At 34.5% G+C, this 138,891-nt stretch overlaps 1 protein-coding gene across 10 annotated transcripts; it reads left to right on the forward strand.

The window, feature by feature from the left end:
• The first annotated feature begins 2,750 nt into the window (after positions 1 to 2,750).
• On the forward strand, positions 2,751 to 115,952 carry LOC121410846 (interaptin-like). 10 transcript variants are annotated; one of them, XM_041603169.1, is made up of 38 exons: positions 2,751 to 2,912; positions 14,481 to 14,669; positions 15,156 to 15,227; positions 15,605 to 15,733; positions 17,895 to 18,091; positions 18,472 to 18,557; positions 24,954 to 25,054; positions 25,479 to 25,646; positions 28,348 to 28,356; positions 34,665 to 34,731; positions 35,380 to 35,486; positions 43,350 to 43,436; positions 46,463 to 46,570; positions 51,995 to 52,048; positions 53,934 to 54,033; positions 54,580 to 54,764; positions 63,178 to 63,294; positions 63,957 to 64,076; positions 64,866 to 64,985; positions 68,034 to 68,333; positions 70,495 to 70,785; positions 74,195 to 74,441; positions 74,972 to 75,280; positions 79,270 to 79,330; positions 79,969 to 80,078; positions 80,660 to 80,767; positions 81,627 to 81,679; positions 82,452 to 82,648; positions 83,008 to 83,055; positions 84,186 to 84,402; positions 85,089 to 85,212; positions 86,468 to 86,544; positions 87,296 to 87,438; positions 88,747 to 88,912; positions 89,808 to 90,082; positions 90,452 to 90,591; positions 97,292 to 97,480; positions 113,246 to 115,952. In XM_041603169.1, the coding sequence occupies exons 2-38, from the start codon at positions 14,481 to 14,483 to the stop codon at positions 113,428 to 113,430; spliced, it is 5,256 nt and encodes a 1,751-aa protein (XP_041459103.1). In that variant the 5' UTR covers positions 2,751 to 2,912; the 3' UTR covers positions 113,431 to 115,952. The 10 variants fall into 10 exon arrangements, with proteins under 10 accessions (XP_041459103.1, XP_041459105.1, XP_041459110.1 ...); XM_041603171.1 differs by having other exon boundaries at positions 97,292 to 97,471; XM_041603176.1 differs by lacking the exon at positions 74,972 to 75,280.
• Positions 115,953 to 138,891: the final 22,939 nt, after the last annotated feature.

A 138,891-nucleotide genomic window follows, 5' to 3' on the forward strand; every position in this document is an offset into this window, starting at 1 on the left:
GTCATGAAAAAGAAGCATAATACTATATCACTACATAAAACAATAATATTTCGGAGAGCGAGGATATATAGGCCTATTTGGTGTATATTGATTTAGAAACGGGATGTTTTGGTACAGCAGGAATTAAACAGACAATGCGAGCACCAGGATTGATGAACACGCAGGCCCTACGCAAATAATATTTCATAAAATTATGATTTTTTTTCTTTATGTAATGATATGATACAATATAATATGATATGTTATTTCGGAGTGCGAGGAAATATAGACCTAAATGGTGTATTAAATATGTCATATTGGTGTACTTAACCCTATTTCAAACGTGCATTGTGGGGGTGTTCGCACGATCGCGCCAAAACTTTGCATGTATATTCTTTGAAACATAAACTACAAGCTCTTTTTATTATCATGCATAAAAATGCAAATCTATTCGTGAATACATTATTTGCATGAAAAATAATCACACTATGAAGTTTGTCTCACATACAAATACAGTGTCCCGAGGAATGTCACCTATAGTCTCGCAATGCAATACCCCGGATGATGTCGCTCATTCGTGTCAAAATATCTTATATTTATTACATAAAATATTTTTCATAATGTTATGAAACATAATTTGCGTGATGACATAGTATTATGCTTCTTTTTCATGACTAAAAAGCTGCGGCGCTGTTTTAACGCATAAAAAAAATGGTGATCCCATGCAAGTCTTGTTATAGGGTTATGTATATAATGAAATTTTCGTTCGAAAGAAAATTCCATTCCTCAATCGGTCGATCACTCTGCGATTAAAAACACAATACTTTTTAGACGGCGATCGACCACGAGTAACATTCACTCTAAAAAGAAATAAGTGTTATGACCAATATTTTGTGGCCGACCAATATCACTGGAAGAAATCAACCAAATTCCTGGTAGATATTAGCCACAAATTTGGTTGGTATTCATCATTTTTATCGTTCGGACACATATTAACCAATTAGAGAAAGAGAAAAATGGTAATGATGTCCATTTTCTATATGTGTAATTGATGAACTATATGCATAAAATACTAATATTTCATGTTTATTTTGATCTTAAGTATTATCACAATTTGTTTCTTGGCGCGCTCTCCACTTCCTCGCGTGATAACGAAAATAATATTAATCTATAATATTAAAAGCAAACGAATTTAGGAAGTTAACCCTTTAAGTTTCTCGTCGCAAATTATTAAGTAGCAATAGCTTTGGGGATTTATTTTCCTCTATTTTCAAAAATTATTTATTACTATTTAGAGTTTGCAAAACAGTCGTAGGCCTTCACAAACACTAAGGTAGTGGTTATGTTCTGTTTTAAGATATTAATATTTGACTTTTGCTAGCGACCGCATGAGCAGATATAGTTCCAGAATGAAATCTGAAAAAAAGAATTCGCCAATAGGTCCTACATAACTTTTGAGCGTTTGCAACACTCCTCACTCATGAAACTGATTCCAAACAACGCTGTGTTACAGTAAGTGGGCAATGGCATACTAAAGAGGAGGGGGGGGGGGGGGGTGAAGGGCAATCTGACTATAAATGAAGAGATTTTGTATTAATGGCTACTGGTATTGAAGAAGCTATTAAAGTCTATGCTATGTATTATCACCTACAGTAACATGATCTGTTATTAATTGGTTCAAGCATGCATGGGGAAGAAAAATAAACATGTTATATCACAACTTTATATTGTTAGGAGTAAGTCGTACCACACATTAAAAACAAATCAGAATGAATGTTTAAGCATTTTTGGCAACCACTGTTTGGGGGTGCATGCCTATTCCGAATTACTTCGCATTTCCCTGCATACATGCATTCAGTCCCAATCTGTATAGTCTTGTTGTTCGACGGATGTTAAGGTCTTAAAAGCGACTAATTAAATTTCATTGATTCTATTTGAATAAAAATCACAATTACTCTGATAACTGTGGATTAAAGCAAACCTCAATTGTCTCCCCTAGCTTTTAAGGCTATATACATTTCATGGGCGGAAATCCGGGGGGGGGGGCGCGGGGGGTGGGCGCGCCCCCTATAAATACCAAAATAGTAGGGGGACACAATATCAAATGTCCCCCTACTATTTTTGGCCTTTTATGATGGAAAGAAATACATCATTGAAAATCGAAATAAAACACGTATTTTGGACGAGATGACCTAACTTTTTGGGTGATATATATATTTCTTTTCCTTTTCAAATTTTCCAGCCCCTGGTCCCCCTACCTTTGGGCAGAGATTTCCGCCGCTGATACATTGTACAGTAATCTCTCTCTTCGGTTGATCAAAATACCGCCAACCCATGTCTATCCCCCCTCCCCCATATTTCCCTCGCATCTTTCCCTTTTACCCTCTTTTCATATCTATCCCTTTCTTTTTGTATCTGTTAAAGTGTATTTCAAAGGCTAAGCAATATCTATTTGATTATAATTGAGAGGAAGAAAAATATAGTTTTAGGCTGGTATTTAACTGATGGGCCGATATGAGTTGCACTAGATAATGAACAAGATGGAAGCGTTAAGCGACTCTTCGAATTTGGTCAATGTGACCAGAAGAACATGGCATTGACCAAAATTCCTCAATCGATGACACGAAACTATTATGTTATGCAATATACCCGCAGTTAAAATCAATAACCAATTATCATGTTGCTCAATATATTTTATTCGATCAATCGTCTCGACACGGAAAACCATGTACCACCATCGGACGTTACCGAGCAACCAAGGTCATGTGATCAATCAATTACCACGAAAAGGTAAGATGGCGGCCGACATGGTCCCCGAGAACAAAGTATATTTTTCAATGGAAATTGACATATTCATAGACAGAAGATAGATGAGTCTATTGTTTCAGCGAGGGTAGTAAATTCAGGTTGTACCTACAATATAAAGTACAAAGGTAAGTAAGACATGATAAAGAAATGATGTCATTTAAGCTGCAAATTCATTGTTTACATCCAGCCTTCACTGTTTTTCAGCCAGGTTGTCCCGTTTTTGTGTCGCTGGCCGGCCGGCCGGACGGACCGGGACCACATACCGGTATCTAACCCAGGGAACTCCCGCCCGCTACGCGGGCGGGAGCCCAGGATCTTACGTGCAATTTGGCATACTCACCTGACAAGCGTGAAGTATGGTCAAAATAAGTCTCCGAATAGATAGTTAAAACAGAAATCAAGCACTTACCATACCTCACGCTTACCATACGTCACACTTGTCAGGTGAGTATGCCTTTACACGTAAGATCCTGGGCTCCCGCCCGCTATGCGGGCGACGCGTTTCCGTTTTACACCCTGGCGAAGGCATTTTCCGGAAAAGTAGACAAAAAGCGACGAGTGAAGAGTCTACGTCTACGTTTGTTTACATTATCAGCTGGGCGCGCGATCCAAAGTCCGCACCGAAGTTATCCGCAGAAAATACATACCGTACTTGCAGCTGAGCTTATACATGTACTTTCCAGGTTCAATACGAAAGTTTGCCTTGATCATTTGCCTTTCCGATTCGCTGATGTCTGTCTTTCTCTCTATCTGTCTATATATCTATCTCTCAAACTCTATATCTATCTATCTATGTAACTGCAGTATCTATCTAATAATCTTCTCTGTCTCTCTCATTCTTTATCTAACATCTATCTCAAATTCTCTATCTCTATCCATCCATCTGTCTGTCTTTCTCTATTTCTCTCTCTCTACCTACCTATGTAACTACAGTATCTATCTGTTAATTTGTCGCTCTTCTCTCTCATTCTCGATCTATCTGACATCTATCTATCTCTCAAATTCTCTATCTATCTCTCTATCCATCTATCTATCCATCTGTCTGTCTTTCTCTCTATCTATTTATCTATTTTTGAACTAGAGTATCTATCTATCTGTTAATTTGTTGATAATCTTCTCTGTCTCTCTCATTCTTTAATTATCTATTTAATATCTCTCTCTATCTATCTATCCATCTGTCTGTCTTTCTCTTATTCTCTCTATCTATTTATCTATCTATTTTTTAAACTTATCTATCTGTTAATTTGTTAATATTCTTTGTCTCTCTCCCTCTTTATCTATCTAACATCTATCTATCTCTCATCTATCTATCCTCTCTTTCTCTCTCTCCCCCTCTCCCTCTATATATCGACCTCTCTGTCTCTCCCCCTCTCTCTATTTATCTATCTATCCATCCATCTCTCCCTCTTTCTCTCTATTTCTATCTGTCTATCCACCTCTCTCTCTCTCTATTTCTATCTATCTATCTGTCTGTCTTGTCTCTATCTATTCATCAGTGTTCTATATCTTTCTTTCGGCAGCTTCTAAGTGTATCAATCCATCAAACTTCAATTTGTCTTTCCTGTGTCGCACGCTGAATGCAACCAGCGACGTGTGTAGACTCTTCACTAGTCGCTTTTTGGCTACTTTTCCGGAAAATGCCTTCGCCAGGGTGTAAAACGGAAACTCGCACGCGGGCGGGAGTTCCCTGGGTTAACCGGTATCGTGATTTTCGGGGGTCGGGATAACACAGCTCAATCCTCCATTCCTCGACTGGTCTCCAAAACATGATTCCGAGATATTCACATTCAAAAAAAGTTTAGATGTTTTTCAGACACTCATAACTTCGCGCTTTGAATAAACCAGATCAAATATTTATACCAGTTTATTAGAATCTAACTAGCTTACCAACCATTACCTCGAGCGAAGTTCGTGCAGACTCTACTGCTAGCCTACATTAAGTTGACTAACGTTAGTCACTACACTCCACCTACCCGAACTTCGGGACGGTGAACTCGATTGGATATTCCCAGTGACAAAGGTGGGATGGAATTGATATTTATTGTAAAATTTATAGAAAAAAAATTTAGCGAGAAAGAAAAATGGCTTAATTTCTTACTCTTCACCCGTATTTCACTCCGTGTCCATCCTCTGGTTATCCTCAAGAGATTTTGGGGCCAGTATCTATTTCCTTACACGCATTATTCACGGCCGATTTCAAAACATCGCATGCGATCGGTCGCAGGTCAAACAGCATAAATAGGCCCCCTATGTATATTATAATTGAATGGCTCAGAAAAATATTCCACGAATTTTGAAAAAAATATTCCACGAATCAGTGGAATATTTTCCCAAACTCTTAGAATATTTGTGTTGTGTACATGCTTTTTGCTTTTTGACAGGGTAAAAGGGTAAAAATAAAGATTTATATTAAATGCATTTAGCTTACACGTACCTCCTATCCGAAAAATATGCCGGAAGATAGCGAATTTTGATGACAAACGGATCAGGATCATTTGATCACTCAGCGCAGCTCCGGTTGAGCCTACAAACTTGCCAGTCAATCCGCTGGTGAGTCCATACACTTATCTGTAGCTGACGGCGATCAAAGAAGAACCTGGCTGAGCCCTTAAATTTTTCTTGTTATTCCAAAAGCCAGTAGTGCACCCTCTAAAATCTTTAAAGAGTCAGTTAACATAATGGCACCTACATGTACATGAAGGATATCTAGCTTGTGTAGCCAATTAAAGGCCGGCATAATACCTGCCAGTTCTGTTCTGTAAGTAAATTTCTCTTGATAGATATTTGTAAAATCTGCTGTTCAATACCTGAAAGGTTTATTGCAATTCTTGCCTTCCATTGCCAGCAATATTGTGAGCTTGGGAAAACAGGGTGGTTGTATGTAGGTTAAAGTTCTATACTATGTTTAAATTTATGGGCTTACTGTTGTCTCCTTAACCAAATGGCCCTTGAACCACCCGAGAACGCCCTTCCTGTCACACACTGAACCGCCCGTACATTTTATTTGCGCTATAGTATCTCTTGTATACGATTTACTGGGCTAATATGGTGTCCACGTCTCAGAAAACCACTTACTCTGCCGAAGAAGCTCGGGCGTTGCTATTCGATGAAGAGTTCATCAAAACGTTGGATATCACACAGAGTGACATCGTAGTTGATATGGACGATTCATTAATTTTTGACATTTTTTATCCCAGATTTGGCAAAAACTTTATTTTTATTTTCATTCTGTCAGTATTTCTTTTCTATTCAACAGGTCCTATGCTACAAAATAAATACATTATGTACTGTAATGAACAAAAGTAAATTTATAAAAAACTGTTTCAATTTGTTTGGAAAAATGCCTACTAATTACCAGTTTTATTGTTTCCTCTAGTGAGAGATTGCCATTATGCATATAATCTGTAGGTGCTATAGGGTTGATAGAGCTAGTGGAATTTCTCCCATTTCTTCTTGAAGAGAGGTTAGTGGAACTGCACCTGCACAATCCTTGAAAGATTGGTATTGTATTGAGTTTACAGTTTTCTTAGCGCTTTCTGAAGCACTGACATATGCTTACTTCACACCCGTAATCCAGGAAGGATGGAATTTAGGTTAGAGACTTGGATGAGCTTCCCTATGAAATACCAGGTAAACATCTGAGGATATTCATTTTCTTCTGACATCTGGTTGCAATGTTCTCTATATCTATGTTTAGTCAAGATAGGTTTTTTATCAACAGTTATTGAAAAAAAAATTATGCAAATCTTCAAATTTTAGTAGTATTCTATTTTAAAAGATTTATCTCAGAAAATTTCCTGCTCTGAGTAAAAAGTAAGTGGACTGTCTTCTTTTGGTTGCCAAATAATAAGAAGGCCCCCACCCCATACCCCCTCCTCTCACCTCCATCCATCTTGAATTCCCTTGACAGTTAATTGTGTGGTCTTTCAAAAAGTTGTTGAAAAAACCCAAATCAGGTAACCTTAATATACCTATTTTATTCAAACATGCTTTATTTCAACAAGGGATCTTTTTGTGCTGGCATTTTTCCTTTTTGGGGAAATTTGTTTAACACCCCAGTCAGTGGCGGATCCAAGGGGGGGGGGGGCATATCCTTTTGAGAGCCATAATAATAATATAGGGTATTTATATTTCGCACATATCCAACTTGTTAGGTGCTCAAGGCGCTCCTATATTACCCGGCTAAGCTAGGCGTTCATAGCACACACAGCTTTTTAAGGAATTACTTCCTACCGGTACCCATTTTCCTCACCTGGGTTGAGTGCACCACATTGTGGATCAGTTTCTTGCTGAAGGAAATTGCGCCATGGCTGGGATTCGAACCCATGACCCTCTGTTTCAAAGTCCGAAGACTAATACTGGGCCACAACGCTCTACTTAAAATTTTATAATGTAATCAAAATTTGTAATGTAAATATGCCGTTCTTACACAAGTGTGCCCCCCCCCCACTTTTGAAAATCACAGCATATATTTTTAATGGGAATATGTTGTTCATACATGTACACCAGCGAGGACTTTTTTTTTTTTGCTTGTCAGATTCCTGGATCTGCCCCTGACCCCAGTGATTTTATGGAAAGTTTACGTATAATTCAGTTTAATTTTTCCCTAGTGTTTTAGGGTTTTGTTTTTAAAAATACATTTTCACAGTCAATGGATAAAGTGGCATAGTACTAAAAAGTCATCTGGTATCCTCATTTTTGTCTCACCTGCATAGCAGAGTGAGACTATAGGCACCGCTTTTCCGATGGCGGCGGCGGCGTCAACATCAAATCTTAACCTAAGGTTAAGTTTTTGAAATGACATCATAACTTAGAAAGTATATGGACCTAGTTCATGAAACTTGGCCATAAGGTTAATCAAGTATTACTGAACATCCTATTAGAGTTTCATGTCACATGACCAAGGTCAAAGGTCATTTAGGGTCAATGAACTTGGATCATGTTGGGGGAATCAACATCAAAATCTTAACCTGAGGTTAAGTTTTTGAAATGTCATCATAACTTCGAAAATATATGAACCTAGTTCATTAAACTTGGACATAAGGTTAATCAATATCACCAAACATCCTGCCTGTGTTTCATGTCACATGAACAAGGTCAAAGGTCATTTAGGGTCAATGAACTTTGGCCGATTTGGGGGTATCTTTTGAATTACAATCAAAACTTTAAAAGTTTTTGGATCTGATTCATGAAACTTGGACATAAGAGTAATCAAGTATCACTGAACATCCTGTGCGCATTTAAGGTCACATGACAAAGGTCAATGAACTTTGGCCATAATGGGGGCATCTGTTGAATTACCATCATAACTTTGCGAGTTTGCGAGTTTATTGATCTGACTTTTGAAACTTGGACATAAAAGTAATCAAGTATCACTGAATATCCTGTGCAAGTCACATGATCAAGGTCATGTGAGGTCAATGAATTTTGGCCACATCTTGTGCGAGTTATAGTAGTTTTCAAAGTCAGCACTGCTATGTTGAATCGCGTGATGCAGGTGAGACGGCCAGAGGCATTCCACTTGTTTATTATTATTTTACAATTTGTTAAATGTTATATCAATAAAAATTGGATAGTGAATGCTACCGAACTGGATTGGCAATGTGGACCATTCGCATGTGCCATATAAAGCAGATGAAGTTATTGAAAGGTCCAAAAGCCGATGTTTTGGTGTTCCTCAGGTCCTTTCTTGTGGCAGATCCATTATTCAAGAGGACCATAGTCACACATATTTGTGTCATTAATAAAATTTTTCGAAATTTACCCATTGTGGTCTGTTCTTTCACTTCCCCAAAGGGTGTTGTGAGAATTTAAATCTACTACATAATTGCAATGGTCTTGTATCATCTAACATGGATTATGAAATAAACAATTCTATAAGTGAGATCTTCAATTCTAAAATTTGTAGTTCTAGGTCTGTTTCTATTTAGAGGCGGAGGCATATTGAATTGAATCATGTATTACATGTACATACACGTATCTGGCTAGATGTTGGGACTTTCTATTTTGGGGAATAAATTTTGGCAAGTATTAAGATTATAGACGAACTAAGTTTCCTGGATACAAATATGATGGACTATTTTTTTTTAATTTTTGCTATTTACAAATTCCAAGAGCTCAGCTCCATGAGCCGATAGTCCTTGTGTGCATTCCTCTGAATTATGGGAAGTATGTACAGCTAATGTTGTTACATAGTACATACAGTATGTAACTAGCTCTGGTCATCAGACTGAACTGGATCTGAGCCCTTGAGAAGAAGTCTTTCTCATGATTGGGTGAAATATATTCTTTTCACTTGTTTCTTTGTAGAAAATTTCTAAGTGATTCCACTATTGAAATTATCAATATCTTACAGGGTCCTGTTAAATGTACATCTCTGTTTGGAGATTGTTTGCACCCTCTTCAATATCTAGTCTGTGGAGGGTCAGGTGGGTACTAGAATGGAACTTTCCTCACTGCATTGTAATAGGGGGGGCATACTTGAAGTTTTGGTTGGGGGTTCGAAAAATGACTGGGCTGATGAGGCCAACGCTAATCCTGTTGTGGAGGATTTTTTTAAACATGTTTTCGGATTGCAATTGAGTTAGGAACATGTTGGTGTTGCCTTGTGCCTCATCCTTTTGTAGCTTTGGCATATGCTAACTTGTTTCTTTAATTCTCTCAACCTGTTTCACCTTGTTCACTTCTTTACACCTGTCGTAGGCAGCGGAGTGTGTTTCTCCTCAGTTAGGGCAGCCTTGATTTTCTTTCCCTGTACAGTAGTTGAAAGAGTTTGGTTTTCCACATTGTACACATCTCAATTTAGATCTAACTTTTGACATCTATAACACCTGGGGTGGTATTCTAGAACACTGTCATAACTTTTGTTATAAATTTTATCATTTCTCTCCGAGATATGACACTGCTATGATGGTCATAAATCGGTATTCTGAACATTGTCTTTTCCCTGTCAAATCTCTTTATGTTCCCGCCATCTTTTCAGAAGCAAACCAATCAAAATCATTGTAAGTTACCAGTGGAAGCACTTCTAACCAATTGGAAGCCCCTGTGACAGGTAGGGCGTATTCCCAATACAGTTGCTTGCATCACGCAACTAAGCATATTGATGTGCTTAATTACAAAGAGAGAGAGAGAGACAAAGAACTGTGAAGGATTTTGGAAGAAGAATAAAAAAAGAAGAAAAAAAAAGAAAAAAAAGAAATTAATATGTAGGGCCTACTATGAACAAAATATTTTTGAAAATTTTCATGGATGATAAGTGAAACTAATACCACAATCTTATTTAAATATCTTTATATGCTTGACATTTAGTCGGCAGGGTATCGGGATATTTGGTACTAAATGACAAAATTTATGTCTGCTATCCCCCTGTAATAAATTTGTCATATCTTTTTGCTTGTTTAAAAGGATTACGCATATTTAAAGCCATGAATTTTTGGTGCGCTAAAGAGAAGAGACAAAATTTATGACAATATTTGTGCCAAAAGTTATGACATCCACCAGAATACCGATTTTGTCATATCTCTGAGAAAAGATGAAATATGGGGAAAAGACAATGTTCAGAATACCGCCTGTGAATACTGGTGGGATATACAAGGAAGCTAGAAATGATTGAAATTAAAATCTTTTATAGAAGTTGCTTTGATAATGAATGTTAAAATATAACACTTTTTGATGTTCAAGGGCAGGTCCAAGCTATTTGACTTGTGACGTACGGAACATTTAGAGACTTTAAAGTTGTGTAACATAAAAAATAAATGCACAACAGAGAATCTTTCATGGATTTTGAAAGGCCAGTTGTGCCCTCTTTATTCAGTAAAAAAATTAGTGATCCACAATTCCATAAACGATGTAATATTTTAATTAATATGCTCTGTGACGTACGGGACCAGAAAAAAGCGGATTTTTTTTTTAAGTTTGTCATTAAAACTCTGTGAATTCGAATAAGCTGGAAATCTCTCATTATCATGTTTTAATCTTGTATCTTATCAAGTTTCATTAGCCATGAATAAAATGATAGAACTCATTGTTGTTATTATGTAATAGCTCAAAATATAAACATCCGCGCTGTGACATACACATGTGACATACGGGACATTTGTCCATGTGTAAAACAAATGGGGAAAGTGAAATTTCATCAAAATTTCTAATTAACTTGATGTAAACCAAAGTAGATTTGGTTTTATATGGATTATCATGATTGATATATATTTCTTTAATAGCATACACTGAAACAAAACATAGCAAACACTTTACGACCTTATGAATGTTATGGAAAAAGTCTTGCAAATAATTCCATGTGTTAAACGAATGGGGAAAGTAAAAATTCATCAAAATTAATAATTAACTGGATGTAAACCAAAGTAAGTAAGTTTTACATGGATTATTATGGTTGATATATATTTATTTTATAGTGTATGATTAAACAAAACATGAACAAAATTTATAACCTTGTAATTATGAAAGATTTAATTAATAACATGTGTTAACGAGTATGCTAATATATGCACCCTTGTTATTTAATACAAATCATAACTTTATTATCAGCCTTTTACCAATATTCAACCACTGATATAATATCATTTATCTAAATTTACTTGATCTTTGCTAATAAGTGAAAAATAAACCTATTTTAGAATTACATAGAAATCCTATGTATAATGTATGGTGTGTCCCGTACGTCACACATTTGTCCCGTACGTCACAAAGATTCATTAGCTGATATAATTAAACAGGAAGTTAATTCACTAAATTCACTTTAATTTTTGGATGTATAGTAATATAAATTAGAACTCTCCAAAGTGTGAAGAAAACTGTTCAACCTTTCCTTAGAATTAGAATCTAAAAAAACATATGCCAAATTGTGACGTACGGGACATTGCCTGTTGGACACCAGATAATTTACTTAATTAATTAATTTTCAAAATCATTTTTTTCCTCAAATGTTTGTATTAAATTAGCACTATAAGTGCCCACAGAAATATTTTCAAATATATAATTTGCATTATCTGCAGATCAAAAAATGTGATGTCCCGTACATCACGATAATTAATGATTTCTTGGAATTGTGACCTTGGCATTCATTAACTTCACGTTTTCAGAAGAAAAAAAATATAGGGCAAAAAACTTCAGAGTATAAGCTTTAAAATGACATACAATATGTTAGATTTAAGCAAAGATTTAATTTTGGCTTCAGAGGGGACAATAGCTTGGACCTGCCCTGAGAGCAAAAACTGGTTGGTTTGATCGTTTCCAGTATTCCCAGTTCTTTTTGACATCTTTCTTTATGCTGCTGTAAAATTTTGGTGTTTCAATTCCTCTTCTATTTCTTTATCTGTTATTTCACCACGACTAGTGAAGAGAGCTTCATAACAGAAACTATTTTTTAAAAGTCATCCTCAGACACCATTCAGTGGTGATTTCTTCCTCTTGTACATATTCTTGTTGTCTTTTGCCTGGAAAAAAAAATAAATATCAACAATTATTCCTGAGATTATTTCACTTGTGCCAATGTTCAGCTTTCTTTTGAACTGCATGTATTACTGGAATACAACTAATTGCATTGGATTTGTTGTAGGCTTCAATATTTTTTGTTTTTGCATTGAACAAGAATCCCACTGTACACATGATTTAGGTGTGCAGTAGGAAGTGAACTAACACATTTTTTAATTGACTTCACAATATCTTTTGGGTTTACATTAGGTTGTTTGAAACTGCCTCGATCATAAGAATCCCTGTGAAATTACGAGAACTTTTTTAGGCTAAAAATACCCATTAATTATTCCTGCATTCACATTTCACATCGCCCCGAAACGAATCCTTCGGGATAAATTCCTAAAGTTAGGAGCATGCACAGTATGGTCTGATAAGCAGGCAAGGCGTGAGATTCAAAATCACTAGAGCTCAGCAGCCATCCACGGTGCCCGCGCCCAAATACATGCTGGGCTAAAAGTTCCCGTAAATTGCTTTCACATTGCCAAAATACCTGCGACCTTAGAAGAATCCCCGTGAAAGTTCTTGTAATTTTGCCAAGTACCTACTATTTAGCGGGTATTTTCTTTCGGGGAGATTATGCATAATTTGCTTTCACATTACCAATATTACCTGGTATTTTCTGATGAGGTAAAATTCACATAAAATGCTTTTTCTTCTTTAATTGTTGACCAATTTTGATTTTTTTTTTCTTCCATCTGGTACAATTTCACGAGGTTCACCAAACTTCTATACAGAATTTTGAAATTTTCAGTAGAAAATTATTTATGCTAATTTATGCGAATTTTTTTCAGAAATCACAGAACATGCCTCTTCTTCTTTATTTGTTGACAGAATTTGATTTTTTTTCTTCCATCTGGTAGAGTTGCATGAGGTTCACCAAACTTGTACACAAAATTTTGAAATTTTGTCTGGAAAATTATAATGCTAATTTATGCAAAATTTATTTATAAATTACAAGAAATGTTTTTTCTTCTTCATTTGTTGATCAATTTAAATTTTGTCTGCTTAATATGATAGCTTGAGTCGGTGATACAAAATTTCAACACAAAATTTTGAAATTCATTAAATATGCTAATTTATTCATATGTTTTCAAAACTCTCAAAAAATTACTTAAATTTATTTGTTAATTGCTTTTGATTTTTTGCTTTTGATTTTTTGCTTTTGATTTTTTTTTGTTCCTTCTGAGAGCTACATGAGGTTCACCATGGTTCTACACAGAGTTAACAAATTTTGACTAGAAAGTTATTTATGCTTAATTTATATGAAATTTATTTATAGATCACAACAAATGCTTCTATGTCATTTCTTCATCAACTTCAATTCTATATCCTCAAGTTATGTCACCAATATAATTCACTACAGTGTCAACTGGGCTGAAATTAAAATTGTGTTAAATTTTGTTGCAAGATGCCGGATGAGCTCCACATCATTGATGTGCTAGCTACATTAAATTTTCAAACTCTTCTTGCTCATTTATGCTAAACTCTTCTTATATTTTGTATCAAAATGAAGTAAAATTGAATATTATGGTGATGCAAAAAGATCATAAATCTTTTTGGTACATGTATGTAATGTAGTCAAATAAATGAGTGGTATTCCGGGTTTCCATTTTTGTGGGATGCAGTGCATATAGGAACAGTTGTCAACTGAATTTTGTTTGGTATTAAAAAAGAAATGAATTTTTCATCTACATGTAGAATGAAATGTAAAGGATGCATACATTGTATATGGGTCCATTAAGATGGGGGTCCACTGTCTGGACACTTGTGAAATGTAAAACATTGTCTTTTGCTCTGAGCTGTCCATTGCATCAAGTACATAGCGCTAATAGCTAATATTTTACACATTTTCATAGTTTATCAAATTTTGATATTAATTACTTCTTTACAGAATAGGCTGAAAATGTCATGATATAACCTTGTGTACATGTGTGGCTGCTTTCTGATTTCCAATAACTACTATACATAGCCTACGTGTATATTTTTAGATGATTTTACTGGATGATCTTCAAAGAACAGTAAACACATTGTTTTAGCTTGGTCACTCCATTGTTCTTGCTGTGAGTGTAAAGTTGAGTATAGACAACTGTCAAAGAATGCTGTCTCCCATTGTACACTATGATTTTGTCTTAAAAACATTTTCCATTATTTGTAAATGTTTTGCCTCTCTGATGTTTTCTTCATTATTTTGTATGTAGATGGATGAGGTACCAGAAGAGTTTGGTGTGCGTCAGTGGTCCCCCTCTATGGTGGGTACCATGTCTGTCTTAGACCGAGGTGATGCCCCAGCACAGCTGGTGATTGAAAGGAATCTGAAAGCTCAAGCTCAGCGTCAGGCTGACCAAACAAAAGAGGAACTAGATCGCATCACATCTCGTGTTAACAAGGTAAAATTTTTAAGGTTTCATGTTTTATACTCATTGATGAGAATAAATGTTGAATCCAGAGGTTGTACAGGTTTTCACTTTACCTCCCAATCTCCCATCCATTATGGATTTACTCAAGAGTTGTCTGATATTTGAAATATTCTTCTTTGTTTAGAGGGAGTTTAGTAGATATAGGATGGTGGGTGTTTTTCATAGAGGTTTTCATAATGTTATGAATGACTGGTGTATATTAAGAAGCCACACTCTAGCTAAAGATGTAATTATTAATATGTGCAGATGCAAGTATTGAACATATCAAACAAGAACTTCAATAATACAGACCTTAAAGTTCAGGAATATTGGACCAGGGATTAATTTCAATCTTATTACTAATAGTTAAGATATTAATTATAGAAAACTAAATAAAGCGAATGTAGAAAGCAGAAGAAATTTTTGGGGTGTGTGATCCTATCATAATTGAGAAGTCTTATTTTTTGTCACTTTTAGACTGTTGCTGCCTTTGAACTCAATGAAGAGATGATGGATGAAAACAAAGCTGCTTACTTTGTTCCTGATTTAGTAAGTCATTTAAAATCTTTGTCTGTTGTTAGGATTTGTACTGTATAAACTGGTTGACTGCTGAACTTTCCTTCTGTCATAAATGTTACTTTAAAAGGATTTTGTGTGAGCTTTCCCAATTTTGGTTTTAAGGTGTGAAATAAGAGGTTTGTATACATGTGTGTGATTATACTCTACTTACAATTGTTGAACAATTGTTTAAGCAAACAATGTAAAAAAGAGAAACAGTGTTGACAAAAAAGGAGAAGCATATCAGAAGTAATAATGATTGAGTGCTCTCCTTGAATTCATATTCCACTTTTACAGGATTTTCTTTTATGTGGAGTGTGATAGATGGTTTAGATGCTGTTTATATTCTTTTTGTTCTTCTATTTCAGTTGGAGCTTGAGAAGATCATTAGTGACACCATTCAAAAGAGAAGATATCAGCAGCAGGTCATGATCTTTGTGGTTGGATTTGAAGAAGTCACTGACCAGAGACTTAAGTTATTGAATCAGATCAATGATGTGAGTTGATTGTACATAATATATCTGTGTAGACTAAACATAATCTTTGACACCCATTCCAATGTGGATGAAGGGGTAGGGGTGAATGGTCAATATCAACCCCTTTACAAATTTTGTAACAGCCTTACAAACTCTTTTCTTTTCACAAGATTGCATTTTTTTCTTCAAATTAATAAATATACATGTATGATTTGACTGAAAGTTTGTGAAATCAGATAACTTGATAATTTATGATTTTGCCTTACTTTCCCATTTGTATAAATGGTACATGTACAGTATGGTAGACTTATAAAGATACAATGAACTTTATCATGGATTGGAACAACTTGTCATTTCTCCATGAGTATTTTGTTAATTATTTTAATTGAAATTATCTTTAATCATGACAGCGAATTCATTTTCTTTTTTTTCCCAGGGGGGGGGGAGGATTTTTTGAAATCTCCATTGTTATGTTTTTGTATTTTAAAAACGTATATTTTATATTGTATTCGTAATTGAAATTTGGCTGTATCAAAATGATATTGAAAATTTGTTGTAGTTTTTTGTAGGAATAAAAAAATATGTAACAGTTATTTGCTTTCAGAAAGTCATTATACAGTGCGTCCCAGAAAAAACGAAACCGAGATTTAGCTATCATTTATCATTACTTAATCATAAATAGAATAGACAAATGACCTACCAATTTAAAGCTTAGAATCTCCTCTTTCATCTCATATTACTTAGATTATTTCTCATTCACACATAAGTGAGCAAATACAATTTGAAGAATGGATATCAAAAACTCATTTGGCGGGGGGTATCTGGGTTTCAAAGAGAAAACCACATTTTTTAAAAGTTCAATATCTCTTTAATTTGATTCCTAAATTACAGAAAATTATCAAGAAATAAAAAAGTTCTGGTCATTTGAAATAAGGCTTGAATTTCAATAATTTCATAAAATGAAGAGGTTCTCCAGGCTGGCTTTCAAACTCACTCGATATTCCGTTTTGTTGACAATCAGCCATGCATTAAATCTTTTGTTCACCATGCGAAAGCTTCTGTGGGAAACCGGTGAAAACACATTTATCTCATGAAATTATGGAAATACAAGCCTTATTTCAAATGACCAGAACTTTCTTATTTCTTGTCCATTTTCTGTAATTGAGGTACCAAATTAAAGAGCAGATATTGAACCTTTCAGAAATGTGGTTTTCTTTTTGAAACCCAGATACCCCCCACCAAATGAGTTTTTGGTATCCTTTCTTCAAATTGTTTTTGCTCACTCATGCGTGACTAAGAAATAACCTAAGTAATATCAGATGAAAGAGGAGATTCTAAGCTTTAAATTGGTAGGTCATTTGTCTATTCTATTTATGATTAAGTTATGATAAATGATCGCTAAATCTTGGTTTCGTTTATTCTGGGACGCACTGTATATGAAGGAAAAATTATTAAGAGGTGAAATTGTTTATATCAACAACATGAATAAATAAGGAAACAAGGGTCTAAAATCCTGTGGTTAAAAACATCAATCCTGAGGGGTGAATGACTGTCCACATTTACGCAAAATAAGATTCATGTAATCCTCGCTGGTATAAAGTTCTGTGGAATCACATACTGTACATTAAGTGTTTACTTTCAATTCTGTTACCGTTGGTATAGTGACTGTCACCCATTCCACTTTAATCGCAATCATTACACTGATACATGTATGCACTGCAACCGGTGTGTTGGCTCAGTCGGTAGAGCGTTCGTCTCACAACCGGGAGGTCGGGGGTTCAAACCCCAGCCGCTTCAGACCAAAAGACGTTAAAAGATGGGAGTTACTGCTACCCTGTTTGGCGTTCAATGATTAAAGGGAGAGAGCCTCGTCAATCTGGCGCTGCACAGTGGCTGCCAGGCCCATGATCAATTGGGCAATGCAATTTTTTGGAGTATTTCATTTCGTGTCTATTTCGAACAATAAATTATGGATTTATCATTTTATCATATAGAGAGTATATCATCAGATAAAGTTTCACATGCTTCTTTGACATGAGCAGACTATTTGACATAACATTTAATCAGTTTCAGTATTCCTTTTTGAGCTGTCAACATTGTTTATGATCACAGAGGGTGAATGATGACTGGATTTTATAAATAATTTCTCAAATTAATTATTTGTAACTTTTTTTGTATGCAGTTCTTTGGAACATACATCAATAGTGTGGATGAGGAGGAATTCAAACCCAAGAAACCTGAAGTTGACCTGGAAGAGGTATCCGTTGCTGTGAAGGATGCTTTAGATACAGCGTCTAGTGCCACACAGAAACTATCTGACATCAATACAGAAATCCTATCATATGTGGAGAAAATGACTGGAGGCAAGGCTGCATCAAAGTAAGTCTGTAGATAATATAATTAGGACTTTTGATGTATTGGCACAGTTGTAAAAAAAGAGGATAAGACAAATGAGAATTTAATGTACATATCTCCATTTTTGAAAATCCAACTGTACAGAATATAAGTTTTCATATTATGTTGGAAATCTAGTTAACTACTGGAAGTTTTATAGTTTTTAGAAAATTGTGAAGTCCAATATCAAGTTCAATTAGCATGAAGTCATCAACATGTTAATCCAGTGATCTGCTTGAGACTAAACAATTTTATGTACAAACCTGTGAACCAGTTTTGTATCTATACATGCTATTAAAAGAATTTGTTTGTGTTTTTGCCTAGTTTTTAAACTTTTGTGTAACTTATTTCTTTCATATAAATAGGAGTAAAAAGAAGCTTGAAAAGGCTCTACAACAAGCCAAAGATGATATCATGAGTTTAACTGACAAATTACAGGGGGCTCAAGCAGGTAAGAATGCTACTCTTCTTAATGAAGTAAAGTGATGATTACTTTTTTGTGGTCAAAGTTTTGGCAAATATATTTATGCATAAGGAGCTGATTAAACTTTGTTCTTGTACATGTATTGAAGGGTCATTAATCTTATTAATTTTGGGGGTTACAAGATCAAAGGTTGCAAAGTTAAAATACCACAAAACAGCCTGATCTCATGAGAACTAAAGAACAGTTTGAAGATGAAAGCTTTAAATTTAGCTTGTTTATATGGGAGTGATGATGGCCTGATTAGATATTATGGTCATGAGGTAAAAGGTCGCAAAGCTTATCATGGGCACCATCACTATTGAATTCGTAACTAAGGGTAAGTTATTAAAATATCATTTTAACTTAGAAAGCTTTTTGATCTAGTTCATAAACGTGGACAAAAGGGTAATCAACTATCAGCTATTGTCTTGCTTGAGTTTTAGGTCACATGATTAAGGTCATTTAGGGTCAATGACTTTGACCGTGTTCGGAATCAACATCAAAATCATAACCAATGTTAGGTTTTTTAAATTTCATCATAACTTTGAAAGTTTATGGATCTAGTTCATAATTATGGACAAAAGGGTAATCAAATAACAATGATTGTCATACATGAGTTTTAGGTCACATCATTTAGGGTCCATGAAATTTGACCATACTGTAATTATCTTTTAAATGCCATGATTGCCATCATAACTTTGAAAGTTTGTGGATCTAGTTCATGAAGCTTGCAAGAATTTTAGATCACGTGAACAACATCATATGTCATTTAGATTAGATGAGCATAGTATTGTATTATCTTATGAATAGTGTTTTTTTTTATAATTAGTCATCTTTAATAGTTGTTTTCAAAGTCAGCACTGCTTCTATATTGAAACGTGACATTGCATATTAGGTGAGAATGCCATACATGTAGGCACTCTACATATATATTGTATTTCCCATTATCGTAGAAAATAGAAAAAAAAAATTAACAGATCAACTTCAAACTTGGTTCATGTACATGTGTACATATAGGAGGAAATATTATCTAATGAACGTAGTTTTGGAGTCATGAGGTGAAAGGTCAAATTGGGCACTAGGCACTATGTACCTGAAAGTAACTTGTTTTTAGATAACTAAAGAACCACCTGTGTTATCCACTTAAAATTAGACTCATGTATGCATGTGTAAATGCAGGTCATCTGATAATTATTATTTTTTTTGTCACAAGGTGAAAGGTAACAACGATTATTAAATACCAGAAAATTTTTAGAATTTATGTGTGTAATATAGTCTTTGTCTGGCAATTGAGATATATTTTACTACATACAGTTGAGAATCCTGTTTAGTTTGTTTCTTCACACTTTCACTTTGCACATACTCCAAATATGAATCTTATGGAACTGTGGCTTCACTGAAGAAATCCCATAACTTGAGAAATCAGCAAAAGATACACCTCCATATTTCAAGATTTTCTCTGACTGGACAATTGGATTAGATATATGTGACTCGGCATACCGAAATGAGAGAGAAGTCGCAAATGAAAATTCCTAGAAATTCGACAAACTAATAAAAAAGTCAAAATTTTGAAGATTTTTTTTTTTTCATTTTTAGATTCTTCCATGTTTCATAATTACTGTGTGAAAAAAATGAGTGAATTTGATGACGGGAAAGTGATAAAAAAACAGTTTTTCTGCGAGTGTTTTTTTTTCGGTCAGTTCGAAATTTTTTTATACTTGGCACGCTCGATTTCATCGAATTTCGCTTCATACTAAGCTCCGCCCCTAGCAACGTAACGCCATTGTTGATTGGCTATTCATTTAAACTCAAGTACAGCTGGCGGCGTACGCCGACCGTCCGCTCGATCGATCGGTTCAATGAGCCTCAAAAGAAAGATCAAAAGCATCGCTTTCAATAGGTATTCTGAAATTGAAAAGGGGGCTTCTGAAAGTTAACAAACGGGATTCAACTTCTAAAGGGCTATTTTTGTAATAATGGTAGTTGGTACTAGGCGGGGGCGTTAGCGATAGATTGATAGGCCTACCTGATTTAGAGTGTATAGCTAGCTTGTCTCGCGAAAAAGGTCATGCGTAAACGCAAAGTGTTTATATAACACGGTTTGTTGGCGAGGATTAATTTCATAAAACATAACATGGACGTGATGAAGATTCTCTTATTATTTGCAAGTGATCGGGATGTTTCGATGAGAAAACTCTAATTTCAAAATAAAGGGTTTAAAATACATAAAAGTGTTGTATGTTCGCGAATGTGGGTTAATTGATCTGCAGTATATCATTAACAAAAGAAAAAAAGTTCATCATGAAAGCTTTGTGGGCTTTATTATTTCCAACTATTTTTGCCTTCAATTTTTTTATCATGTTTGAATGAACGATAGAGAAAGAAATAAATGTCAGAACTTCGACAACTGAGGCACGGATCCAGGGGATGGCACGTCCCCCCCCCCCCCCGAGAAGAAAAAAAACAAAATTTGTAATGTAAAAATGCCATTGAAGCCGAGATGTACCCCTTTTTGAAATCGAAGACTTCTATTCTTTTTTTTTTGCTTGTCAGTTTTTTGGCGGGTACGAAGTATTTAAAAAAAATATCCTTTTTTGGTAAATCCTGGATCCGCCCCTGACTTTGACCAATGAAATATGGGACCATGCAGTAGGCCTGCATTTTTAATTTTTGGATAATGGTATACGGGACTTACGATATTCATTGAAAATATTAGTCATTTAAAATACACCTATTGAAATTATCATTTCCTAAAAGTCATTGTCATGTTGTCCCATTCGACTTTGCCCAGATCTATTCTCTCTTTCCCTCTCTGTTATTCTCTTACCTTCTTCTTTCGTCTTTCTTGTGTTTTATTTTTTCCTTTCTACTGCTCCCCCTTTTCGTTCGCAATTTTCTTTCAGATCAGTCGATCTCTTCTTTTTAAATCTCCCCCCCCCTTATTCTTCCTCAACCCCTTTCTCTTCTTTAATCTTATTCGTTAATTCCTCTTCTGTTTTCCGTTCTTTTCCCCTTTCGATCTCTTTTTTTTCTATGTCGATTATTTTCTCCTCTTTTTTCTTCTCTCTGCCCTTTCTTCACCCTCCACCTTTCCCCCCTAATTTCACCTTTTCTTTTTCGTTTCACATAATTCTGTTTTTCGTTCTTCTCTCTTTTTGCCGGTTTTTCTTTCTTCTTTCCTTCCGTCTTTTCTCCCTCCCTCACCCATCGCCTCATTCCTCTTCCTTTTATCTTCGTTCCTCCTTAATAATTTATAATATTATTTTTGTTTTCGTTCTCCCTCTCACCTGCTCATCCCCACGATCTTATTCCTGCCCCTCCATTTCTATTTTCTTCCTCTTTACCTCTTTTCTTCCCCCTTTCCGTCTTTCTCTTTCTTGCTCATCCGAACGTCTTATTCCTCTTCTTTTCCCCTCTTATTTTTTGTTGTTCTATATCCTTCTTCTCCCCGTTCGATCTTCTATTTTTTTATATATATATCACAGCCGTTCTTTATTCTTCCTTGCCACATCCATCGTCTTTTCCTCCACGCCCTTTTTCTTCTTGTTCTTATCTTTGTTTTATCCTCTTCATATTTCGGTTTATCGTTCTTTCCCAGTTTGATCTTCTCTTTTGTGTGTGTAAGCAATTTCGTATGCCAATTTCTACCCCCAAATGCCATCACAAACGTGTTCTGTACGTGCAGCCCATTTCACACCCGAGAATTAAGGGCCCGTTTTTATTCCGTTAAAGGGACCCCTTTGCTTTCTGATATAGGTGACCTTTCTCTTATCAGTGCCCCTTTTACCCAAATAAAGTGCCCCTTACCAACACGCTGTGCCTCTTTCACCTGGGAAGGACAAGTTTTGTCACGGTGTATAACGAGTGCCCCTTTTAAACAAGAAATAAAGCAATATTCTGAGGGAAAAAAATAATCATACGTGCATTAATAAGTTTCATGAGTCAGGTGAGTGGGTAGATGAGTACAGATGGGGGATTATCAGCCCCACAAAAAAAAACAACAACAACAAAAATCACAAGCAAGAAAAAAGAAAGAATAAGAGAAGGAAAGAGAGATATGACATTATTCTGAATAGGCCTATGTAAAAATCTAACACAAATTGGATTTTCGTTAGAAAAAAAGTTGATATTTGCTCGCTCGCAGCGTCGATACTACAGCCAATTAAAAAAAAAAATCGCTCACCACACTACTGTAGATGCCTTTCTTTTAAAAAAAAAAAAGATTTAGTTCCCTTTTAACGAGAAGGTGCCATTTTTCCTAGTGCCCCCCCCCCCTCCCTTCAAATTCGCTCCAACGCCCCTGAAGTAAAGTGCTTCAAAGGGCTTGTCATTATAATTTTTTATCTACATAAAATCAAAAGCAATAGAACGGGCTGTGACAGAGAAATAAAAACAAAGGATCCCCCTTATCCTTTCATTCCCGCCCGTGCTTTAAAGAGATTTTAATGTGTGTGCCTTTTAATTATCTTATTTTATCCAAGAGTTTATATGCTAACTAAGATTTCGCCGGTTTGACGGTTAGTAATGGCGAAATGAAAGCCAAGCACAAGAACTGTGAATTGTTTCTGTAGAAGGATCACAGGAGATCAGCGCTTTGTAACTTTGGAAAAAGCTCTTAACAAGAAGTAATTATCATTATTAACCCAAGCTCACAACCCGTAGTTTGGGCGGCCAGAACCCCGTAACACAAAGGCTAACGATCAATTGTGAATACGAAAGTACAATTGGTTGGTGCCGTAATCACCTTTACAGTATAAACAGACCGCGCCGGCGCTGGGCGGCCGGCCGTCGGATCGACCGTTGTCTGGATTTTGTATGTTACTCGCGGGCTACGTCCGGGCTTTTGTTATTTCAAAACGTGCTAAGTGTCGATCATCAACTCAGAAATGGCGTGTTCAGTGCGATATCAAAAGTCGAGACTGCATTTAAAGACGGATTATTGTAGCTTTTTAATCAGTTCTCGCACAGTTATCATCGTATGCATACAATATTATTCGTCTTCGTTCAAACCGAGTTATTCAACAAGCAATTCCGTGTTTCGCCTTCGCTTCGGTACACTGGGACAAGGAATAAGCGAAAAACGGGGGTGGAGAATGATGGGAAAGATAGAATCACTTTAACCTTTTTTCATTATACCTTTCTGTATTTTGTTCTAATTTTGAATAATTTCAATGCTGTATACCCCCCCCCCCCATAATGGGTACGATATTGAACCCATTTATTGAACAAATTATTCGCGTTTTTACTCACACTGTCTCAATCTAACTTAAATATTAATAAAACATGAGCACATAAGTAAAGGTGAGGTACGAATTATTTTGAAGGCCCATCTTACCATTTTACAAGGGATATTTTTTTAGAACATGCGGTTAAAGTTCAGGTCATAATGACACGCTTGATAGACTACATGTCACGAGTCCGGGTAAGAGTAAACGCCATTGACATTCAAACAAGCCGATGGCACAATCCCTCCTCCATGGTTTTAGGTCCAACTTTTTAACCCCGCCTTTTATTTCATTAATAAGGGAGATCATGGCATTCTTTTTTTCTTTCACGAAGATTATTATAAAACCCCGGTTTAACCAATGATGTGTACGTAGGCGATAATTGATTGACGTGGAACGTTGTTTCGTCTTGCAGTCGCACGTGACTAGCAAGTTGACTATTGTTCTCAATGCAGCCTCCTCATTGGTTAATCGTTTCGCCTTTTTTGGCACGCGGTTACTAGGGCCTTTCGGTTAGCTCGGCGGTGGCAAAATATATTTTTTTCATGGAGCAGGGTCAAAACGGAAGTCAAACTTCGAAGGCGTTTTTCTCTTGATTTTTATTTTCAAGAGCCCAATTCTTCCTCCATTCTAAAGCTAATATCTCCACTAATATTTACTCCTAAGGGTCGAGTGATATATCAAATTAAAGGTAAAGAAACGGGGAATAATAATCACTAAAAAAGTTGGATTTGAAAAATTCCGACTTGTCTCTCATTTCGGTATGCCGAGTCACATATGACAGCAGTCAAGATCGACTTTGGCTCATTATGACACAATGTGAAACAGTACAGGGGCCCGTTGCAGAAAGAGTTGCAATCAATTGCAACTCTAAAAATCATGCGCAACTTGATTTTCAACTAATCAACAGCTCGCATTTGGGACTTGCGATTGATTTTTTGACTTGCGTTTAAAGGCAACTCTTTCTGCAAAGGACCCCAGAATACTTTCATTGCTTTGGGACAAACATGCAATTTATTTACCTCATTCAGTATCTTTAGTAAAATCAATCTGCTTCAAAGCTCTTTCACCAACTTAATTTGTTTTTATGCAAGCTTTCATCTCTTTCTATCGATATATCTTACAATAAATTCATGTCTTTCCTGGCATTTATTTACAGACATTGAAGACAAAGAAGATCAGATGACAAGACTTTATAAACAGATTGATTTGAAGAGCATGGAAGTCATGAAATACAAGAATGCAGCTGAACAAGCAAAGGTGGGTTTCAATTCATCAATCAGTGTAAAATCAAACATTGTGAGTATGTACATGTTGTAAATATAGAATGTAGACTGTTATGAAAAGTACTAAACCAAGGAATAAAAGGGGAACTATATACAAGACTATCAAGGATCTTGCTATGTGGCATTATTTTATGCCACAATTTCAATGCGTTAAGACGAGAAGAAAAGGAAGTGATCACCACCCATAAATGGAATGTAAAGAATAGGAGGTATGAAAGGATTATGAGCAGTATCTCATACTTTCCCCCTAAAGGTCATTTTGGCAAATCGCCGCTCTCCTGCCGACCTGGCTTCATGCTTTTTTCTGCTGCCTTAAAAATCAGATATTTTTTTTCTTACCAAATGTGCTCTTTTGATTTCTGCCAGGAATTTAATACAACTATGTTTTATTCACACAGAAAAAACTTGACCAAATCAGCGAACTGCAGTTGGAGATTTCTGAGCGGGATGAGGAAATTGAGAGGTTAAACAAGGCCCTAGATGACAGTCAGCTGAGTTTAAAACAGCTGGAGAACTCAAAAGAGAACAGCTTTGCCAGACTCAAAGCAGCAAATGATGAAGGAGAGGTATGCCTTTCTATTCCCCTTATTTCCAATATGACTTATACTTTGCTCATATTTTGCATAAAATTTCTCTTTACTTTCTTTTAATATTTAGAAAATATAAACATTTTCTGAGCATTATTTTTATTGTTATTTCATATAAATGGTGTGCACATCTTATTTTATTGCTGCAATGACTGTTAAATGTGAATTGACATAAAATGAAATAAAATGTACAAGAATGGAGGAATGGGGACAATTGTACAAGGCCAAGTCTGTCCCAGAAGCAAGTTGACTCGAATAACTTGAATAATTACAGAAAAATCAGATAAGCAAAACACTGAAATGTTGTCAAGATCAGATGTAAAAAAAAACAAGAGTTTTAAAAGTTTTTCTTGATATCACAGAAATGTATAGGTGATCTGGAAATGAGAAAATACATACCATCACATGTTTATTTACGTTATTATTTTTGCATTGAGGTGTACATGTATAATGCAATGAGCAAACCACTGAAAATTTCATAAAATCTTATTAAAAATAGTGAAAGTTCAGCAATATTTTGTGATTTATTAGTACCGGTATATGCATGTCACTATGACTATGCAATATAATGTTACATTCCCACTTTATTTTTCCTTATTTCACTATATGAAATAGTAATAATGATAATTACTTCTCTCAAAAAATTTTTTGTTAAGTTGCAAAGCAAAAAAACTATTTCATAATTCATACATGTGGGTAAAAACATGTCTCCCTTGTAAACAAAATAAGTTTCAGCAATGATTATCTTACAGAGTAAATCAGCAGTCAATCCTAATTTTACATTTTTGGAGAACAACCTTTGAACATACGTGTACATGATATAATTGAATATAGAACAAATAAATGAATTGGGAAGTGACATCATTAGCTTTTTCATTTCATGTTCATGAGGTCAGGCATAGATGTCTTTCACTGAATTAATGCAAAACTTTGAATCGTCATAACTTTTGTTATTCCTCTTCCAATTTTGATTTAATTTGTAATGTTCGTTTGCCTGATTTTACTCATCTGTTCAAATTACATTTTCAACATGTTGTTCATATACTCTTTAAACTTATTATATATCTGATCTGGCAATGACAGAGTTTAAAATTTTGATGAGATTCAATATAGTGCTTTCCATGTATGTTCATGTATAACACAAACATAAATATTTCTTTAAGTCAGCTGGTTGTTGGGATGGACGTGGTCTTAATAATATATGTGCATGTATAAAAGGAAGAATTAAAATATCTATGCTTGCCCTGATATTCACATCAATTTCACAAAGCAATCTTTTAATGCTGTGTTTTCTTGGAAATTTTTGTCTGTCTGTTCCAAAGTTTTGCAGCACCTGTGAGTTAGAAATGCTTGTGTTGCAAAGCCAGACTCCAAGTCACAATTCATCTGTCTTTATAGTTTACTTAGACTTCACCTAAGTTTATGAATTGAAATTACATTTAGGTTTATCCTACAATTGGCATCCAGTAATGTGTAATTTCGTATGCAAAGTAAATTAAGACAACTCATTCACAAGTGTACCTGTATGTATGCTCTGACCATTGGATGCAAATTAGGAATGATTTTTTTTTTAAATTTAGGTCATCCATCAATCCATTTCCGATACTATTGCCGTAAAATTCCAGGGATAGATTTTGGACACTTCAAGACTACATGTAAAATCTATGGTGGTGACCTATTTAGATTTCAATGTCAAAGGTCACTGAGGTCTTGGTATTCATAAAAAATTTTGAAGAGGCATTTGATGGATCATCTTTAAATTTTACCCTTGTTGAAATTGAATTATTTGTAACCTAATTAAATCAATTAATGAGTTTTGAACCTAATAAAGTGTGTGCCTTTATACATTACCTGGATACGTGAAATAATCTGTTCACAATTTTTGTTTTAAAGAACTAAGCTTGCAAATTAAGATAATTTAGTATACATAGTCTATTAAGCACATACATGTATGATAGCTTGGAGGAAGAACTTTCCAATAAATGTTTTATTATGTAAAATACAATGTAGGCCTAATGTTATTTCAGTAGAAACTTTTTTCATTTACATTGCAAATAAAGTTTTAAATGTGCATTTTGTATCAGTGCAATATGACTTTATAAAAGCAAAATTTAGACCTTGTCAATCATCTTTATTCATCACTTCACTGCCATTTAAGAGCACTGTATTTGGGGACACATAAAGAGGTATGTGTAATAGAAAGCATAATAGAACAGGGAATTTCCAGGTTGTGAAAATGTTGAAAAATACCCTGAGAAATGAATGAATTGAATAAGATAAAATATCTCCAGTTTGATAAAAGCTCTTGGAGGTTACCAATTTTAAGGACTGAAAGACTTTTTGTATGCTTTACATTTATTATGCAGGTATTCACTTCTAAAGAAAGTAACAACCTGTGCCTGTTCATGTTGTACTGTACATGTAGTCACACTATTAATGAAGCTTATTATTTTTCTCTGCAATTTTTACAATATATCATAGGGATGGTGAGAAAAGGGGGGAAAAGTCTCCCATTTCTTTTTGTTTGTTTAGTAATAAACAGACTGTATTCACTGAATTTTGTAATTTATTTGAATTCCTTTGTTTTCTTTTTTGATGCAATTTTCATTTTCTTAAATCATTTTCTCTTGGCAAAATTCTCATGTCTTCTGTGGATCTACGGAACATCTTCACAATGCAGAATAAAAATGTAAATTTGATTACATATCTTTATAGTAGATTAGGCAGGTTTGCTGTGGGAGCTGTGTTCTATATCTCTATAGTACTAGGATTATTTCTTTTCCTTAACATGAAAATAAAAATGTTGCATGTCATTAATCTAATTGCCGTGTTCAATAATTCCTTCGTTAATATGATAATCTGTTTAACATGGTAGTAATAAGTGCAATAATGATGATTATGATGATGATACTGGCCCTTAGATCCTCTTGTTTCTAGAAACATAATTTTGTGTCTGCAATTGATAACTAGAAAGTGAGAAAAATAATCAAATGTCTAATGTACATGTATATAGAGACATACATGTACATGTATGTAGTAGGTCCAGGGTGAACATTATGGTGGTAGAGTATTTATTACCCCATAAGTTACTTAAAAAAATGCTAACACACTTGCACACAGCAAATTAATTAAGAATATATTTTCATTGGATGATGTAATGGGCTACCCGTGTGCAGATGTAAACTAATTGAATATTCATCTAAGTTGGAAGAAAAATAACTAAGTTTATAGAGCATTTTTAGTTCACATTGTATGAAAACACTAAAAATGAGGCTGTGCCCGAATGAGGCTTGATGATGCCCAATCCTTTTTTTTCTGTTCTTATATGTTCTAATATACTTTTTGAGAATCTAATGGGGTTAGAAAAGGAATTGGCTCCTCTTTGGATGTATTTTTTTTATTAATCATCATACCATGGACATGTACATAATATGTGTTTCAGATTTCATGTACATGTACCAGTAAAAAAAATAAAATGAAATAAACAAGAAAGTCTTCTTCTGACTTCATCAGCTTATTTATTTGCATACAATTTACATGCGCTGTTCAAAATGATGAGAACTTGATAAATCTATAAAATATCTATTATAAATGCACAAGAATGTAATGTACATCTTAATAGCTCTGGTGTATTTTTTATGTTTATAATTAACATGTACTTCTTGACATCACTAATATAGGCCTTTAACATTGTATAATGTGACTCTTTTTATGAAAAAAGAAATACATTGCATGCAGAATGGAGCTAAGAATATGATGTAGTGCAGTGGTGATTTTGCGTGAAGTTTATGCATGATGATCATCTAACCATTTGTTTGTTTTAACTCATTCTTTCCTAATAAATTATAATAGTTTTCTTATTTTACTTGCATACATGTATTTCAAAGCCCAATTTGTCATGCATTTTTATATTAAAAGTGCATTGTATGATGATTGATTGATATGAATTTATTTGTTCACAGAAAACTCACATAAGCCAAAGTGACTGCTTTTCAGCAAGTCTGTGATACTATACAGTGACGTTTTATTTGAAATAGAGCACTGAAGTGGAATAATGTTTTATTACCAAAGAATACCACAAGTTAACATTATACTGAAATGTCAATTTGTGATAAATTCTTTGATTTACTTTCCACAAATGCAATGTACATGTCCATTGTGACATTTCTATATTCTGCATAGTTTGAATGGTAAGTGTGCTTTCTTTGTGTATTTATATGATGCATGAAGACAGCTAAGAATATAATGGTTTGACATGGGAGACTTAGGGAAGGAGGAGTAGGATGGTGGGAGTGGGAGAAGAAGTTTGGATTGATAATGTTGATGTTTGTAGAAATTAAAAGATGAAAAGTACTGGGAATTGTGCCAATAAAATATAGCTGAGGTTTTTGTCAGGTATGAGGGTTTGATACCCACGCGGGGGGGGGGGGGGAAGGGTCCTCGACCAAAAAAGTAGTAGGTATGTGCCGCGGGCGAGACAAAAGGGGGCTTTGGAGCTGGCTTATTGTAAAAATGAGGGTCCTCGGAACGGTCTTCGGAACTACAAATGTTTGTGAAACGGGGGTCCTTGGAATGGGTCTCCTACGTGTGAGTGCATATTCATCCTTATGGAATGGGCATATGTGCATGCAGCTAGCCCGGCAGCACTGGCGCCGGGTGTACTAGCGCAGAGGCGATGGTCGGACAGAGCTCTGGGTCGGATTTCTTTCTTCTTTTTTCTCGATAAGAAGAAAATGCTATGCTTTGGATCGTTTTTTTCTTTTTTTCAATAAGATAAAAATGCTATGCCTTGGAACAGAAATTTGAGTATAAAAATGGAGGTCCCCTCCGCTGCACATACCCACGATACATTATATACTGAGTGTTCCCCCCCCCCCCCCGGCATGATATTAGAACAGCATGATGTAAAATGCCTGTTATCAGGTCACTCATTTCGGGAATGAAGGATATTTTTTAGTTGAATATTGTTTTATTGATGAACTTCTTTAAAAAATTCATGCATGATATTTAATGTGGACAATCTCCATGTACATACATGTACCTAAGTTGTAATTGACTGAAGTAATATTAAGCATATTTAGATCAAGATATAATGCAGCAAAAACATGTCATAATGCAAACTTTGAAATATCATACTCAAATGTAGAACATCTAGCCCAAGGAAATTGGGGTTTCCCTCCTTACATACATGATTGGTAATAAACTTGCCCATGTGTAATTTGTCATGATAGTTGGTTCAAATTCTTATCCCTTCTTGAAGTACTACATGTATGTAATTAGCAATTATGAAATCAAAGGCAGGTTCAATAAATGAACATTTTGTGTGAGCACAAAAATAGAACCTCAAATCATGACCACTCCCACTGAAATAAAGGAAGGAAAATCGCCATGTCCAAAATCAACCTGGCAGACAAAAAAAATCCTGAACTGTTTATATTAATGATGGTCTGATTTTTTTCAAGTACTGTTTTTATTTTTGTCAGATTTTGTTCCTCTAAAAAATTGTGTAATATGGGAATCTGTTTTGTTCCAAGATACTTCATGATGAGGTTGAATATTTCAAAACAAAAGTTCAATACCAAACGAGTGAATGCTCATGATAAAGAAACCACTTTTAAACTTTGTCTACATTTTATAGGTGAGCAATCGTTCAGCAGCGTTAGAACCATGGAGATGATATTGATTTTAGTGTCCCTTCAGGCTCTGTATGCTTCTCCCTCCCACTAAGCCCTCATCCTTAGCCATTATTATTGACTGAGGGTTTCCTTTGAAATGTTAGCTCCTAACAATAGCAGAAAGGTAGGAGCTACATGCTATAACCAATGATGTACAGACTAGAAGAATGAAAAGAAAAATTGAAAGACAAGAGGGAGAAATATTGATCTTTTTTTCGCTGCTACTCTTGTCAGAGATGATTGCAAGCGTCAAAGCTCTGTTGTCACACAAATATAAAGCTATTGAATAAAGCGAATTTTAATGGAGAAACAGACAAAAGTCTGCATTTAGTTGTAAGCTCAATTTACATTCAATGTGTTTTGTACATCATACAAGTTGACTATAAGTATAACCTTGGATTTGAGATAACATACTTAAACTTTGGATGATGGTTGTTTTCAACGATTTGTGGCAGTAACTTCTGGTATGTCCAGTTCATAAATTTACTTTTAGTGAGTGAAATTTGCATGAATATCATGATAACTGGGAGCTTTTTCTAAAGCTTGAAAAGGAGATAATCAGTGACATGCTTTTATTGTCCCTGAAAATTACCAGTTGATATATTAACTTGTAAAAACAAGCTCTTTTTTACACAACACAGACATGTGATATAATTGAGAATCTACCATTAACATTGGGATTGGTGATTAAAAAAAAAACGGGACAGATTTGAAGATATAAAATTTTGGTTTCAAATTAATAGGTGCTCTGAAGTCTTATCTTTCAAATGCCCTTAAAAAATTAGTTTCGTTTATGCTTGAGCAAACACAGAATGTTTTTTTCAGGGGTTGAAAAGGAGGCTTGTGCCAAAATGGCATAAAATGGTAAATATGATCTGACTTCTTGCTAATCAGCAGACTTCCTCTTAAACTTTTCACTTTCTTTGCCATAATTTTCAAATTATGTGGTTAAAATTCATTTTTAAATCTGTTTATTTGTTTGAATTGTTCTGCTGCTGTTACTTTTTAATATGATCTCTTTTAGCTCTATTCCTTCTTTAAGCAAAAACTAAAAAAATTCAACCGAAGTATGGGAGAGGGTATATTTTGTTAATCAAATCTTTTCATTGTGTGCTACAAATGTTATAGTGCTTTTTAACAGTGGCATGCAGATGGCTGGGGGCTCAGGGTGCCAAATTTTTTAATTATGTGTTCAAAATTCTCGATATTTTATTATATCTTAATAATGTTTTATTAAAAATATTTTAATAAAAAAGTGGAAATTTTTGCTTGCTCATTTCGCTCACTCACAAGTTTTTTATACCTTTTATTCGATCTGCCATATCTAGCTACTTCTACACCATTGTCATTGAAAGACATGAATCCTTTCCTGTTTGTTTTATCAAGCACATAATGTAATTAAACTTGGTCAAGGAATCAATACCCCCATGAAAATAGGATTCATGTTTTTTTAAAGGTACCATAACATAATTTGTTTCACATAATAAAAGGATTTGAATAATTACAAGTTTTCCCAATTAATAATGTAAATCTTCTTGCTTGGGTTGACAAAAAGTCTTATTTTCTTACTTATGAAGGAAAATTCAAAGGGAAAAGAAGTTTATATGAAAAAAAAATAATTCAAGTAAATAAATAAATTTGTAAATGAAATTTGATAGCATAATTCAAAAATCATGGCAAAGATAATGAAAAGGTTAAGAGGAAGTCTGCTGATTAGCAAGAAGTCTGATCATCAAAGTTCTCATCTCTACCATTTTGGCGCAAACCTGTTTTTTAATCCCTGACGAAAATTTCCCGTGTTCGCTCAAGCATGAACAGATTTTTTTTTTCATTTCGCATCTATTAACATCAAAATATAGATGTCATAGTTTGAAACAAATTTTGTACAGACTTTTCAAAACTGTCCTTTTTTATACACACTGTAGTGTTGAATTCGCATTCTACAATGTATTTGTGAAGATCTGTTACATATGTAGAAACATTTTGAATTTTGAATTTTTTTAACTACTTACCTTGCTAATGAATATTTTGGATCAAAAGATTTATAATATTCTGTAGCATTATAATTTCATGTGAACTACATGTTCATGTTACTACAGTATTTATTTTATTGTTACAAATAATCTTACTGTTATATTTACCACAAAAGGATACAGCATTAGACCAGAGTGTTTCACCGATACTAATAGTTAAGTGTAACTTCATGTTAGAAGGTACATTTTAAAATTGATACCCTTCTCTCATACCCCTTTCATGTTGCGCTTTTCACCGGCGAAGTTCCCCAGCGAGGGGGAAAGTGAACAGTATGAAAGGTACACAGGAGAACTTCACCGGTGAAGTTCGCCGGTGAAACTTTTCACCGGCGAACTTCGCCGGTGAAAAGGCCAGTATGAAAGCAAACCTGTGAACTTCTACTCGTTTAATGACGTTAGAGGTCAATTTTTCTCTCCCAAAGTCCCCTGTACCGAGATTCCGCGCGCGATAAGTTGCAAGCTCAGCTGAATGCTATGGCCAAGTAGATACCCTCGAACATAATTTTTTTACTAACAATATTTATTTAAGAGCACTTTTTACATGTATAAAATGCGTTAAAATATAAAAACAAGGTGATATTGTTTGTTTTTCTCGTAATACTTCCAAAATACGTTGTAATTAATTTTTTTTTATACCTTTTTGTAAAAGGTAAGAAGTAATGTTAACAATTTTCTTTTGTTTTGTTCTGCAAACGCCCGTTGACTTTCGCCGGGGAAGAAATGTCAGTGCGAAAGGTTAAATTTTTTTCTTCGCCGGAGAAGTGAGGAATGCGAGGCGGAGAACTTCGCCGGCGAAGTTCACTGGTGAAAAATGAAGAGGGCAGTATGAAAGGGGTATCAGTCAACAGAGTTGATTGATATACATGTATACTGTATGTTTATTGACTGTCTTTCTGTTTTCACGTTCTAATTTCACTCTACATCAAGAACTACACATACATACTGCATTTGTAAATGCTTCAAGGATGATTCTATTCATTCATGTATGAACTTGATTTCATCTGCATGAATACTTACTTTACTCTTGACCTTGGAATGCATTCTCAGGTATTCTATGCTCAATGTGATAAATCCACAATTCCTTTTATTTTATTTTTGATAATTTGATTGCTTGTTCTTTATTTTCCACTCCAAATGATTATTTTTTTGATTGCATTGTGTCATAAATCTTATCATATGATTCAGTCTTTTTAACACAATATATAATTTACAATACAACCATTTGGTCAGTTGAATTGATTTTGATGAAATCAATTATCCCATATATGTATGTTTGTGATATTTTACAGCAAACTATTGAGAAATTACAAAGGAAGATTCAAGCTTTAAATGTTCAACTTGGAGACTCATGGAATGGTAAGCATCAAGCTTTTATGTCAATAATTTTTGTCCAACTATGCCTTTTTTATGGGGGGGGGGTCATTTTTTTTATTGGATTTAATGGGAACAAGCTTCACATTTAAAGTAGTTTGTGATGTTTTTCCTTCATTAGAAGTATTAATTTGATAGTCAAAAAGGAAACGTGTCACAGAATATTTGAAATTTTGTTTAGAAATATATTTTTGGATTGAACTATTTTTCTTTGTAAAATTTGAGACTTAGTCTATCTTCTCAATATATAATTTGATGTTTAGACAGTGTGTAAGTAACAGTGCCATACCACCTAACAAATTTGCAATGCTTACTTCAAACGTGACCATATGTTCAGATTGCATCCATCTCTCTTGAATATAAAGGTACATCACCCATTATTGAAACGAAAATTGTTGATGTGAAATTATTGACCCTTTTTATTCAAGGTGCCATAACCCCCAAATATACATATCCCAATTTGATGCCTGAGTGTGCATATTATGAGTTTCCTAAAATGAAAAGGATGACCAAACATTTACAGAGATTTGTCATCAATGAAAAAAAAAAAATCTTTTGGGAGACATTGTGTACATTGTACTTATGATTTCCAATAAAATATATATTTTTAAAAAATTGTTTCTGTTCTACCAGATTCCCAGAAGCAATTTGAAAGTACCCTGCAGCAAGTGAATGAAGAGCACAGACAAGAACTAGAGAGCATAAGAGAAACTCTCCAGGCAAGGATAGATGAATTAGAGGTAATTATACACTCTTGCCAATCAGTTTTGTGTTGAGTGTTTCACAATTTTCATTACCATGAGAGGCCTAATTTTCTTTGCGGTTCAAAAACTTTTTTTCCAAGAAAGTATGTGCCATGATTTTGAGAACTGAAAAGTAACAAGAATGTTAATTGGTCATGAGGACGAATTAGGTGATCTGTCTCTGATTCTCATGATCACGAATACAATCGCCATGTTAATTCAGATCAATATGATCATCATGATGAAAACAGAACTTTTATAATGAAAAGATTATGTTGAATACTCTTGAAAAGGGGGAAATGAGAAAGTTGTGTGAAAAGTGTATACACATGGTACATGTTATATGAAAAAAAGGATTTAATCTCTTTCATTTTGCAATGTTTTAGGTTTTACATACCAATGGTCTTGAAGGACCATGTGCGAAATGGTGGAAAGAAAATAACAATTCTCATGTTCTTCCTTGGGCTCGAAATGACATGCCTCTATAAATTGCCATCTCTAGGATGATCCGCTTCTCAAAATGAAAAATAAATGAAATACCTAAAAAGAGTATGTCCAAACTACAACATATAAATAACTGGGCTAACATTGACCACATTACGTCAAACCCTTGTTTGAGAGACCCTGCGGTTGTATACCCCTGTGACAAAAACCTTGTTATACCGTTTTCATACTGAAGGCGAAGTGGAGTTACTCCGGATTGAGTTTATACGCTTGTACTGCAAACCGACTTTAAACCCCCTTTCATATTGGCAAGCACCGCAGCGGTGTATCCGCAGTCGTTGCCATAGTTTCCAAGCGAGTTCGCGCCATACGTGTGGCGAGATCATAGCGATAAGCGCATACCGCATTTCCGGTGCGGAGTAACTCCGTTTGTAACCCTCTTCTCGAAGTGGGTTGAGTACTCCGCTTTGAATCCAGATCGAACTAATCTCAGAATTTTCATATTGCCCTCCAAAGTGGAGTAACTCCTCCTGGACTCCGGACTAACTCCACTTCGGCTCTCACTATGAAAGGGGTATTAGAGGATCCAAGATATTTCATTCCCAAGGGCTATCAACACTGTATAACCTGATAATCCCTCTTATGTAACATTTCTCCTCCGCAGGCAAGCTGGAGGGTTAGACCATTAACAAAAGCTGTGATATAACGAAAGAGCAGCTCTGCCTGTAATAGGCCTTTTGGAATCATTGTATTTTATATTTAATCAACTTTTCAATGGTATATTGTGTTTTGAAATCCAATGTTACTTTGTTTTCAATTTGGTACAAAGAAAATTGGGCCCAAAATAAGGAAATTATTAAAGAGCATAAAAAGGATTGCATGTGCTGGTGGGCAGCAGAGTTTGATTGAATCGTCACACTGCGTATGCAATAGAGAAAGAGATGAAGAAAGAGAAAGAAAGAAGCTGTGGAAGGAAAGAAGAAAGAATAATATTTAAAGAAACAAAAAGAAAAGAAAAGGAAAAGTAAGAGGAAATGAAAGGAGAACAGAAACATAAAATGAGATAGGGAGAGATGATCCATGATATTTCATTCCCAATCACTATCAACCCTGTTGATGCGGAAGCACACGTCGTGACCTTTATATGACCTTTGATGACATGGACAGTTGACCCTTGACCTGAAGTTGATACGATGTATATATGGTTGATTTTTGATAATTGATAATGTGATATTACATAATGGCACCTCGATGATGTCACCATGACTGTTTTACCTTGAACTTGTTTCATACACATGACATGATAAGTCCCATAACTGAAAATATTTCGCAGAAAATTGATGAAGTAGTTTTGGAGATTTTGCGGGAACAAGAAAAGGGTGGAAAAATAATAATAAATAAAAAAGAAATTTCGTACAAAATTAATAGTTGACCTGACAATTGACGGATCAGCTAATAAATATTATTAAAACTGAATTACTGAAGGAAGAACCACAAGCAGTGTTATAGTTACAGTGGATGTCAGTGGTTTGCCCAACTGGCACAGAAGATTTCTGACCACCACTCATAATGAAAAACACCACTGACTTCAAATGAAAAGTGTAAAACCAGCTCCTTGCAATAAGGAATTGCACTTGGGTCCATTTTCATGTTAAATCTTGTTTTATTTGCATAATTTACATTAAACATCTTTGTATTTGATAACTATTAGATTATTTTCAATGATTTGCTAATGTCAGATTTTTATTAACATTGATGTTTCTTCAGTTTTGGCTTTAAGACCACAAATGAGCATGAAAAGAAGTGTGTAATGCTGTGAAATAGCGACCACCACTAAAGTGGGTCTAGCTTGAACACTGACCACAAGCATACAGATGAATAAAGATTAAGCAGTATAACTAGCAGTACAAATAATGCTGTAACCGATTTTTATTCCAATTCCCGATCCGATCCGATTTTCCCCTTTTTTCTACATTTTTCCGAACTCCGATTTTTGACCAGTGGGGAAAAAATCGGATCGGAAAAACCAAAACATAACATGACAAAAAAAACACGTGGCGACATGTTTGCCGTCAAAATGCGCTGGTGGTTTGTTTTGATCTCAGACAAAAGCGGTGGAAGGAAAAGAAGATAAAGGGGAAGAAAATTATGATTTGTTTTTATCTCCGATATTAGCGGAAAGGCAGGTGGAGAAGAAGATTATGATTTGTTTTGATCTCCGACATAATCGGGGAAGAACAAAACGATGATGATGATAATTGGTGATAATTTGTTTTGATCTCCGACAAAAATGGAGGAAGAAAAAATACGAAAAGACGATATGTTTTGATCTTAAGCGGAGGCAAATAAGATTTAGTTGAACACGCTGACATGCGCGGTAATATTTACGACCATCTGACTATACGTCCTCTAAGAGTTTACGATTACCTCCGCCATCACTACGATGTTGTAAAGAAGGTGAATATCATTGTTAACCACTCTGGATAATAATGCGTCCTTTTCGGGAGGTCATCCGACCTTTAAGAGTTTACGATTACCTCCGCCATCACTACGATGTTGTAGAGAAGGTGAAAATCATCTCTAACAACTTTGGATAATAGTGCGTCTTTTTCGGGAGGTCATCCGACCTTTAAGAGTTTACGATTACCTCCGCCATCACTACGATGTTGTAGAGAAGGTGAAAATCATCTCTAATAACTTTGGATAATAGTGCGTCTTTTTCGGGAGGTCATGCGACCTTTAAGAGTTTACGATTACCTCCGCCATCACTACGATGTTGTAGAGAAGGTGAATATCATGGTAAAGAACTCTGGATAATAATGCGTCTTTTTCGGGGGTCTTGCGACCTTTAAGAGTTTACGATTACCTCCCGCCATCACTACGATGTTGTAGAGAAGGTGAATATCATGGTAAACAACTCTGGATAATAATGCGTCCTTTTCGGGAGGTCATCCGACCTTTAAGAGTTTACGATTACCTCCGCCATCACTACGATGTTGTAGAGAAGGTGAAAATCATCTCTAACAACTTTGGATAATAATGCGTCTTTTTCGGGAGGTCAAGCGACCTTTAAGAGTTTACGATTACCTCCCGCCATCAGTACGATGTTGTAGAGAAGGTGAATATCATGGTAAACAACTCCAGATAATAATGCGTCTTTTTCGGGAGGTCTTGCGACCTTTATGAGATTACGATTACCTCCGCCATCACTACGATGTTGTAGAGAAGGTGAATATCACGGTAAACAACTCTTGATAATAATGCGTCTTTTCGGGAGGTCAAGCGACCTTTAAGAGTTTACGATTACCTCCGCCATCACTACGATGTTGTAGAGAAGGTGAATATCATGGTATACAACTCTGTATAATAATGCGTCCTTTTCGGGAGGTCATGCGACCTTTAAGAGTTTACGATTACCTCCGCCATCACTACGATGTTGTAGAGAAGGTGAATATCATGGTAAACAACTTTGGATAATAATGCGTCTTTTTCGGGAGGTCTTGCGACCTTTATGAAATTACGATTACCTCCGCCATCACTATGATGTTGTAGAGAAGGTGAATATCACGGTAAACAACTCTGGATAATAATGTGTCTTTTTCGGGAGGTCATGCGACCTTTAAGAGTTTACGATTACCTCCGCCATCACTACGATGTTGTAGAGAAGGTGAATATCATGGTTAACCACTCTGGATAATAATGCGTCTTTTTCGGGAGGTCATGCGACCTCTAAAAGTTCACGACGGACGCCGCCATCACCTCGATGTTGTAGAGAAGAGGCCAATCGTTGATCGGCGGTAGTGTCCGCGCTGGAACGTCATTATCTTATTTTCCTTCCTCCGATTATGTCGGAGATCAAAACAACTCATCATCTTCTTCCTCCGCTTTTGTCGGAGATAAAAACAAATTCTGCCATCAGTGTAGCGTGCCGCATTTGTCCACGCGCCGGCCACTTACAAATTTTAATGTATTATTTTTTTTTTAATATCTTCCGATCCGATATCCGAACCGATTCCGATTTTAGGAGCAAAACTTCCGAACCGAACTCCGATCCCGTAATTGCTCTAACTTACAACATTAAGTACAAATATTCCACGAAAACTGTAGTGTTTCGATGATGTTTGTGATCACCTAGAATAAGAAGAGATATGATAATTTACACAGTGTTTATGTTAAAGGGGAATAAAACCTTTGAAACAGATAAGCTTGTGTCCAGGGTCACGGTCCGCTACTGCTTGTGTCTAAAAAGAAAAATCAAAGAATAAGAACAAAGAAAATTCGAGAAAAATCGGACAAATAATGAGAAATTTATGAGCATTTGAATATTGCAATCACTAATGCCATGGAGATCCTCCCATTGGCAATGCAACAAGGATGTGTGATGTCACATCTGAACAGCTTTCCCTTTGATGGACTATAAAATGCCCCAAAAATGTCTCTTGTTGCCTTTTCTGATGACAATACAAACTCTTTATCCATGATGTATTCTTTAAAAACCTGTGACATGCCCTCCTTTAGAAAGAACACATGATTTACTGATAGATGTGATAAAAGAGGCAGTTTAAATGAAATACATGTATATACTAAAGTAGTGGGGAGAGTTGTTCACAAGTGACATCACACATCTTTGTCGCATTGCCAATTTGAGAATCTCCATAGCATTAGTGATCGCAATATTCAAATGCTCATAACCTTCTCATTATTTGTTCGATTTTTCTCACACTTTCGTTGTTCTGTTTCCACACAAGCTATCTTGTACCGAAGGTTTTATTCTCCTTTAAGTTTGTTGTCAGTCAATCTGTCTGACTGATATCATGCAATAATGGCTCAACTTACATTATGTGCAAGGATTGTGAAATGTGAAAGTAAATGATAAATGTAAAAAAAAAAATAAAAGCACACCTGCTGTTTCCTTGCCTACAGCATATTATTATCATACATGTAGATAACATATGCATATGCGCCAAACACTAACCTGCGGTACCATGTTGTGTAGTGCCATCTCACGTCCACTTAAGTACAAACCAATTCAGTACATGGTGTGCGTGCACTTCCCATACCTCTTCCTGAAAACAAAAACATATCGACATTTATATTTTACAACTTTCAAACTTGAAAAATGCCAGTGGTGGATACAGAGATTTGCTAAATGGGAAAAAGACATAAAAGACAAAAGATTTCACTGAGAAAGTTGAAAAACATGATTATTTTTTTTCATACCCTGGGGTGCCATTTATGTCATATTATCTTGCATGAAGAAGGTAATTATATTTTAGTAGTGGTGAATTTTAGTGTTAGGTATAGGCTTTGTTTGGTGTTATGTAAATTTTACAAGGACAAGCATGCACTTAAAATGTCAATTGCATTTAGTTATATATGATTATAGTGAATTGTTTACATTTTTATATTGCAAGATGCTATGATTATATGCAATTATATACAGTAATTACATTTTAGCTGTAGGTGAATTACAATTCTTATAACAGTCCATAAAATGTTTGGTTTTATTTCACTTCATCAATAACCAATTTGTATTGAAATTATTTACAGAAATTTCTAATCTTTCTATTAAGTACAAATAAAGGATTTTGATATCTGGTTTCCGTTTATCAACTTTGCTCTTTTTTATCTTCATAATTTGTTTTTGTGCATGCATGAAGTTCTGTCTTGATTCAGAAGAAAACATTGTTAGTTCTGAAATATCAATTTCCTGTAGTAAGATTCTGAAGAGCATGTTTTCTTCTAAACTTTTATTGTGCAATTTGTGAAAGGAGCTTGCAATATTCTACTTCTTTATCAAGGAGAGAGGAAGGAGATGTTGTAACAGGAAACAAATAAATACTAAGATCTTTTCATTTGATAGAAAAATAGAGAATAAAGAATAACAAGAAATTTGATGTGGGAGATAAAAGAGAGAGAAAGAGCAGCAGTATTGAGAGACCCCCAGGGTGGTGGGTTACCAGGCTTGGGTTAGGAGGTCACCTGACTTGACACTTGGTGGTTTGGGACACCATGGCAACTTACAACAAAAGCAACCAATGAGAAATGGCAATACTAAAAAAAGTCAAAACAACCTGTCAGTGCCTGTCAAATGTAAAAAAAAATGATCGTCCTGGCAAACAGATGATGTTGAAATCCGTTCCTCACTTCTTTGGATGTTCTCAAATTGTTATGTCTGTGTTATAGGTGTCTACCAACAATTCAAATCCATAAGGCACAAGCCACTTCATTGTTACTTTGCTCGATGTGTGGTATCACTTGTCATGGGCAGAATTGATTTTTCATGCTTCAGTGCTTGCTGCATTATATTTTTATAGAAATGGTTATGTGGAGCTTTGTTAATTGTGATAGAAAACTGTATTCAGGTTCCTATATCAACTGCAACTTATTTTGTTCTGAGTTATTGTGCCTCGGGTAAATCTGGGAGTGAGAACAAAATCCAAATCAATTTTCGGAAGGATGTCAAATCAATCTGCAAACTGCTTCAATCAAGAGGGAAAGATAATGCTGTCAGCATCTTGTATTAAACCTTATCTTTATTATTTATTCATGTACCCACTTGTCATAAATTGGACCCTGAGCTCATTAAAGCAACATTCAGCGTTACAGGTTTTAATAATGATAAATTCTTTCTAGTTTATCTCCTTTTTTTCTGGATTAACAAGGGTGTACAGCATTCTCTGTGTGCTCGCCCATAATTTATTGACTCCAGACGACTTTGATGACTGAACATCATTGGATTTTTAAAACTGTTTTGATATTTTTTTGCTGTTTGTTTTGTGGATATTTTTTTTTGGTTGGAAAAGAGAAACTTTTCTGGTGTAAACTAATTCAATCCACCGTTGCCTAATTTGGAAGTGATAAGGTTATTACTCAAAATGTCTGTAGCAGTAGAACTTCAAGAACTGTTGTTTTCAATATCAAAAACACAGGTTTGTTTATTTATTTTACCATGAGTAGTACCTGTTTGAATGAACAGTATTTAAAAAATATTTCTGATTTAAATTGTTAAAATTATCTGAATTGTTGGCTCTATTAGCAGATTAACTTCATGTCTTTTTACACCATTTTCTAAATCTCGGAATACTATTGAATACATGTTTTCATTTCACCAATTAAAAATCATGTTATTTTAGATTTGGAGTCTAATTATGAAATTCATGTAATTGCCGCTTCCCAATGTTTTTTTGCTTGGTATTATACATGTATGCCTAAGGTGTTGAAGGGTGTGATATACACATAAAAATGTAAATTCGGTTTTTCATGTAATGAAGTAATCTTTTTTAAACCTTTCTCTATTTATTCTATTTATGGCAATTGTTACTGATAATTATATTTTAAAAAAATGTTCTTTCATGTGCGATCTGAAATTTGAAAACTGTGTTCTCTGTTTTGTTTCCCTTCCCCTGTCATCAGGAAGAGGCATTAAATCAACCAAAGGGCTGGGCATCGGACTCAGAAGACGAAAGGGACCTTACTAAAAGTTTGAGCAGAACCTCTGGGGTGAGATAAAACTGTATGATTTTTTTCTGGGCATCATTTAGCCTGTATACCTCCATCCGTACATGTAATTATTTTGTTGTCTATTCAGGTTTAAGTGTACAAGAAGTCATGTAATGTTAAGGGGAATAGAAAACATGGGGGTGTGCATCAACTGGTATCGTTGTTTTCATTATTTTCTGCAAAGCACCAGGATTAACTTATATGTAAATTAGTTATACATGTAAGTTCTGATATTGAAAGTTTAAGCCCTACAGTTCCAACATGTATGAAAAACTGTAAATGGGTAACTTGCTGCTTACATACTTGTATGCTCCCCTTCCTACCTTGCTACAATTTTCCATGATTAAAGTGTATCAGAGATGCCAAATGTTTCTGTCTCACTGTATTTCATAATGTTTTTTCTAAAAAAATATTTTGCAGGTTTCATGATATTACTTAAATACTTATCTGCAAAATTGTTTGATACATTATTCATTGCAAAGAAGTTCGAAAAATGCTTCAAAATCCATAAAAATAGTGCAATTTTGTTAAGTTTGGCATTCCTGGTTTTTAAAGAAAAATTTTTATTTTCCAAAATGCTAGTTCTGTGTTTTTTTTCAATGACATTTAGTAACGCAAAAATTAGATCCCATAAAAGACAGAATCTTTTTATAGAACCCAATATACTGCTTACAGGTTGGATCCATATTTTCCACTGATGCAAGACTTTGTTTCATTTCTCTCATTTATGGGCGATTCCATGCTAGAAAAATCAGCTATGTTCAATCGCCCTTATATGTAGTAGTGTTCTTTCATGCTTGATTGTATCACTCTTTTGCCATGAAATTACGCTTTTTGTCTCGCCCACCAGAGGTGAAGGCGAGACTTACATGTAGGGATCTAAATGTCATCCATCGTCCGTCCGTCGTTCGTCCGTCACAAACCTGTAATGACATATAACTCAACAATCGCAAGTCAACGTTAAAGTTTACATGCAAGACTCTCTTATGACACCTAACTCCACAACCGTAAGTCGCTTTTCAACCAAACTTGGATGGTAGATGGACTTGGGTGACCTGCATGTTTGCTGCAGTCGGAGGTCACATGGTAAGGTCAAACGTCATTTTCAGGTCAACGTTAAAGTTTATGTGCAAGACTATCTTTTGACACCTAACTCCGCAACCGTAAGTCGCTTTTCAACCAAACTTGGATGGTAGATGAACTTGGGGGACCTGCATGTTTGCTGCAGTCGGAGGTCACATGGTAAGGTCAAACGTCATTTTCAGGTCAATGTTAAAGTTTACGTGCAAGACTCTCTTATGACACCTAACTCCGCAACCATAAGTCGCATTTCAACCAAACTTGGATGGTAGATGAACTTGGGGGACCTGCATGTTATTCTGCAGTCGGAGGTCACATGGTAAGGTCAAAGGTCATTTTCATGTCAACGTTACAGTTTACATGCAAGACTCTTATGACACCTAACTCCGCAACCATAAGTCGCATTTCAACCAAACTTGGATGGTAGATGAACTTGGGGGACCTGCATATTATTCTGCAGTCGGAGGTCACATGGTAAGGACAAAGGTCATTTTCATGTCAACGTTAACGTTTACCTGCAAGACTCTGTTATGACAGCTAACTCCGCAACCATAAGTTGCATTTCAACCAAACTTGGATGGTAGATGAACTTGGGGGACCTGCATGTTATTCTGCAGTCGGAGGTCACATGGTAAGGTCAAAGGTCATTTTCAGGTCAACGTTAAAGTTTACATGCAAGACTCTCTTATGACACCAAACTCTGCAACCGTATGTCGCTTTTCAACCAAACTTGGAAGATATATAGACTTGGGGGATGTGCATGTTATGCTGCAGTCGGAGGTCACATGGTTAGGTCAAAGGTCATTTTGAGGTCAACGTTAAAGTTTACATGCAAGACTCTCTTATGACACCTAACTCCGCAACCGTAAGTTACTTTTCAACAAAACTTGGATGGTAGATGTACTTATGCGACCTGCATGTTATGCTGCAGTTGGAGGTCACATGGTAAGGTCAAAGGTCATTTTAGGATAACATTAAAGTTTACGTGCAAGGCTCTTTTATGACACCTCACTCTGTAACCGTAAGTCACTCTTCAACCAAACTTGGAAGATATTTAGACTTGGGGGATGTGCATGACAAGTGTTATTCCATCCCAGTCATTTCACTATGAAGTTTCGATATAATTCTCTTGCGTGCCCTGGCAAATCACAATATTTCTGGTTATTTTCATATGTGGGCGAGACACAAAATTGCTTTTGCCTTGTTTCATGAAAGTATATTTTAATTGTGTTATTTCCAATTTTAATGACATTTCTAGGGCTTCTAGATTAGTGGTGTAGATGGCTTCATATGTAATCAGGCAATCATATAGAAATTTAAGGGACAAGTCCACCCCAACAAAAAGTTGATTTGAATAAAAGAGAAAAATCAAAGAAACATAACACTGAAAATTTCATATTTAAATTTTAAAGTTTTACTTAATTTCACAAAATAGTTATATGTACATCCTGGTGGGTATGCAAATGAGGAGACTGATGACCTCATCCACTCACTATTTCTTTTGTATTTTATGATATGAAATAAGGATTATTTTATTTTTCTTCTCGTCAAGAGAAACAACGATTAATTCCTCCCTGAACATCGTTTAATATATGATTCAGTCAAGTTGGTCCTCATTGTCAAATTTATAAAAAATAAAATATTGTATAATTCAAACAATAAAAAACAAAAGAAATAGTGAGTGAGGGATATCATCAACTTTCTCATTTGAGTTGTGCATATCACAGTTTTGTGAAAAATAAGCGAAACTTTAAAGTGTCATAACTTCCTTATTTTACATCCGATTTTGATGAAATTTTCAGCGTTTTGCTGGTTGATTTTTCTCTATTTATTCAAGTCAACATTTCTCTGGGGTAGACTTGACCTTTAACTATCTTGCTATATTCTTCATTTTTGTGCATGCCATACATCCTTTCTTCTCTACCCTGTCTCCATTGTGTCTGTAGTATTTAGACCACGGTCCTGAGTTTGAGATGACGGAGGTGGCGAGTAATGTCACCTCTCTGTCCCAGCCCAGAGAACCGGGCTGGGATCTAGATACACTTGGGGATGATGTAAGTTTTACAAAAAAGCAAGTCCAAAGAAAAAATATGAGTGTTTGCCTCACCTTTGTATTTAGCCATGATTTCATTTATTCACAACAAGGTTTGTTGATCACCTGATTTGCTGTGTCCTTAATTACATATACTTATAAACTTAATTGATTAATTCAATTTACAAAGAGGGTGGTAACATTTATATAAGAAGATATTTCTGAATCAAAGGTTCAATAGGCAGAAATGCATTTCAGAGATGTACAAGTAATTACTTAGTAGGCTGAATGAAAATTACTACATGACCTTGCAAAATGACTAATTGAATTGTGATGCTAATTCTTCTTTTAAAAATGTCTCTGTGAAATATTATTAACATACATGTACATGTAGGCTTTTGGGAATGGGCCTTGTTTCTCAACAGATATATTTAGAACCAATGAGAAATTTCAACATGATTTGTATGAAAAATTTACTGGTTATTGGTTATTGGTGAATCATAGTATTCATAGTATACATTGTAGTCGATAGTGTGATCACTTTGAATTATTAGAATTATTACCCTGGACATTCATGGGGGCAGGGGGGGGGGGGGGTAACAACCAGCTTTAATGTTATTGTCATTAAGACCTTTTGGCAGTTGTAAATATTCTTACCATGATAAGGCTCTTGAATCTAAGTAACAGACTTTGCTTAGAGGAAATATACCGTGAACTATAGCATATTTTTTTGAATTTCAAGATGATCACTACTTCTACTAGGCAATGCTCTCAAATTTCATTCCTCTGTAAAGATGTTCATTTTTTACATGTATGTTTAATTGACTTCCCTGCAGCATATTTTAGGGCATAATGTAATCAAGAACCTCCAATACCATGGTCATGGATGGCCAACTGATAGAACTTGATTCTCCCTCATTAGCTTTGGATATTTCTGTGACCCTTTCAATTTTTCCAGTTTGCGCTGGAATATACATGTAGATATGTGCCCTCGATAGGAAATTGGTCTTGCCTTTAGAGTTATGAAATTTACAGTCTGATATTTGACTTTGTCATGCTATTTTTTGTTAGATATTGAAATGAAATCTAATCTCATGTAATATTACTAACACGTGATTGTGTATTTAATCTACTTTTCATTGGTACAACTCCAATATTTGTACAAATACATGTAATAACACATGTTAGAATATCATTTTTTTTTTAAAGACGCATATAAATTGCAAGATAATTTACCCAAACTACTACTATACCATTACTACTAATATACCATTATATATTTTAAGAAACACTGAATTATATGTTAGAAAAAATAGAAATATGACAAAACATGAGATCTAATGTCATAATTTTTAAGCACCATGCAATGTATTGGGATGTAATGCAAATCTCCTGATGTGCAGAATGTGATGCTAGTCCTAAAATATTCTTCTTAATGCCAGGAGAGGGCGGTATTTGTAATCCAGTGGTCACTATATGTCTGATTCCACTATCTCTTTTAGCATTTGCAATATGAATGAAAATCTAGTCAGCACTTGATTGCCAAGAATAAATCGAATACTAACCCAGGTTCAGGCTGAACAAGAGATTGAGTCTGGAGAGAGATACTTACTGTATGCTCATAATTAATATAAAGCTGATTTTCTGATAAATTTATTGTGGATTGATAAGGAATGAATGGCACTTATTTCTATAAAATTGTCAAACTCAGCAAAAAGTATCTTGAAGATACTTCTTGGTTTTACATTTCTGAGTGGTTCTTAGGTTTCAATGTCATCTCTACAGTGGTATAAACTATGAAAAAAATGTAGTTTCTACCATTATAATGCTAGTAGGTCTGTGGACTCACACACATTCACATTTCACTTCACTCTTTTTCTGCAAAATATGGTTGTGAAAATTATGAGTTGAACTGAAAGAGATATTATATAAAGACATGCTTCAAACCTTACCCTGAAGAGTTGGATATATCACTTATTCATATTTGTGTGTATTCACCTTCCATCCAAACAATCATTCATTGTTTTGCTGTTCTCGCACATATCATCACCATCCACCCATCTCATTTTGTTATAGGTCCTGTGTAAAAAAAATCTCATGCAGGTCCAGGTAACAATTTTCCTTGTAGTGCATCACAATTTCCTTGATGAAGACTTCTATACATATTATGCAAATTATGTTGAAGATTTCAATAGTACTATACTGATTTGTTTGTTTATGACCAATGATGCTAATCAAATTTGGTAAGCAAAAGTTAGCAATGCATGAAAAACAATAGTATGCATCATATAATCCTATGCAATACAAGATCGTATTGAACTGAAATCTGACAAATATCCCATAGGCTTCTGTACAAAAGTTGTTGTTCAATATACTTTATTGAACAGTCTAATGGGCATGTGCGAATGCATAAAAATTATAACCAGCACAACAATCAATGCAATATAATGCACAATAGAGAGCATAGTGATACTACATGATAAAGAGCTGAATATATTCATACTTCTAATCAAACTGATCTTATGAGACCTGGGAAGCATTTCATGAAAGGACCTGTTGGACGTTTTATCCGACAAGTCCCATTTTATCTGACAGTTACTATAGTAACAATGCCACTCTGCCAATCAGAATCAAGGAAAGTTGTCAGATCTGACAAACTGTCTGACAAAAAATGATCTATGACGTCAATGATGGAATAATGCACTATTCCATCAATGAGGTCACGGAATAGTAACTTTTCTTCAGTGGGCGTTTCATTGTCAACATCATCACAAAATAGTGAGAATACGTTTGGTCACATGATGCTATTTAACCAATCAGCATACTTGATTTTATTTTTGTAGGATATAATAATGATTATATTGGATTGCTTTATTTCATGGAATACCAGAAATATTCTACTCGTTGGGACCAATATTGCACTATATTGCGCTCATCCTCAATTTGTGCAATATTGGTCCTAACTCTTGGAATATTTCTGAAGAGCATTTCATGAAAGGACTTGTCATACGTTTTATCCGACAAGTCCCATTTTATCCGACAGTTTGCATATTAACAGTGTTTTTCAGCCAATCAGAATTAAAGTAAGCTGTCAAATATGACAGCTTGTCAGATAAAAATGTTGATGAAATGGACCCCTGGTATCCTATTCTGAACCATCAATGTCAAAGAATTACCTAGTCTGAAGAATTTTCTTAAAAACAAACAAAGATGACAATAATTAATTTGATGAATAATGAAATAAATAATGTACATCTAATGTCTACATTTATTGTACATCAGTGGTTTTGGTGATGATAACAATAACATTTATTTAGAAATTTATAACACAATTAACAACATTGACAAAGATGGCTATAATAATATGATAATAAAGAGATTTGATATGATAACAATCCATATATCAATTATGATTTTTTTAATTTTTTTTTTTTGGGGGGGTAAAATTATCACGAAGATGGTGAGATACTCAGAATGAGTGGGCATGTGTCATTACTTTTAATAACTTATGGCTATATTCATACAAGTAGATTAACTACATATAATTTTAGCATTTCATTGTAATTAATACTAGCATTATATTGTGTAATTATAACAGTTTCATTTTAATCTATAATAACCATGGAAACTCTAACTCATCTCTGAATATATACATGTACATGTAAAAGGAATAATAGTTACTTCAAATAACTAGGCTACATTTTTATCCAGTGAAAAATAATTCATGCATACCACTGGTATTCCAATTATTTGTTTCTTATTTTGCAGTAGAATACTTCAATAAAAGTTCTTTTTAAAAGTATACAAATTATAAATGAATTAACATATTTGCCTCATGAAATTCCTTGTTTACAGTGATGAAGCTAAGAGCATTTTTCACTTTTTATTTGAAAAAAATTCTAAAAAAGTTTGAATATGTGGTGAAATATCAATTGATTGGATTTATCAAGAAAGTTTGCATATTATGGATTGTTTGCTGTCTTGCCAAAATTGGTGCATTTTTTTTTTAATTCGATGAGTAGAGCCTACTGATTTTACAATATAAGAAAGTGTCTCCAAGAAAGCATGAAAAAATTAAACTGAATACTTTTGGATTAAAAAAAATTTAAAATCCTCTTCTGCACAAATTTTCTGTAAGTACTGGTAAAGAGAGAGAGAGAGAAAAAAAATGTATATGTATGTATATACAAGAAAGTGTTAGGTTTGATATACTTGGATTTACATGTACTTTTTGCTGTAAATTTGTTTCTGCATATTTGTATCCTTTTTTGTTTGGCTTTAGTGCAATGAAATTCTGAAATTGCTAAAGAGCATACAAAGTTGTAGATTCAATCTGAATAATCTTAACTACTTGTTTGTTGAAAAGTGTTCACCAAGAAATGGTGGTCTTTCAGGAGCCTATGTGCAAATAAGACCCAGTTATGCTTAACATTGTTTTTGTTAATGCTAACCATTTTTTTTGGGGGGGGGATTTACATTCAATCATATCCATATAGTACATTAACAAGTACTTAATCACTGTATATTTATCAGTGATGGAACTATATTTGTCTCACCTGCATAGCAGGAGGGAAACAATAGGCACCACTTTTCTGACGCTGGCGGTTGTTGGCAACATTGAAATCTTAACCAAAATGTCATGACACCTTTGAAAGTTCATGGATCTGTTTCATGAATTTAAGGGGAAAGAAAAGGGTAATCGAGTATCACTGACTGTGTTTTGGTAATATTGAAATTTTATCCAAGATTAAGTTTTTGAAATGTGATAATAACTTTGAAGGTAGGGATCTAATTTGTGAAACTTGAAGATAAGGATGATCAATTATCACTGATCTTCTTGCGTTAGTTTCAGCTCTCAAAGTCAAAGGTCCTTTGAGGTCATCAAACTTAAAATTTCATGATCAAATTAATGGCTGTTTTTGGTGAAAAATGATTCATTTTTGATATTCTTTTCAAAGTCAGCACTGCCGCTACATCGAATCACATATTGGAGGTTAGACTGCCTGAGGCATTCCACTTGTAATTTCCAAATCAACAAATGGATGTCATCTGACAGACAGTTACATGTAGCAACCTGTTTTTAAAATGATTTTTTTTTCTGTGATAGTTAAAATATTTGACTCAATCTAAACAAACCAGTTTGTAAACCATTTCTCTTCTCCTATCAGTTTTTAGCTTATTAAAGGTTTTTAGTATTGTGTCAACAGTTAATGTAAGCTGATTTTTTCTCCAGTCTTAGCACTAAATTGAAAGTTGGTGCTAAGACTGACTATATTACATTTCTTTGAGTAATTTACGCTCTCCACTTTACCTGGAGCGACATTTACATGTATGTTCTGATCACCAGCACCATCACTGCACTTGAAATAAAGGTAAGACATGTATACTGGATATTCAGCGTAAATTACAGTGTTTGACCAACTACCCCAATCTTTTATTTTCACAGAGAGAAATCAAGAGTGGCCTTTCAAGTAGACAACCTTCATCTATAAGAAAACAGGTAAAAAGAGAATCTTTAAAGAGCCTTTCAAAGAAAGCTATGGTTTCTAAAATATTGATTAGATGTTCATTCAAGGTTATCAGTAAGCCACAGTGGATAGCTTGATCTGCTTGCTTTTTCTTGTGGTTAATCCATGCCTGATGTTGGCAACCACAGGATTGAATTATTGAGCTATTAGCTTTGTCAAGGAATTTTAGATAAAATGGATAACAGTAAACACATTTCTTTTGAACCATGTGCATAGCTGACAACAGGACATATGTCAGGCATGCCGTAGAAACAAAATCTTCTTTGCAGATGGCTAGACAACTGCTCATTTGGATAGGGAAATGTTTTATAATCGTTTATGTTTGCAAGCAGGGGTCTTGTGATACGTATAGATGGTTACTGATTTGACATTTTAATAATTTCATGAATATTCAAACCACTGCTGCAAATGCATTTTCAATTTTCCTTTCCGCAAGCCGCTGGAAGAGTGTCACAATCTTGATTTGAACACCATAAAATTATTAACTTTTTGGCAATTACATGTACAACTCTAATAGTGCATTTTTTTTGGCCCAATAACAGTTTTAGTATATCAGGTTTTCCAAATGAAAAAACAATCTGAGCTACAATGGTCATCATTATTTTTCTGTACAAACTCAAGGGATATAAACTGCCAAACAATGATGCAGAGGCATTAGACTTATTAACAAAAAATGACGAGAATGCCACCTCCAAATAATTTTCTTGAAGTTAATGCATAATAATCTGTCAAGAATTGCTCTCACAAACTTGTTACATCATTTAATAGGACTGATGATAATAAAGCACAATCTTGCATGTAGCTATACTTAATACATATAAGGGAAGACGGGGTAAGTTATGACACTCTTTGCATTTTGCATGTTAGAATTGATATGAATAATAATATTGTAGAAATAAGTACCTTGCCTTTAAATTTGATTCTTGGGAAACATTTTTCACCTATATATATAACTTTCTACCCCCATACTGAAATTCATTGTGACCTTTGAAAAAAAGATGTCAAATGGCTCAACTTGCCCCATATATGGGGTAAGTTGTGCCACCTTCTGGGGTAAGTTGAGCCACAAAAACTATGTACAAAATGTATGCGGGAAGAAGCAGCATGTCAACTTTTTATTTCAAGTCTTTTCACTTGCTAATTCTCTATAAATGCTAACATCCTCTAAAAGTAAAAAAAACTGTCATGTGAATTTACACCTTTATGCCTGCATATCAAGGCTTTTCAAGTTTTTTTTTTATTTTCATTCTTATTACCATAAGAATTACCATGGCTCAACTTGCCCCATGTTGGCTGGCTCAAAGTACCCCAGTCCGAACTTAATGCAATATTTTCACATCCACACATTTCTTATGCATCCATCATTTAAAAGACTATGACAAGAATGAAGATCCATACCTGGACTAACAATATTTTTCTTATTTCTTTATTATATTTAAATACGTGTGTGGGTAAAAAGCACTCTATTTTACACTCTTTTTTACGTTTTTGGCTAAAATTTATATTTTTCCGTCTAAAAAAGTGCTTTTTGTTTCAAAGTCAAAAACAATATGGTTGGGTAAAGGTTATGTAATGGGTCATCAATACATGACACCACCACAATGTCTGACTCATTCATTATTGGCTTGGGGGTGGTGGCTCAACTTGCCCCGCCTTCCCCTCCATGTTAGTCTTGACATTTTGAAATCCTGAAGATGTCATCACATTTTCTGTATAACTTTGGACATGTTTTTTAGATCAAAATGTATATGGGAATATGTCTTACCATTTCTGATTGAGGTCTTGGTTATAGAAGTAGTTGTATTTTAAAACAACTCTTTTTTAAATGAATTGGCAATAATTTTTATCGTTTCATAGGAACTACAAAGCAGACAGTCAACAGATGCAGCCATTAAACCAACACCACCTGGAACACCCAAAAACTTAGATCCCCCAAAGCCAAAGAACATAAATAAAGGTGATAAAGGCAAACGATGAATTAATATGCAATGAGATTAACATTTCTGAAGTGATTTTATTTTTTTACAATATCGCTTGTCTAATACAACTAGAATTGCTGTTTTTGTGCATGACCATTACTTTTAATGACTACACAACAAATTTGTGAATATAGTAATTCCTTAACATGATAGTGAGTTTAATAAAAAAAAAATGATATCTGTACCTACTAAATATTTGCTTTATGCAGTACTATCTTGTGGCCATGTTCACATTTTTTAAAAATAGAAATTGCTTTAAAATCAATTTCTCCCAATATCAAAGTTCATATTAATATTATTGAAAAGAAACAGTCAAAGATGACAGTGTGTATATTCCTTTCCAATTATTTCCTAAATTTACTTATTTATCTTTATCAGTTGGAAATCATTTAGCATGATTTCTTATTTTTTATATTTAAAAGAAAACAAATGAAAGTTGAACTTTGATCTCATTCTAAGATCTGTTCTTGAACAGTTTCCCCTAAATTTTTGTTATTCCAATTTTGACATTTACGCGATAACAGTGATAGAAGATGACAGCTCTCGTAACAAGACTGGCACTCCTAAGAAAGCAATGAGGACCAAGTCCAACTTAGAACCGGTCCATGAGGTACCGTTTGAGGAGAAAATTCCCCTGGAAGAAGAGGAGCGATGGAGTAAAGTTCCCCAGGAGCAGCTTCCATCAGCTTTCAAGCAATATCGGAAAGAAGTAAGAAAACAATACCACTCTGTCAAATAACATTTGATACATATTCAAGTTGTCAACCATCTCTACAATTTGACCCTATGGCCCATTTCATCAACTTTTTTTTTATTGTTGGATCTGACAACTTTTCTTGATTTTGATTGGCTGAAAAGCACTGTTCCTATTGTAACTGTTGGATAAAACGAGACCTGTCAGATAAAACGTCTGACAAGTACTTTTCATGAAACACTTCCTTGAAATGAATTGTGGTCTACGTTTGGGGTTTAACTAATGAAAGCCAAATATTTGATACAAGTCTCTTACACAGGAGATGTTCATATTGAGAGTTCATTTGTCATCTGAAATATTTCAAAACCGTCTGGAAATAATAAGAGTAGGATGTGAATTTTTCTTCCCTACAAGTATCTATACTTCAGAAAAGAGTCCAGGAAATATGAAAAAATATGCTTGATAATTTTTATGTTCCCATGATTTTAGAACAGACTTGAACCATGTCTTAACTATTTATACAAGAGTTCAGAATATGAGTCATTGACTTGTACTCTAAACTCTCTTTATCTAAATCATGGTCTATATCAGTGGTTTTAGTATGGTTTGCCTTGGGGGGGGGGGGCACTTACATTGATGGGTGGATAACGAATTGACCCCTACAAGTAGTGCAATTTCTTGTTATGTCACAGATGTTGGCTTTACCTTTTCTTAAATTGGGTTTAGTTTTATTACTGCTCCACCTCCCACACCTCGCTCAAATGGGACTCATGTATTGTAGGGGCAAAAAGTACATCCTTTAAGCATCGTAGTATTTCTTTATACCCTCGCAAATTTGACTGTAAACACATAGATCTCTTAATAGCGAAATATGTACCCTTTTTCTGAATTTTAGTGTTTTTGACACTCTTATTATGTTACATTTGTAACGTGCCCATTCTTGGTCGCACCTGGTCGCAATGCAGTCTCCTGTTTGGTCTGTTATGCTGTTAAGCAAGAAGAATTTTTTACTTGCACACTCACTTATGTATGGTAAAGGAAGCTATGCTTGTCCCAAAGCTACGCACCACTCATTGCACATGCAATGCCAATTGCACTCCATGCATGGAAATGTGACTGTACTGTAGTCCGATGAATGATTCCTATTCAATTTTTTCTACAGAGGCTGCAATAAAATGCAGAGAAAACCAGCAACTCTTTGGAGTTTGGCGATATATTCACTTAATATTCACTTTACTTTCATGTTTTCTTATACTGTAAATTGCTCAAATATTAAATTGGCATATTTTTTATCGTTTGTAAACAAAGTGCATAGCTTTAGGTCCCCCCCCCCTCCCTCCCATCATATATTAAGTGAAATATCAAATTCCTTCACCATGGCACCTTGAACTGATACACAGAATGTTTTTTCATCCTGGGATAGCTTTGAAGCTGCTGAAAGGGATTGCTCTTCAAGGTTCAAGTTATCCACTCATAAATGGAAGTGCCCCCCCCCCTTGGGGCATTACCAAAAGAAACTGCACTTTAACAGATCGTTCTGTCCTTAAACTATTAATCATTTGTCTGCTTTGTTGAACTCACAGAACATGCAGTGGGATGACAACTTTGACTCCTGTCATTTTTTTTTCACAATGCACATAGACACATTTAATTCTATTGTACACACTCATATGACATAATGACATATGCATCGCAATGTATATACTCATCCAGTGTCCATAACTGAACTTTCATTGACACTGTTTGCATTGAGATTTTTTTATAAAAATTGAGCTTTTAGAAATGTTCTGATGGACTTAAGGGCCCTTACTAAGATGGAATCAATCAAAGTATAATTTGTGTCTAAATATCATAGCATTACTAAATAGGTTCATTATTGCGGATTGAAATAATCGCTAGAGGGTATTCATTTGTCTCGCAATCTACTATGGTCAACAAGGAATTTTGTGATCACTCTCGCAAAAAGTGTTCACTGGCTTTCTAGGAAATTCGTGATCACTCTCGCAAAAAGTGTTCACTAGCTTACAAGTTCACGAGCTTTCGAGTGCAGCTGCAACTCTTTATCAAATAAATTGTCTGATATCGTACTCTATTTATACTAATCTCCAAGACCGTACGCATGAACGCGAGAACAATAGGTGGGCACTGATCCGTTGTGCGATTAGTCAGGAGTTATGCAAATAAACCGGGGGTATATGCAAATACGCAGTGGGTCGGCAATATGCAATTGAGACAAAAAAAAAAAATTGGCGGGCTCACTAGTTTCCCGTGGGCGGGGGTTGACTAGCTGAGCGGTCCCTCGATCGGGGCCGGGAACGTTTGGGTTGGCGTGCACTGCCAGGTAAGGGGGTATTGTGCTGTCAGATGGTTCACATCCAGAAATCGGGGATGTCGATCCCGCTGTCTCTGTTAAAGTTGTTGAGACAAAGACGTATACTAATAGCCTCCTTAATCCTGCGTGTATACCAAAGTCTTTCTTTGGCAATGCAATGTACACCCTCCCAATCTGGGTGGTGTTGCTTCTCCCAAGCATGTTCTGCCACCGCGGATGTGTCAGTTCGCTGTAACCGAACATCGCGCTTGTGTTCAGAAATGCGTTCAACTATTGGTCGGGCTGTCTCTCCGATGTAAGACCCGTCACATCCCTGGCAAGGAATGTTGTATACTACGACATCACGTCTGTGATCAGGGATAGGGTCTTTGGGGTGTACAAGCTGTTTGTGTAAGGTGGTGTCCGAGCGGAAAACCGTTCAGATACCGTGACCTTCTAATCGGCGTTTAAGTTGTTGTGAAAGGCCATCTATGTATGGCAAGACTGTACAAGTCTTGAAAACCTGATCCCTTGGTGGTTGTTTTTTCTTGAAATGTTCTTGATAAAACGGCGTGGGTGGCCGTTGCTGTATAAGGTGCCACGTATGTGTGCTCTTTCTTTCGGGAGTTCAGGCGGGTGAGTTATAATACGTGCTGCTCTGTCGAACAGGCATTTAACAAGACCCTTCTTGACCGATTTGTCATGATTAGAATCATATGGTATGTATTGGTCTGTATGAGTGGGCTTGCGGTAGACAGAGGTGGAAAGTCTCCCGCCCTCGTGTCTTTGGACTAGCGTATCAAGGAATGCTAATTTCCCTCCTTGTTCAGTCTCCAGAGTGAACTGGATGGACGGTTGCTGGCTGTTCATGTATGTGAGTAGGTTTTCTGCTTCAGAATTATTTACAATTATGAAAGTGTCATCGACGTATCTCTTCCACACCCGTGAGCGGTATGTGGAAGGACACTCCTGACCAATCGCACAACGGATCAGTGCCCACCTATTGTTCTCGCGTTCGTGCGTACGGTCTTGGAGATTAGTATAAATAGAGTACGATATCAGACAATTTTCGTCACTTGATAAAGAGTTGCAGCGGCACTCGAAAGCTCGTGAACTTGTAAGCTAGTGAACACTTTTTGCGAGAGTGATCACGAATTTCCTAGAAAGCCAGTGAACACTTTTTGCGAGAGTGATCACGAATTTCCTTGTTGACCATAGTAGATTGCGAGACAAATGAATACCCTCTAGCGATAATTTCATCATAGCATTTTACACATTCTTATTTCATAATGTACACAAGCTGTCTAGAATTTGTAGTATGCCTACATTATGTTCCTGACTCACCTACATGTATTAGAGGAAAAACAATAAGTTCTTTTTATTCATTCCTTTCAATGATAATACATTGTATAGCCTCACATGTATTGAAATTATACGAAGTGATAATTCCTTACAACAAAAAGGGCCAATAAGGGCATCAAGGTTTGAATAGACAAGAAGTTTATTCAGAAGTGTACCAAGGGTACTATGAATAGACAGGAAGTCTATTCATGGTAAAATTCAATTAGGGTTTAGTTCAAAGTTGGCTTCAATACAATTTAGAGAAAGCTTCATAATCATTTAAATCCTGAATTGCCAGGTTCACAGCTACCTCCAAGATATGAATGTAATATGTAATACAAGCTAAATGAAAGCTAATGAATTTTGTCTATTGATTGCACTGTCTTAAAGTATTAGAAATGAGGTATAAAATACCCTTCTAACTTGCATTTAGAATGTATAATAGAAAATTTCATACTAATAGTCTTTATTGTACTAAAAAGGAAATTGTACTATTGGCAGGATGATTAATTTCTCTGCAATATTGCCACCCAATTTTTTTTCATAAACCAAGTAAAGAAATAGTGAGTTGAATGTACATGGTCAATTCCAGCGTAACGGACATGACGTTCAGACAAATTTTTGTAATTCAAAGGTTTATACAGTATAATTAGCAGTCTTTTGATAATTGTTACTAAGCTTATCAGACACATTTAAGTATCAGTTACATACACATATAATTTCAAATCGTTTCGTTGAACAGTTGCAGAGAAATTGCACTCTTTGTGAGCGTAACGGACATGACACGAAATGGACGAAGCATTTTTACCTCCTATTGCTTATCAAAATTCCTGTGAATTCTAAGATTGCATGCACCTGACGTTGGTGTTAATTTAACCTTAAGATCATGCTCTATCCATAAAATGGTGTTTAACAACAGTTTTACAGTGCATTCTGTATTCCTAGCTCAAAATGTAGCGTAACGGACATGACACACGAAGCGTAACGGACATGACAGTTTCGTCCACTTTTTGTAAGCGAATATAATTATTTTATTACAAGATATGGTACAAGTCTAATTGTTTACATTTTAAGGCTAGAGGTTAGAGACACATATCATAACTGGTAATCTGTAATATCTTCTATTATTTTGCAATTTGAGAGGGGGTATTTTTGTACAATTTTTATAAAACAAAAAAATATTTAGAAAAATTTATTTTACACCGATTAACAACAGTTAATGAGTATTTTCCAGTAACTACCATCCACCACACCTAATTAAAGGAGAAAAGGTTGATAGAAAAGATTATTTTTTATTCATGCCCTAATATTTGATAATATACTAGCGTAACGGACATGACACCCTTATGAAGTGAACTTCATCAGCACTTCTTAGTTTGAAAATGAAAGAAATATGAATAATAAATGTAATTATGTAACAGCAAAGTACCTTTACTAACACTCTAAAGAAAAATATGTAGATATTATTAGCAGGTATCATTAAATTGATAGCTATAGCCGAAGTGATAATTCTATATTGAATACAATGTTTATCATACCACTACGACACACTGAGAAGACCAAATCTCATTTTTTGTGACAAGAAAACAAGATTTACCAGACCTGTATAAATCCAAGAAGAGCATATTATGGAATGTATTGTATGATAAAGAACATGTACTAGTATTAATGTCAGTTTTAAGATTACAAAAAATGATTTTAAAATTTAATAGCAGTACCTGGATAGCGGTCTTTCATTATCGATTATGTACGAGTTGAAAGGTAATCGGAATGTTTGTAAATAGCTTCTGAGATTTTTTTGTTTCATTCAAAATAACTACAGTATCATCCTGAGTATAATAATCCTTTCATCAAATCTTGGATGTTCTAAATCTTACAATCTTGCTTGCTGACAAATGTGGCTTTATCTAATTTTGTTGTATTGTCCGCGCTGCTTGTGTACAATTGAAGATACATCATTCAAATCGTGATTATGGCTGACCAAAATACTATGATGACATAATTTATTGATCACGCCACATTCTTTCCATGGCCCTTTTGCTTTGTGATACTGCAAAGAAGTGCCACTGTAGATTCATGGATTCATGGATTCATAGAGCTAAATCATGAAACACAGATATCCGAATACAAACTTGCTTTTAAATGTGAGCCCAATTTCCATGCCATCACTGAAGAAGTACATGTACATGTAGAGGTTGGTGAAAGTCAGATACTTTGAAGTAATATCATCAATGATCATGAATTCACAAGTTGGAGTTTTATCATGCTCCAAACTGTCAGTGCAAGAACCTAGGATAATCAAATGTTTGTTCAAACACGAATGATGCAGATTGTGATCGTATGTTGCCAGATCCAGCTGCATCTTATCCTAGTATTATGTGGCATACCGTTAATTCTCAGAAAAATCTACCAGAACAAGAGCTGAACTTTCATCATTCACCAAGTTCTAAAAATAGCTTGAATGACATGCAGATTCTAGGAAATATTACATTCAGCTATCCTCAAACAATTGAGACTAACCTCAGTCTGTGACACTGAGCCTAATATTTTGTTTTTGTAAATGCTACCATTTGCCATATATAAGGCGTCATGTCCGTTCCGCGAATTGTCATGTCCGTTACGCAATTTTTATGAAAATGAGAAGTGGTAAGGGAAAATGATTGCTACACATGGTAGGGGGTTTAATTCTAACATAGAATCTGAATCTGCAGTACCTTTAGACAAATTTTCTGTAAGCTGTGAAAACTTTAAGTGAAAAACGTAACGGACATGACACTGATAATGGTAAAGAAATCACACAAATCTGAAGACAGATTTCTGTAGAATTGATGAATGGCATAAAATTTAACGATTATTTTCTGTTGATTTAAACATTAATCAACTATTCAAAAGTTAAAAGAGACCCCTGGGACCTTGTTTGCTTTTAGTAGAGACAGGAAAGATGAATTGTATAAAAATAACCACATTTTTTACATTTTGCAATATACTATTCTATTTTTTTGATGAAGGAAAAAACTACAAAATTTTATCAATATTGCGATTTTTCTATTGGAAATTAAGACTATATAGATTACATTTTAAGAAAATTTGACTGCTTGAGTGAAATCTGAAACTTCATTTTTTTCTCTAAAGTGAACATTTTCCATGGAATTGCCCACATGTATCTATTGTAGAATAGAAAAGTAGTTGAATGCTTAACTAATACATGTCTTGGCTTTCAGTAAGGGGTTCAGACATTTATCAGGTGCCTTATTACTGTTTGGTCTTTATTATCACTTATTCTAATACACTTTTGGACCAATTACTGTTGTGTTTATTACAAAATGATTTTAATTTTGTTCATGCTTCAGCAAACACGGGACTTTTTGTCAGGGGTTCAAAAAGAGGCTTGCGCCAAAATGCCAGAAATGAGAAATTTGATGATTAGACTTTTGGCTAATCAGCAAATTTCCTCTTGATCTTTTCATTATCTTTGCCATAATTTTCAAAATTTGCTGTCAAATTTCATTTACAAATTTATTTATGCACCTGAATTATATTGTTTTTCTTTTAAACTTCTTTTACCTTAGAATTTTCCTTCATAAATAAGTAAAGAAGAGTTTTTGTCAACCCAAGTAAGAAGATTTGCATTATTAATTGGGAGAATTTGTAATTATTCAAATCCTTTTATTATGTGAAACAATTATGTTATGGTACATGTACCTTTAAAATTATTATGTGAAACAAATTATGTTATGGTACCTACAAAAGACATGAATCCTATTTTCAAGGGGTTATTGAATCCTTCACCAAGTTTAATTATGTGCTTGACAGGACAAACAGGAAAGGATTCATTTCTTTCAATGGCAATGGTGTATTGAGTCAAGTTTGACGGAGCAAGATATGGCAGATCTGGTAAAATGTATTAAAAAGTTGTGAAGCGAGCAAGCAAAATTTCCACTTTTTAATTAGAAATTGAAATTGTGTAATTTTGACAATATTCAGAAAATGATATCATATTTCACTTTCTATGTTTTCTGTTATTTTCCATTCCACTTTTTTCTTGGTCATGATTTTTTTATTTGGGGGGGGGGCACCCCGCGCCCCCACCCATCAGTATGCCACTCTTCAAAGGCACCATAACCTTTGTAGCACACAATGAAAGGATTTGAAAAAAAAAACGTGCTCTCCCATACTTTGGTTAAAAAAAATGTTCTTGCCTAAAGAAGGAATATCAAAAGCTAACAGAGAACATATTTAAAAGGAAAACTAACTGAACTATTCGAGCAAATAAGTACATCTGGAAATGAATTTCGACCGCATAATTTGAAAATTATGGCAAAGATAATGAAAAGATTAAGAGAAAGTCTGCTGATTAGCAAGAAGTCCGACCATCATATTTATCATTTTATGCCATTTGGGCGCAAGCCTCCTTTTTAACCCCAGACAAAAACATTCCGTGTTTAAAATCTTTTAAAATCTGTCCCTTTTTTTTATACGCACTGTATAGCGCATATCACTGTCAAATGCGTCCCTATGCGCTTTATTGGATATTAATACCCTGGCTTTAGCCCCGCAGCCTTTTTACAGCGCGGTGGCGTTTCAAGGAATAAATTCCTGCCAGGTACCCATTTACCTCACCTGGGTTGAGTGCAGCACAATGTGAATAAATTTCTTGCCGAAGGAAATTACGCCATGGCTAGGATTCAAACCCACGACCCTCTGTTTCAAAGTCCGAAGACTAATCCACAACGCTCCATAATAACACTCTTCTCACTTTGTAATGATGTATTCCAGGCCCTATTCATAGTCCAAGGCCTTCAGGAAAAGATCAAAACCAACCAAGAAGACAACCACAAGAAAATCAAACAACTCCGTAATCACATCCAAGTCAAGGAAGAGAAATGGGACAAGGTTTGTATTGGATTGAATTCTAATCTTTCACCCGATTGTTGTCAGATGGTATACCACTCTTCAATGTCTGCAAAATCACGGCAGGAGCAACTGCCAAAAAACAAAACAAAGCAAAACGGCAACTACTAAGTGTCATGTTTCTGTTCTCCCTATTTATGATCCAACCTCTTTAAAGATTCTTAGCAACATCAAATTTCTTTAATCACTTATTTGTTTTAAGAATTCACCAACATTGAAGAATTGCATGTTAGTCTAGCATGTTAACAATGATATAATTACACATATGATGAATATCAAGGCATCATTATAATTCTTTATACATTAAACACAAAATAATAATGTCAAGTCAAAAGAATGAAACTACTCTGAAAAGTGTCAAAAGTGATACATGGGATCAAATAATGGTTCTCAAAATTGAACTACCTTATACAATATAGTAATTTAGTCAAATTTCTTAGAACCACAGAAACTTTTGTGCTTTATTGGTGAAATTTGACTTAGAATAGGCAAATTATACATTGTGTATTGTCTGGACCACAGAATTATATTAACATGGGTGATTATTAGGAGGTTGACTCATGTGGATTTTACTACTGGTGTATACAATATTATAATGTATACATGTACTTCTGAAATTTTTTCTTAATTTTGATTTTTGCCAGGAGCGAAACACCCTCGTTCACCAAGTAGATGCAGCACGGGAAGCAGAGAGGGAGGCTGAGAAGGAAGCAGATAGTGCAGTTGCCCAGCTAGAAAGCTTTGTTAAAGAACATGAAGAAACCGTATGTATTATTGATTAGTTGCTTTTTATGACCACAAATTCATATTTTTGTACATTAAATGCAATTCATTCAAAGAGTCTCTCTTAATCTTGCGATATTGTTTTTATGCTGAATAGCGGGTGCTATGGAAGTAATCATGCATGAAAATGTCTCCTACTTATGGAAGTCCTTGAAGATGAACTTTTTTCTAATTTTCTGTAGTGAGTAACTAGCAACTTTATATCAAGAATGATCTCTAAAAGGAGTTTAATTATTTGTTGAGTCTGTGTTATACAGGGTGACTTTATTGGTGGTTAGATATACAGAAGAATATGCAGATTGAGAAGAATGGGACACCACAAAAAATGTCATTAGGGTTGTTTGGTTGGCCCAAATACGCATTCATAATAATACATAGAACATGATACATTTACCCAAATATGCAAATGGCATTAGATAGGAAATCATCTTTTTTATCAAAATCAACTGTATGTTGGGACAGAATTGCCCCTTAAAGCTGAGCAGCAATAGACCCAGAAGCTTTCCTGTGTCAGATTAATTTACGTAACAGAATTATATTTTTCATAGACAAAGAATATAATAAACAAGGAGAAGAACCTTTATCCTGAACCAACGGATCCTATTCCTCTCACTCTCGTTTACCTTTGTCCCAGTTTCTCAACCTTACTCCTTCAATTCTTTCTCGACAGACATGATGCTGTAAAGAGTGGTAGAAGACATAAACCGCATAACACCTGGCTTTCCCTTTCTCTAATCCTTTCACTTTCTCTAATTATTATTCTCTCACAGACCAAGAATGCCATCAAACAGGAGCAGAAAGCCCTAAAGACTCTCACACCTGAACAGAGAGCTAAGTACCTTGGTGAATTCAACCCGATGGAAATGGTAAAACCCATCAAGGAAGAGAAGGTAGGTTCACTTTACTGCAGATATTTATACTGTATCATTTTAGTAGTTGTGGTATTTTTGTAAATTTCATGAGTTGGCCCTCATGAAAATGTTCACTTTGATAGTATGGCTCATTTAAAGAAGTGAAGGAATCATATAAATCATTAAATTTCAACACAGTTGAACTCCCCACCCTGTACAAAATCAGGATTATCTCTGCAAAATATGAAGCAGAAAGACAATGCCGTATCAAATGAATTCTTTTTGTATAAAATATAATATCTACTTTGCAGTTTGTCTTTTTTAAAACCTTACCCATGTGTTTCATATGAGAATATCTTGTATAGAAATTACAGGTATATATCATGGTTGAGCCCTGTCTTTAGCTCATATCATTTGGCATCAGTTTGAAAGAAACCAAATAATAATGATATTTCTTTGGATAATGCAATTTATTCTGCAATCCATGTTAGTATTGTATCAGTTTTTTCATTTCTCTAGGTCAAAAAGGCACCACAGATATTTTGCCCTGTTGTTTGTTTCTCGAATGTATTTCAAGTAGACACTTAGAGATAGATCATTTCGGAATTTTGAATATTTAGCATTGCAACTATTGCAACAGTAACAAAATCATTCATTCTGGTATGTTTTTGTATGATGTAGATTGCATGTAACTGTATATTGAAAATAAACCAAAATTGTCTTATAGGAAATATGTATCATGTCATTCAATCTATTTTAAATCCATAGCATGTTATTGACATTGGTGAAAATAAGGTACAGTGTATTAGTAGTTCTAGATAGATGGTTGACAAAAAGTATGTTTAACCATAGAAAACTGCAATTAGCATCATTTGCATCATGTTCATGTAACAAAAAATTAGAATGGTACCATATTTTCCATCAATGTCATGAGAGCCATGTCACATTGCTTCTAAAAAAAAATGATTGCATTCACATGCTTCATCAGCCTGAAGAGGTTGAAAAGGAAGAGGAAGAAAAGAAGGAAGAATCGGAACTAGCAGGAGAAAAAGATGAAATTGAAAAAGAAAATGAAAATGATGTTCTTGAAGAGGAGACTGAGGTAAAAGAACAAAAGGAAGAAGAAAAGTTTGAAGAAGATAAGAAAGACCAGGAGGATGAGGCTCCAGAAATGGCAGACCAAAATACTCAGATGGACACATTGATCATGGTAGAACAAGAACAGCAGACATCTAGGATTCAGTCGCGTTTGGTAAGAGCAAACACCAAGTTTGGCTGATATAACATTCATAAAATCTGCAGTTGTTGTGTGTCTTTGGGTGCTCTCATAACATTTGACTTTGTGAGGTTCATTTTGTCAAGTGACTGCTCTTGTCCTTGTAAATTTGTCTTGTTCCAGCAGTGTCATCCAAGGTCATCCATTGAAATAGCTTTTCAGACGGCCAGTAAATATGTACATGCAGTCCATATCTGCAACAGTGTTTTTGTACAATGTATAGGTGTTTTCAATTTTATTCGATGTAAAATGTATTTTTTAAAGTGATTTCTATACCTTGTTTTTATGTTCATGACATAGAGAAGTACAGTACATAAATGAATTAATATTTTGACATACAGCACTGAGAGATGGATAAACTGTTGAACTGTTGAGTGTACTACTAATTTTGCTGTGTTAATGTTTTTACAAATGAGAAGTTATTTTGAGCATGCACTGCACCCATCATTTGCTTTCTAGGGAAAGATCAGCTGGGATACACCAACAAATTTGAAACCTTACCTTAATCTGGTATCCATGTTATCAGAGTCCTAATAATGCATTAATTCTGCCAATTTCTTTTTTTTTCTTTTCTTTTTTTTTTTTGCTCAGCAACATGCAGAGCATTCAGCAACATAGTTTCAAAAAATACGCCTGTACATACATGTATGTCTGCTGCATTTAAACAGCTCTCATTTTAACTGATTTTGCAACCTTAACATTAAATTTGAAAACTACTTGTACATGTGTGGGATGATTGGAGTTGCTTCTATCAAAGAAACCATGCCTCTGGGAGATCTTCAGCAAGATATATCAAGACGCTGCATGAATTGGCATTTCAAATGTTTTATCTGAAAAGTAACAGCCAGATACCTCGGCCAGTCAATATCAAAGAAAGATTTCTGTCCATACAACGTGTCAGATGACAAATATTGGTGAAATGTCTCCTGGTCGAAACCCATTGTAGATTTAAAATGCAAGAAGAGCTGGCCTGCTGTTAATAAATTTATATCCTTACATTGTTTGTAAATTGCAGATTCATTATCTACATCAAGGTTGTGAAAACAAGCTAAATGATGTAGTGAACAGAAAGAACAATGGATACCTAGTTAACGTGATAGCCTTCTCATTTTAGCCTAATCTTTCTGGCCTGTACATAATTTTGAAACACAGAAGTGGACAAAATTTATACCTTTTCTTTCCGTATTTAGTTCAAGTTTGTTTTCCAAAATAAGCTGGAAGAATGCTCATTTTCTGAAGCATGTAGATTTTGAAAGTAGAGAGTAGTTATATGTTTTCTTTTGTTTTTTTGCTGATGTGGCTTAAATTACTAAGATAAAATGGTGTTCAGAATGCTTACGTTTGAAGTGCTGTAAAAATGAAATGCGTGAAAGAATACATTTTTCTTGACAAGGTATCATGACAATTTTTATTGTATTTCTAATTTTCAATTTTTTCAAGTATAATGGATATGTTTTTGTACAGCATATTTTTCTGTACAGCATATCTTTTATCATTATATAGTTTTTTTTTAATATCCATAGATGATAAGCAGATGGATGTGAAATGTAACTTGAAGCTTCATTCATGTAAAGAGGAGTGTATGTATTTTATCTTTGAGTTGCATAATGTACGTACATAGGATTTTTTTTTCAATTTTGTCCTTTTATAAAAGTTTGTTTTCCATATAGGCCTCATTAAACATTATATGGTGGTTTTAAGTATATTATACCATCTCTTCCTCTCTTTCATAATCTCTGACCTTTTGACAACAATCTGACAATTTGACAACTTTCATGTATAAATGCATACTTGTACAATATCCACCATAGAACCCAGAACACATGGAGCTGTTCATGAAGCTCCAATCCACCGGCCGATTGAGAAAGATGCCCACCATTTTGCAGGAGGAGCTGGCGGCTGCCACCGAAGGCAATCACAAACTCCAACAAGCACTTCTCAAGGTTACCTCTGAAGTTGCCGATGATGTAGGGGTGGGTGGTGGTATCTTGGAGTCAGCAGGTTCCGCGGGGAGAATAGATGATGGAGAGGGAAATGTTCCTAGTATTCCACCACTTCCTCTGGATGATTTCCTAATGGTTGAACCATCCATAGAAAGCGGTATCTCAGTGGTGAGCGAGAGTGTCGCCAATGTGAAAGCAAATATGTCCCCAGATGCTACCAATACTAACCAACAGCATCCCTTTGTATTGCAATTGGTCTAAAAAATGTTGGTTTAATTGTGAAAGTGATTGCTTGCTTGCTGAATTTCTAATTTATGTGTCTTTGTCAAACCTCCCCCAGCAACCGCTCGTATACTTGAAGATGGACGTCCTGTATCAAGCTTGGTCTCCCTTGAATCCCCATTGAAACATGTATCATAGGACCCTATAAAAAAATAACCACTAGTTTCAATCAAAATCCCTTTGTTATGGTCTTTGTATACGAGTATCACAGTAACAATATTCTCTTTAAAGTAGACAAGTTGGAGTCAGAGGTGCATCAGTCATGTAGGCTTTTCACATAAACCTTCCTCTTTAACATTCATGGTTTGACATGATTTGGATTTGGTTGTGGACAGCAAAGTGTTGATTGATTTAAGGAATTCAGAAAAGAAATTCTTTAGGGCAACATTTCATGGAGCATCTTGTAGATGTTTTTCTCTGCCTTTTTCTCTTCTGTTGAAGTTGCTGGATTCTTCACACTAAGGGCAAATTTGTTATTGAAAAATTGAATTTGAAATTAATGAGAAGATGCTTCCTGCCCCCCCCCCCTTCCTCTCCCATGCATGAATCTTCATATTGCCAGACAAGCTGTTGATGAAAAGAGGGGAATAATTAATAATTTTCATTACATGTTGTGTCTTTGCTAACATCTGCTTATTAAAATCTTCTGGAAAGAGAGATTTTAAGTACTTGCTTTGCTTGTAACCTGTTAAAAGAATACTTCTTGCTGAAATGGTTGAAACCTGTGTTTTTTAGTGTCACCTGCAAGTACATGTTTGTTTATAATGTGTCTAATGCTTCCTTGCGAAATATTCTTCTTTGATAATAATGTAGGTGCTTTGACCAGATATTCAGGTGTGACCATTTTCAAAATCCGTCGGCTAATTCTAGATATCCTGGTTTTGTTGCTTTTGAACTAAACCAAAATATCTTCGCCTTTTTTTTAATGAATTCTCTATGGACTTTTCTCTATAAATTCTCTCACTATTTTCTTTTGCCGTATTTATTCTTTTATCCTACATGCAGTAACCTTTGCATAAAGGATACCAGAGTATTTGCCTGCTTTTGATAAGTATTTTGCTTTACATGAGGTTCTTGAATTTCTGTTTGCTTTTTAGGATAAGATATTGAAATTCAAGATGATTCAAAGAAACTTGTTTAAAATTCTCTTTTCCTGAAACCGAAAATTATTATAATCTGTAAAGAGATAGATATCTAGTGTTAACATAATTCTGAGTTTGATTTGCCATATGTATTTTCTGAATAATATACTGAAAAAAATCATGTTTCAACTCTTACGTATAGATTGTTGTTTTATTACAAAGGAAATCTTATTTCAAAACCATGCAGTGTAATTTAATATAAGTATTGGTTTTAAACAAAGGTAATATCTTGGCCATATTCTACTGTTAGTTTTGGTTGGTATGATATGTTTGCTGTACACATTTAGTAATATTGTTCTGCTTTTTTTTACTTTTACTTGAATGTAAAAACAAATAAGTATGTGGTTAGTCTTTAATGTGAATATCTAAAGGCGACCGCACACCTTATGATTGGTCTGCAACCCGATTTTAGAATAAAATGTATTAAAATTTGATGCTAATATTGAGACTTGGAATATCTTACTGTGTAATGTTCTAAATCATCGTACGCATACCTATGCTCAAATCTGTGACTATGCTATCATCCTTCTTAGAATAAAAGCGAATTCAAAATCTAGTCGTAATGACGTCATAGCAGTCGTACGGTTGGCTACGATTTGAAACTAATTTCGCCTTTACTCCAAAATAAAGGCTTGCAATCTTTCAAAATGGTTATATTAGTATTCCTTCAATTATTTTTAACCTCAAATAAAATATGTTCCATTCACATTTTCAATGAGCAAAATGCGATTTGTTCCAAAATCGGATCGCGAACAGTCGTAAGGTGTGCGATGGCCTTAAAAGATAAAACATCTCTTTAAAAGCAAATGTTAAGGTGAGAAAATCAACATTGTTAGGTCACTTTTGAAAATAAATAATTCAACAAAGTGGGACCTTTTTTCTTTCATCCCTGATAAAAACCTAAGAAGAAGCCAGTATCTCGAGCAACTCAGAAAACTCCACAGCGAAAGTTACCCCCAAAGCATGCTAAGAAACCAAACAGCCAGCGACAACAGGCTGGTACTCGACCAAAACCCAAGGAAGAGTCTGAAATTAAACACCCAGTATCGCCAACTGAAAATATAGCCATGGATAATAACAATGAAGATGAGGTTATGGAAGAGCTTGATTTTGAGGATGATGATGAATACGATGAAGATAACATGGATGGTATCCAACTGGCCAATCATTTTGAAAAGCTCTTGGCCAGTGGCTTGGTAAGAGTGGTCATCATCTCTACATTTTGGCTAACAATCGCTTGAGTTAGCATGTTCTACTAGTGGTGATGGAACTAAAGTTGTTGCTTTAACATATACTTATATCAACAGATGACAAAAAAGAATAATTTAACATATTAATGGGTATTGCATGATGGAATATCTGTGACAATACGAATCAAAATAGAGTCCCATATTCTAAACTCCTAGTTTGCCATGGTATAAGTCAGCTCATGGGGAACCATTTATGTCTGATATTGGCTTTACTAAATGTTTCCATTTTTGTTGTGCTTTTTTAAAAATCAAATCTTGAGTGTGAAATAAACCTTTAATATTCAGTTTTGATATATTTAGTTCCAATTTTTCTCATAAATAGCTCTTTCAGTTAATTATCAATGTTGCATTTGGCTGATTTTATACCATAGTTTAAGATAGAATGGAGGCTAGAATATGGGCCATATTTTTTTTTTGGTAAACACTATCTAATATGCTTTCCATTATTCCACTTACCTTCTGCTTGATAACCTGACTCATTTCTCCATCTGCTTTAATAATCAAAGACAATGTCACCTTTCTAGTATTCATTGCTTAAACAAGGGAAAAAAAGCTTTGCTGTACAGTTTACATACTAAATTCAGATTTGAGGAGATTAAAAAATATATATATATATATCATCACTGAATTTCAACGACAGATTTGCTTTCAGCCAATAAGATCCAAGTATTTGAGTTCATTTAGCTAATAACTACATTAGATAGTGAAAATCAATAATGAGTTCATTCACATAAATGAAAACGTCCAGTTATAAGCACCAAATAAATATAAACGTTTGTTTTATCAATTTATTCTGTCATGATTAGGTGAATTGTTTATTGTCAAATAAATTGAAATACTTTAAGTTTGAGAGAGCATTCTGAATTTTGAATTTAATATGTAGTTTCAAAGATTCCAAAGCTAAATCCAGAAGAAATCACTGATTCAGCTGGATTTGTGTTTCAATAGCTTCTTTGTCTTTTTCATCCTTTTTTCCATTAAAATAATTTAAAGAAAAAGCCTTAGAAAAAGTAATCATAGAGTCCATGTTGCATAATTATATGTGTTGAATCCAAACAGTTTCAATGAAAGTCCATATAAATAAAAAAGTCATGGCCACATTACACATAATTTACGTCTTCTGCATCCTGTACAAGATTTTTTTTCGCATTGGCAGAAAACCAAAGTTAGTTTTTAAATGTCCAAAAATTAATTTTGCATATTACAAACCACAATGCAAATGAACTTGCATTGAGTTAGCACTTTATGATCACCAATCTATTATTTGAACCTGTCAGAATTAATATGCATCCATGCAAGATTTTTTTATCAAGAGACCTTACTTCTTGTTTTCCCAAAATTTTGTTCAAGATTTCTTCTAGCTGATAATGAAATAAGACTTGCCTTCAAAGGTTTTACATTTCCATAAAGTTTTCATTAGACTCAAATTGACCTCGCCTGTAGCTTAGTTGATAATGAAGATCTAATGTAGGAAATAAATGTTATCTCCATCAAGGCTTGCCCATATTATTTAACTAACTTTATTGGCATTCCTTTTTCTTCCCCTCATTGAAGATGTTATTTAAACTCCGGAACTTTTGTTCAAATCCAGGACTGAGAGGGATCATCGCAGTGACTGAAATGTAAAGAAATGTTATCTGTTTCTTTCAGATATAACTTCACTATGAAATAGAACAAATGTACATGTACTACACCCTATTTAGATAGAACTACATGTTCACTTTCAGATTTTTATTTTTAATTTCACTTGCAGAAGAATTAGGTATATAAAAATGCTTGAAATTTATATTTTTTATATATATATATATATATATATATCTCTGTAACATCTTTGCTTCTTCTGTGAATTGTTTCCAAATTTAACTTTCTGAATTTTCATTGATTTCATTACAATTTCTGATTATTTCCACCTTATGGATGGGGTAGTAATACCTCTCCACTGAACTCCACTTTATTTTACTGGGCCCCCATGAAGATTTTGTATGCTTTGTTTATTTGAAAAGTTCATTCATTTATTTGTCTTCATTGATTGTATTAATGTTTGCCTTCTTAACACATCAAGCTTTTCGGAGAAAATTATGAATGCTTGCTATTTAATGTGTGCACTCACATCACTACTAATCTGTAAATTCTGCAGTATACATTATTATACATTATATCTTCGTGAGTTTTTTATATAAAATTTAAAAAAATTCAAATTAAGACAATTGATTTTCTGTTAAGGTTATTTTAAATGACAATCTCAAGTAAACAGAAAACAGCAAGAGAAAGGAAAGGCTTCCTTTTCATTGATATATGTGGCTCCCACTCTCAAAACTCACAAAAAGTTGCCCAAAATATTTTTTTTAGTATTCCTGCAGTTGATAACACAGATCAAAGGCTTTAAAATAACTTTTCAAATTTTTTATACGAAAACCCCTACAACTACAATGAAATTGATCAGTATAGTAGAATACCCAGAAGAGATTCAAAGTACCAATTATGAGTACAATGTAAAACTCTCAGTGGTCTAAAAGAATAACTGAAAAACTGTTGAATCATTTATGGCTGTATTGGACAACTTTATCTTTCAGTAGGAGGTACATATTGGGCAAAAAATTTACTCTATCAGATAGATCAATATTCTATGCCAAAATTATTGTTGCTGTTTTTTTTTTTTGGGGGGGCCAATTACATAAAATATTGCCTAGTAACCTTTTGTTGGTCTTGAGCTCGACAATCATGCTAACTTTTATGTGCTGTAAATATCCATGCATACAAACAAAAATAGCTTTTGCAGGTGTAGAGTATTTTTTTGTATATGGTACATTTATAAATGTTTGACACGATGTTGCATGTTTACACACACATAGACTGCACACCTCTACATGTTTTGCATTGATAAGTCATAACAATTGAGCTGTTGAATGTATGTCATTTGTTTCTTGTAGGGAAATTGTGATAAGTGTTGCTTAATCCTTGTATATGTATTTGCTCCTTTCATTTCATGCAATTGATGACTGTTTTAAATATAAAATTGGTGTTATTCATTGCATTGATTCTCAGCTTAATTATGTTGAAGATGAAGTAGAGGAAAAATGACATTGACAATTGATTGAAACCCTTTGTCCACTCATGAGGTAAGAAAATGTAAGAAAATATGAACTGAGTTATTTTGTATAAATTTGACTATATTTGGTAGTGAATCATTTGAATTATTTGTATAATCTGCTCATATACAAATATATCATTCAGTTAATCAGGATTCTATTGACAGGTTTGTAATGAATCAAAACCAATAAAATGAGTTGTCTTTCTAGACAATATGAGAGAAAAAAATAAAATGGATATACTTCTATGATATACTCTCTTATAGGATGGGGAGGATGAGTTAGACCGCCCTCTATCTGCAAGCAGTCACCACAGCCAGCAATCTCTTTATGAGAAGTTCCGTGCCCAGCTTGAGCAACGTAAACAGGAGATAGTGGAACGAAGGTCACGGGCCACGTCCATGCATGGCTCACTGCTCAGCGCTAAAAGTGGCAGCTATCGGGATCAAGCCCCCAGTAGGGACTCATCGGCTGTGTTGACACCCCAAGGGGATATACAGTTCCCTGATGAAGGTATGTATGCGGTAGACCTTTCAAAGTATTGAGTCTACATGATCGATCTGCCATTTACTCCTGCAACAATGAACCTTTCCTTAAAACCTTATTCGGGTTAAGGGCTACGACCTTGATAGAGATTTTGATTCCAATTGGAGTGAATGTCACAGGAGCATGTGCCATTGATTTTATATAATGTAGAAGTTAAAATGGATTTGCTTTTGATGGTAAACGATATTTTTGGTGAAGTAAAATCACACAAAAATGTGTCTCTTCCTAGTTCATCATTTACATGGACATGTTTGCACATTAATTTTGGGGTTCAAGATCAGGATTTTATACAATACTTTTTACAGCTTCTGTAATAATTGCCATATACATGTATATCATTTGAGAATTCTGCCCATTAAGAAAGCTTTTGATTGCAGCAGAAAATGAGCTCATATATCATTCTTAAATCTAATGTTCAATCTGCGCTCCTACTTTTCCATGCTTACCAAATCTGGATTTAATACAACTATATGGGATACAAAATATGATAATAATAGAGTACGAAGACCCAGGTGAGGTTCTAAAATCTTCAGCTGAGAGCTCCACCCGTCCCCACCCTCAGCGTGAGCAGCAGAGTGCTGCTATAAGCCATCAGGACCAGATGAGCCAAGCAAGGTTGAGTACAGCAGGGTATCAGGGGCGTGTCAGCTCACACCTCGTCAGCAGGGCGCCCTCTGTGTCGGAAAGTGGTGTCTCCATGTTGGAGACGGATGAAGAAGGGGGTTACTCTGCGGACGAAGAAGAAGCAGTGGCTGAAGCATTGCCTAGATTCATAGCGACGGCCACAAGCGCCAAGCTCTTTGATGGTACGATGAGAGCGCACATTGTGTTACACATCACCAAACTAACTTTTCTTGATGCACCCAACTTTGCTGTGAATAATTAACAAATAGACACACATTTTGTACCTCTTTAGACCATATCCAACAGTGGCAAAACATGCTAGTATTTACAGTTGTCTAAAGTTAAATGATGTATTGCAACTCGATGTGATAGCTCAATGTTTAATACAGACACAAAGAAGTATTGGATTTTGACTCATAAATTTTTTTGGACCAATATGTTTGAGTAATGGATAAAACTTTACATTTAAGTAAATGTATTTAAATCTAGTTCCATAAACACCAATTCTTCTGTCAGGTCTACAGTTCAGAAAATTTGCACCCACTTTTTGATTATTTCCTTTAGAGAGGGGAATATTTGTTTCATTTTACTTGCTTTTTAATTTTCAAGTGGAAATCAGGTATTTCTTTTAGTTGAAAGGATTTATTTGTTTTAAAAGAAAAAGTGTACAATGCAATCATAAAAAGCTAAATTCCAATTATCCCTTTAGCAATACCTGAAAAGTAGTTGGTAGTAGAAAAAAAAGTAAAACCAGGATGTTATTGGGCAATTCCACAGGTTGGTGGACATGAGCTTAAAAATTCAAATTCAATATTTTCTTGAATTTTTTAATACTTTAAGTCCTTCATACATGATAGTTTCAGGAACAAGAAATAAAAAGTTTATTTTCATATGTATATTTTGGAAAAAAATAGTCAAAAGTTGTGTCTTCCATTTTGTACCAAAATACAAGAAAAATAGTGAAAAATGAAATATGCCTTATTACCATTTTGTTATTGCAACTACATACCACTTTATATATTTCTGAAGTTTAGAAGGGTCAAATTACTTAAAATACACAACAGCTTTTTAAGTAAATTTGTAGTACTCATTCAAAACTGAATATTGCAACCTGTTGAGGTGATGTAACGTGAGTAACCGAAAAACTGACTTTGTTTTCTGAGAGAAAAATTCTTCACAGTTAATTGGTGGGATTTTAAATTCTCTTCCTTCAAACAATCTTTGACACAGTGATGACTATCAAAATCATTAAAAAGTACAATTTTTTTATAAAAATGATGAAGAAAAACTGTAACGTGAGTAACTTTGTAACGTGAGTAACCATCATGTAATGTCAGTAACCAGTAAAAATTATTCAGTTAGGTAACATTTTCTGTGGGATGTCAAGTTTTAAGTCTCTTGGTGAGTTGTGAAGTTATTTTTGATTAATTAAAAGCAAAATGAGGGTACACCTCTTTGATGTGACTCTTTGTTCATCAAAATATCAGTAGTCATACAATCACACAAAAAATGAATATTAGTAGAAGTATTCACAATGCGAGAGTGCATTAGTAAGGCTTGGTTTTGATTAACCAAACTTCCGAGTGTTCGAAGAGTGTTCGAACAACACATTGAATGCCCTTTATACCTGTAACCCTATCTAGACCGGGGTATTTTGGGAGTTGATATGGCCCGGGGGGGGTGGGGGCCTCCCAGGCCCTTCTTGAGATCTCGGCCATTGGCTGCACGATCACGCCGAAAATTTGCGTGCAGGTTGTCTTGGACATAATCTACAATACTATACAGTAATTTATTTCATGCAAATTGGTACTAAGCGATTATGCTAATTTATGCATAATTAGTAAGCGAAATCATACTTTCCCTCCTACACCCTAATAAAGCTCCAATTGTTCCAATTTTTGGTATAAAATCTCTTTTTGATGTTCCTAGCAATAAATTTTACACACATTATTGAATTTTTAATGACATGTGTGTTGTTAACCATACATGGACAAAATGTAACGTGAGTAACCGTAACGTGAGTAACCACATTATCTGCACCCCAAGTAAAAACCATGTGTTCTTTATTTTTTTAATTATATACAAACTTTGTCTCCCTAATATACTTCTTTGAAATGGATATAATCAACTTACATAAAAGCCTTGCATGAGGAGACTTTTCACTTATGTCGACTTTTCATTTAATGCATGTCCAAATCATGTAACGTGAGTAACCGACACATTCCAAAGATTTGCCAGGAGCATAATAAAATTTCCCAAGTTTTGTTTTTATACAAAGGATAGTCAGACTCTGTACTTTGTTGTGATAAGAAGATGTTTAGTTCCTATCAATAATAATGGAGTTACAGGTCCAAGTATGAGTCAAGGTGTCTCCAAATGTAACGTGAGTAACCGTGGAATAGCCCTATTTCTTTCCTGTAAACATTGAGTTAAATGATAAACCATGAAGAGTCAAAATAGGCTGGATGTTTTTATGTGTCCACTTGGATAAGATACATTAATTCTGTAGACTTTAGATAGTGTATCACATATGAAATAAACATGATATCATTGCACACAGGTGCATTGACCAAATTGCTGTGCATTTTGCACACCTACATGTAGAAGGCAAGCATTTAATTCCCCCAGTATAACCCAAATTGCCATTGCTTATTTAGAAATGAATAGACAGTAATTTTCAAAAAATCATGTTTGAAACATTAAAGTTGATTATATGACACTTAAAAAGTCAGTTTCACAAGTTTGTCATTTTACTACTGACAATGTTAAATGAGTTTTAAAACATTTGAAGGATCTTAATTTTGAAATAGTTTGTTGTTCTTCACTTCTTGACTCACAATTTTGTTTTATATCGATTTCTATAAATTGAAAGATTGATGTGTGCACTGTGAATTACACCTTGTGATCTTTACATAATACATTGTGTTTCATGGCAGGGTGCAACATAAGCACTTGCCCGATTGCCCAGGACAAGTAAAAGTTAGAGTTGGGCAAGTGTTTTGAAGTAAAGACCAAAACTGCGTTCCCGAAATGGGCAAGTAAATTTCTCACAGTAGAATGACCAAATTTAGGGTCGATATTATGTGATATTGACCCTAATTTTGGTCATGGCAAGATAAAATCACTTTGGAAAAAGAAATGCAATATCAGTTCGTGTCAAAAGAGAGAAAAAGGTCGATAGTTTGAATAACTGCAAAACTTTCCTATGAAGAGGTAAAACTTTTTATTTCAAGGATTTTTGGGGCAAGTGGAATAGATTTTGGGGCAAGTATATTCCAACTCTACTTGCCTGACTGAAAGTGCTTCTAAAAATTTATGTAGCACCCTGCATGGTAATATAGTAGTTGTAAACTATCATATAGGGTTAAGAATTAAGGTAAAGGTAGCTTTAAATTTCAGTATCTAAGATATTAATCAACCGATGCTTAGTTATTAGTAAAGTTTATAGTTTGTTAGTGAGAAATTTCATTTTTCATTAGCAGCATCACCATGTTTTAATACTTATAAGTTTATGTGGGACAGATGTTTCTTATTCTTCAACAAATATGCATATAATAGTTCTTTAAAAAATAACCTTGATGTATGCATTAAAAGTACACATATCTGAAAAATTCATGAAAGTAACTGTGGTAAAGAGGCCTGTTGTCAACTTATATTTGTTTGAAATGCTAATTCATTGCCGTATGCAGAGGAGAAATAGGCTAGGCAAAGAGGCAGTTGCACACCAGAGATATCAAAACTGTATTATTTGAAAATTTTCATGAGAATCCAATTATAGTGTGCACCAGATCCTTTGCAACCTATGATGCAAAAAAGAGTCGAGACATTGTTAATGAAGACGTATTAAGGGGTTGTAGTCAGACTTATTCAACATTGGAACCTTATAGGCTTGTTTCTTTTTTAAATTCAGATGCCGTCTGCCATATGACTCTTTGGTATCCTTTCTCCAAATTTAATTTTACTCACTCATCCTTGATTTTATAGCAGTCAAATAAAGTATATCAGATGAAAGAAGAGATTGAAAGCTTCATAGTGATATGCTATTTGTCATTTATATTTGTGATTAAGCTATGATACATGAAAATCATTGATCATCATTTTTTTCTTCTGTTCTGGAACGCGCTGTATATAGTGTTGAACTATATTTATTTTCATAACTTTATCTTTTCAGTTGATAAGCTGGATATGGCTACCTCTCCCGTTGCATATTCAACAGTCAGCAAATCTTCAAGGTAAATATCTCTTTCTTTAAGTTCATTTTCATCTGCTTTCAATAAAATAAGTTTCTAGCATTTCATATTACCCTATGGTACTAATACTATACTGAAACCAATTATGCTTGAGATTCCTTAACCATGAATTTGTGTCTAAAATGTTAGCATAAATCCAAGTGTGAATATTATTGACTAATATATTTAATAGTCTTATGCAATAGTGAAGTGACGATTATATAATTGGATTAATTCTTAATGAAAATTATGATTTCGTCATTAAATCAGATTTATTGTTTTTGTTAGTAATGTCATTATTTTTCTTAATATCGGCCCTCCCATCACTTATCTTATGACTGCAGTTATTGTATAAAAAGGGAGCTGTAGATCAAAAATATATTCAGAAATGTTCTTCCTATTCCATGCTGAAAAAGTGAAAAAAAAAATCTGAGATACCCTACTCTCTATACCTTTTAACTTTTCTCTTTTCCATCTCATCTGAAATCCCATAATCGCTCAACACGGTTTCTATGATATGATCTTTCAATTTATCAAATTTTGAATTAAGAACTTTAGAATAAAAAATCAGTTGATTTTACAAAATATGGGTTCTGAATTTTGTTTGCAATTGATGTTTTCTGACCTTGATGTGTATACAGGCAATCCATAGAGTCAATAGCTGATCATCCAGTTGTACAGGATTACCTGAAAACATATCAACATATCACAGACTTCAAGGAAAACGTCATGAAACTTGTCTATGACAAAGGTAAGGATAAAACATTTCTTGTGTGATATGTTTGCTATTCAATAATGGATACATAACTATACCTCATGTACTTTGAGCCATTCAGCACCTATTATTTGTGTTCTTATATTATCTTTAAATCTTGTCTACTACTGCTGATCATGCGTTAATCACTTCTATTACTGAGTTTAATGGTCTCTCATAGTTTGTCAACATGTATAATAATAATAATTAGCAATATGATATTTTCTGACAGTACAGTATTAATTTATTTGATTGACAAATGACAGCAACGTTCTTCTTTGCTGTAAGTCTTGTCATTAGAGTGCTTGAAATATAACAACCAAAATTGATTGAAATTAAACCTGGGATTGTAATTTCAGAGGAAAGAGAGAAAAACAATCTATTTGTCCCTCATAATGGAATCAAACTGTAGAGCGAGGGTAATCATGACTATCAGAATATATTGTAAAGTGCCACAAAAATGTGTGACTGTGTCCTATTACCCCCTTTCGATCCACCTTGTAAGATTTTAACATTTGTTGTAATTAACATTTTGACAGCATTTCCAAGAAATTCCTCCTTTTTTTGTTTTGTTTTAGAATTTGGAGCTGCATTAGAACAGTTAGCTGAAATCAAGACACTGCAGTTTGACCGGGATAGCAATGTTCAAAGTCAAGTCTCACACATGACATATAATGTAGAAACTTGTAAGTATATATTTACATGTATGTGTAATCATGTGAAACCAATTTCAGATATTTCATTGTGACATGAGTTTGACACAATAAAACAGCAACAAATAATACATGTATTTGATCTTGTGTGAAAGTGGGTTTATGGTTAGCGCTAATGGGTAATTCCATCCTAGAAAAATTGGCCATTTTTGTTACACTTTTCAACCGGCTGTCTACACAATTAGGAACTTATATTTGTTTTGTGGTAATAATAAAGTACTATGGTCTAGTCATGTAAAAATATGACAACCAACAAAAATATGTTGTTTATGGGTAAATTAGAGGTGAAAACGTTGTGTGTCATACGAGACATTTCTGAGTCCCTTATGACACACAACATTTTCACCTTCAATTCAGCCGTGACAACACTTTTTTTGTCGTTTATTAGTTTTTCATGTGACTGCCACCTATAGATTTATCACTGATGAAAAATTAAAATTTATTGCACAAGCATTCAGCTAAGAGACTAGAAATTGTTGTCAAAATGTCCGGTATGACACATATGGAATTGCCCTAATTATCATTGAAATGTATGTTTACCTTGTTCTTTTATTTGATTATTGATAAAGAATGTACATTGAAAATGCACAATTTTGTATTTTTTTGTTTAAAATTAAAACTATCATAGCACTATCACAGCACCTATCACACTGTACCCTGCTACAGAAGATGTGTTGGACCTATGTCGAATTCCTTATATGCTTACTATATTTCCTTTATTCTCACAAACTTTGATATATACTATGTACTGATTCACTATTCATCACTTTGGATGATTCCAGTCCGTCTATCTCAGTGTTGCTGATACATGCATTCATGTGTCTCTTTATAGTTCTCAAAGAGATCATCTCTGTCTTTGGAACAGTCATGACAACACCTGAACCAGTAAGTATGGTATTCACCAATTGTTGAAACAATTCATTTCATTTTGTTATTTTGAATTGATCATTTAGTTAAAATATAAACAGGACATTAATTATTCATTTTAATTTATGTTAGGTAAATAAGCAGATTAACATCCTTGGTAGGGGTTTTATGCCTTGGAGCCCTAATTTGGGGGAATCATGGTCAAAGGTTATAGAGGTCAGTTTATGGGTGTAAAGGATTCTTTCTCACAATAATTGAAGATGATAGAACAAGTTCAATCTTGGATGGCTCATATATGCATATGAGATTGATAATGATCTGATGATATTTTAGGGTCATGGGGCCTAATTTATATCTCAAGTGATTACTTCTCTTCTGATCCTAGCATTCAGTTTCAAATACTGAAGCCATGAGAAAGGGAAGAATTTTCCATTAGATACAATGTTATGGCTGACATTTTGTTTTCATTCCTTAACTTGTAACATTTTTAGATACAACCTGTGTAATTCTTTACCCCAGAATCATTTGTGCTTATCCCTCATATCAACTTTAATTTTCCTTCAAAGTTTTTTGTATATTCCATTTTTATTTTATGTATTATTGTTTGTTTATATGTTACTGTGTATAATTAAGTTTTTTTTATTCATTTGACAATATCTATTGTATATTTTGATGAGATGTACAAATAAAGCACTCTGATTTGAATTAGTCACACCCAAATCAGTATTATACCTCACCACTGATAACCCTTCCCAATCCTCTCATCCTTTATATACCTACCATCTTCTAGGAAGCGGCAATATCATCCTTAATGGTATCTAGAGCAGATACTGGCAAGTCAAGAATGGGAGGTCTAGGGTTCCAACTGCAGTCAGCAGCTGAAGCTATACAAGAAGGTGTCCAGGAAGGTCTGGAGAGGGAAATGACTGATATGACCTTTCAATCCAGTGAGAGAATCAAAGAGATTCAGGAAAATTATGATAGACTGTGAGTATAATACTAACCCTGCAAAAGCATGTTGCATGTACAATATCTCATAATGTTGCTTAAAAATTGGAAATTCATTGTGTTTTGGCAATTATTTTATTGTTTGTTTTTTATTCACCTTGCAAATGCACTCTGTACCTGTATGTCAGAAAGTGAACATTTCTGCAGTTGTCCCATTACAATATTCTAACAACAACTACCTTGAAATTTTGAACATGTACAGTAATGACACAATAGTCCAATTTAGATAGATCAGTATTTGTTCACATTTTGCTTGTCTCTTGATGTTTGGAATGTACATGTTTCTGTAAGGATATTTGAATTTGAAAGTCAATCTTGTTATCTCCTTGAAATGTTAGGAAACAAGAGGCAAGTAAACAGCAGATGGACTATGAAGACAAACTCAAGTAAGTTTAATTGTCTTGATTTAATTTGATTGTATTTGAAATTTATGTTTATAAATCAGAGTTGCTAATTTTCCGGATTTTTCCGGAATTCCGTATTTTTTCCTTTGCTGAAAAATATTCCGGGAAAAAAAATCGATTGTCAAAGTGAAATCCGTAAAAATTTCCCCTCCAAAACTTGTCACGGAGTTCGCTACGGAGAGCGCAATTTCAATTTTGGATGGCCAATTTGCGCAGATGGAAAATTATTAGCGTTGTGCGCAGCATGAAGTTTAGCTGGTACTGTACTTGCACGGTACGCGCGAGCAATGCATTGTAGCAGTTGCAAACGCCGCTCTATACCCTGCAGGGATACGGGTGTCAGCGCTATCCCAGTCGGGCGATCGCCCGGTAGAACCGCTCGAAGCACGGCCCGGTGTGGCTGCAATTGCCTGCTGCTGCGTGAGTGATTGGTTGTCTGCCGCGGGATTTCAGCTGAAAACCTATTTGCTACCATGAAATATGTGATCTCTGGTGCGTATTCATCAATTCATATGTGTGAACTATCCATCATTTTGATAGAAATTGTGATTTATGGATTTTCAATAGTATAGGATTGTCTTGTTGATGAGTACAGTGAGTGAAAAAGGGCACCCCAGCTGCTACATACACCCGTCCCGAGTCGCATCCATTGGCCGCAGCATGCAGGTTAACCCGTACCGTAATGAGTACGGGTTACATGATTTTTTTTTGTTTTTGAGCACCTTTCTTGCCTATGATATGAAGTTTATTATGTCATTAATTATTTGTTATGTACTACTGTAGATTAATGATTTCAGCCCTCTAAAGAATAAGAAAACGTTCCAGCTTCAGGGGGCTTCGCCCTTGACCCCGCCAGGGGCCCTGGTCGGGCCCCTGGACCCCGGCCTGGGTTTTCAGGATTTTTTTGAGCTATCAGTTAGCATCTCTGATAAATACATCAATATATTTTTAGCTGAGTTTTGAATTAACATACTGATGTCAATATACTGGGATGTCAAGTGCAACTCCCATTCCAGTTTAACTTTTTTTTTAACAATCCCAAAATGAGATAGAATGCGTTTCAAAGTACTTTTTTTTTATTGATGTTCCCATGTGATTACTTTTGTGTGCAGTAATAACACTGTGATGATGATGGAGATGCAGAACACTATACAGGATCTACAGCAGGAACTTCAAGCTTTAGGAGGAAGCAAAGCGATGTCCTCACCATCCAGGGTCTCCACAGCAACGGCTAACAGAGATCTCCAGGTGGAGCCTACTATTATATTCTCCAGGTCAGATTCGGAGAGGAATCAAAGAGCCCTCAAGAGGGGGATCAGTGCACAAAAGGTAAGAATATGCTTATTGAATTCATTTTGAGGAATTAAAACATGCCAGGGGTGTCATGCAATAGTTTCGCTCTTTAGTTAATCTTAAAACCCATCTCCCCCCCCCCCCCTTACACTCCATAGATAATTTCGGTTAATTCAAACCTGGTTTTATTTTGGTAAATCTCTCCAAATTTGTATATCACTATTGCAATGCTTGATTTGCATGTTGGATGATACTGAAATATAATTCCCATTATTGACCATGTTCTAAAGTTGTTGCTGGGTTTTGCTGAAAGGAGCAGAAGATAGAAGTTGCTATAAATGCTTTTTTTTGTTTGTATCATTATTCATCTTGGAGAAAAAACATATGGCATTTTTCTTTTTCTATCCCGGAGCAACAGAATTTTAAAAATTATTCAAAAAGAAAAAAAAATAATAAGTAGTTTTTCATACACATCCAAACTCTAAATTCAAGAGTGTAATGCAGATATGAAGAAGAGTGAAGATACTTTGCAAAAATTTATTTTATTTATTCACTATTCATTACTGTAGCAGATTATCTGGTCAAAATTGCAATACTTGTAGACTTTGAGCAGAAATACAGCATATAATTTTTTGTTTGTTGCACTTGAATGATAGTCAGGACACCCCATCATGACCATTAAGATTGATGATAATAAAGATTGTTATCATTTCTCCAAACAGGTGTCAGCAGAGCAGTATAATGAAGCAGTAAGAGCAATGGAACAGTACACCGTTCTGCCTGCAAAGAGGCTTGTTCATATTGTTCGGAAATACTCACATCATACAGAGATGAAAAAAATTGAAGGTAACTCATTGACCATGACTTTTTTTTACCATTCATGTACCAAGCCTTATCCTCTTAGATTTTCTAACTTAAAAAATCTAGTACAAACCAGCCGTTCTCTCTATAATTAGAAAAATTATTCAGTATTTTATTATGTCTTACCGTAATTCCCTTCACCACTTTTGAAATCATTGTGTATGTGACAATTGGTTTGAATGAAAAAGCATGTATGATAACGAGATGGAAAAGAGATTGGAATCTTGTATAAGTTTGCATATAAATGCACTGTAATTACTTCATATATCTTTTCATTAATCATAATCAAATTATCTTTTGAAAATAAGAAACTTTTTTATGGATGGATGTTAAAGGGGAATCCAACCCAAATAAAAACTTGATTTTATAAGGAAAAGAAAAATCAGACAAGTTGATAGCTGAAAGTTTGAACAATATTGGACAAACACCAAGAAAGTTAAGAATTTTTTAAAGTTGTAAATATTGGTAATCACTATACCCATGGAGACTTCAAACTGGCCACATATGGGATGTCATAGTGATGTAAGGCAAGGACTACTCTTCCATGTACTCCAATGCACATTATGGCTAAATTGTCATTTTCCCCAAAAGTTTTATTTCAAATTATACTTTACTTTAATGAGGACATAAAACAATATACAATCTGTGTTATATTTAGATTACAGCCCCAGGGGAATGGGTACTTAGGAGAAAACCACAAATCCCTGATAATAAAGTACATGGCCTATGGGAAAGTTGTCCTTGCCCCTTGTCATAATTTACTTACCCAGTTGCCAATTTGAAATCTACATAGTATTAGTGATCTCAGTTTTAAAACAGCAATAACTTTCTTATTGCTTGTCCGATTTCTTTCAAACTTTCACCATTCTGTTTAATTTATTTTTCTCCTTCCCAACACACCATTTTATGGCCAAGGCGGAATTCCCCTTTAACATATTACCTTCCTGTAGAACGAAGAAATCAAACATCATTTAAAGTGATGGGCAAGATTTTAATTCTATACATGTTAAATGATGTGAAGTTATGAAATGTATATTTATGAGCTGAATGCTGATTTAATGAAGAATAATGGAGGAGAAAAATAGTAGGATTAGAGTCACCAATGTTAGAAAACAAAAAATATTTTTAATATTGTTTAACCCAATTCTGCTTTTGAAAAATTAAATATTTCTAGGAATGTGTTAATTTCAGTTGGTCGTAAATTTTAATGTTTCTCTTTATTTTGATATTTGTTCTACAGATGATGTAAGACGTAGCAACTCAATAGATCAAGAAGTGTACACACTCTTAGAGAGGATGGAAACGCTCCAAAGCAAGGTTAGAAATTGTCAAAAATATCAAAGGAGCCTTCTTTTTACATGTAATGGATATGTATGTCATATTATTCCCAGTGAATAGATATTCCCTTGATATATTTCATAGTGTATATTCTGCTCTTGGATAAGTTAACCTATGAATGCTGATATAGGATAACCATGCATATATTCAAATATGAGAGATGGCATCTCTATCAATCTACTCTTTTTAAGTACAGCAATCTTAAGTGCTGAAAGGCTGCTTGAGATAAAGCGGGGGTAAGAATGATAATGATAACTGTGCACCTCAGAATAGATTATTTCTACATAGATGGCGCTATATAAGTGCCTTTTATTATTATGAAGAAGACAAGCAATAAAACATCTTTATAAAATGAGGGTCCATGTTTAGTATTAGCTTCATGAAACTAGAAGAGGTTTACTTTTTAGAATATAGATATTTTATCTGCTTCCTCCTGGTTGTAAAAAGTGATGGGTTGGTATTATCGTAGTATTTATTAAGCCCTAACTAAGATAACCTTTTTAGTGGAATGACTGTTGTCAGCTTATTCACAAATATTCTCCCGTGAAAATCGTTCAGATGTTAATTTTGCAATGAAATTATAATTCAGAAAATTATATTTGTCATGAACATTGAATAATGCCTAAAAACTTGTTTAGTCTTGACTCAAATGTGATTTAACCTATTAGAACACCACACATGAGCTTCATTGAAGGTTGATTTGTGTTTCAAATGTTTGTATTCTTTACAGAGAGCACAGAGATGGGGTGAAGAGATGGATAATTTGACAGCAGAAAGAAATCGTTTGGCTCATCTTCTCATGGACACTTTAACTCATCTAGAACAAGAGTCTGGTATCTTCATGATCAAACCTATACTATCATGGAAGGGAAGGTAAGTGCCAGCTTTACTCAACGACATTTGAATCAAAACAATTTAGTCTGAATTAAATCTTGGAAATAGACTTAATCTTGCAGAATCCTGTTTATTTTCCTTTTGTTCTACATGTAATTTGATCAATATGTATTGAATTTTTAGTTTTGTGTTTGAAAAATGATGTTTGTGATTTCATTAAAGGACATCCAGAATCATTTAATGATTAGCAATGTTTGGGGCTACATTGTGTTATGTGTTTCAGTGCATTGCATTCAAGTTGTCTTGTTCTAAAATTTCTTCTTGAACCACTCATCTTGTAAACTTTACGCCATTCTTCCTTTTTATATCGTATTTTTTCTCTTATTTTCTCTATCATGAAGTATAGAAAATATTTTGATTGCATCTAGTTTACAAGTACAGTGTATACATTGAAATAAGAATTTCTTGATGTGTATTATACAATCAAAACAAGATCTGCTTAATGTAATTTAATAATTCATGAACCCACCTTTTAGCTTTAAGAAGAAATTCCCATAGCAATCAAAAGATTAATTTCTTAGTAGATGTCACACTACCTGACAAGATATTATTCTGGTATGAAAATGTATAAGAATAAAGATTAGAATGAGTAGAAATAAAATGATATAGGAATGAAATGAAATAGATATAGGTTGATTATTTCAACTTGTCCGTAGATCCTGCAGAGGTAGTGTGCTTTTGGTATTTTACATATGCATTATTTATTCATTGTTTGTATCATAATCTGTTTACAATTTGATTGGTTGGCCTAATTGCAAGAAAGTCACCTACATACTTTGGTAATCCTTGTAAAAGTCATCTGAATTTATTTCTTAGAGGCCACTTAATATTTGATGAAAGCTGTCAGCCAGATTACCTTGAATAATTAAGTGGAGCGAAAGGATTCAGTAAGAATCTGGGTGACATAATCCATACTTATCCAGGTGTTCTATATGTATCTTGGCATTTTACGTAAATCTGTTGAGGATATTCTAGTTCCCATGCATTCTGATCCATCCCCATTACTTCAATCACACTTTTAAATTGCTTAATAGACTTTCGTCATTAAATTCCATTTAAATTTGAATAAGCAAATAGTTTTATGTCTTTTAACAAAAGACAAATTCCATTGGATTGAGATGTTTAATATGTATGCAGGATTCTGAAATGTATATAGGGAATAGAGATGGAAGAGAAAGCCTGTATGGGGGTGTGTGTGGGTGTGTATAGGGGTGGGGTTATTTGACCAAACATATTTGAATTGTTACTTATTAATCTCTCATATTCTTTTTTGGGGGGATTGCCCAGAGGATTCCAGCCCCATTATCAAAGCAAACTGTCCAGCTATCAACCACCCAAGCGTTTATTAAGACCCATAACACCAGAGGAAAGGAAAGGCACCCCATTTACAGTTGTTCCTGCTCCTACCCCTGCCAACCAAGGAACCAAGGCAGGCTACAGACCAGGCACAAGAGTATGTATTCAAACATTACCAATCATCATTCATCAAAGTTTACTTAAACAAATTTGGTATGACTATGGAATCCCCAAAATTGATTGTTATGACCATCAGACTCACTGCATCATTTTCAATGTAGATTTTATTTTTGATGATAATAAGAATGTATGAATCTTCTTTTCTCACTTGTGCTATGTCTAAACCACTAACTACCACTATAAGTACTACTACTACTTCAACTACTATTACTTCTAATACTACTACTACTACTACTACTACATACCATCAGTAATATGCCATACATTTCTATTCATGTAGGATTAAATATTCACTGCTTTGCTTGACTAGGTGGGAATTGGTCTTTAAATTGTCCTTGACACTGTCATTGAGAACGTACTTGTTTTTTATGTGCTAGAGGAGATGAGAATTTTCGTGAAATGATTTGGTTACTAATGAGAAGCAGTACTTTGTACCATGTACGTGATATTGCTCATGCTCTAGCTGATGAATCTGATAGTTTGTATTCAACAAACATTAAGTACTTGAACTAAGTGCTTTAACTGTCATTAAATGATGTAGTCTTACCCATATTTTACAGTCTTCTTGGAACTCATGTCTATTATAACATATTATTGAATCAGCTGCAATAAAAAAAAATGTAAGTAAAATCAAACATGAATGAGATGTTTTTTGTATGTAAGATTTGGTTTCCCTTAATTGTGTACTGGAAAGCATATTCAAGCCCCCCACCCCTGTCTTCTCTAAATATAAAGTAGAAAAAAAAAATCATGATACTAGTTCATAATAAATCCGTTTTAATGAAGTTGAACACTGAATGTATGATCAAATGATGTTAATTACCTCGTTCGAGAATAGACAAAATTACAACAGCCACTTTGATTCTTTTCAGACTTCATCTGGTACCCCAGGAGGAGGCGATGCTCATCGTCTATACACCTCGGGCCATATTCCAAATGGAGGGGCATCCCTTAAGGGGTCTGCTGTACAGATGGTAGGGGAGGTTCCCCAACCCATGTGGTCTATGAACACTTCAATACCTACCCAAGGAGGAGAAGGGACAGGAACTGTAGGGGGAGGACTGACAGGGAGGTTAAACTTCATGACCACACCCCGTCTCCTTGAGCTTGACGTGAACAGACTCCTGATTGGTCAAAACACTGTCTCGTGAGTATTGACAAGTTTGTTTGTTTTTAGATAAGGTTTAGTAAATCAGTGTAATTCAGGAACATAGGAAGTGTGGTATTTATGTCGATATGCAGACAACTAAAAATTTCAGACAACTTCATTGCATTTCCAAGTTGCAATCTCTGTCATCACTAGATGGTTAAATCTCTTAACAGACATTTAGAAAAAGTGAATTGATAAAAAAAAGTAGCAATCTTTGTACATGTTGTGAAGAAAAATTGCTGGGTGACTATTTGAGGATCAGTGTAAGATTTTACTTGTAATCTTGTTAAACATGATCTCACAAACAATGCAATAGATCTAAAGTTTACTAAACACTTTCTCTTTCATTGTGTTATCTGTTAACAGAGCTGCAACCAAAGCTCTGCTAAGCAATGATCGTCTGGTGAATGCAGCCAATAGCAGTGTTAGATCATATGTGACAATAGCAAGGCCGTCTACACATCCTCCTGTGCCGAATCTTCGACCATCAAGGCCCAACTCCTCAAGTAAGTTTTTTTTCAGTTTATTATGGTCGTACGCTTTTCGTGAATGGATTGCGTTTAAAAGTGTGTTATAGTTCAAGTGTGTAGGTTGTTATTTGAAAATTGTTGTGTTGTTAGGAGCAGTATTAACATATTTTCTGTCTCATAAATTGTGATCAGATTTGTATGATACATTACTTGGAAATTAAGATGTTCTTGTTGTTTATTTCTCTTATATTTTCAACTTCTTTCATCTATTCTTTCTCTAACATCTCATCTCACATTTTTAGTAGTTGCCTGATCATTTGTCTTCTTCCACCTACTTGTACTTTCTTTCCTTCTCACCTGATACTGTCCTCATCCAACTCTTCCTCATTCATCCTTTCATATGTCCCATTTTTTGTCTTTCCTTTCCTCCTATTCTCTTTCCTTCTCTCATCTTTCTATGTCACTCTACCTACCTTCTTTCCTTCTATTCGAAACTCATTCCACCCCATTTCATCCTCTACTCTTTTTTTTACCCCATTTTCCTTTTTAAATACATTCCCATTTTCACCCTCTCACTTCTTATCGATCCTCTTTCTCCATCCTCCCTTTTTGTCTCACCTGCATAGCAGAGTGAGACTATAGGCGCCGCTTTTCCGACGGCGACGCCGGACGGCGGCGGCGTCAACATCAAATCTTAACCTGAGGTTAAGTTTTTGAAATGACATCATAACTTAGAAGGACATAGTTCATGAAACTTGGCCATAAGGTTAATCAAGTATTACTGAACATCCTAATAGAGTTTTTAATGTCACATGATCAAGGTCAAAGGTCATTTAGGGTCAATGAACTTAGACCATGTTGGGGGAATCTACATCAAAATCTTAACCTGAGATTAAGTTTTTGAAATGTCATCATAACTTAGGAAATATATGGACCTCGGTCATTTAACTTGGACATAAGGTTAATCAAGTATCACCAAACATCCTGCATGAGTTTCACATCACATGACTAAGGTCAAAAGTCATTTGAGGTCAATGAACTTTGGCCGATTGGGGGTATCTATTGAATTACAATCAAAACTTTAAAAGTTTTTGGGTCTGATTCATGAAACTTGGACATAATAGTAATCAAGTATCACTGAACATCCTGTGCAAGTTTCAGGTCACATGATCAAGGTCAAAGGTCATTTAGGGTCAATAAACTTTCGCCGAATTGTGGATATTTGTTGAATTACCATCATAACTTTGAAAGTATGTTGGTCTAGTTCATAAAACTTGGACATAAGAGTAATCAAGTATCACTGAACATCCTGTGTGCATTTTAGGTCACATGACCAAGGTCAAAGGTCAATGAACTTTGGTAATAATGGGGGTATTTGTTGAATTACCATCATAACTTTGCAAGTTTATTGATCTGACTTTTGAAACTTGGACATAAGAGTAATCAAGTAGGACTGAATATCCTGTGCAAGTTTCAGGTCACATGATCAAGGTCAAAGGTCATGTGAGGTCAATGAACTTTGGCCACATTGGGGGTATTTGTTGAATTACCATCCTATCTCTGTAAAGTGTATTGGTCTAGTTCATAAAACATGGAAATAAGAGTAACCGAGTATCACTGAACATTTTGTGCGAGTTATAGTAGTTTTCAAAGTCAGCACTGCTGCTTTGTTGAATCGTGTGATGCAGGTGAGACGGCCAGAGGCATTCCACTTGTTTCTACTCTTCTTCCTCCCACCCTCATTCTAAGTCCTACCTGTCTACCATCTATTTCCCTTCATCACACTCTGTGTTCTTCTCAACTCCCTTCGCTCTTTGTTTCCTTTCTTTGTATTGTTCCTAAGGCTGTTTTCCTTCAGGGGATGTCCTTATCCCATCTTCTACCAATCACACATTTTCACTCCTAGTGTTCGCTTCTCCCTTTTTTCATTCTTTCCTTCTTCCCATTCTTCCACTCTTCCTCCTCCCATCCTGATCCTAATCCTGCCTGTCTGCCACCCATTTCCCCTTCATCATACTTCCCGATATCATTTCTCTCAGCTTCTTTGTCCTCCCTTTTCATTGTTATCTGGCCGTGTTCCCTCTGGCGATGTCCTTTTAATATTGACAAATTCAATAAATCTGACAAAGCCTCCAGATGAAAAAGCAATATCTTTAAATGCAGCAGAGCAAATCAGATAAGAAATTAAAAATGTAAACATCACCATTTGTCCACCCAGTGCCATAGATAGAATTGATGTTGCATTAGGAAAATTTAATCATCGGTCTCCCTGCACGAGTGCGAATGGCAAACTTTATCTTAAGGGCATAGTGGAAGAGTATACTCTATACAGCTAAATGTCAAACACACATATTTTTGTCTGAGGCATGAATTTGATTGCTTCACATTGACACTGTTAGTTGGATTGTACCTGTCTGTTGTAGCAGAAACTTGTTTGAGGGGCAGAAATGATGACAGTACCTCTATTGGTTTTGACATGCATTTCTACTGTATGAACTACATGTAAAAGAATAAAAAACATCTGAAAGATATTGTTAACATTGATTCAAATTTTTAAAAGGTCACAATTTTAACAATCTGTGATTTTTTTTTGTAAAAATGAAGCCAAAAAAATTGCTCCTGAAATAGCTCTACAAAAAATGCATATGTGAAGATGACCCATCACAGATATTTTGAGAGCGTGTTCATGGATATGTTTTTCATCCTGTTCTTTTTAATCTATATGAACAATACTATGATTGATTGATTGATTGATTGATTTTATTCGTCAAGAATATCACAGGCGATTACAATGAAACTGAAGAATACCGTGACAGGATAGCCCATTAAAGCCGAAAGGCTTATTTCAAATGGGGTCCTGTAGTTGGTATAAAACGTTAACATATTGTAACAAAAAGTGTAAACTACGAGTACTGGAATAGGGTTTTAAAAAATGTAAAATACATACATACATATCCATCAGTCAAATAATATGCAAACATCTGAAGCAAACAACAATCCTCCTAATATGTGAAACAAGATTATATTTTAACATACCCTACATTATTTACAATACTAGAAACCAACTGTACAAAATGTGTGATTTTTTATATTGCTCTCAAGTAGCTTTCAGTTTTAGGTGCTTCTTTAATGCACTCTTAAATTGAGAAAATATTTTAACTGCTTTTACTTTATTAGGAAGAGCATTCCAAGATTGGATGCCATTAAAATAAAAATTGTTCCCTATATGTCCTTCGCTAGACCTCTGTAATGTTAACCAATACCTAAAGTCAAGATTTATATACTTAGTAAACTCAATATTTGTTTCAAGGTTAGCTTTTTTGTTATGAATTTAATTACAGATATCTGGATGCTGTATTTTAGTCACTTGATTCCAGAGAGAGTTAAAATTATTTCCTTCCATTTGCCTGTAAATAAACAATATTTTAAAGGTCCACCTATTCCAGAAAAAAAAAGATTTTTTTTTGTCATTTGGGTGGATTTGGATTAAAGAAATATTAGGTATTGAATAGTTATTTATTTTTGTAAATTGCCCATACAGGCAGCTTAACTGAAAGAAGGTTGATTGGCATTGAAAACAAAATTATATAGAATGTGGATTTACTCTCAATTAGGCATAACTCATAAGCAAGGAAACAGTAATCAGCCTGCTCTTATCCACTCAACACCTAATTTTATCTTAAAGAGAACATGTCACAAAGGCTTATATTATCAAAGAAACAAGCAACAAACATGGTCGTTATGAGAAAAATACGCCCACTTTATGAAAGGTCAAGCCTGGAGATGTTACTTACATTATACTTATAGGTGCATTCACCCCCCAAAATAAGGGTGACTTAATCATTTCAGTGATTCATATTTCAGTGTTTAAAATGTGTGATAGATTACAATGAATACCAAGTTAGTTTTTGGTTCTTTGCTTTTGCATTATTTAATGGCAACAGTAAATAGTTTGGAATCACTCTGGTGATAAGAATATTGCTTCCTTAATTATCAAGTTGATTTAGTACACGTGCTAGTGTGATAAAATTGGTTTTAGGTTTGTGTACAGATAAATTTTATAAAAATAATGAACATATGGAAATGATAATGATTGAGATATAACAACTTTTGGCTATTTGATTTTATATTTCGACTATTTTAGATGTTTGTTGTCATTCAGTCAGAGTCCCACTTCTTGAAGAATAAACTAACTGTAAACTTAATCTTACTTTCAATCATAACTATGGCTTAATTGCACTTCATCAGAGGAAATGATTTGATTAATACCAGTATTTTAGAGTAATGAAGTTTTTTTTATACCAATACATTAAACTTAGAGATTAACCGCGATCATGGGCGGGAAACTATTTGAGATCAGTGTCAGAGTGACAGATAATTGATTGAAATCAGATCACTTTTTATCAAATATGGCCCAAGTACTAGCTGAATGTCAGGTTCTAGAGTACCCTCTACCATTTTCATTCGCCATTTTTGATAAGCAGTGAAAACAATTCATTAATGGATACATGTATAAGTGTGATACAGATAATATCAGAATTTGTGAAATATAAAAAGAATGTACATGTATAATGCATTGCATGCCATTTATTCTATAATTTATTCTCATACAATGCATTTTATATATAAATTAGGTAGTGACCCATTTTGGTTGATCCATTTAACTGTTTTAAGGACTAACGTAATTGCTCGAATAGTAAGGTGACATCATTTAAAGCCAAGCTCACTGCAGGCCTATTCATCGCCATAACAATTAAGTTCATTAATAAATCAACACTATGCAAAGCCCATGATATTGGCTGCGAAATATTTATCAAGTCAATTTTTCATGATCAAGAAAGAACCGGAAATTGTGAGCTGAAGAAGTTGGTGTCAAATATCAAAGACTGCCTGGGGACTGAAGGGTTGGATAGGCTAATTTTCATTGTGCATTCAGCTTCAGTAAATTTCACTCATACCTGGATTGAGTTTTATTCGGGGGCTGCACTTTTCTCAAAATAATATTTTAATATTTTAATATTTTTGGTCTTGTTATCTGAATAAGAAATGTGTGTGTCAGACTTCACTTCGCTGTAATTTCAAATGTCATATGAGTCTGTCCTTTGTCTTTCATTTGCTGTTACACTCTAGCAATAAAAGACATATCTTTTAATCGGTTATTTTGCATCATGAAGGAAATTTATGATGCCATCAGATAGAGGGGTTTTCTTTTCAATGAGGATCATCCTTTGTTACATTTTTCTTCTCTATCTTTCTTCTATAAGTATTTGTACTTTTATCTCCTCTTCTCCCTTCTCCGTATTCCTGTTCTTTCAAGTTTCAATATGTTTCTTGAACTTTCTTCAGCCAATCTCTCACTCCTTGTACTTATTCTCCACTGACTCTTTTTCTTCTCTTTCTCTATCTTCATTGTTCTTCATCCTCTTTGCTACTTTCATATTTTTTTTGTGTTCTTTTGCACCCACAATAACACACTCGTTTCTCTCTCTACCTCTGTGTACCTTACACCTTTCCACCTGACTGCTTTGAAATATATCTCATCAACTCTTCTTTGCAAAGGTAAATGGAATGATGAGTAGTCCAAATGAGATGAAGTGCATATATTTGTGTTTGTGTTTCAACCAAGTGTTCTACTTGTCAATCCATACCAAGTTCCCTCTTCATATTTGCATCTCCTACTCCCATTTCCCCCCTTCTTTCCGACCTCCATCGATGTGTTCCTCTCAATCCCTTGGGATATTCCAACCATGTCACATCCCCGTCTCATCACTCCAAGAATTGTTTAATCAAATTAAAAGGATTCCATATTTGTGTGATTGTTAGATTATTACCGATATCGATGGGAGCAGTGTTATTTCTTATTGTTGTTCTTTTGCACTGATGGAATATCTACCATTCGGGATCAGTAGTGCATTGGATTGGATGCGATCGGTTCAGATTCCATGAATTTCATTACTTGAATTGATGACCTATTTCTTGAATGTAGCATGATAGGGTTTCATTTGATATAGTGCTTGTCAGAGAAAGAAAGATATGAATTTGTTTCTATATTTGCTGTTGAACTTGTCTGATCAGCAGTCAGTCAGTATAATATTACAAAAGATAGATATTTAGTGAAGGTCCATGTATAGATGCCAGTAGCACTTTCCCCAAGCCAAGTTTATTTGTAGTATCATGCTCCAGTGAGGATTTTGCAGTACAGTCCATTCTCTGTAATCTCGAGACCACATGCATATTTATATCTCTTATATGGCATTTGTCCAACATATATTTGCTGATTTGTTTTCTTAACTTTATTTGTGCATGACTTGTTAAATATATTCTTAATTATTGGCATAAATGTACCTTATCACAAGACACTGAAGTCATAATCTTGGGTTTAGTGACATTATTATGTTGTGCCTTTATTAAAGACAAAAATGTTTAAGGTGAATTACCCCTTACCACTCATTGTGTAAGCTTTATCTCTAAGGGATTTGGAGAAAAAAAAATTGTGTATATAATTCAATTAGTAGGTGTTAAATACTGGTAAATAATGAAATTATATTAAGGAGTGTTGTAAGCCTTTCTTGTAGACAGTTTATATATGAATAATTAATTTGTTGGGGGGTTGCACAAATCTGAATTTATAAAATTATTTTTTACTACATGTTGATGGCAGTATTATCTCCTACACGTAGAGCCATCATTAAATTTTATTGCAAAGAGTGACATTTTCTCTTTTGTATACCATCAGGTGAAGCAGAAAAGGGCCAGACCACACCCAGATCACCACCACCTCAGACATCATCTAGTGCAGGTCCTCATGGAAGGTCAAGAAGTGAGGGCGCTCTTCAAATGAGTCAGCCCCTCCCACCCATCAAAGTCCCATCTAATAATAATGAGGAAGATGATAACAGGACTGGCAAAGACACTGGTGAATCTAGTGAGTCATTCATTCCTTAATTTTCTAAATCTTTTTTTTTATTATTATTTTGTGTTTATTGGCATTATTCAGTTACGTTTTTAATGTTTGTAAGATGATGAAATGGATCCAAATTATGGAGTCAAGCAATAAGTTTCTTGATAAAGAACAGTACAACAGCAGGATAAATTGATCTAAGAGATGAAGGGCTCCTGTTACTGAGGTATTTTCTCTAATCACATGATATAATGGAATGTATAGACTTCAGAGATATACAGGATCCCTAAACATTGTCAAACTAACACTACTGATATATTCCTCTAATCACATCTTACACCCATTGGACACACAACATTTCTTTTATCCCCACTACATTATGAATGTTTGGCCAGCGGGGAAACAGCCAGTAACTGGGGAATGTAATATTAATTTTACATGTATTAAAGTCATAGTATCGGTTTACCGTGTTTGCTGGTTATGGTTATTTGGGTTATGTGTGAATGATATGGGCAGCATGCACCCATCTTAATTGGAAGCACATGGACTTTGATTAGGTTTGCAACACTGTGAACAATGCACTTAAGTGTAGATAGGCAATGACTGCTTAATATTAGTTCAAGGTCTACATATAATTAAAATATTGTAAAGATAGAGAGAGAGAGATGATGTATATGAGAGTGGGTAAGAGAGAGGGAGAGAGAGAAAAGGAAAATACAAGAAAGGAAAAGAGTCCAAAAGAGAGGGAGGGTGAGAAAAATAGGAGAAGGGTGGGAAGTATGTTTAGAGTAAAATATTCATCAAGAATTAGACTTGAAAGTACCTGCCTGATAAAATGTGCAAACTGATTTGTAAGAGTGAATGAAGAGAGATGCCATTTAATGACATGACCTAAATATACATGGCAAATATGAAAGGCTGAGATGTATTTGCTAATGACAACTTATATAGTATTATAAATTTCTAATGGTGTAATCAGATTTTTTAAAATAAGTTTGATATCTACTTCTTTGATTATTTCCTTTTACTCTAAAAAAATTTGTTTGGTTAGATTAGATTCCCTATGATGACAATATATGTTCATGGAGCATGTATGATTGAGTATGATATTGACAATCATAAGGACATTTTTAGTTATTCACATTATACTTTTTTTCCTTTGAGAAAGTGTCGCATAAGACAATATTTGCATTTTTTATTATAAAAAGCATGTTTACATGATTAAGTCTTTTTTTAATATTTAGATTACTGCATATTTTAGAATTATTCTTAAAAATATTGATGGTTGATAACTAGTTGTTTTCTAATATTGACAAGAAGTGCTAATTGTATTGAAGTAGCATTTTATTAATTACTTTTGAATGTAATAGTACTGTACACCGCAGTCTTAAAAGCCTATCTATTATTGATGTCCTACTATTTGAATGACACATTGCGTCATGTTCGGCATTGAAATGAGTCAGTTATTTGGCTTTTAAGGCAAATTATAGTAAGTTAATGCTATGTTCCATTAGTGCATTATCAAAGAATTAATTTTGAGCAACAAAGTTGAAAGTGGAGAGAAATTATTTGTGATGAGAGAGATGAAAGCAGCATTAATTGGGGTAGAAAATGTATCTTAATGCATAACTATTAGTCATTGTAAGTCATACATAGTCATGGGTGTTTGATAAGATCCTGTAATGATCAATTTTAGATGAAAGTGAGAAAGACGAACAATACAAGGAATAGAAAGGCATCCCGAGATCCATGTATTTTACATGAGCTTTAGTGTTCAAAGCTGAATTTAAATCAAGGGATCTACCTAATCTTCACACATTTAAATGACTTTCAAGAATACATTAGAAAGAATATCCACCAAGTGTTCCAAGAAAATTTCAATATTATTTCAACTTGGAGAAATAGATCAAATGGATTGTACATTGCATCTTATTTCAATAAATCTTTTCTCACTTGTCACAGAAAAAAGGAAGTTTAGATAATCATCGAGGTTGATTTCAAATTCACCGACGTGAGCATTTGTGACTATTTTCATCACATTCACTGGAGAGTAACAAAGAGTTAATCGTTATTTGACAGTAGCCCAAAGAAAAATCAATTTGCCAAAAGCAGACAATACCACAAACAATTTTGAAATATGATCATTGGCATACTATTCAGGTCACCTTGTCTTTCTTTCATAGAATTTAAATACCACATGAAAGCAAATGCAACATCTTCAATTGAAAGTGTTAGTGCTCATCGTAATGAAAAATGGGAAATGTCATTTGAGAAAAGTTTGTCATGGGCTAACTGTGAACTGGCTTATTGTAATGATGAAATGAATAAATCAGCAAGGTTAATAATTGATCAATTTCCTTCTGCAAAGTGATCAAAACACTTTTACTTGATTGCTATAAGCATACTGGCCAGACAGTACAAATTCAAGGACACGCTTTGTAATGCTATGGAAAGATTATCTGTTAAAAAGCATGCATATATAATGCAACCCTTTGATCTTTACCCTTATTGTTGACTGAATTCGATATCTATTTTTTCTTCATTAATTTAATTTTCAGTGAAAAAAAATATATATCCATATCTTATTAATTCATATATTTTTGTATAGCTTGTGCTTGCTATATTAAACTATCCAATTAAAAATTTATGTACTACATAATTCAAAAGAACTTTTAGTCAGCCTGTCATTTCCAGCTGATTTCTTTATCTGTTTCATTTGACCATTATTTCTAATTGGTTCGATTATATGTACGTATCTATTGGACTACCTACCAAGTTAGATGTATTTCAAAAAGAAATCAATGAAAATGTTATCGTACTACAGAATGTATAGAGTGAACATGTACTGTATTTTTTTCTTTTACAATTTTTTTTACTTACTTCCATTTGCAAATGGGGCAGTAGATCTCTCTTCAAGAATGCCTTTTCTTTATCTATCTACATATAAATAACATTGGTTCACTCCTACTCACCCCTCCCCTCACGCTATCTTTTATCCACCTTTCCCCTCCCCTTCTTCCCTCCCATCTTCAATTTCACATCATTAATATTGATCTTTGTTGTTTTATTAAATCCCTATGCTAATCCCTAGTCAGAAATCTGCATATATCTGTAGTAGATGTTAACATGTTATTTTCATTAAAGTAACTATGCAGTGATGCATGATTAAATGTTTTGGCTCTTGTAAATATTGTGTGGTCATGTACACAGTTGTTGTTTTATCACATTAAATCCTCACATTACTTTTTCTTTAGATATAATGCAATGCTTACTTGAACATACATGTAGCTCAAGACTGTTGAAAGTCTGTACTATGTGTAGTTATTGAATTACTCCCATGGATCGACCCTGTTAGATTTGGTACTCCTAAATGAATCTTAAACTTTTTCTTTACTCACCTTTTGAATGAAAGGGCAGATAAATCTAATGTGCAAGTGTGCGCACTTTACCATTGAGTGCATTTAGTGCTGAAGCTCCCCCCCCCCTTATGGTCGCTTGTATAGCAAGTTTATCAGGCATTATATTGAAATTCCACACGCCTTCTTGACTCTCATCTAAACCATATTCATCAGAATTGTCTCAAGAGGTAGACAGATTAGATTTAGATGAAACCAACTTCAAATCTCTCATGGCCAGTGCAGCATTTCTCTATCCTTTACCCTCCTGTATATCTCACTGTCTTGTTTGTCTCTTTTCCATTTCTTTGTCTCTTTTGCTGCCACTCTACTTTTCTGCACTCTCTACTCTAACCCTAACCATTACTTTGTAATGTTGCTTTATCAGGCATTTCATTATTACCCCTTTGATTCCATGTCCTATTTTCTTCCTGACTCTCTCTCTCTCTTTGTCTTTCTTGTCCCCCCTGCCCCCTCTCTCTCTCGCTTCCTTTAATTCTTTTATGATTTCGTTATTCATTCATTTTTTTATTATTTGAATATTATCCATTCAATAATGCTTCATAACCCCTTTAATATTCTCTTTCACATCTCTTTCCTTCTCTTTCTCTTTAATATAAGTATGTTTTTCTTCATATCTTTGTCATAGCTTGCTCTCTTTTTCTTTCAATTTTTACATACATGTACAATTCCCAGCAATCGATCCATATCTTCCATAATCCTACCCTCCCCATTTACCTATATTCCTAATGATAAAACTGAATTTGATAGACATTTATCTTATTCAATTCAATGCATGAGATTCTTTCATTGAAATTTAATACTCATTGATGGAAGATTCAATATATGTGAAATTATTGACCAATATTCATTCTAAATTCATTCTAAATTTCTATGTAATGTATGTGGGAGTAAAGAACTAGTTAAGAAATAAACATGAATAAACATGCATTTTACTCTAGGATTTATGGGAAGTTAAAGAGAGAATGCTGGTCCATGTACCTATAATGTACGCAACTTGTCCTTTGATTGATTCCACTACTTCTTGGATTTTGATGCCACCTTGCAAAAAAAAAAATTCAAGAGGTCATAATCATCAGCTGAGAGACAAATCAATAAAGAGTCATCGTAATACAGATGGAGTAACACCCTTCTTGCATTGACATTTGTACAATATTAGGTTTTGATGACAGAAGTTTACCATGGCTACAGTACAATATTGTCTATTCTGCTGCCACGTCATATGAAAGACTTGGTTTCCAAGTATACAGTCCCATCTACTTTTTATTTCCATTGCTTTTACATTTCTTTATTGCTTCCCGATTATTTCCCCCATTCATTCATGCCCATGATCTCCCTCTACCTCCTCTTCTCTCTCTCTCCCTCTTTCCCTCTCCCTCCATCTATCTTCCTCTCTCTTTCTTTCCCTCTGTTGTGTATAATGTTATTATCTTTTCTTCACTAGAGGGTTTTGTTTGTTTTGTTTTAGGGTCTTGCTGAAGTACATCCTTTTCACTCTGGCTAAAGCTTGCTTCCAGATTATTAACGCTACCTTTGTTTTGTAAATTTGGCTGTTAGATTTTGTGTTTGTAATGTAGCTTGGGCATCATCTGTGCTTATTTACAGCATATACAGTACAGTACTGTAGCTCATAAAATAACATTGGTTTCTTTTGCATTTGTGCCAAAAACAAGGACGGTGAATAAGATTCTTAATTTTTCATTCGATATAGCTCTTAATGTCTCATATTCCATTTCCAAACTACAAACCTACCACCCTTTTTCTTCTCCTTCCCCTTTTCTCTATCTACATGTACATGTATCTGGCTTTTTTCTTCCCCTCCTTGTTTTTCCCCCCTGCCTTTTCCCTTCCTCCTACTCTCTCTCCCTCTCCCTCCCTCGTATGTTGGCCTGCTCCATTGAGGCGTCGGTGTATTCAGTATTCCGTGTGTCATTCTGGTCTTGTCCTCCTTTCCTCATTTTGATCCATTTATGCACCTTATATCACCATCATCATTTGAAATGGACCCTGGCATCTATACTTGTCAAATTTCCTCTTTCTTTATCTCTCTACAATTTACATGTTCCTCTTCTTCTCTTCCCCTCTGTCCCTTCTCTCTTCCCATCTTTCTCTCATGGTCATATTGCTTCAGTCTATTAGATTAAGACAGTTTGCTGGTCGTTGAGATGGATGAATAGCGGGAAAACGGAAAGGATTGTGACAGCATGGCTTATTACATCCACCCACCAGTTCATAGCCACATCTTTATCAAATCAAAATCAGTTTGGCGTGATAGGATAAAAGTCTGATTCCTCTGCACTTGGACTCCTTTTGTGCTTAAAATAGGTGCGCCAAGTTTGCCTCCAGTTCAGCATCTGCATAATGTAACCAGACATCGGGATGTTCAGAGAAAATGATGTCACTAAAATGCTGTTACCTTTATTTGAGGCTTAATGGGCTTATACGAATTGACGAATTGATTGGCCTGCTTTGAAATACCGCTACAATCTTATTAAGTCATTTTGAAATATATCTTTACTACCTTCACTCTTTCTCCTTCCATTACTGTATGCTAAAGCCTGCCATGCTTTACCAATTTCCACATTATCTTTTTTAGTACAGCATCTTGTCAACTGCAATTGTCTTTGATATCATTGAGGTTTGTAAATTTGAATCAATAGTAAGAAAAAATGGTTGTTTGTTAAACTTGTTGTGAAATATACTATTGAAGGAGAGACAGGAACCTTGATGATATTATTTATCGCTCAATGCATTTTTATCTCCCAATGAAATGCTATTAAAATTCTTGTTACCCTTTATTGCAATTTTATAATTTATTGATGTTTTCTCCTTGATGGGAAATTCCCTTTTTCTCTTTTGTGATGCAATTATGCTTTGACCTTCCTAAAAATCATTGCATGATTTATTTTTTATCAACTTTGTTCTATAATATGCGAAAAGTTTGAGACAGTGAAATGAGAAAATACAATTTTTTGTATTGTTTCTATTGAAAAAATGCAGTGCATTGACCTGGATGTATGACGAAGACTAGTAGATAGATCTTGAAAATAAAACAGACATGCCATTTGGATATGATCCCCTTCCACAAGCGATCTCATTCATATCCATGCAGTTGAGATATTTTTATGAAACAAATATGACAATTAAATCCTTTATTTAAGATTAAAAGTAGAGCTGTCATAAAGGGGGCATGGAAATGGAGTCTGAGAAATACCTTGCGGTAAGACAGCTACAAAAAGATGAAATGATCAATGAGTAATGGAAAGAAATGAACAAAGCTCAAGGAGAGTAGAATCCTGTCTACCCTTGCGTGTGTCTTGGTCCCTTCAAGGTTCTTCATCTAGTAAATATTCAGAAAGAAATGTCTCAACTTGGTATGGATGTGTTCCATCGGGTTATCATTACATGATAACAATATTCAAAAGTATGTCCTGAGGGGCTAAACAAGACAAGAACATTAATGGGATATACGATTACCAACCAACAAAAAGAAAACAAGGGGCTATCAGTAGGGAATGATTTAGCCCCGCCATACTTGAAATTCGTTGGGCATGGATAGTATAGTGTTTCAAGAGCCACCAGTATTGATTACTGTGACACATATTCATGTGACCAACGTCCAAGGAATGAACAAAGATGTGGTCATTGGGTGTTTGACGTCAGTTTGTGTTCCTTGAATTAGAGTGTCCACACTGCTGAGTGAAATGTTGGATGAACCTTTTTCGAAACATTTTGTGTCTGTTGGCAGGAACAAGGTTTGTAGACTTTTGCATTTTTCAGTGGAGGAAGCAGATCTAAGCTCTGCATTTGTGAAACACCACAGGAGCTCAGTTTAATATTGGACTAAGCATTTTGTCTCAATGTGATACCAGATATTTGCCCTTGTTCATGATATGTGATTTTGTAGAGTATATTTCACTTTGTGTAGAGATGAATTATCAATTATATGTTATATTTAATTTAGATATTATCTGAAGTCTATTACCTACATGATTTTAAAGGTAGCATTTAAAAATTTTTTCTTATATTTGTTCCTGCTGAAGGGCAGTGTAAATCTGTTGTTTTTACTGTACCATTTTCAATACACCAACCGGCTACCAGGTGCAAGGAGTGTCCTGGGACCTTAGATCGGATTAAAGGGAAAGGCGCTGGAGGGGGAAAGGACAGGATCAACGGATCACTTACAAGAGAAGCCAAGACACAAATATAACGCTGGTTATTTTCTTAATTGTTGGGTGAAAATTTTATTCAGAAATTGTTAAATTACATTGTAAATATGTCTCTTTCTATATGTTAACATCATTCAAGAGGAAACAAAACTTTTTTGCAACTTGTGAACTAATGCTAACAAATACATAAAAAACATCATTTCTTATTTCAGAGAAAAGCAAATTGATATTTCCATTCTAAAATTCCTGCTTAGTATTTATTAGTGGACAACTTGAACAAAGTACCTGTGTTTGTATGTAAATCAATTTTGGTTAAGTATTATTGACAGGAATCAATTTGCAGTTTGAAAATAAATCAATATGCTTTTAGCTGTAATTGTTTTTTTCATTAGAGTGTATTGTCTTCTGAGCTGCCAAGTTTAAAGTCATCCACCTTTTTTCTTTCTCTACTAGCATATGTTATGTAAAAGTAGTATCACTAGCGTACCTACGGGGGGGGGGCAGTCTGGGACGTATGCAAGGGAAGTATCCCTGCCCCCCCCCCCCCCGACGAGCTCGAAAACCTTTTTTTTGCCCCCCCCCCCCTTCCCTGTGGAAAATCCTAGGTACACCACTGGGTAGTATGTCATGAAACAGCATCCAATATGTTGTGAATGTCATGATGATCAATTAAATCAAAGTGGAGATCATCATGAAATATAATTTCTAATTAGTTATAATCTGGTTATTACAAATAACAGTTTGTATGTTGTTTGAAGCAATTTACCAGTGCTCTTGAATGAATCTGAATAACATCTTTCAGGCAACTTTCCCATAGAACCTATTTAGTTATTTAAACTTTGAGGCCCATATTCTGAAGTCAGGTTTAACTAAGACCATGGTCTAACTCTGTGCTAAAATTATAGGAAGCCAAAAGTGTCAAAATTTTTATTAAGTTGTATGTTTTTTATGTTTACTGTGCTCTTTCCTGATTCATCGATGGTGAAGACAATCATCTACTTATTCTTCCTGGCCAATTATGAATGATTTGAGAGCCAAATCAGCTGAAGTATGAATCTCTACTGTTAGTGATTTATGTAACAATTGGCTATCCGTACTTTAAGCCTGAGTTTAAGTTAAACCCAACTTCAGAATATGGGCCTATATGTTGAAAAAACAAACATTTTTAATCATTGGTTACATTAAATATGGCTGGTGCAACCCCCCCCCCCCCCATAATCAATTGTAACATTTCTGGGCCCTGATTACAGTCTTGTGTTATATATTCTCTCATTTCATATCTACTATAGATATTGACTTCTGTAGGGTGTGTCACAAAGTGTTTAATTCTCTCTGGTAAATTTTATCAGCCAATCAGATGCAATTAAAGTAGCTTATTAGTTGTACATTTGAATTCAAACCACTAGTGTACATCATGGAATGCCCGCGACAGATGACTTTTGGTCTACTTTATTGCCAAGGGCTTGTGCATTTATTTTAGACATATCTGTTTGTTAGATATGTTATTATTTCACAGAAAATGTAGATCAACTGCTAATGCTAAGAAGTGCTATGGAAAGGGCAAGACTATATATATATCAAATCACATTATACAGGGAGACATTATTTTGTTCTCCTGGGCTTGTTGTGGTCTAGTTTGTGGTACTGAGTATATTTCATGGTGTTCCATATCCTTGCATCTGTTCTTTGAATTTCCATCACTTCTACATGTAAACCTTTGGGAAAGAGCCAGCATGATCTATGTCAAGGGCCTGTATGATTCTTAGAATTGAGTTCTGACCAGGTTTAAGCTCATCAGCTGTTTTTCCCCACTCACAGGAAAGAGAAAAATGCATTCATCATCACATGTTTTAAGCGTCGACAGGAGGGTAGCCTCCTGGGGCATGATGGGTACAATATGTGACACTTTTTATTGAATTTATCAATATTGACTGCCTAGTTTGGATTAGTGATCAGTAGGTACATGTACATTAATATATTGCCACAAATATGCAATATCTCATACATTTTCAAAAGCAAAATTATGCCTTTTTAGCTACGGTGGCTTAAATAGCTTCAGATTGAGCCCTTTGGCTAATATGTCCCTGATTTCCTCTCCCAAATTGCAAAATATGGATCATATTCTTATGATCTTACAGAAAAAGGGATACCTCCTTGTTATCCCTTAAAAAAAATGTTTTATCAAAAGTTTAAATATGTAAAGCATAATGCTATAATTCTTTGACTGACCTCCTGGGTATCCCATTTTTCAATACATGTAGTTAATAAAGAGTAGGATGAAGTGAAGTTCATATCCACCATCATATAAATTGATGAATTCACCTAACAATTCTACATCAAAAGGTGTTTTCCTATTCCGAGTGTGTCAAGAATGACTCAAGTTTGTCTGTTGTCAACATCCCATGGACATGGCCCACGTTATTTGTCTTGTATTATACATTCATGCATTCAATTATGATAGTAGCCCAGGCATGAAGAGTCTGGTATCCCATATCCTGTAATTGATATCTATGTTAAAGAGCAGCATTGAATGCATCCTTGCATAATAATTGCATGTACATAGTACTGTCGTTGATTCAACCCATTGGTGGTTTCAAGAATTATGCAGTTCTTTTGATGTGTATTGTCAGATTTTCTCCAGTTTTTAGTTTTACTTTGAATAGTGTTTTCCATGTAGCATCTTAGACTTAAATTTCAGAACATAATGGTGGCTCCCTTGCTATTAACAACATTACAGGGATAAAAAAAAGATATGTAATTACCTGAATTTTGTTTTGAAACTTTGCTTGAAAAAGGGAACTTTAAAAAATGACTTATATGCCTAATAAGACTTTTAAATCATAGGATTTTCAAAGTGTAGCAATTATCAGGCATTTCTACCAGAAGTGAAGTACAAATATAAAGATATCCCCTCAGTCTAAATGTAGAGTAAAAATTAGCCTGATTTTCATCATTGTCGGTTGAAACTACAACAGCACAGGGAACACTCCCTTGCCTCAAAACATTAGCTTCGTTCAGGTATCATTTCCCAAACATAGTACAGTATCACAAGTTTACCACGCAAAAATCAATAAACACTTTTCTCTTCTTCTTCGTAACTGGCCTTTTTCCCTCTCCTCCCTCGTCGATTCTGGCCGATTCTGACACAGATTAACTCACTCCTCCTGTTGGGGGAGAAACTGGGGTAGTCTTGGTACCTAAAATTGGAGCAGTAGATGCTGGATCATTACCATGGAAACCCGAGCCTCCTGGTGGTGGTGAAATGCAACACGGTCGTTGAGAATCATCAAGATGGCTATTGTCAATGGATAGGAAAGGTTGCTTTTTTTTTTTTTACATATGATTGTCCTGGTCTTCCCTTGTGGAGAATCAAAGCACTGTAGGTAAATAGAGAAGTAGGAGTGAATTTGGATTTTCTTAACTCCCCAGAGGAGGTTTACTCAACCATCAGAGGGGAATGGAAGGGAAATTTCCCCTTCATCTTAATGTCCTTAAGTAATCATTCGCGTGTATGCTTTTCATGGTGTGAATGAGAATAGCAGGGCAAAAGTATGAACCAAATTGAAAAGATACAGAATATGGAGCTTAAAATCTTTTTAATAAGTGCACATTAAAGCTGATAAATCAATTCAATTTCTTCTACTCCATCTACCTACCCCAACCCCTTCTCTCTCCATCTTTCTCTCTTCTCATCTTTCTCTCTTCACTTTCATTCTTCACGCCCTTTCTTTATGCCCATAATTTATCACCTGACTATATTTCTTCTTTTTATATAGCCTTTATTTACTTTTTTAAAACTCCAATCCTTTTTTTTTTCCTGTAGTTTTGACATAAGTATTTTTTTTACAGTTGATACATAAGTGATGAAAGTGTCTTTGTTTGCTTCTTCTTGTATCTATGTGTGACTGTATAAGATTTCCTTCTTGCACCTCTTTGCAGTCGCCTGCCCTCGATGCAAAATGGGCAGCATTGTAGAGTAATGAAATAATATCAACCAGGGCCCATAACACAAAGGTTAGCGATTGATCGTAAGCTTGATATTCACGATTGATTGTACATTGTAGTCAATGGTATCAATCCTACAATTTTTTTCTACGATTATTGCTAAGCTTTGTGTTACGGGCCCCTGGAATGCCTTCAGAAGCTGGACTTGGGGGTATGAAAGGACAATTTTAATAATCAACAAGCTGATGTGGTACAGAGCAAAAGAGATTGCCAGAGGGGGTAGCACTAGAACTGGCAATTTGAACATTTTCTTGTTGATAAACAGTATATTACAGGTATATTTGTAAATTGTTAAATGAATTATCCTCATTTTTTTAGGAGTCGTTTCAAACCAGCAGGTTAATTAGCCTCATATTCTGTTCCATGTCCCCTCTCATTCTCTCTCACTGCCTTTTTTCTCTTTTATTCCTTCGTTTATGTATATATCTCGTTCTTTTTCTTTCACTTTCTCTCTTTATCAGTCTTCCTATCTTTCCTTCTCTCTTCAGTCTTAGCTTCCTCACAAGTTCAGGTTTTGTTTCATCTCTTTCCATCTGCCAATCTGTCCATCATTGAATGTCTTACTAAACTTTGAGCTTTTGTGTGAATATCTTCAGAAAAAAGAGGACATTCCTTTACATTTCACCTTTCCCACTCTTTTTTCTCTCTTTCTTTATTATTATTTTTCCTTATCTTCTCTCATATTTATATTCATTTTGTTCTTAAACAATGAATGAGAAGCAACATGAACTATTATGGTAGAGTTGTGCCTTGCATTCAATATGTGATTCCTCTTTCATTGTAATTGATGGAATTATATTGCAAGATCTCCATTTTCTGAACTTCCCATCTATGCACTGAAGTTCTTTATTGAACTGGATATGCAATACATAATTATGTAAACTTTATTGTGACACCTCTCTTAAGTTCTGAATATATTCTTTTACTTACCCAGTTGTGACTCATTAAGTTAAGGTGTCAAAGTTTCAATAATGAACAATAAAAGAACAAAAGCAATTGATTGAGTTATTACATATTATAATTGGAATCCTATGTGAATTTCAACATTATAGGGTTAAAATAGGTGAACTCGTGTGGGCTTTTATAGAGGTGTTATTTCAGCATACTTCTCTTCCTTTTCTGTCTGTGTTTAGATGTATTATTATTTTTCAATATATCATCATTTGTAATACTAACTAATATAAAAACTATATTGACTACCTGAACTAAAAAGATTAAATTTATTTAATAATCTATGATGACTTTCTGAATTTAAGCAGTTTTCTTTATAATTACTCTATTAGAAGTTCAGGAAACAAAATGTGAAGCCACTCATTAATATTGATTGTCATTTTACCTCAGTGAATCATTTTTCATGCTGAGGCAGGAATTTGGAGTGCAAGGTGTGTATGAGAGGCCGATCACTGCCTCTGACATTCATCACAGTAAAGATGGTCTTGCCTCTCCAAAACCTATAAGAGTTTTCAATTATGCGCAACACCTCCCTCCCAACGGATCATCTCCCAGGCTGCATCAGTCGATCATCGCCAATATTTGTCGAGGGTAACATGACGTCCTTTTTCAAACAGGTCATGCCGGGGATTTTTCCAGTAAGGCTCATTTTGTTAATAGCGGCATAGTACATAGGCATCCAGTGGGAGGATAAGAAAGGAAGAATATATTCCTTGTACAGTGCGGTTCATAAGGGTTGATATCTGGCAAAATGAAGAGGTACTTGTGATAAGAGGCATCGCTTACCCTCTTACTTTACAAAGCCCTCATACCTGGTAGCCAAGCTAAATGCTTCATGTGACCTCCTCTAAGGATTGGTCATCATTGTGACGGTGAAGAAGCCGCAGGTGCTCAGAGAATCCCGCAGTCGCAATCTAGCGGGGGTATGAACTTACATTGAGATTAACTTTCCCCCATCTTTCCCCATTTACATTACAAACCTGTCTGTCTCTGTAATTATGATCACAGACTATGAAAGTACAGGAAATCTGAATAATATGAAAACAAGAAATGTTACTATTTCTTAACAATTGAGCACAGGAGCCTTTAAGAAACCAAAGACAATTTTATATGAAATTAAGTTTTCATTAATTATTTGCATTTAGTTACACTCCAGGAAATCTACTCTGGTGGATGTTTCATAAAGCTGTTTGTAAGTTAAGAGCGACTTAAGAACAACTGGTGATCCTATCTAGTGGCAAATGGTATATTCATTGGCGATGGTTTAGCGCATAAGAAAGGTTCACCAGTCATTCTTAAGGTTGTTCTTAACCTACGAACAGCTTTATGAAAAAGCCCCCAGATCTGATTTCAACAAACATGAAAAAAAAATAGTTGTGGTATTTCTTATTCTATCTACTAGCAGGGAGGGAATTTTTGCATGTTTAATGTGTCCCAGTTTAAATGTATCTTGTCAAATGAAAATATTATGTATGCATAAGTGATGGATATAACATCTCTGTTTTATGCACCCATCATAATTTGCAATAATTCTTTGAGGGAGCATGAATGATTTAAAACTTTTTTTAAGATAAAATGAGATTTGTGAACTCGGAGCAAGAACTCTATAATTTGTGTTCACACTAACTCAAAGATTAAATTTAATCTAATTCTCCTCTCAATTTCATTAACCAATTCCACATTCTTCTTTTCATTAAAAATATTTTTTATTGTTATTATTATTCAATTATTATTTTAGTTTTAAAAATTAGTTTCTTACAATTCATTATAAAATGCAATTCACTTTTATATCTGGCTTGAATTTTTATGATAATAGAATATTTCCAATTTTTAATAAGCTTCCGGACAGAGTAAGTTTGGTTTAGTAATAGCATGTAGATGTGATCGCATGTATAGACGATTTCTGTGGTGTAAGTTTAAAAGGCATCTGTGTACAGACAGATGATCTGGAACCATTCTTTGTGAAAATGGGTCATTTTGTTTAGGAACATGCTTCTCTGCAATTCACTGGGCATATCACTTCTCTCCTCTCTCATGAAGTGTCGATGGATCGAGGCTTGTTGAATGCCCAAGCACACTCACGATTCTGGGGCCCAATTACAGCGATTACTGAATGTCTTTTTTCCCCCGTTCTTTTTTTCTTCTTGACTACACTATGCTTCTCTCTGTCACGCCCGAGTCTAATTTTTACCAGCATTTGCAGTTTGGGAGATATTGATCATCTAGTGTGTGGGATAGAATGACATTTGAATAGAGGTGCTATTAAAAAAGTTTAGCAGGTACTGTGTGAAAGAGCTGTTGTGTAGGTGCCTGCTGGTTCTGCCAGGTAGGCTTGAAGCCAAGATTATGAAATGTTTTGTGACTTGTGACAATGGAAGATGCGTGGGATTGGTTTGAGATACTTCTCTGATGAATAGTTAATCATCATATATTTTTTATGTATACCACAGAATGTTTTAAAAGAGATAGAGAAAATATTCTGCAAATGGATTTCTACAAAATATTTGTGTCTAAGATGAATATTCTTAATGGGAATTTTAAAGGGCAATCTTTATTACCTACCTTTCAGAAGTTGTCAAAGATTTCATTTGAAAGTATAATGCATACATTCTTATGCATTATGTACTTGTATACTTTTTTAAATATTTTGATATTGTTGTTTGCACAGTATTTTCTAACTCTGTTCTCTTTTGTTTTACTTACAATACCACTATCTGTTTATCTATGAAAATGTTAAAAATAGATATAACACAATCCTTATGATATATCACATTTACCACAACCTTCTTAGGTGCTGTAAATGATTGTCCTACAACTTGATTTTCACATATTACTCATGCATTTATTTCACTCTACATGAGAGGATTTGTGAATTCTATATTTGTTTTTTCACAACTAGATAATTGAATTGTAAATTAGAATTTTAAATCGTTGTCGCTTCACAAAAAACCTCAACATTGTGTAGTAAATGTTCATAGCACAAAATCCTTTTCTATATTATTCATACACATTCATATGTCCTTTTTAGTTATTAATAAATTTGGATTACCTAGATACTTGATATATCTCCTTTCTAATTTTTGTTTTCAGAAAAATATCAAGAAAACAGCAAATTGAACCAACATCTTGTTCTTTTACAATTTTTAGATGGCCTCTTACATTCTACGATAAAGACAATAAATGGGTATTCCAGTATATTTTAATCTATTTGTTTTTTTGTGTGTGTGTTTGCCCCTACCTCTTTCCAGATTCCCAGTCAAGACTCCATCCATCTCCACCTCATACACCACCTGGCTCTTCACTCAGACACTCTCCTGCCATCATTGATGATGACGATGATCCACGCCAATCCCAGAATGCATCTCCCGGTCACATAACCAAGGTTTCAATGCGATCAGCATCCAGGTCATCAGAACACAACCTCAAAATGTGATTTAACTTCACTATGATGTCATCAGGCAATTCCAAAGTGTAATGTTTCCTCTTTGTGATGGCGTTAAGTAGTACTCTGCAATGTGTTGTTGCTGATATAAGAGATCCTCTAATCTCTGGGTCATAACTGCAAGGTCTTCAATGCAAGCAGGTCATCAGAAAATTGCATGTACCTCAATATTAGGATGTTTCCCCATGATGATGTCAACAAGAAAAACAATACCAGACTGAAACCTCAAGTGTAGAATGCAATTTCCGTGAATTCCAGAGGGCATCTTCCAGTTACCTATTTACCAAGGTTTCAGTGCAATTATCATCTGTGTCAGGAAGCATTTCATATGAACTATGCTTCTCAGCCAATCAAATTCAAAGTTATCAGATATGACAACTTGTTGCTGGATAGAAAATGTTCATGAAATGCTCCTTGGTAAGAGCCTCAAAGTGTGTTATGCCTTCATGATGATATCATCAAGGAGAATAGTCCCAGGTTTATCATTGAGGCGATGGACATTTTTTTAATCAGTCAATCTGGTGTGCTTAGAGAATGGGAGAATAGGCTTGATTGTCTATTTTAGGCAAAATATTCAATTTCTATGCATACTGATCAAACCAACTGAAGGTTAATCCAAACAATCTGAATTTTCCAGAGGTTTTAAAGTGCATTCAAAAGATTTATTTATTATTTATTTGGTTGAAATACCTTATCATGTTATCCTTTATGGAGAAGCATTCATGAAATTACAGAACAACAGAAGGACATAAAGTTTAAGAAATAAGATCAAAAGTTTTCAGTGTTCAAAATTGTATAAATACAATAAATAAATAAATACAAATTGTCTCAATTTTTATTGTATGAAAACATACTAGCCTTGTATTGAAAAAGTACAACAACCTTTGTACTTTAAAAGGAAGCAATGTATGGGCTAGCTTGCCTTATGAAACATTCAGTTGTTGATAGATATTGATTGATATCCACTGATATAGCAATGGATCAAACAAGGGAAACTAGAGTACAGTTATTTGACTCTTCCTAGAACCTAGAAATTATTAACTTGATAAAGGATTCCTTGTGTCTAACGATCGTGTTGATATTTAGGATATATCATGGAGTCAAAAAGAAAAAAAAACTTCACACCTCAAAAAATCCCAAATTTAAGGGGGTGTCATGGACACATATTCTTTATATATTGTCTGAAAGAGTATCTTCTTCCAAATGATTGGATACCATATTTATGTGGTATGTGTGAAGACTTGGATATTCAGATGGTATTTTTACTGTGATGTAAAGTTTAATGCACACTAAAGTAAGGCTAGCTGCAATGAATGATTCCAGATGCCAGTGATGTCATAATCGTACTGAGTTAGTTAACATATTTGCGATTTCCTTTTCATTGAAATTAACTTGAGAATTGATACTAAAATGAGTTTATTATTTATATTTAGCAAGTTTGATTCAGTGGGAGAGGTTAAATAGTGATCAATTCATATTATCAATGTGTATTTAACTGTTTAAAAATGAATTCTCTCATTTCAATACACAGAACCACACTTATCAGTTACATGTGCAATTACATGTAATTCTCAGAAGTCAATGAAAATGTTAAGCTAATCCACTTATGACAGTTTTATTTACTGCAATTGTTATTCTACCTTCATCATGTTCCGATAGATCTAGTAAAATAAAGTACATGTACAGTATACTGTATATTGTTCAAAGATTGTGTATTTATTTTATGTGAACCATTGTGTCTTTCATAACAGAATACTAGTACAATGTATGTATGCAAAATGTATTAAAAAAGTTTGCCATGTTATGATTCCATCCAAATTTATATCTCAAAACATCTTGCATACCATATGCATTTTCATGTAAATATGTTGATGATTATTTTTATATATAAAGATTGTAAATATGTATAAATGGATAATATTTTATAGATGTCTAAAAACTTCTTTATGCATTGATTATGCCTTAGATGTTCAAAAAGATTCCTCTAAGCTGATGTGATTATGCCATCAGTGGTAAATTTTATTAAGACCTTGATCTTACCTGGATGTTGAGAATTGTTATTTTGATAATTTCCATTGATTATAAAGTTATAATTAATGGTTAGTTACAGGAGTCATGGGCCCTGAGTCATAAAGTCACAATAGTGTTCACTGCCGTATAATGTTAAGTTCCATGGAATCCTTGATCTTCAATATTCAAGGAATGATGCAATGATGGGTATCTGTCGTTTAACCCATATGAAACATGTTGGTTACGTATCCCATAGACTGCAGCCTGCGTATAAGTGGCCTCACTGTGAAATGTGTTATTATTGGGATATTATGCAACAGTACATGGTAATTTGTTTTTCTTAAAGCTCATTCACATTTCAATTATTCTTGTGTATTGACATATGCATTGAAGTTCAATATTTATGCAGTTCATGTTTTTTGTCGAAATCATGAAAGATTTATTGTGATAATGTGAACAATAATTTGTGATCAATGTATGATATATAAAAGTATTATTTCAAAAGATATATACTACTTTTTAGTGCATTCTTTCTGTGTTCTCATGTAGGCATATACATACCAAGGTGCTTTTACAATAATCAGATCAACATTTAGCTGTGGTCTGTGGCAAGTATCCTACTCATTGTCTTTTCCCTTTCAGTCCTCTTATTCCCAGTTAGGCAAATGAAAGAGGAGTCTTGAAAGTTGCTTTAGAATCCATCGGCCAATTACACAAAAGAGTCTTTGCAAGGACCATCTTTTGTGTCGCCAAGTTTTTATGGCGCGCCGTATGTGACGCTTTTAAAAGAAATCAGCAAACATTTCATTTGTCCGTTGAAGTGAAAGAAAACCATTGCTCACAAATGATATAGTAATTATGTGAGTATATAAAATTCAGCTTTAACACGAGCTAAATGATGTTAGTGGTTTATAACTGATTGTTAATAGGCGCTTCATACAGCATATCATGATAAATGGGCGCCACAACAGACGGTCCTTGCAAAGACCCTTTCATGCAATTGCCCCCTTCATACAACAAAGTGTTAGATTTTACATTTTGTTCATGTACCTGAAGAGAATGTATCATGTTAGATACATTTCCTGTGACTCCATGGATACATGTTACACCCCAAACTGTTAGTCACAAGTTCAAATTCCTCCTCTGTGGCACAAAAAGGCACTGCCATTCTCTATCCATGTTCAAGTGGTAATTGTTGTTTTTGCAGTAGTAGTAGTAATAATAGTGGTAGTAGTAGTGGTGGTGGTGGTAGTGGTGGTGGTAATGATCTGTATTGTAGTTGTGTTGATGTTGGTGACTAATCAATAAACAATAATTTTCAAACCACATAGCAAATTTAGAATACCCTCTCATCCCCCAACATTAACTTATGACCATCCGCATGAAAATGAATTGGTGAAATAAAGCGACAAGGTCGTTCTTCTGAGAGCTAATGGCCATTAATTGAACACTTACTTTGGTAATGACCTCTGCCTGCCAATCATGCATTAATAAAGAAAGACTCGTCATCACTGTCCATCTCTGACTTAACCTTCCCATTATTCATTGTGTTTCGATATGTCATAGGCAAAGAATCGGTAGAAAGTTCCACAATAAATTAGAAAGTACAATTTCTTTTAAATAATTGCAGATTGTTTTGCATGGCGATAAAGCAACCCCCCCCCCATCATTAGCTTACTGATTTGACGTATCTTTATAGTGCAAGTCCATTATATCACATAGAACACATGAACACTCGAGTGAAAGAAAGTTGGCTCCATCTTACACTTCATAATTACATTTGAATGTTATGAATTATGGAATCATAAACAGTATTTGAAAAAACATTTTTGAAGTATTTTTCATGGTGAGAGAAGGCCTCATTCTATTTGGACACCAACAATCATCTCCCCACTAGGTATTAATCCTTCATGCAGACGAGATCGTGCAACGGATCGTTTGCGCCTCGATGAATGGTGATGATTTTAGCGATGTTTGAATAAATTACGGGTCTCCTCTCCTACTATTAGGCCAATCACGCTTATGAATGACCCATCAAGGTCTTGTCAGCAACCATTTACCACCATTGTCGACAGCAACGGCGTCATACGAGCAGCAAAACAGAACATAGAACATACAAATTTACATAACTCATTGACTACAGAGAAAAGTCAAGAAATAAAAGGACATTCGTGATTGATTTTCACATTTTTTCATTTTGCTCCCCCACTATTTATAACTTTGGCCTATGTCATTTTAACCACATTACATGACCCCCCCCCCCCTCCAAATCGAATTAGCTTCGTCTTTGTTTACCACCAACCTAACACGAACGTCTCACATCTAAAGGGATATTTTTGTTACTTGTCAGAGTGCATGGCATTCTTACATAATAGTGATCCGACACAATTATTTGAAAATATTGACTTTCGAGTTAAATGAGGAGTTCTGAATAGAATTTGTCTGAAAAGTTAAGTGTCCTGCGCGTGCGCGATGATGTAAAAGGCTCATTCTTTAATCAAGTTAATGTCTCTTAAAAATAGCAGAAGCTAAACATTCACCGCTTTCGCGACGACGGTGGTAGCGACTGAGGCGGCGTCGTCAACATCAAATCTTAAGTGTAGGGACCTATTCCATGAAACTTGGACAAAAGGTATTCAGGTATGCTGGTAACATGCATTTTTAACTTCAAATGTCATTTGGTGTCAATGAACTTGGATCATGTTGTGGCATCATCAAAAACCTAAACAAGGCTAATGTTTTAGATTTTCAAAACAATTTTTACAGTATAAATTCCTATTCCATAATACTTAGGCTACATAATAATCAAGAATGATTGCAGTGTCAGGTCAAAGGCAAAGATCAAAATATAGATTTCGCTTTTTCGCGAAATTTTGGACATTTAGAGTCGGTCTCACAATTTGGATATAACGGTTTTGAGGTCTAGCATTTACTTGAATATCAATTACCATTTATCAATATTACAGTGTCACGAAGTCAACACCGATGCGATATTGAATTTCAGAATGCAGGCGAGAATACTAGGGGTGTATCATTAGTTCCATCTGATGATCAAAGAAAACATCTGGATGATCGCACAATATTATACACATCCAGTCACGCAACAAATAAGATCAAGTTTACTGAGGAATAAAATATAGGTAAATGAATATAAGGATACGTTGATTTATTGATTAATCAGTGGAATCAGATTAAAGTCCTTATTAATTAGGTGTTTTGTGCTTGACTAGATACGAGGATCTCAAATGAGCTACATGAAATAATGTATAAATGACAGTCAACCTATTAAACTGCTAAACCTAAATATAAAATTTACTGAATTACTTTTGACAATTTCTCCTCTTTCGCTACTGATTAAAGGGGAAGTCCACCCTTACACTAAGTAGAAGAAGCGCAGTAGATTTTGATGTAAGCTTTTTTTAAACAAGTGCACAAAAGCATATAGCATTTCCATTTATTTGAAAGCAGGATAAAAGAGCATTATATATGAAATGCCTTGCTCACGGGCATAGGTGCCGCGGCCGGGGATCGAACTCCGGACTTTCCATGTATAGCCAGGCGCCTTAGACCACTCGGCCACGGCACCTCCACTAAGCTTAATGAAAATCGATTACAGAGTAACATCTCTCTGAACTGAATTGTAATCATTGTGTGTAATTCATTTGGAATTTCTAGTCACGCGCGAAAAAAATAACACAATGTAAAATGTGCATGGTGTACTACACGGGTGTCAATCGGTGTTCGTGGTTGGGGGATTAAATTTTTTTTTAATGTTAGTTTAGGGGGTAAGGGTCAGTGGCATTAAATGCGAGTCTAACATTTTTAGGGGACCAGTGATGACGTAAAGGGAAACATTCATTATCATATTTTTTTTCAAATGCTGCGAATGAGCGAAACGACCGAGCAAAAAAGTTTCAATCTTTAATACAATTTCTCATATTGTGATACATTTTGCCGGGGACATTTTGACGTGATACTTTAAAATACATGTCATATTTCGCATTTTTCTTTTCTTTCTTTTCTCCTTCTTTATTTGTCATTAAACTTTTTGGGGGTTCATGGCCCCCTACGCCAGTGGGGGCGTCGTCCTTGAAACAAACGTTTAAAGTATAATAACTGCTTATTTCAATAATAAGATTGGATGCTTATAAGGAGTATTATCAAGAATGAGAGAGCGAAGCGCGAACTGAAATTTTTGAAAAACTGACTAGAAAATTTAGCATTTTGAGGGTCCTTTCGGTTTTTGTCTCACCTGCGAAGCAAAGTGAGACTATAGGCGCCGCTTTTCCGACGGCGACGGCGACGGCGGCGGCGACGGCGGTGGCGGCGGCGGCGGCGGCGTCAACATCAAATCTTAACCTGAGGTTAAGTTTTTGAAATGACGTCATAACTTAGAAAGTATATGGACCTAGTTAATAAAACTTGGCCATAAGGTTAATCAAGTATTACTGAACATCCTATTAGAGTTTCATGTCACATGACCAAGGTCAAAGGTCATTTGGGGTCAATGAACTTAGACCATGTTGGAGGAATCAACATCGAAATCTTAACCTGAGGTTAAGTTTTTTAAATGTCATCATAATGTAGAAAATATATGGACCTAGTTCATGAAACTTAGACATTAGGTTAATCAAGTATCACTGAACATCCTACATGAGTTTCACGTCACATGACCAAGGTCAAAGGTCATTTAGGGTCAATGAACTTTGGCCGAATTGGGGATATCTGTTGAATTCCCATCATAACTTTGAAAGTTTATGGATCTGATTCATGAAACGTGGACACAATAGTAATCAAGCATCACTGAAAATTTTGTGTAAGTTTCAGGTCTCATGATTAAGGTCAAAGGTCATTTAGGGTCAATGAACTTTTGCCGAATCGGGGGTATCTGTTGAATTACCATCATAACTTTGAAAGTTTATGGATCTGATTCATGAAACTTGTACATAAGAGTAATCAAGTATCACTGAACATCCTGTTTGAGTTTCAGGTCACATGATCAAGGTCAAAGGTCATGTAAGGTCAATGAACTTTGGCCATGTTGGGGTTTTTTGTTGAATAACCATCATATCTCTGTAAGTTTATTGGTCTAGTTCATAAAAAGTGGACATAAGAGTAACCATGTATCACTGAACATCTTATGCGAGTTAGAGTAGTATTCAAAGTCAGCACTGCTGCTATATTGAAACGCGTGATGCAGGTGAGACGGCCAGAGGCATTCCACTTGTCATGGTTATATCTCTTTTATTCACTCTTTTAAACATTTCTCATTTCTTTTGTTTGTTCTCCACTTATTTTACATCATTAAACTGATTAAAGAAAATTAACAAAAATTATGTCATATTTCAGAGGGTGTTAAAATAAACGAGGTACGCCACATGTAATTGGTTACGGGGAGGAGTAACTTTCAAAAAGATAATGTCATGTATAATATTATAAACATGAACATGATATTCGATTTAATTCTAGGGAGTGTTTCATGAAAGAAATTGACGGATGTTTTATCCGAAAGTCCCATTTTATCGGACAGTTTTCAGAGTAACAGTGCTTTATATCCAATCAATATCAAGGAAAATTGTGAGATCTTAAAACTTGTCAGACAAAAATGGTTGAGGAAATGCTCCCGAGGAATTCTGTCACCATCCATCTGTAACCGTTTCCGAAAGGTATCGTTTCTTTCAATAGCAATACTCATAAGAAAATTATGAGCGAAACAACATTAATGGTCATTATACGTAAATACGTAGCCACACATCATCATGATAATCATCATACATTTATTATAAGTATAATCATGATTAATAATGATAACAATAAAAACAATAATTATTATTATGATCAATATAACTTGTCATATGATTCATCATATTGAAATATTATGATGTTCGACGTTATCATTAGGGGATAATAACACAGGCCATCTCTCACCCAAAATATCGGGGGGAAATATCCCTCCTTCCCCACCCACCACGACCGACATCCATAGTGTACTCTGCATGAAACGAAAGTTTGTTCTGATATTTTTCTGCTCTCTATTTTTTTTTCACCTTCTCTCTCACTTTCTCCCATTGTATATAGATTATCTGGAGGTTTGTTGCCTATAAGTGATTGGTGTACTCGTCTTTTGTCGCGCCTGCATAGCATGCAGAGCCAGAATATAGAAGCCGCTTTTCCGACGGCGGCGGTGGCGTCGTCAATATTGAAATCTTTACCAAAGTTAAGTTGTTGAAATATTATAACTAAGAAAAGTTGATGGACTTTGTTCATGAAACTTGATCATTGAGGGTTAATAAAGTATCACTGATTGTCTTGCATGCGTGCATGATCAATGTCAAAGGTCATTTTAAGGGTCGATGAACTTTGACTATATTGGGTGTATTTTTTCATAGCTATAGTGAGGGATCCATTCTTGCCCCGATTATCTCCATAAGTGGCATCACATCTGAGTGGAAAGGTAAATTGAGATGCGGAAGAAAGAGTTAATTAAAAATGCAACACACAAGGCGGATGTAGGTCTCACTTTTGGATTAATTGAAAGATTGATAACGTCTAAAATTTACGAGGCATGAATGTCTCACTTATCACTTTTTTGTGCTTGACATGATATAGTTTGAAATAATTACTTATTTAGAGTCAGTGGTTAGGATCCATTGATTTAAATCATTATACATTGCTATCATGCGCGGTATAATGATATAGAAGAGACAATGTCAAGGCTGGATCCGGTGTAAATGTATATCCCAACCAGGACTAATGTCCCGCAGACAAAATGCTGATAAGGGAAGTCTACACTGGTGTATTAAGGTTTAATAAATGAAGAACTATGATGGAAACGTTAACGGATGGAGGAAAGTGAAGGTTTGAAAGAACCCTGCTTGTAAGTAATAAGAGAGTTTGTGTGAATTTTCTTTTTTTTCTATTACTTTACTCGTAGTGTGATAACGGTTATCACACTACGAGTCACAAAATAAAAAAAATGAAAATTCACAAACTCTCTTAACCCCCATCGGATCGCTTTTGTCATATTACAATTCACTAAATGCCATTGTTTATGTTTCTGTTTATGTTCCCTTATTAATAATTTGATTTAGTTAATGCGCTGTTAGGTATATATTTTTTTTCAAAGAAAATGGCACGGTATTAAATTTATATATAAATCATAGCAATCGACATTACCTTTAATATGAAAAAGAAACGAGAGATTGATATCATTTTTCTTGGTTGGTTTACTTCTGGGTCTTAGACACACACAAAAAACAGAGATAGTATACATACAGAGATCGTTCCTTGCAATGACAATGTACATGGTCTTCCCTGCATGGACTATGTAGCGACTCTGTATTGGGGTCGACCAACAAGGGAACATTGTATAGAGAGTCATAATGTATAACTTTCTCTCTCTTTTACTGCATGATTATATTCAAATTCACCCCCCCCCCACAAAACAAAAACAAAATAAATAATAATAATAATAGATGCGGAGGAGGAAGAAGAAGAAGAGAAGGAGGAGAAAGAAGAACAAGAAGAAAAAGAGGGGGAGGAAGAGGGGGAAAAAGAAGAAGGAGGAAGGGGGAAGAAGAGGGAAAAGGGGAGAATAAAAAAAAAGCGAAAGAAGAATATGAAGAAGGAGAAGGGGGAGTATTAAAAAAATAATGTCTGCTTATCCCGGTTTACGTTGCTTTTTGGTAAGTTAGTTTATGATCACTTTGATGCCTCAGCGCCCCATTCAGACTAATGCCAACACAGAGTTTGAAACACAAGCAAGATGTTCATATCTAATATAGATCGTATATAGAGCAAGGTTCAAGACATCTATCTACGTTTGTCAGATTTTTTCTTCAAATCTTTATTTATGTTGTGTGATTATAACATAGTAAATGTATCTGATTTTAAATTAATAAATACCAATAATAATACCAATACCAATAAAAAAGATGTTATTTTTAAAACAATAATTTCTTCAGATAATTCCCAAATTTTCGTATTAGCTGTATCTATCCACCCATCTATCTATCTATTCATCTATCTATCTATCCAATCTATCTATGTATACATTTATCTTTATCTCGATATATGATCTGCCCCCCCCCCTGTATCTCTTCCCCTCTTTGTTCCCAGCTTTATCATTATTATTGTTGTTATAATTTTTGTTATTATAATTATTATTATCATCATCGTCATAATCACCACCACCACCATCATCATCGTCGTCGTCGCCGTCATTCTTATGCATTTTTTTCCTTTAAATTCACGTTTTACAATCAAATCAAACTACTGCACTCCACACAACTCTCAATATTTGTTTTTAACTCTCGTCTCTCCGTGCACATTTTCCGATATTCCCATTCCATAATTCTTAAATCCCTTCTTTCTCTCCCGTTCTTTTATTCCGTTCGTGTACTTTCTACTCCTAGAGAGCCTGAAGGAAGCTTTCATTTTCTTTATTTCCCGACATCATGTAAATTAAACCACTGCCCATTAAACTCTTAAGGAATTGTGAGGTCACCACAAGCTCAAATTCAGCATCATTGCCCCACCATATCAAACTATTCAAATGTACATTATATCCTGCATTAGAAATCCTTTGAGTGTAATGTAACCAAAACAGTAAATGTCCAAATAAAAGTAAAATATAGAATACTAATAATTTATGTTAAATTGTATTTGAAAAAAAGTGAAAGGCAAACACTTAAATAATCAAAGAAAAATCTTGGGAGAAAGAAAATAATAATTCATATTTTCGAGGGAACCAAAAATATTTTTATAGTCGTTTTAAAAACACAGTGTTCCGAATCAATAAAATAGCATTAATTGCAGATAATTATGCATAACTAAAACTAATTTGAGAGTTTTTAGAATTACTTAAATTTTCTTGAGTTTGCCATTTCAATATGTAGCAACATTTTCAACAGTTATATGTTAATATGTTTAGGTATGTACTGTTATATTATTTTGAAGCAGAAGCTTTTCAAACATGGGTTCAAACAGATACTAAAGCTAGAGCTTAAATCGGGAAGAACATAATGTTTGTGAATATGTTTTTTTTTGTGTTGTTTCTTTTTTATTTTCTTTTTTTTTGTTACTCTCTGTGCTCACACAATGCTCCCAGAGATTTGAGTATAAAATACAATCTCTTTTTGGAGAAATTATAATCATGTAAATACACTGTTAGAAAATTTATCCTTAAAATAAAAAAAAGTTCCTGCAGCAGAGCCTCAAGAACACCTGTAATCTTACCAGATTGCGTAATATTACATTTTATCATGTAGTAAAATCAAAGAAAATTGGTATCTGGTGGATGGAACCTTACAAATTTCCTCAAATAAAACACCATTTCCCGTTTTTAGACAGACCTGTCCTCTTAAACTGTAGAAAAATTCCTGTTTTATGAATTTACAGATTGGATCTGTTATTGCTTTTTGCAAAATCTTTTTTTTCTGTAAAATCATTTTATTAACAGTGTATTTTTAACATTTATTACTTTTTATCAATATCAGGTATCCTTGATGAATATACATGAGATTACTGAGAGGAAAAAGCAATTTGAAACTTCTGTATAAAACGCTTTATGTTGTATATTATTTTTCACTATTAATTAAACATCTTTATAAACACCGATGACTCTCTGTCAAATATACAGATTAAAGATGAGGTGGGTTCATTTCGAAAATTTCATTCATTAAAATGTTATAATTCTTTCATTCTATTGTAAAGTTATATTCTATGTGCCTCAGAACTTCATAAAAAAGACATTTATGAAGGGATGAGGCATATGGAATGCAATGAAAAATTGCGTTATTAGATCACCTTGCAAAGTCCTTAGCAACATCACTTTATGAAGTCATCATACTAGCATTTTTTTTTCGCAATAAAGTGTAAATGAATCAAACGCGCACACATTACCACACTTACCACATGTTTCTTACCAAAGTTAACTGTGAAAAAAAATCAATGGTTATTCTGAAAAAAGAACCATATATCTGGCATTTTCTGATGACTAAACAGGCCTCATATATTGTAGGGGGATTATCATGTTGTATTAGAAGGGTGCAAAATACTAATCTTTTTAATGTGCATCATTGAAAATCATAATTTTTCATCGGATATTCTTTCATTGATGCCTCATCGATGTCTCTGCATTTTAAATCAGAAGTAACATACATACACACACACATACAACCGGTTGGGTTCCACAGCTGCTATATATTCAAAAGATGCACTGAATGGAAATTTCACACAAAAATGAGCTGTTTGTTTTTTTATAAATTTATATATTTTTTCCTGCCAAATATTTCTTTCTTGAGGTGAGTATCACGGCCTATTCGTGTTTATAAAGCATTATACCGCAGGAAATGCGCATTGGTGGCTAAGTACCGCATCTGTCAAAAAACAACAACCTGTAATTGGTGTAAATCGATGTCATGGTTTTTCGAGCGGTATGAAGGAAAACAATTTTTGTTCTCTATATATTCGTGAAAGACTCTGCCATTTGTATACACATATGTTCTTCTTTTGTGTGCTTAATGCTACATAATAAGGAATAATTTTAGCTTGTTTATTGTTGTCTGAATGTCCCTTAAATGGAGGAAATTTCTTGATGCGCTATCTGCTTTGTGAAGATTATCGGTAAATCCGTTCGTTTATTGGCCCGCTTTCATCGCATCAATCGAAATCACCTTGGGGTATTCTCTGTCGGAGTAAATATCTTTATAGAGAAACTGGCCCTTTTTGTATTCTATTCATCGGCAATTACAGTATGAATAGTGTATATAGGTTCTCCAAAAGTAACACATGTAAAAGTAAAATATAATTTAAAATGAACCACACTGTCTAATCTAAGAAAAGGCCTTGGATATTTTGTCTCAAGTATGTGTATAACTTACTGATAAAACGTTTTAAATGAAGAAAAGTACTCTTTAAGGTAAAAACACACACATTTCAATACTTCAAGCAATTCATTTGTCTCAATCTATATGATAGCAATGTGAATCTAGATTATAAAGGGAATTACAATTTTTAAAACTATACACGTTCCGAACCTGATTATTGAATCAATTACCGTTTATGATACTCTTCCATTCATCGTCATATTTATGTATACCACTTAAATGCATATTCTTAAGTGACCTCATCTGTCATAGGGTGAAATCTATAGCCATCTTATTTCACTAAAAATTAAATTTATCTTGTGATAAAACACCTGTAGTGCGTAGACCCATATATAAATCAAACACCTTCATTGTATTTATGGTGTAGCGCCATGGCACGATAAGAGCGCCAAGAGTGTTAATTGTGACAGACAGGAATGTGCATTTATTTTCTTTACCATCATTATGATAGTAAAGCGGGAAAGGCAATATTCTTTGATGGTTTCTAGTCTGCTAATAACTTTTGGTTCGATTCAATGTATGATAAATTTCAATCAATATGAAACCCTGATCATTTCAAATCAAGCTATTCGAATTAGCAAAACGTTATTCCATTTTATTGATTGTTCTAAAGTTCTGACAAAATTAACCAATGATTTGATCAGCTAAAAAAAGCTCAATGCTATATCTTATGTCATTTCATCCCCTCAAGCTCTAATCTGCTAGAATAGCCTTAAATTTTATCATAAATTTTCATAATTTTATGTCTAAATTTTACTCTGATGTCAGGTTGATCTAAAATATCATAAACAATTTTATCAATATTCTTGGATGGATCGTCCTCATTTTTATCATGATTCTCTCAAAATACAGTGACATGTTTTTTAACGTTAAAAAATCACAACCGTATAGCTCACATAATAGAATTCATACTCGCCACTGTTTTTTTTCTAAAATGTGAATGTTAGGTAGCATACTGAATGAATTAAAGAGAAAAAAAATATCTGAAACTATCAAAGACTTTTCAGGAAGTTGAAAGTTAATGGAAACAGAGGGAGTATTGATGTTTATACAGATAAGAATGATAACATTGATGATTGTCAATTAATAATGATTATGTTAATGTCTGAAACCATCCTTTAAATTTGTCGAAGAACAGTTGAAATAGACCTAGCATACACACTTCATGGTTTATTTTTTTTTGAAGATAAATAGATAACTGAGAGTATAAAGAGAATCCCTGAACATAGAATGACGAGGAGCAGAGAAGGGGGTGGAACGTTTGGAAAAGAATAGGTTGATATTCGAGGCACAGCTTATTCCTGCTCCGTATTCTCTGCCACTAAAGTAGCCTTTCGTCATTTTATACCGGCGTGCTCTCAATGGTGTGTAAAGGCTTGGAAAACGAAGTCACTTTACCAAATATACATTACATGTATCATTCTCCCCGCATTATCGACTATTATATTGGATGCATCGATTGGCGTCGTTAAATGGCCGGTGGATAAAATACCGATAAAATTCACTACAAAAGACGGTTTCTATCCATAGCCAAAGACGGAATGCACCCGATCCACCACTGTCTTGAATGTTACCACCGAAATCAATGACGTCTCAAGTGTTTACTCCTGATAATTGACTGATAGCCCAGCCATAATCACATTATCTGTTATATCAGCTAAGCTTTGGCAATTTCATTTCTCTATTTCCAATCTAAGAAAGCCATTTACTTCGTCCTCGCAAACAACCATTAATCATTTTCCCCCTCATAACCGATTTTTTTTTACGATTTCGTATAAGGTATAAGACTTGTGATATAAAACTATTACTTCCGTTGATTATAAACTGCACTCTTACAATTCCTTGTCAAAATGATCTTTAAATAGACCGAATGAGTCTTTGTTCCTGCTTAAAATAATGAACTGGCGAGGATATTATGGCACCGGAAATAAGTTTCAATAACCATATTGAGTCAATTTTAATCAACATTATTCGAGATCGCACATAACCTGCAACATACACTGTCCGAGTCAATTTGACTAACAAGTTTTTGAAGTGTGTGTTGTACTTTATCCCAACAAACTGTGTTGTATTTCAAGAAGCAGAGTGAGTTGCGATAATCGCAATGACTGGTTGTGCATTCTTAATGCAATGACATGATATCATAGTAGGTGTACAGCAATTGGGGGCCAGGCCCCCCCCCCAAAAAAAAAAAAAGAGCGATAAAATCATAAAATAGGGTAAGAAAAGATGCTGACATGTTACAATATTTTCTGTAAATGTTGTCAAAATCTATCTAAAGATGAAATATTTCGTATCAAAGTGTCACATTTTTCTCGCTCTTCAAAATATTGCGTATATGGCATGTCTAGCCCGTTACATTTTTGGCTCATTTCGCTATTGCTGCATAATACACTATCTACGCTATTATAATGGGCATTTTGTATATTTTGATTAAACGCTTCCGAAGTGTCGGGTATAAAAACACTGATACCCTTTATGGACATAAAGATCAACAGTTTTTGGTCGGTGATCACATCTTTTTAAATTTCTATATGAATATCCCCTTCCGTAGACTTGAACATTCACAAAATAATGATTTAGACTGAAATCACCCGACTTTTCCGGTTCAAATATTTGATTGCAATTGTCAAATTAGTCACTGTGCTGATTAATTTTGTATATCAAAATACTGATTGTATAAAAATGTCATATAATGATGGAATAATATGCCAAGAGGAATTGTGTACATGACTGCGTAATTGGACTTCAAATATTTACGTCGGCTCCTACTCAGCTGTACCGTGTCGAGAAAAGATCTCGGCTCTGGACATAAAGACAGAACTGTAACTTCCGGTGAATTTTTGGTTTCTCTGGCTTATTTCATTTAAGAAACCGCCTCACGCATATCACAATGCTATGAATATGATAATGCAAATTTGATGCGTTTATCCGTTTTTGTTTTGATTAAATCAAAATAAGTACATCAACATGTACTGTGATGATATTCATCGAGTTACAATTTCATGATCGCATTAATCTTTACATTCTTATACTGATGTTATTTCATTAAGAAACATTTATGCTATAATAGAAGAGTTTAGCGGCATTTGAACAATGACATTCGTTTAAAGCTGGGAGAGAATATTTTATCTAGGCGTGTAAAATACATAATTCTTATGTTTACAGTTTGCATTTGCAATGTCATAAGATCTTATTACTTAAGAACTGGTATACGTGATAATAAATGAGGATGAGGGTGATTATGATTACAATGAAAATCATAAACAATGATTATGTTCACACAAAATGATGATGATGGTGATGGCGGTAGTGGTGATGGTGGTGGTGAAAAGGAGCAAGAGGTGGATGCTGCTGCAGATGATGATAATAATGGTTAAAATGATGAATAATAAGCATGATAAATGATGATAATGACAATGGTGATGCTAGCGATTATGGTAGTGGTGATGATGATAAAGGATAGGGGTGGTGGTTTAGATGGTGCTTCCAATGATGACGGTTATTAGTCTATAAAAAAGGCAAAGATACTGAAATGAAAATGATAGACAGATGAAAAAGATGATGACTATGAAGATTGAAATAATTACCATAGGTCTAATGGTTAAGATAAGTAAATGAATATCATATATACATGTATAAAATTATGAATTTTCGTCAACTTTTCATGAAGAGAAATTGAAGATTTTCAGTTAACAGTCATTCCCGGCAGTTATTTCAAGGATTACAGTTTTAAGAGCGTCATTGCACTTTGTCGTAATGCCATCGGATTGATTATCCTTTGCAACTGCCGATGCGCTTTTTGGCTATCGAAAATTACGAATGGTGACAGGTTTGTTCTCTGCTTAGGGAAAATATACTAATTATAAACTCCGCCTCAGAGTTCAATGAACTCTTTGTCTTATGTTATAGCCATGAGCCATTTCATGTTTAAGCCGATGTGTAGCTGGATACGAGGTGCCTGAAGAAGAAGACTGGTTTATGAATTGTAAAGACCTGAAGGAGCCATTCCAATGCAAGTTCCTGGCGTACAAGAAACACGATGCATAATCGAAACGACAGGCATGAACTTGGCAATTTTAAGAACAAGGGACACGAGCGAGCAAGAATTTCTCAAACCCACAAACATTAAGACTTTGTGTAAAATAACTGAATTTCAGAAAAGGGCTATCATGTTCACAAGTCAATCATACGAAATATTAGCTGTACATCGTCACTGGGGAGAAAAGCGATCTTTTCATGTATAAACCACAATTTAGAAAAATATCAAGTCAATGAAATTGTGGATAGGTAGAGAGTATCATATTGTTGACGCTGAAGGTTGACTGATTTAATCACGAATTCGATTTTATAAATTTGTCTAAAGTGGACTTTTCAGTTTTTTTTTAGATCGAGTTTCACTAATGTTTGTAAGTGTGGAGATGCACCCTCTAAGGGACAGCCAATCATACACATTGCCCACATTGCTTATCATATCTGTAACTAGCTCTCCCTGAAGATTACTTTTGGGCGTTTTTTCAGGAACATCTTCATGGAACATAAAAAGCAAAATTAACACTGTACAGCATAATAGCTAGATTTTGAATATACATTACATTGAAAAAATAAATAAACTTTAATTACGCTCTCCATATGGCCTGATTGAGAGGCAGTGATGACGAAAGTGCAACGACACGGGATGGCTTTCTTTAATGAAGTAAGCTGACACTGGTGAGATCTAACCCGAGCCTCTAGTCGACTGGAGTTGCACGAACAGCAGGATCGGTGATGTTGCATTCGGTATTGTTTCTCAGCTGCCACTGATATGTGAGGGTTTAAAGTGAGATGATGTGTGGATTACATTAATCAAGCCAGAAGAATAGTTTTAAAAGAGCGAAGCGGGGGTTGACGACGGGGAGCGTGTGGGTTCGTCTGAATGACATGGCTTAATGAGGCGTGGGAATAAACCTAGAACGTGAAGAAGAAATACTGCATCAAGGATGGATTCCACTAAATAAGGATGATGATTGACAAGACTATAGAAGAGAGCGATCGGATACGTAGAATGTTGGGGGTAAACATGCTCAGACGTATAAAATCTAAAGCTTCATGATTTTTAAAATGAAAATCTGGCTAAGTCCATTGAGGTGTCACAAACTGCATATTTTTCTATCATATTTTTTTATGTAATCATCCACGTAATTCCTCAATTTGTTTTTATATTCCTTTCTTGAAATTAACTAAATTCGCGAAATTCAACCATCTCATTGATGAAATCACAGTCACACACAAATATTTGGAAACACACGCACCCTCCCCAAGTATGCATCCTCACACCCCCACACATATTATTAATACATTTGGAAACGTTCTAGACTCAATCAATATGAAAGGCATAGTATAGTTTTAATGTTCCTATAGACTCCCCCTGCCTCTGGTCGAGAACAGAATTATTCTGTCTATTTCAAATCAACAGAAATCAATATCCTTTTCCTAACGCTTTTGAGACCTTCCGTTGATAAAAAAGCAAAACAAATGTCATGATTAATGAAATATACTAAAGAGATTCTACTCAGTCATATCAGGTACGTTGTATCCACAATTTGAATGTTTATGACTGTTATCCAACATATAAAGAATATGTTTCAGGCATAAAATTCTTCCCCTACATGTGTTTGAATTTCTTCTACCCTAGGGAAAAATTGAAAAATAAGGATATTTACTGTAAGTGGAAAAAGAAATATTTGTTATTGTACATATCCTTGGCTATACATGACGGAGTAACTGAAGTCAAATGAAATTATGACGTCACTGCGAAGTCAATAGAGATAGACAGGATGTAGTTTTGCTATGATTTTTTTCTGGTTATATACAGGACTAACCCCAGCGGAAGTGTTGATTGAAATATTCCAAGTATTCACATAGATAGGAATTCAGAGGTCGACAATGTATATTTACCTGACTTTTGAGGACTATCTTGAAGGCATAAACACGCTGAATTTTCCTCGTTCACTTCAGTCTTGGGACCAAACGACCAAGCAGAAATGAGATTGTTTTCAGTCTCTGGATGATATTGATAACTCCATATCCGTGTCTCTTTTCTTTCTTATAGAAGAATATAAATTCTGCATATTGTCGAAACTGCCCACGAATGTTCTAAATAGACTGGATTAAACGTTGGGGGGGGGACAAGATATTTCTTATTAAAGAGTTCCCACTCTTAGGTTTTGTAATATAATTTCACAGTGCGAAATAATTTATTTTATTTTCTCTTTAAAAATGATTAACAACCCTTGAATTAACAACCTGTATACTTTCTCATATTGAGGAAACTATTCCCATCATTACAATAAATTCAATTTATATAAAAAAAATCCACTATACAGCCAAAAAAAATCTTTTCACTTGTCATCTTATTTTACGAAAGACCATTAGTGCCACGAAGAAAAAAAACACTATTTCTACTAATCTGTATATACAGATTACGGTATTTCTGCTAATCTATATATACAGATTAGCAGAAATACCGTAATCTGTATATATAGATTAGTAGAAATAGTGTGTTTTTTTCTTTGTGGCACTAATGGTCTTTCGTACTATTTGTACATTAAGGGAAAAGAGTTTCCTTGCAATTAAACAATAATTCCAATCACTTGCACCCGCGCAAATGTATCGTATAGAATGTTGAAGCTCTGAACTCTAATATTATTGCATATTTGGAACTCTCTCTTTTCAATTACCTAAGGTTCTTTAGCATTATTGAACATTGTAATTTCAGGTAATTGTAAGGTAGTACTCGGCTTGTTTGTTGCTGATTATTTTATTGTATTCTTCAGACAATAGGACATCGACAAACGTGAGTTTGGTGCTGTGAGAAGCATCCCCCACATAATTAAGGCGAACCGACTCCCTCACACTCATACAAAAACACGCGCACACTTTAATCAACAAACACTGCAGAATAACAATGTTTAACATAGGATGATTGTCATGGGAGCTAAAAAGTACTTTGAGTTCACCTTTACGGTCTAAGAGTCATAATTGAGTGTTAATGGCCCCGTCTCCGGTCTATTATCTTGCCCAATTAGGAACATGAAGAAGATGTTTCCCTACAGGCACATTCTTTGATCAGAGAACCAAGACATCATTTCGCCTCCATCTTGGCTCTAATTCTATTCCTTAATTATATTCTCAAATAGTTTAAGTTGATTTCCACATGTCAAATTGCCTTAAGTGGGACGACATTTGCGTACCATAGATGCTGGAGAAGGTTTGTGATATGCCTCATTATTTCCTCATACCATTTTTTTTTCAACGTGTTAAGTCCAAAAGAAATGTATACTTTATAAAGGATTGGTAAAAAAATCGATTTGTGCAATTTGTGTATATTGAACAAATTATTTCATGGCCATATTTTGTATAGGATTATATGTCGATAACCGTCTTTCGTTTTCAAATTCTATCACAAATATTAATGAAAATAGGTGCAATAATTTCACGTTAATTGTTGCTTCTAATTAATTTATCTGTCTTTCTCTCACTCAGTCTCTCTCAATACTTGTAAATATGCCCGGGTAAGTATATACATACATACACACATACATACATACATACATACATACATACATACATATATACATACATATATATATATATATACATATGTATATATATATATATATATATATATATATATATATATATATATATATATATATATATATATATATATATATATATATATATATATATATATATATATATATATATATATATATATATATGAATTATGATCATATATACTATATTTGTGACACTCATGCCATCTCAAGTTCATGGGCCATTATCTCGAAGTATTTAACACTTCTAATTTATATTTGCACTTATGATCGCTCAAAATGCACACAGCTGACCATTTGTCTAGTTATTTCAATAAAGTTGTTTCTAGAGTTTACCAACAACACAAATCACAAGAGATTTCACATCAACATTTGAACAAATTAATCATGGAATAACATATATGTAAAAATTGCGATAACTTTAATTAAGATCTTTTCAAGGGAAACCTAGATTTTTACATCAAAGAACAAAGCGGGGACAAGCTAAAACAGGCGTTTGAATATTCAAACCACCTTTTAAGATCCTAGAAAATGGGTTAAAATTGTGTTGGTTTCATTTAAAATAGTTTCTTATCTTTAATTTTTTTGAGATACAACATATCGTTCAAACATGAATAATTAAAATTTACTTAAAAGACTTTTCATTTTCACGTTGTACTAACATTACAAATTTCCTTCCCATTAAAATATTTTTCAACTATGAAACTAATCTACATCAGAATTGATTTCCACTATCTACGTCTTAAATAAATCAAGGTTTTCTGGCTCTGATAAAGAATTCCGACTTTTTACAAGCTATTTACACAACATTTCGCCAAATAGACTTTACAGACTATCTGATAGGGAATATAAACCCTTTCAGGCAACAAAACACATGAGCACGAATAGCCAAGTTCAGTACTTAGTCAATGGACAAAGATTGCAACTCTTAAAGTGCCTGCTCATTGATACCAATGGTCAAGCACGAATATAGTATTATTTACAATAAAAATCATTCATTTTTATGAATTGATTAAAATAATTTGTAATAATTTGAAGCAAAACGAGGACATCGACACATACTATTACACTACTGGGATCTGAACAATGACATCTATATTCTGAAAATACATTGCTATTTGTAACATTATCATAGCAGAAATGATTCATTTTATATTTCAGCGTATTTTTTACATCCTCGTATTTCATCAATGCTGGTAACCAAAATAACAGTCATAAGTATTTTGTATTCATTGATAAAAAAAAACATTATAACTTTGGCATGAAAAGTTTACTTCATCAAATTAAACATGAACAGTCATGCAAACATTTCAGATTCCATCTTTTTTTTCAAAATGCTCAAAAGAAAAAACTCTTTTCTCACCAGTTGCACACATAAAATTGAGCTTAAAACTTTATACCATTTTACTGCATCAACCTAGAAAGACATCAAAGTCGCTATTTTATTTCTTGAGATAGAGATGTAGGGATCTGTGTATTTTAATAAAATCTCAAAGAATTGTAAACATTTAGGAAATGTAAAGCGTATATTAATTTAAGCAAATAAGTATGTCCATTCACCCGTTATGCAACTTAAGAAATATATCATAAAATATTAACAATGATTTCATCCGAGCGGATACGGTATCACTAAGTTTGGAATACAACAAAATACCGAAACATCCTTAAGAGACATTTTATGTGGTAAAATGTTTAAGGGGGCATCCACATAAGTATACCGTGTATATTGCAAAAGGGCCAGAAATCCTAAAACGTCACTATACGATGTGAAATAATAGACCCTTGCTGTGTGCTCTGAACCATCTGTGTATCGAATTGCAATTTAACGTAATTAATTCTCACCCTTTAATTCATAATTTACTGAAGTGTTTTGAAAACATTTACCGGTTTATTACATCGTTCAACCATCCTACACCTTTAAATCAAGTTACTGCAAGCGAATCAACCGCTCTAATAAAATCAACGTTCCAACTTCCAAGATGGCGCCGTCTCATCAAAAGGATTAGGCCTTCTCGTGATGTAGGCGGCTACTCTACTGCTACAGTCACACCAAAGAGAACAAATCCAACCAGCCAACGATATGACATTCGAAATCATGTCATAGCTCCGATCGGTCTAGATTTGATTTGGTTGATGTGACTTGGCATTATCAAACCAGTGTGCAAATAGCTCTTTCTTTCTAAATTTCACCCACCCCATTGACCATTGTCTGTTTCTATATTCCTTGTTTCATTCATAACCACGTCGACGCATCCGAGAATGACCCATTTTCAACAACGAACCCCGATCTGTTTTATATATACCAAGGACCTTCTCTTCAAATCTATTATTGTTGTCCACATGATGACTCTTCAGTCTTTCCAGAATTCATGATCTTACGAATGATAGATTTATTGTAAACAAAGCAGCAATACCATGCCCTGCGTTCTCGATACTTTCGACAACACAACAAACATCAAGTGTTTTTATGTCAAGTAATACTGATAAACAATAACTTGATTATGAGAATTCCCTAAGAAGATAGATTTTGTACTCATATAGTGTTGTAATTACCATAAATGAACTCCACATGGATATATACCATAGATATTTATAATTTACCTTCTCGGAAATATCAGAGTATCAATGATTTTTATAGTCGTTTAATAGCGTGTTTTCAGATTGGTCTTGTTTAATAATAGCATCATATCTTTTTGAATTTGAGATCATTCCCAGTTAAATAGGCAGGGTTTGTATTCATATGAATTATTGCCTGATGTACAAATTAACAAAAACAGTCTTACTTGTTTGTCTTCATTTTGTAGTTTTTCCTAACCATAAAACCATGAATTTGCTCGATACTTTTGTCAGATATTTTGCCATAGACGAAACAAACCACTTGCTACGTCTTAATTAAAACAATCGCCAATACTGGTAGAGCGAATATGGTGGTAGATGGTGGGAAGAAGGGATGATGGAATATTATTCACCAAAGAATAAACATTTGATAGATATTGTGGGTAAAGGTCAGATACCATGTTTTATAGCTCCCTTTTATATTCATAATACCTCCATTTTCCAGCACCTATTCAAAGCTTGGAAACTTGGCAACCTTTCTCATCGTTTCTGTTTAATTTCGATGGAAATCTATTCTAAAAATAAGGATAACAACCTTTATAATCTTTTCGGCAGATCCTTAAAGGGATAATCGGAAATTAGTATATACTCTTAGATTTTTTCGCCAGTTCTCTACCTTTTTTAATTGTTAACGACTGCTTCGTCGCGGGTAGATCTCAGCCAAGCCACACTGTAGGACATCGGTAATTGTTCATTTCATTGCTTTGCTGAATTCGTCTTTCAGTACGAACAATTTTATCGTGCTCCTGCATATACCAACCTAACTTTAAGTTTTACATGTAATACACGTACTGTTTAAAGCATTAATGGACGTGACAGGTGAAGTGTTGTAGAGCATACGTTTTCTCTCGTTTTAACACAATTATGGTAACGCTGATAAATTAAATTTGTACTTCTCTATTTGGTGAAAGTTGTGTTACCGGCCAAACTGGGACTTTCTTCTGTCCATCAAATTTTTAACCACTTACTTTGTACAGAGGTGTACTATGTTAATTTGAGGTCATAGTTATTGGTACACGGAGGATAATCTGAGATCCCTCTTAGACTACAGTGTGTCTTATCTCAATTCTATTTTATCTGTGTCCCTTCAGTGGATTATTAAACATCAAAGAATTTGCACGGTCAGTGCAATCATAGCCATGTTTAAGGAGAACATTAAAAGGCAATGCTTAAGGGATTCAGGATATAAAAAAATTGTAGACATTATTCTGAGCCTTTTTTTCTCTCTAGTAAAATGATGCCTATTTTTAATGTCATTTTCAGCGAGCAAGTATAGTGAGTTTAGCCACCTGATTGCTTAAGGTGCCATTGGATCAAATATCATTTTCGCAACTCTCTTGCTTGATATCTGTATCTGTGTCAAGCAGTTTCAAAGTATTCTAGTTTAATATAAATGCTAATTCCATATTGAGTGGTGCTTGAACATTACTTAAACCTACTTTCATCTTCCAAAGTCATCATAATGGTCCATTACTTGGATGAACTTTGCCGTTGGGAACTCTTTTATGAGTATCATCTTCTTTATGATCTGACGCTTTGTCTAATAAATTACTTTGAAAATGCCCTATTGGCCATTGTATTATGGTAAATTGTATAAAAAATATCATGTAATAAAAATAAAAAATTGCCTGACGGTGTCGGGTGACTGTTTGTTTCTTTTTGTATTTTCAGTATGAACTTTTAAAAGTGATGATGCTTTTATCTATTCAATTATTTCATCAATCTTTAGTCAAATTGTTTAATATTATCAAAGTCATGATTAACGTAAATATGTCCGATTCTACTTTTTTCATTTACAAGTTTTTACAAGTTGTTACAAGTGTTAGAAGTGAGACCTGGGCCCCGTCTTACAATCAGTTGCGATTTATCCAATCAACGTCAACTCTATGAAAATTCATCGGTGTCATATTTTTTTTACAGGAAATTGCACAATGTCCTTTGTAAACAGAGAAGCACACTGAATTTTAAAGAAAACGATGGATGTAAGAAAGTGCGTCATATCTAGAATATATATTGAACAAACATGCAATTTATATGTTGGCGTTGCTGGCTTTCCATAGTTTCGATTGTTACAGAGGGTTGCGATTGATCCGATCAACCACAACTATGGAAAGCAAGCAACATCAACATATCAAATGCATGTTAGTTCAAAATGTTTTCTAGATATGATGGATATTCATACATTCATTGTTGTCTTGACAATTTAGTGCCCTCCTCTTTGTTTACAACATGACTTCGTGCAAATTTCCTGGGTTACACTTCGTAATTCCGAAACACGTAAATTGCCTATACCTCGATGTTCGTTAATCCGAAAACGTTAAAGGGTACGTTGATCCGAA

This window comes from Lytechinus variegatus, chromosome 3 (assembly GCF_018143015.1).
Source record: "Lytechinus variegatus isolate NC3 chromosome 3, Lvar_3.0, whole genome shotgun sequence".
NCBI lineage: Eukaryota > Metazoa > Echinodermata > Echinoidea > Temnopleuroida > Toxopneustidae > Lytechinus > Lytechinus variegatus.

What these genes read in the sequence shown, in the direction of transcription:
- LOC121410846 (XM_041603169.1), top strand. Translation starts at nt 14,481, where the DNA reads ATGGATGAGGTACCAGAAGAGTTTGGTGTGCGTCAGTGGTCCCCCTCT. An exon ending in TCAAGCAATATCGGAAAGAA is followed by an intron (nt 54,765 to 63,177) that starts GTAAGAAAACAA and finishes GATGTATTCCAG; the next exon opens with GCCCTATTCATAGTCCAAGG. An exon ending in AGGAAGAGAAATGGGACAAG is followed by an intron (nt 63,295 to 63,956) that starts GTTTGTATTGGA and finishes GATTTTTGCCAG; the next exon opens with GAGCGAAACACCCTCGTTCA.